This window comes from Hakea prostrata, chromosome 7, assembly GCF_041222555.1.
Source record: "Hakea prostrata isolate BN-2017 chromosome 7, UWA_Hpros_2, whole genome shotgun sequence".
NCBI classification, from domain to species: Eukaryota; Viridiplantae; Streptophyta; class Magnoliopsida; order Proteales; family Proteaceae; genus Hakea; species Hakea prostrata.
In genome coordinates, this window is record NC_142606.1 from 20550428 (window position 1) to 20660922 (window position 110495).

General features: G+C 37.3%; 3 protein-coding genes across 6 annotated transcripts; 1 reads left to right on the forward strand and 2 right to left on the reverse strand.

Annotated features, from left to right (window-relative positions):
• Positions 1-12225: 12225 nt before the first annotated feature.
• On the forward strand, positions 12226-27405 carry LOC149010442 (serine/threonine-protein kinase PBL27-like). Of its 2 annotated transcripts, none has more exons than XM_089164404.1 (5): positions 12226-12668; positions 13546-13751; positions 13911-14100; positions 26184-26575; positions 26734-27405. In XM_089164404.1, the coding sequence occupies exons 1-5, from the start codon at positions 12530-12532 to the stop codon at positions 27355-27357; spliced, it is 1551 nt and encodes a 516-aa protein (XP_089020530.1). In that variant the 5' UTR covers positions 12226-12529; the 3' UTR covers positions 27358-27405. The 2 variants fall into 2 exon arrangements, with proteins under 2 accessions (XP_089020530.1, XP_089020531.1); XM_089164405.1 differs by having other exon boundaries at positions 13549-13751.
• A 33469-nt stretch (positions 27406-60874) lies between these two features.
• LOC149010443 (SEC-C motif protein) lies at positions 60875-110274 on the reverse strand. Of its 2 annotated transcripts, none has more exons than XM_089163676.1 (5): positions 109885-110274; positions 109592-109740; positions 100553-100714; positions 98814-98929; positions 60875-61006 (listed from the first exon to the last, which is right to left on the reverse strand). In XM_089163676.1, exons 1-5 carry the CDS (start codon positions 110108-110110, stop codon positions 60988-60990), a joined length of 672 nt encoding a protein of 223 aa, XP_089019802.1. In that variant the 5' UTR covers positions 110111-110274; the 3' UTR covers positions 60875-60987. The 2 variants fall into 2 exon arrangements, with proteins under 2 accessions (XP_089019802.1, XP_089019801.1); XM_089163675.1 differs by lacking the exon at positions 60875-61006 and adding an exon at positions 97617-98363.
• LOC149010444 (2-carboxy-1,4-naphthoquinone phytyltransferase, chloroplastic-like) lies at positions 66387-92235 on the reverse strand. 2 transcript variants are annotated; one of them, XM_089160356.1, is made up of 10 exons: positions 91442-92235; positions 90108-90211; positions 73382-73453; positions 73123-73261; positions 67773-67879; positions 67584-67683; positions 67450-67488; positions 67267-67377; positions 67038-67103; positions 66387-66914 (listed from the first exon to the last, which is right to left on the reverse strand). In XM_089160356.1, exons 1-10 carry the CDS (start codon positions 91742-91744, stop codon positions 66780-66782), a joined length of 1176 nt encoding a protein of 391 aa, XP_089016482.1. In that variant the 5' UTR covers positions 91745-92235; the 3' UTR covers positions 66387-66779. The 2 variants fall into 2 exon arrangements, with proteins under 2 accessions (XP_089016482.1, XP_089016483.1); XM_089160357.1 differs by lacking the exons at positions 67584-67683; positions 67773-67879.
• Positions 110275-110495: the final 221 nt, after the last annotated feature.

A 110495-nucleotide genomic window follows, 5' to 3' on the forward strand; every position in this document is an offset into this window, starting at 1 on the left:
ACGTCAAATTTCAGCAAATTCCGTTAACTCATGGTTAGATAATTTCATAATTCTTATGCTATCCTAACTCCCTTGTGACCTTACAATGTTGCATTGGATTATAAATTTCATCTTATTTCTTCTATCACGAATTCCTTCTTCTTCCCCAATTTGATATTTTATATTATAAGGCATTGAATATTATAGATAAGGGTATATTCGTCCTTTCCTTTAACCAATTAACGTTTCTAGCGGAAAAGATTTGATTGCCAATTTGGTATAGTTTTGGGGTACCTATGCTTTTCACCAATTATTTTGGGGTGTGGTTGAAATTTTTTCAACAACAAATCATGCATAATGTATGAACAAAGTAGTTCTAAATCATCGAAAAAAATAGAAAAGAAATGAGTACTCTTAAAATGCCTTAGGTGGTTAGCATTTTTATTAAACATCACAATTTTAAATATCTTTTTGTATTCATTTGTATTCGCTACTTCACATTATATAGTTAAAAATATTATTTGCTTTTATATACATCCAACAACCTAATAACTAATGGTCACATGAGAGTATTATTTGGGATGGGTTTATCTGGTTGGGAGCTGACCTAACTTAATTTTGACAAGTCTTACCAAATGTTCGATAGACATAGTATTATGAGATCTATTGGTAATTTTGTACATAAATCTCAAAACTAATTAATTACTGTTTTTTATATAAATTAATTACCATGCCATATATGTGAGATATATTACTCCCCTCCTTTGTCTGATATTTTTTATACACCATCATATATAGCTACTTGTGCATGTGTAGGCAGAAGTTTACTGGTACATATAAACAAGTAGGGGTGTCAACGGTTAGGGTTGGGCCGGTTTTGGGCTGGGCCTAACGGTTTCAAGCTGAAAAACACTCAACCCAAACATGGCCCATTAAGAAAATAACGGTTTTGGGCTGGTGCGATTTGGGTTAGGGCTGACTAACGGTTTTGAATTGGGTTTACTAACGGTTTGGGTTCGGGTTTACTAATGATATGTTTTGAGTACCTTGTTGATGTATAGAATTTATCAAGAGCATGTGAACAGATATAAGCATTAAGTTCTCTTCAAGTCTCTTGTGTTGGGTGTTCAAAACCAAAATCTTATTTTCTATAAAGAAGTAAAAATTGTATAACTAATATACAAAAGCAAGTTGGCATCTTGATGAATTTTAGTGGGTTGTCTCTGCTTATTTTCCTCCCCCTTCTTGACACTTATAAAAATAGATCAAAATAAAGCATTAAAAGATTTTCAAATGACACTTGCTAAATATTTATTAAGCCCATCTTTCAAATGGCGAAGGGTTTGACATACTTGTTGTTTGCATATTCTAAAGCAAAACAATTAATAAAAACAAATAGATACTTAGGGGTTTTGTTGTCTTTTACATTTAAATTTAATTTATTTTATTTGTTTATAACGGGTTTAATAGGCTGGTTTGGATTCGGGCTAGTTTCAGACCAAACGGTTCGGGCTAGTAGGCCACACACGGGCTGGCCCGGCCCAACTCAAACCATTGCGAGCTGAAATTGTTCGGCCTATATGCTTTACTTCCAAAACCAACCCTTTCACTTTTAGGAGATTGGTGGCTCTTGTGGTTTTGTTTCTTTTCCAAATTTCAGCCTCTTAGATGGGTCATTTTACTTGGAACTCCAAATTTAATCTTTTTTTCCTTTTTCCTTCTTCAACTTATATTGTCCACAATTTTTCCTACGAATGAAATCATCCAAGTAGAGCATATAGGAAGAATATATCTTCTTGTCAACCCCCTAAATAATAGGGTTTCTTTCATTATTAATTTATTTTATTTTATATTTTCATTCAAGAACTTATTACCTATCAATGGGTTGACGTTCCCAATAGACCTTTCCATGTAACCTCCCTCTTCTCTTCTTTTTTTCTTTAAATTGAAGCTAAATATTAAATCTTGTTGTTTTTTTTTAATTTTATAGAATTTACAAAAGACGGCAATACCAAAACTACAACTTATTTGGTTACAAACACAAGGGGGTCTATGTGTAATTTTCCATTTTCCTAAAGTATAGGCAAGGATTTAAGGGCAATAATGTAAAGTCACATGACATTAAATGCAAGTTAGGAATTATGATATTATATAGAGACCATGAGTTAACAAAATTCGTACTATTGTACAAATTTAAGAGACATTTTGGAATGTTTCTGCAATTTAATATATTTTTGGAGTGTCTGTATTTTTTCACTCTTTATTTTAGTGTGTCTGAAATTTTTCTGTATTTCAATAATATCAATTGTAAGAGTAAACTATTTATACACCCTCGTGAAATTTATTATATTATGTTTACGCCTCTATATTTCATATTATATGTCAATAGCATTCTTACTATTAGAATAACAAAATTAAATGACCAGTCATCATCTATTGTATTTTCGAAAATCCCATTGTCCCAAGAAGAGTCACAGAGCATTTTCATTTTAAGATGCAAATGTTTACAGCAGCCGGCTTCTTTGTCTTCTTATTTTTTCACATTCGTTTACTATTTTACCTTCATTCTTTTAATCACCCAACACCTTCACCCTCCCTGCACCCCCCCCCCGCCCGACCAACCATTATGCTCAGTAACTCATCTCTTCCCCTTGCAACCTTAACCTCTTCATCTCCCCTACTATGTTTCAAATTATATATCAATAATACGCTTACTATTAATAAAGTTTAGTGATGATTCATCATCTATTTTCAAAAAATCTCATTATCCCCTTCTTCATCTCAAATCTTAAAGGAAAGAGGAGGGGGGAATGATGCATTGTTTTTCTGTCACCACATTTAGATTTCTTCGAGTCGCTTTTTTAAATGTGGGGGATTGTTGCATTAATGGTTTGATTTAAAAAATAATAATAATTATAAATTAATTTTTGGATCAATAGTTGTGTTGGTTCAATATGCATTTTCTTCAATGGATACGTTGATTTGGAATAGACATGTTGTTTCAAAAGAATATATTGTTTCAAGTGTCTTTCCACTCATAGGGTATATTGTTTCAAAGAGGCACATCGTTTCAAATGGACACATTGGTTCAATTGTGTTTTTTCATCCCTTATAATAGGACGAGAGACTTGTGAGAAGGAGAGTGACTTTTGAAGTTGGCATTTCTTCTCCTCAAAATTTGGAGTTTAGTTTTCTTTAGTTAAGTCTAGAAATCGATTATTTTCTTTTGTTTTTAAGTATGGTGAGTGCTATCAAATTTGATTGAGTTCAATTTGTTGAAGTGCTACTTAAATTAGTTTGAAAAGTTGTATCTTGAGAGGCGAAGTTCATCAATTTACTAAGCACCGTAGGCAAGAATTAATCATCTTAAGGAGATTCGATTTGATCCGTACCACTATTTATTTCTTTATAAGTTAATTTATTTTAATTTTGAGTTTTATATCTCTATCAAGTACAAATTCTATTAATATTTACAATACAATGAACATACCATATTACCATCAATAACTCATTAATAAGTTTGGGATAACAAAAAACTTTTGTCATTTACAACCAAACTCGAAAAACAAAGAGCTTTATTTATTAATGAATCAAGTTTGGGAAACAAAAAGCTTCAGTTATTTATTAACCTGAGAAATGAGGGGTCCCTTGGGAAACGAAAGTCGCATAACACTCCATTCATGAACCTTGCTTGAGAAATGTAAAGCCTAAATGTTCATTAACATTTCATGCATGAATCATCCTTAGGATTTGAAACATCCAATCGTTATAATTATTTCATGCACTCATTTATACACACAATCTCCTCTTAAGGAGCGATTTTTATTCACTTATGATCATTTTCTAACAATCCAATATTATACAAAGATGAATTCCTTAATGTGAGGATGATCTTTATGTCAATGCGTATGCCAATGAGAGCACATGGAGAAGCATTTGTCCAAGCCACATTTTCTCTTTTTTTGGGACTAAGAATGCCATTTGATGCTTTATGTCTATCTGTTGCGTCTTGAACTTCTTCGAGGGCCGGATATTGAGATGACCACCTTAAGAGCTCCCCAGCCAAGTTGGAATAGCTGAGATGCCTACACTCACAAAGAAAACAAGAACGGTCCGGCCAAGTTTTGGTTGGGAAACCGCATCCGACGCCCAAGTCAGCATAGGCAACAATAAGAGTTCTTGAGAGAGTTCTCAAGAACGTAATGAATAATTGATCAGATGAATCTCATACCTTTCTCCATGTAAGATGTGGGTTTATATAGAAGATACCTGGAGGCGGCGCTTCCTTGAGTTTCGGATCGTCAGTTGAAGAGTGAGTGGAATGTCTTCGGAGTTACGGCTCCTTCTTTGTCGGACCAGATAGAGCCGTTATCCGATTACTCATCTCCCCAATTCTCGGAACGGCCTTATTGAGTAGTTATCTGTAACTAACTCTTCTGACTTGGACATCTGCAACGTCACTCTTGGACTTAGTCCAAATGGGATTCTTGAGTTTATTCGGAATATGTTCCTTGAAGGGTTAATGTGCTTCCTCCCGAGAGGGCTAATATGCTTTCTCCCGAGGAGGTTTTCTATATCTCTCCTGAGAGAGCACCATTCATCCCGAGCCTGCAAAGACTCATGTTCCGAGTGGGTATGCGCTATACTCCAGAATGGTTTCTCAGAATCCTCCTAAGAGGACTTTCCTGCCCTGAATGGGGGTGTACGCTCCTCCCGAGAGGGGGTGTTCGAGAGATGAGTTCTCCACAACACTATCTACTGTGCATAGTAATTTTTCATTTTAATTTTGACGAAAAAACATATCAATATCACATAGACTAACCAAAAAAAAAAAAATTTGACAATCACATAGACAATACTGAGAATTGGAAAATAAAAGAAACCAAATGTTTTAAAAACTTGTTTCCTAACATGAAAAACGAGCCATTTACCCAAAAAACAAACCCAAAAAAAAAAAAAAAAAAAGAAAAAAAAAGAAAAAACAACAACAACATGAAAAACGAGCCTAACTCTTACAATCCAAATTTGATACAATAATTGAAACCATTGGCAAAAAGTGAAGAGTACATAAGAACATTCGATTGAGTGGATTCCAATAGGAAGTCTCTATCTTCTATTCCTAAGTCAGAACTATATATCCGATTTATTATGAACCATCTCAGTTTCGCTCAGGATATGTAGTCAGAACCTTTTATGGAATAAATTGATTTATTGACAAGAAATAAGAAAATACATGAAAACGTGAGGGCTTTTAGAAAAATCAACAAAACATATTAAATACCTTAAGTTAAACCATTTCCAGGTTTTTATTCAAACTTGTGTTAAGTTTTTCTAACCCACCACAAATTGGAATTCTAATCTTGCAATTAACACCAAATTTGTAATCGTAAGGAATAAGTCCATGTGAAACATGTCCTTATTGACCTATAATTGGTAGCATGAAGTATGGGCTAAAAAGATGTACCATCAAATGAAAAACAAGTTCTTATCTCCAAAAGAAATTTGAAAAACAGATTACATCTTTTTTTGCACAAAACAGATTACATTTACGCATAAAATATGAGGTTTGTGTTATTTATAAATAATACTTATATGCAGTTGATGAGGATAAAATAACATCGAACCAGTTCCGACTGCGATCAAGTCATGGACTTCAGTCGGGGACTAACTCAACCATGGTCAGATCAAGAAACCCAGTCCAAACTGGTCCAGATCTTGAACCAATAAAGTAATGTAAGGGCAAAGGAACCTTAACGATTATAAAAAACGTGATCCCATGAAATTCGGATACATGATCGTGATACAAAAGGTAACCAACACCAGTATGGAAGGAACAATCGTTCTAAAGAAGGTAACTATCATTACCTCCGAAAAAAGGGTAAAACCCTAGGATTGGGTGGTTGCGAAAGGATGCAAGGATTGATCCAATCTAAATAATTAAAGGATCACATCGAGTATAGGTATCTGATCGTTTCTCTCCATTATCGTTTTCAATCTAAGCTTTGTAATCACCCAGAGCTCTGTGGTGATCCATTACTGATTTAACCTTCGGAGGTGACCACCGATCGTGCGGTTGGTCCACGTCTAACCCAATTTTACAAGTCATTAATCAAGGATCTGAACGAGGATCAGTTTTTGGACGCATTATTTGGTGCCGTCTATGGGAACGCTTCAGAAATCCATGGTGGATACTAGATCTGCAACTCTGAGGAATCAAAATCTTTCTCCTCCTCCAAGGGGAAACCCCCCTGAAGAAAACCGTGTTCTTGATGGAGAAATCCACGAAGATGAAAAAATTGCTAGAGGAGATCACCTGAACAACCCGAATAATGAAGTCTGAATGGTACCAATTATCTAGGAGTAGATGACCAAATGCAAATCCAATTTTTGGAAATGCAGCAAATGCTTCGGACGGTGGCCAGACGCCTAGGAACTCCAGGACATCCTAATCTCCATGATCGGGAAGAAGCCCAAGGATGAGCATGAAGGGCTGAGATAAGAAATTCTCCAGTCCAAGGGCGTTCTCCTCGGAGGAATAGACAACAGACTGAGGCCCAGAACTTCAGGCAAGAAAGAAACCATGGTCTACAAGGAGTTTAGAACGAGCGATCGAGAGTAAGAATAATTGGGGAATTTCCCAGAAGAGATGAACAGGGTTGTTCAAGATCATACACAAGGGAGTCGAACTGGAACCCTTACTAGACTCGGATGAGGAGTACGCATACATTCGGCGACATCTCAACGTTCGGGTCGTGATAGCGTTCGAACAGATGGTACTCGGGCAGTACAAATTAATCTAGAACTGGCAAACACCAATCAAAAGTTAGGACAACTCACAAGAGGTAAAAGTACTGATGACAGATACACTATTAGTAATTTTATAATATTTAGTGGAGAAGGATGAAACACTTATCCTTCCATGGGTTATCACATCCCAACCTGATTATTAGATAATTGTAGATTGAAACTTTACCACTTTCCCTAATTGAAGGAAGGGTTCTGATTTGACCACGTCTACTTTAGAAGAAATTGTAGACAAAACAACATGGAATCATGGGATTCTGGATTAGAAAAGAATATTCTTTATTGTTCGGTCATGAGTTAATATTTAATAATAAACTATTACATTTTCAACATTAATCAAATAACTACAGTTAGAAATTTCCAAACGGTTAGTGGATGTCCAACCGTCGAAATAACCGTCCATCCACTATCAACATCTGCGGTTTTTGGACGGTTGGATAAGACTGAAAGTCAAATAAACGTTAGTAGAAGTTTCTAGTGAGAGAGAAAGCGAAAAGAAAAGCCCATTTAAGATTAAAAAAATAACTGAATGGCCCAAACGGCCCATTTGAAAAATTACGTCCCCTTTCTGCATGGGCTCGTACTTTATTTTGGCCACGTGTGGGATTTCAATAGGGAGGACGGCCTCATAAGAATCTTAACCATGGATTTGAAAGACAAAATTCTACCCAAAAAAAGGAAATTTTTTCTTTTTTCGAGAAAAAAAATTTATTTGGGCCAAAATCGTTCCTTAAATCATATTATACTGTATTATAAAAGCATAAATTTAAGAAAGTCGTTACATCTTTCCCTAAAATACCCTCAGTCATCATCATTATTTACAAAGTTGACATGGTGAACTGTAATCAAATTGTAGTTCAACATTCTCAACTATATTCTTTTTTTTCTCTAGGACATTTATGACTTAAAAGTGATTAGTTTTTACTTTCTAAAGTATCCTCAACCGTTATCTAAGTAAATAGGTAACGAATATGTCTATAATTGTAAACATATACTCATTATTTTTCAAATTATACATCAATACTGTGTTTACTATTAGAAGAATAAAGTCAAGTGATGAGTCAGCATCTACAATATTTTAAAAAATCCAATTGTGCCATTCTTACAAAAAAACTTGTAGCACGAAGCATTTTTGCTTCGTTTTCGTTTTGAACTGCAACTGTTACAACGGTTGGCTTCTTCCTCTCTTATTTTCTCATGTTGGTTTATTATCGTACCCTCATTCTTTTGATCACCCAACACCACCCCCCTCACTCCAGCCATTGTGCACCAACTCACTTTTTCCCTTGCAATCCTTATATCTTCGTTCCCCTTTTGGCACCTTCTCTTTGAGAGTTTTTATGGTTGTCTCCTACTAGAATGTTACAAATTTTCAATTTAACATGTTCTTGAATTGTGGTGTTTAAATTTGAAATGAATGTTCAAAGTGGGAAGGATTGTGATGCTTCTGCCATAAAGTTACCTATTTGCCACAAACAGATTACTGGAAAGTTAGTTAATGGGGATGCTCATCTAGGTTATATGCAAATAATTTTCCTTCTTTTTAGTTTGATGTACAATTTTTGCTTATATAAAGTTTTTACCAAAAAAAGAAGAAAAAATGAAAAAAGAAAAAGAAGAAGATCATATCTCAAGCTAGATTTGGTTGCCACATTTCCCACCATTCTCGGGAGGTTTAATTGGACGTGCTACTACAACAATTGTTGAAGCCGCAAAACATCTAAAGGAAAGAATTTCAGATCATACAAATGATGATAATATGATAATTAGCATGATAATGTTCTTTGTTTAATATAACACTTAACTTATTTCATTGAAACCACTGAATAATACAAAACATGTGCATTTGCACGTGGATCTTCACTGTAGCATAGAACTTACAATACGTTTGCATTGAATGTATTGGAATGACATAAACAATGATAACATCTTTATAGTGCATACATTAGCCATAAAGTGGGGAGAGAGGAGGGGGAAAAAAGAAGAAAAAGACTACCCATACATTAGTGTAAAAAGGGTTCTTGGGGACACTTGCCCTATGCTAGCACATGTATGTTTGCATTGCTCATCTACACAAAAAATGAACATGTGTATGTCTTATTGAATTTCATTTACCTCTGTGTTGCTTTCTCAAAGAGTCCTATCGGTGTTTCCATAGGATGGGGAATCATTGCCAAGATCGATACTCGCTTTTACATGAAGATGAACGACCACTCCATCCATGTGAACCCACACTTATGTGAGACTATCGGCCCTTTATAGTAGTGCAAGGACCATGTTTTTGATTAAATGTCATACATGCAATGGACACGGTCATCTTGGCTAAGGAATGGGTTGAGCCCAGCCCCTTAGAAAGGTGGTTGTAACAACCACAACAACATTTAAGCTCAAGGAATACGACATACGTATCCTCTATTACAACCGACACGCCACAATGACGGAAATACATGCCACAAGGATGGAGAGATAACACGCCACAAGGGCGGAGAGATAACACGCCACAAGGGCGGAGATAACAACAATGGCGAAGATACACCGACAATGACCAGCAACACAAGACTCTTGCAACAGCAAAGCTTCTAGATCCCTGAGAGATACATCCAGTTTTGGCATAAAATCTTCAGATCTGCAGAATGCATTACTAGACCTTGCATCTTCCTTGGTTTTTTTTTTTCCTCTCTCTAAGAAACTAAACCACTCCACCGATTGGGGAAAAGGAGAAGGAGATAGCAGAGAAGCGACAAAGAAATAGAGACAATTTTTTTTTCCCGAACCGAAACTTCACGGGAAGAAAGGGAAGGGAGGCAAGGGAGCAGGTGGAGGTGGTGAAAAAAATGAATAGAGAGGCGGAGAGAAAGTTAAATAGAGAAGCATATAGAGGGAGAGAGGAGGCGAGGGAGCAAAAACAGAGTGGGAAAATGAAAAACTAGAGGGAGCAGAACATGGTTGGAAAAGAAAAATCTCAAAGCACGAGTGGAGGAGGTGGAAAAATAAAAAAACCTCAAAACAAACCAGAGGGATGAGAGAGGGACGGAGAGGCGGAGAGAGTAGAACGAGTAGAGCACGGTGAGGCTAGGGTTCTTCAGAACGACGAGGCTGCTTGATGAAGATTTATGAAAAGAAACAGTATGAAATAGACCCATATCTCTTAGTGAAGAGGTCGTGGGTTCGATCCTTACAGACATCACGTGTAATATCCCAGTCCCTCATATATAAAAATCATATGTTCCAAAACAAAAGAAATCATATATTTTGAAAACTCGTTTCCTCTTTTTTTTTTTTTTTATCTAATGTTCATTCAGACCTGCTTACGCGCACAAAACATATTAAATACGTTAGGTTAGACTTTTTCCAAGTTTTTATTCAAACTTGTGTTTAATTTTCTAACCCACCACAAATTGGACCCCTAATCTTGCAATGAACACCAATTTTTTTATTCTCTCACGTGATTCAAATTTTGGTGTTCGCTATCCTAAAGAATAAGTCAATGTATAACATGTCCTTATTGACCTATTGACAACAAATGTAAATAAATAAAAATCAAACTCGACTACAAAATGTATAATAAAATGAAAAAGTAAATTAATTACAAAAAATAAAAAAAAAAATCTTACCCTTAAAAAAAATGAAAAACACATAAGACTTCGTTACTATATTTAAAGAGATTCGACCCCTTGATTGACCTTATACTAGATGCTTTCTGTTTTAGGGTATACAATTGATTGAGAAAGACCTTCACCAAGAACTCTTTGTTCCCCTAATGGTTGAAAAAATCTAGTATGGCGTGTGCAACTTCATGCTAAGTAAATACCAATTGAATGTTGAATCGAGTATATGACAAGTAACCTGATAACCTCTATGCAAAGAGCATGGAGTGTGCTACAATTCAAACTAAGAACAAGGAGCTTGGAAGAAGGAAGAAACCATTAAATGAAGTAATTAAAAAAGAAAGAAAAAAAAAAGAAAAAGAAAAAAGAAGAAGTAAATATTGAATTTAAGAATTCTTGAAAATTGGGTAATGTCTTAAATCACAGGAAAATTGGACTTACGTGCCACGCCAAAAACAAGGAAGCGGGAGTTGCGGGAGGAAGGTCTGAAATGTACACAAATCGTCCAAACTCCAAGATGTACTTTTGATTTGCATTCATATCTATTTAGATTCATCTTAGTGTGATCTCATCTAATCTGCATTCACAAGTACTCAACACGTTTATATCGCCATGAAAACGATAGATTTGATAAACCATTTTCTCCATGGTTGGAAAGAAATTCCTGCCTCATTTATTTCACAACGACCATTAAGAAAATAGCGAAACGTTGTCTCTATAAAAACCTTTCAAAGGATTGACTTTCCTCTTTCCTATTTTTTCATTTTTTTTTTAACTTAATTAATATGCAATGTGTCGACAAATTTTTGTTTTTGTTTTTGCTTATGATGTATTGACAAAACTCTATGTCTACTAATCTATATGAAAATAATCAAACCACTCATCCATGTTTAGGTGGCAAAGTGAAAAATGTCACTATTTGACTGCAAGAGAAATGCAAATATGTATTAGATGCTAAAATATACTTTAATAATAAAATTTTTCAAAGATTATTGTTAAATTTATCATAAATATTTACAAAAATAACCTAAGAATTAACGTGGTTCGACATTCATTGTGAAACTTACATCCATAACAATTACAAATATTTTTCATTCATTTCCTTCAATTTGCAAAGCTTATAAGTATTTTTCGACAAAGTGGTCATGGTCTCTTAGACATAAAAGATCAAAAAAGTCTTGTAATCTTGGTTTGGTGATGGTCAAAAAATATTTTTTTTTTTTTTTTTTTTGTTTGAATTCATCTTAAAGAATGATGGTGATAAAACACAAGGCCTTGGATCAAGGGCCATATGATGTCATCAACTTTCCAAATGCACCAATGAGAGCCCCAACCAACGGCTCAGAATCCCGATGCCAGATAATATTAAAGTACACAGACGTTGTACCAGATCAATCATACTGGTTCAATATTTTAAGCATATGTTTAGTGTGCAACACAGCTTTAAAATCTAACAGTGGAAGTAGGTCCCACCGTCGCAACTGTCATTTCCGTATACAATATTAAGTTACCTCTCCCATTAAAATGGACAAAATCGAGGGGTAAAATCGTCAACTTAATTAGAAACCAACCCCATTTCTGTGGTAGATTCCAAGAGATTTTGCAAATCTCGATTCTCTAATTTTCCTTTTCTGCCCGTATAATTTAATTAAGTTAATCCCACGATAAAAGTCAATAATTATGTTTTAACTTTAACCAAAAATCTTCTCTCTCAATCTTTGTTTATTTATTATTATTATTATTTTTTCAATTTAGATATTTTTTTATTTTTTTTTATTTTGTTTATTTAGTCTTCTTTACTTTCTCTCTCCTCGCTTTCCTTACAACCAGCGGCTTTAAGCCTTTACTGATATCTATGTCTTCCGGATTTTTTGATCTGCTGCTTCTCAGTGATGATGATATTTTTCGGCTCTGTTTGGATGACTATGAGTCTTGCAGTTTGAACAAGTTTGAGGTGAGCGAAGATCGCTCAGGAAATAAGGAAGGAAGTGTTGGGACTTCTTACATGGTTTTTTGTAAGAAAATGAGGAGTGGTTGTTGAAGAAGATCCAAGTTTTTTAGGTTGTTTACTTCTTCGTTTTGTTTTGGGTTTTTTTTTTTTTCTTCTTCTTCTTCTTCCGGAGGTTGTTCGATTTGAGATGGGCGGGTGCTTTCCTTGCTTTGGATCGTCGAATAAGAAGGAAAGTAACGGCGTGATTGAAGCTCCGAAGCAAGATTCTGTAAAAGAGGGTTCTGCCTCAGCTGCTCAATCTCATCATCTGAGCAGAGTTAGTTCTGGTAATTAATATCTCTTTGGTTTTAGTAATAGGTTTCTCAGATTTTTTTTCTCAATGGGCAAGACTGAATTTTTTTGTTCATCGTCTTTGTTTCACTGACGATTACAGCGAGACGCGTCATCGTTGTTGAATTTTGTGTAGTTTTGATAAATTTTGATGATGGGTTGCTGTTAGAATTTGCGTCCATTTTGATCTGATTGAATTCTAGGCTTTTTTATATATATTTTATTTTGGCTAATTTGTGTGTTTATTGGGCTTTTGTATCTCCTGAGGTCAGGTCGGTATTTGGATGACTTGCTAGTCTACCGGGTTCTGTTATTTAGTTATTCTTTTTCTTCTCGGTTCGGTCATTTTCAGTTTCTCTCTATTTTTTCGGTTTTGATCAATATTGGGAGATCGATACTTGGTTATGTGACTCGTTGCGGTGATGAAGAAGCTCCTTATGAGTGTTTTCTTTCTAGTTCTCGTGTTTGAATGAGTTTCTCTCTTTCTCTTCTTGCTTGATTAGGAAGATACTGGTTAAAGAGATCTAAATTGCATACCTTTGGAGTGTTTTTGAAGCGTGACTTGCATTTGAGTTTTTTAAAGTATCCATTGTGGACTACTGTATTTTGGTGATCTGTAGTCCTTGTGTGGTTAAGAAAATGTGAGTCGAGTAGCTAAACTTTTAGTGATCCATGGTAATGGCTTTCATTTTTTTTTTTGGGCTGGCAAGGAGACTCCAGTAGCCGATTTTCTCTCTAACCTGCATTCCCAGCACTTTAGAATTGCATCCCATTGGCTGAAAAACTTCTTATTCCTTTTGCTTTCTTACTGACATTGGTTTTGTCTTCTTCATCCTTTTTGCTCATGTTATGGTTTATCTTGTCCTCACGGAGTAGCCGAAAAATCAAGATCTCGAAGTGGTTCTGAATCGAAGAAAGAAATCTTAATTCCTAAAGATGGGACAACTGCTCATATTGCTGCGCAGACTTTCTCCTTTCGAGAGCTTGCTGCGGCCACTAAGAACTTTAGGCAAGATAGCCTTTTGGGTGAAGGAGGATTTGGACGAGTATATAAGGGTCGATTGGAGAGCACCGGCCAGGTTAGTTGGTGACTAACCTTATTTATTGGTAAATTGCTAAATATGTTTATCATATGCAATGTGAACTTTGCTCCGGTATAGCTTATGCACTTTAATACGCATCGTAGACATGTAAAAAAAATGCTTACACTGACTTATTTGAAATGGCTGTTCCTGCAGGTGGTTGCTGTGAAACAACTGGACAGGAATGGGCTTCAGGGGAACAGAGAATTTCTGGTGGAGGTTCTCATGCTCAGCCTCTTGCATCATTCTAACCTTGTCAACTTGATTGGCTATTGTGCCGATGGTGACCAACGTCTCCTTGTTTACGAATTTATGCCATTGGGATCATTGGAGGATCATTTACATGGTTAGACAACTTCTCATACTTAAATGCACTTCAAAATTATATTATATGATAAATTGGTCACTCCCAAAGCATGTAGAGTTCAGGTCCTTCAGAATCCCTTTCATTCTTGCTGAAAAGTCTATATTAAGTTTCTAGAAAAGCATTTGAATTATCCTTACCCCTTCTAATAATTGCTCAAGAATCAGGAATTTGGTTAAGATGATGCGTTTTTTCTCTTGCCTGCTATACTCAAGGATCACTTCAGGATGCCGATGCATTGTCCACATCAATAAGAAGTAATATTATAATTCAAACGAAAAATAAATCTAATTTGCACCGATTCTTTTTCCAACAACTTTGGGTCATCTACAAAAGGCTTTTCCATGCTGTTTCACTCTAGGTAGTGCTTTATTTTCTGTTCAGACTTAGCCGTGATGCCTTCCTCTGTGCCTGCAACTGATGTCATCTTTAGCCTTGTCCTTGTCTGTTTGAGATATCCTATGTACACATGCATAAACATCTGTAGGTTATTTGGTGATTGTTATACATGGATAAACTATCTCCATTCTCAATCAACTTCCCCTCATCTTGTTACTTACCGTTGCAGCTCTAAGGTTCCATACTTCCATTAACTGCACATTCCAAGTGCTGCATGTCATAGTTTCCTCACATCAGTTATTCTGATTTTATATACATCTCATGTTGTTATTCCTTTATTGATCTGCATTCATGTCCATGTATTATTATCATTGTTTTTAGCAGTTAAAGGTTTAATTTGGTTTTGAGATAATAGTAAAAAGATAGCATTTAATATCACCACTATCCAGCTCACTTTAATTTTATTAGTTGCATCATCTGTCTAAATATCCTCGTTTATCAGTTTAACATTGAACCAAGAAAGGGAAATGAATACTCTGGGTGATTTCTTGATGATCAATCTTGCCTACTCTCTCCTTCCACTTTTAGTTTTACTGAATTGCAGTGCACATATTCTGTTATAGGTTGGCATCTACCCTGTCTCAGTCACCGCAGCACAATCCATGACTTCTATAGTCTGGCATTGTTTCCTAGTGGCATTTGTTAATGCTACATTTAGTTTCACTGTCATCATAGGTGCCTTTCCTAGCTGATTATTTTTGAGATTTTATGTGCACTCATCTCTTTAGATAGTTCTCTCTAATGATTTTGATAGGTATTGATTCTATTGAATGGCAACTAACTACTCATAAAAAGAAACGAGATGGTTAAGAGTCTTTCCTTATTAATTAGATTGTATATAGATTAGTTCGTGATTGGTGTCTAAGTTTTTCTGTTTGCTTCATATTTTTCTACTTAGTTGTTTGTTTCTTTACCAAAATGTGAGGCTTTGTCACTTCCTTGATGGAATATTTTGTCCCATATTGTAAGGGGTCCTCTTTCTTTTTTAGGTGAATGTACATATAAGAAATGAATGAAATCAAGCGAGTTTCTTTCACTCATCATGTTACTATTGTGTTCCTTATTGAGGAGGTTTGCACCTTATCATCTCCATTAGCCATGATTATTTAGGAAACAACATCAAGTTCTCTATCTCTTAGACCATGTCATAACCATGGTAGAAGATCTCGCTCTCGAGCAAGATCTCGCTGCCATGAAAAACCGAGATCTCGACCATTTCGGCGAGATCTCGGTCGAGATATGCCATTTTTTGGGCGTCAACTCAGTAGCCCATCTCGTTAGGTTTTAGGGTCCTAGTTGGGCTAAAACTTGGTATTTAACCTATTTAAGGCCTTTTGAACACACTAGTGGCCTTGGATTTGTGAGAAAACAGCCCTAAGTATGATTTTTAAGTCTACCCATAGTGTAAAACTGAAATGCTGTAGGATTAGAGAATGCAAGGTTATATAACATGTAATATAAAACCATTAAGGCATATAAATGAAAATCAAGTGTATCAAATACATCAAATAACTTAAATGTCATCAAGATAACATTCATATGAGTATTAAAATCTTGACTTTCGAGAATAGAATGATAAAAGTATACAACCGTTAGAAGTTCTATACAAGTCATTAACACATAAGTTCATAAGACAAGTAGAGGATGATTGAGCTTCCTTTAATGTTGTAGATGTGGTAAAAGTAGTTGCAAGTGAAATTTTGGTTGAAATCTACAAAAAATGGGGCGAAAATTGAGAGTTCCAGCGAGATATGGTGAGATTTGGGGTGAGATATAGCGAGATATAGCGAGATATAGCGAGATATGGCGAGATCTCAAGCGAGATATCCCATTTCGCAGATCTCGACCTTGATCTCATTTCGGTTTATGAAAAATCGAGATATCTCGCCAAGATCTCCCACCATGGTCATAATACAATTTTTTACCCTTAGAAATCTGTAGCTCAATTGGTCAGATTGCATTCCCACATACATGAATTTTTGAGGACAATAGCAAGCTTATGCACCAAGAATAAAAAAGGGAAAATTTCAAAGACACCCCAAGATAATTAGTGAAAAGCACAAACACTTCAAAACTATCCAAATTGGCAATGACACCCTCAAAATGTTTCTTAAATTTGCAATACTACAATCTGGTAGAAAATTCTGTTAAGTCATGGGTAGATAATATGATAATTCCTAAATTGCCCATAATCTCTATTCTCTAGTGACTTTATAGTGTTGTCCTTAGCAAAATAGAATCTTAAATTTAGTCTTCTTTCCTCATCCATGAGTACCTTCTTTTTATCTCCATTCATCATTGTATATTATAAGATATGTAAACAAAACATCTTAGGGTATGCTCGTCGTTTCCTTCAACACACTAACGGATGTTACGGATCTAAAGGAAAATGGGGTGACTGCCAATTTAGCGTAGTGTTGGAGTGTCTATACTTTTTGCGAATTATCTTGGGGTGTCCTTGAAATTTTACCTAATAGAAATGGCCACAAAGGTGGATAGAATCCTGCTCTTCTCATAATTATTGTTTTTATATATTATCTTCAAGGAAATGCCCTGAATTTTTTTAAAAGATTCTGACCACTCTAACTAATCCTCTATGTATTATACCTGGAATAAAAAAAATGTCATCGATTCAAGATTGAACCTTTTCTTTGATCTTTTTCACCTATCTGAGATGCATATATAGCTTTAGCATATTTCTTAACATATTCAAATATCAGTTATCTTAGGGGGACATAATGATGCAGATAGACTACCTTGGACCAACTTGAATCTGGTTGGGTATCCAGTTAGAGATGAACCATGTCCAGTACGAGTATTGGGCGTATCAGAATGTTAAGATTTTATTTTATTTAAAAAATGATATAATTTATTTTAGTTATAATTTTGAGAGATCATTGCTCAGCGATAATATTTTTTTCATGGGCCCCAATGGGATATTTATAGTACAATCTGAGAAACTCCCACTCTGAGTATGAAAAGAAATAAAAAAACAAATAGAAATAGAAAAACTAATTCGAGACTTATTGGAAACCAATCTAACAGAATATGGGAAACTAAAATAGAAAATATAAGGAAATAAAAAAACATAATTAAAATAGGAGCTTTATAGAGGAGTCTTATTCCAATTCCCAATTAGGAAACCTAAGTTCTACTTCCAATACTACCCCCTCAAGTTGAGGCATAGATATCAGTCATATCACACATGCCCAACTTGGTCAAAATAGGGTGAAACACTTGTCCAGGTAGACCTTTGGTGAATACATCTACAACTTGATCTTCAGACTTCACTAATGGCATATAGACTGTCCCCTTTCCAATTTTTCTGTGATAAATTGTCGTGATTTCACTTGCTATGTCTTATCATGTTGCACTGGATTATAGGCAATGCTTGTAGTAGCTTTGTTGTCACAATGTTGCATTATTTGAAGAGGCACTGGCACTCAAATCTTCCAGTAGGCCAGATTTAGGGTCGATAACTTATGCCAAAAAGAGAAAATTCTTGGACTGTTACTAACTTCAACTGTTAAAAAATTATAATGGGGGAAACTTCTAGGTAAATAGCAGGAAAAAAGGGTATCTCATCTCTGTTGCAAGTTTAGGTCTCCAAGGAAGAACGCCTAAGACAAGGGTAGAATCTTCAAATATCGAGAAGACCAAATTTTTGCGCAGGTTTGTAGGGAAATATATTTTGAGGGGATAACAACTGCTAGGGTACAACAGGAAAAATAAGACTTCGGATCTACAGCAATGTTAGGTATCTAAAGTGGAAGATTGCCTAGGTAAGGGGCAAATCTCCAAGGGTTACATGCATCAAGTTCTGTGCAGGTCTGAAGGAAGGCAATCCAACAACAGTCAAACTGACTATTGAGTCCATAAAATGTAGTCAATTCTTGAAGTAGACATTTGCAATCTCCCCCTCACGTGTAGCTTTACACGTGGCCCAAACAAAATAATAACAAATAACTTCTAATAATCTTTTTTCCCCCCTTGTTTTGGCACTACACTTTGCGCCCCTTCATTCCTTCATACGCCCCCCCCCACCATGATGCTGCAATTTGCATCCTTATTTCTGTTGTTTTCTTCAAACCTCAATGACTCAAATCGCTTTTGACGTTATTACCAAAAAACTCTCTTTTGACATTATTACCAAAAAACTCTCTTTTGATGTGGACGTCAGAAGATTTTTTTTCTTCTTTTATCTACTTCAGGTAATTCTATTTTTTCCCCTTGCCTGACACGTTTCAGGCACTTTTGACTTAAAAATAATTCTAAGAAAGTAAAAGCCTTCTGTGTTGTCGGGACGCATAGAATGATACCATAGCTGGCACCGTCTGAAACAGGAAAGAATGGCATTGTCTTAACTTCCAACGGAATATGAACTAGAACTGTGGTAAATTAAAAGCTTCGAATGTAGGCTCTTTTTTGTTTTGTTTTTACTTTTTCTCTCTTTTGTTTTCTTTTTCTATTTGAACTTTGAAGACATTGATAGATGGCAGCAGAAACACACAAACTGAAACTTTCAAGTCGAGATGGTGGTGGATCCCATAAAAGCTCGGAAGAAGAGTGAAGACCATGAAATTTGTATACGCAAGTCCTGTAGGAATACTCACTAAAAATAATAGAATTGTTGCTTTGGAAAAGTGAAGATCGACATAATCATGGAGCCTATTCTGATACCATGTTGTAATTTTGAGAGGTTATTGCTCGGAAGATATATTTTATTCATAGGCCCCAATGGGGTATCTATAGTACAATCTGAGTAACTCCCACTCTGAATATGAAAAGAAATACAAAAATAAATAGAAACAAAAAAAGCTAATCCTAGCTTATTAGGAAACCAGTCTAACAACAAATAAGCAACCAAAATAGAAAATAGAAGAAAATACAAACATAATTAAAATAAGAGCTTTAATTAGGAAACCTCAGTCCTTCTTCCAACAATTTTATTAAGTCAATTTTAGAAAGTGGGATAGATTTGCAAGAGTTGGGGTTTGTTAGATATCTTAGGAGATTTTTCCCTTCTTAAAGTTTATTTTTTAATCCAGTAGGTTTCGCTTGTTAGCTAGATTTTCTTCTTTTAAAGAGCTTATATTAGGATGCAGTTTTCAGCTTGAATATAATGAATTGATTATCAATCTAGGAGCCCACATGGCTGTGCGTGCATGTGCCATCATGTCCAGTATGAGTCCTGGAGATAGCAGATTAGGAATTTATTTTATTTCGAAAATGACATAAATTTTTAGTCAATTTTAGAAAGTGGGATACATTTTCAAGAGTTGGAGTTTTTTTATATCTTAGGATATTTTTCCTTGTTGAAGTTTATTTCTTAGTTGACTAAGTTTCACTTGTTAGCTGGATTTTTTTTTAAATAGCTTATATTAGGATACTGCTGTATAGAATGTATATTGGGGGATTCCATGTGGATGTGTATGCATGTGCTCTTGCCCTCCTTCCCCTGTATTTTTCTCTTGTTCTTCCTATTCTCTACCTTGTTCTCTGTCAAGCCCTCCATAGCAGATTACCTCCCTTTATCTGCACCTAAGGTTGTTCAGGTGTATTCATTGGGGCAGTGTCCTAGGGGAAACACGAAACAGAATGAAGAAAAACAGAGAGAGAAGGGGGGGGGGGCATATAAACTGGCAAACACTCAACCTAGATACGGTAGACAATAACAATATCAAGGATAGCCCTAGCTAATTTGCAATAACTAAACAAAAATTAATTGGAAGATATGAGAGTGAGGATCATCATGGAAGCATAATACCTGATTGAGTGCATGGAGATTCAGCATTCTGAAAATATTAAATTCTGAGCTAATTCCTTAATATGCTGCTAATAACAGAGAAACATAATTCGTCCAATGAAAATAATCTTCAAATAGTCATTAGCAATTAAAGCTGAATTTGACAAGGCATGGAATTTTCAGGGAAAACAACTGCGTCATTAATGGTGTGTGTAGAAGGAAATAGAAGACCATCAAAACACTTATGAAAGAGATGTAAGTGTTATATTGTCGGAAGATATGGATCCTTACCCGTTGTCTAGTGGAGGTTTTGAGGGTTTTGAATTTTGAAGTTTTTTACTGTATGCTGTTGCATATGAGTGGATAGAAAGGTTTTATATATCTTTTCATGAGGTCTTTGGGTAAGCTGCACACACTTTAAGCTGAAATAATCAAAACTTGTAACATTTTACTAGCTAAATTTGGACAGTATAAGTTTTACTTCCAGCAGACTGGTTTAACTCATTGTCAATCCTGCATTCTTGAGGCTATAGGTTTGTAGCACTCGTTGGTGTCTGCTTGAATTTGGGCAGATTAAAGCAGCTGGACCACATTGGTGCAGTTCCTAGGACAGTTTCAAATGCTCAGGGATATACTTTAATTTGATTTTATTTATTAAATCCAATTATTTTCAAACATAAGCTTGATGTTTTATATGATTACAATACCCAATTATAATGGTATGGAATCACCAACTTGTGTACTTGGTCAGGGTGCCGTATTAGAAATTTTGGGATAAAGTGCTTGGTTTGGACAAGAATCATGTCATAGAACAATGTTTTTTGAAACAGAATTAACAACAAGAATCCTTTTCAAGACTAGTTCAAGTTTTAGTTTTCCCATAGACAAGATTAGATGAAATAAAAGGTGTGGTAATTTTCACTTCAGGTAATTACAGTGTGATTGTCATATCCTGGTCATTGGTAAAATGCTCAATTCCCTCCCCTATAAGTGTGCTTATTGAATTTGGAGATTAGATGCAATGGTAGGAACCTCCTATCTGAACTAGGATTGAATTACTGGAATAATAAGGATGAACACCTTGACAAGAAGTTAAAGAGAGAAACCTGGTTACAATGGTGCCAGTTTCCCCTTACAGCAACATGCTGCTCCTCAGGCAAAGGCTGCCTGAAACACTCGCAGAATTTCCGATGCCTTTCCTCACATCCTTCCCCCAACTTATATCCCACCACTATAGTTGATTATGGTAACCCCACTCTCTTTCCTACATGTGTTTCACTCCCAGGAGCCTATCATTACCACCCTCTTTGAAATTCACCTTGTCCTCAAGGTGAGTAAAATCAGAAGCTTGGTCTTCACATGCTTGCTGCACAGCCACGCCTGTTCAGCAGTGTTCTTAGAGGCCCAATAGTAGGCCCATTTCGAAAGACGTAACTGGTCCCAATGTTGTTTCCGAGTTCAATGGATTGCAAAGTTCTATTCTTTCCATTCTTCACCAAAGCCTCAACAGAACAAAATTGATCGAACCCTGCAAATGAAACAAGGGTTGCTGCCCTCTGTGGTTGCCCTCCATTGGCAATGTGCATGCCCTTTTCCCACTTTTATCATTGAGCCAGCGTACCCATTTCTACCGCCACCGCCACCGCCACCGTATGCACCTCCACATCCTCCAGAAGTGCCTCCCTTTTCTGAAATCACCATACTAGTTTTCTGAGCAAGCACTTCATTTACTTTGCCAAATATTTGGAATAATTCGTTTGAATCCTCATGCATGGTAATGTCTTTATTATTGTTACACATTGTAGTATTAAATATTCCCCCCAACAACTGCCATATCTTCAATGGTTAAGAATCTTCAGGAGATCTGTCTTTGTTCTCAAGGACAGATTCTTCTGCCTCATTTTCTTCATCTTTTTCCTCAAGTTTCTCATCAACTTTATTTCTTATATTCCCTGGTGTTATGGTGAAATCCTTTTTGGTATCTTCAAATTTTTTGAGATCTTTTCACTTTCGTTAGGAAATGTATCTGCTGAATCTGATTCCCTGCCTGACTTGCATTAGACGAAGAGCCCAAGCAACTTTGTGATGGAAAATACGAGCTCACCATCCATTTGATAGTGGTCTTCCGTCACCGTCAATACATTTTCCGCCACCGCCATCTGCTTCTTGTGGCCCTGGTTCGCAGATCTGATTTGCAGTTCATGGTCGAGCTTGGGGTGAAGTTCAGGTGGATTCTACCACCTAAGTCTGGGATTTCGTTGGGGAAACAAAGCTCATTGCACCGGCATTGATCGAGTGGTCTCCGCCTTTGGCTTCTGCACAGCCTGGTGCAAGGGCTTGGTCAAAGGAGGGAAGTAGGGGATGAGGGATTAGTGCTTTCTCATAAATGCCCCTGGCAGTTGCTTCTTTCTAATGGCCCATATGATTTTTGGGCCTCCACCTGTTTGTCTCCTAGCCCCCTGCTGGGCTGGGCCTAGTAATCTTTTTTAGAGCCCATTTGCAATCCTTTATTTCATGGGCCAGATCTAACACTTTTAGTGGTTGTCTTTAAGTTTTAAGGCTCGTTTCCTTCTTTTAATATGTTGAGCCAAATAACCCAGCTGGCCTAGGGTTTTTGGTTTAATAAACCCAACCAGCAGTCTTGGACCTAAGTCATCGGTCCATCCCAAACCCCTTCTTGGGCCATCTCTTCTCCAACAACCTCTAGGATTAGGACCCCAGTATCTCCCTTTCTTGCGGCGCTGAACGTGGTATCTCCAACTCTTCTCGATCATGGGTAAACTGTTGCCTGATTTCATGTGATAACTGCCCCCACGTTGCTGAAGATCCGTCCTCTATGTTGGGGTGTTGTTACTGACAGCAACTCTCCTTCGTCGCTGCTACCCTCATCCAAGGTGGCTTTGCCAAAGTCCTTACACCCTTGTTGTCCTTCCCTCTGTTCCGGGGTTGCTTCTCCAATCCTTTATTTTCATTGATCATCTCTTCTTCCTGTATGAAGACCTCAGTGAGGGACCACCAAAGAACCTGTGGTCATCACTAAAGCTCGATATATGTTGACAAGTTTTCTGAGTATCTTTGTTATACTCCCCATTAAGTTAGGTGGATTATAAGCTGGGGATACTTCTAAATAACTTACATCTTCATTCATAGTTGCAGGACTACATCGACAATGATTTTTTCGATGTGGTGTATGATGATTAGAGTCGTAGAAACCTTCACTGGTGATTGGTGCCTCTATCCAGGACCTTTTGGATTGTCTTCCCTGTTAGCCCTTTTGATCATCTTGCCATCCGCAGAAACTTTAAGAGAACAGAAACTTTAAGAGGTAGATTCCCTCAAGACTTCAACCACTGACTTTGCTACATCATCGAACACCTCTTCCGGTATTGCATTATCTTGGCCATGATGAGATTTCATTTGAGAGAATAAGCATATTGCCATGCTAACCATTCCATCTTTGCTTTCATTGATCAATTTCCTCAAGAACTCATCTTTAGGCAGATTGATATCGCTATATTAGAATTCCACCTGGCAAAGTATTTACTTTGTTGTCTCTTCGTCCAGTGAAGCAGTTGTCATTGTTGTCTCTCCGGTACTACATCAGCTTGTTCAACATCGAAGCCAAGTTGTAGAGCTTCCTTGAAGCTCGACCATGTAAACTCCTGCCAGCACCTCTGGTAGGCCCACTTCAAAGCCTCCCCTACAAGGTGTGGGAGAGCCACACCCAACCAATGCTCATACACAATCTGTTGTCCCCAAAAGAAGAGCATGACCTTTGTAAGCCATTCTTGTGCTCTCCCTTTACTGGAAAACAAGGACAAACCAGTCTCCATCTTTCTTCCCTTGGATCGAACTTCTCACTCTGATGCCAATTTCATAGGAACCTCCTTTCTGAACTAATATTGAATTATTGGAATAATAAGGATGATCATTTCATGGTTGTTGAAGCTTCCGCCTTGGCGCCTAGGCCAGTCTTTGGATCAGGGCGACTTGGTGTTGCCTTGTCGCCTTGCTTGGTATCGCGTTGGTTTTCATTGCCCTCTGCTGCCTCGCCTCGACTTGTCGCCTTGACAACCGTGGATCACTTTGATAAGGAATTAAAGAGATAAACTTGGCTACAATGGTGTCAGTCACCCCCTACAGCAACATGCTGCCCCTCAGCCAAAGGCTGCCCAAAACACTCACTAAATATATGATGCCTTTCCTCATATCTTTCCTCCTTTTTATGACCCACCACTATAATTGGTTATGGTAGTCCACTTTCTTTCCTCCTGTGTCCCAGCCCCAAGGGCCTATCACGCAACAATTTCCTCTTCCACCTTTAGCTTGAATTCTGTAGTTATCAAAGTGGCAAAGTGACCATGGCATTTGAGTGCTCTCTGAGATTGATTCAATATATCTCAGGTATCGACTCTCTCCACACACACGCACAGGTTTTTACACAGTAAGCACAAGCAAGATACCAATCTTGAAAATCAAGTACTCATAACACAAACCCCTTGCACTTACTGGGGAAACTCTTCCTAACATGCACAAAGTTTTTTACACAGTAAATGTAGCCACAGATACCAGTCTTTGAAAGAAAGCAACAACTGGTAACAAGAAACCCTCATGCTTTCTAGGGATTGAGAAATTCTTTCTTGCACGCATAATGGTTCTTTACACAGTAGGCATAGGCAAGGTTACACTGAAAAGAAAGCAACCACTCATAACACGAACCCCTCACACTTACCGACAATCGAACACCCAACCTCCTTGGTCTATTAACCTCCACAAAGCAGTGTATATCAACTTGATCAGTTAAGGTCGGAAAAAAATGTTTATCAACACACATCAAGAAGGTTCATTTATTGTGGAAAGAAATTCTTCATGGGTGAAGGCAACCTCTTTTTATGTCTATTACTGAATCACTAGAAGGTATATGTCTAATCAAAGGTTATTATTTCAAACTTTCTTGCATCATGCTTTGTTAATATTTTGCTTGCTTCTTTCCTAATTATCGTGCATGCAGTAACCAGGGCAATTGTTATGTTTAAACTGAAAATATAAAAATGGCAATTTTCTTAATAGCTTAAAGCTGTCATGTCAAGGACCTCTGCAAGTCTCTGTAAGCTGGACTACGTGCTGGTGCACAGAGATGGACCATGATTAGAAGTTTCATTTGGTATTGCACAGAGAACAAAGAATGGTGGGAAATCTGTAGGAAATAATAGCCTATTAGAAAAAATTAATTAGCAAACTCATACTGGAAAGAACACAAGAAACATGCAAAACAAAGAGACCCGAACAAAAATAAAAAGTGTAAGACAAATCTTGTACCTTAAACATTGAGTCAGTCATTGACTATTTTGTGCTTTGAACAATTTGAGTGATCTTTCTTGACCCGGACTCATACCTTGTATTTGAGTTGTATCCAGATTGAGATAAGACTTGAATGTTATTCTTTATCAAACTGTTAACTCTAATGAGATGCAATAGAGAAGGAAATAATTTAATAAGAAAAAGACCATCTCTTGAAATCCCAAATTATGTGCTTACATGAATTGCTTTCAGGTTTTAAATAAACACATAATGTGTGATTCCCAACATGCAACCTTTGTTAACCTCTTGAGAGATGTCTTTGGGAGGCCTATACAAAATTCGGGATCAGTTTATTTTATGCATCTTGTAATTGTGATGTCATATATGAATGTTGTTTGAGTTTTTCTTGTACTTCAGTTTTTTTCCTGATAGATTTCTCATCATCAGTCAAATGACAATGGGGTTAAAGTGAAAACTGCTGGTAGTGGATGGTAGAATAGGCCAATGTGGCATAACTTTTTAGGTGATGTAGGATTCTTAAATGCTGCTACAATTAAAAGAATGAAGGTTTTGCTCATCAACTACAATATTTATCTAGTTACGTCCTGCCTATTTTCAGATCTTCCACCTGACAAGGAGCCTTTAGATTGGAACACAAGGATGAGGATTGCCGCTGGTGCGGCCAAAGGTTTAGAGTATCTTCATGATAAGGCAAATCCCCCTGTCATTTACAGGGACTTCAAGTCATCTAACATCCTTCTTGATGAGGGGTTTCACCCTAAGCTGTCAGATTTTGGGCTTGCAAAGCTGGGTCCTACTGGAGACAAGACTCATGTTTCAACACGAGTCATGGGGACTTACGGCTATTGTGCTCCTGAGTATGCTATGACAGGTCAACTCACTTTGAAATCTGATGTTTACAGTTTTGGTGTAGTCTTCCTTGAATTGATCACTGGGCGCAAGGCAATAGACAACACCAGGGCTGCTGGGGAGCAGAATCTTGTTGCATGGGTAAAAGTGTTCTTCTTTTTCTGTTTTCCTTCATTTCTTGATTAGTTTTGTTTCCTCAAGATTTGATCCTTCATTTGCATAGAATTACAAATGTAAATACTTTTAGAATTAATCAATAAAAGACAAATGATTTATTTATCCATTTCTTGCAATTGCAGGCACGGCCACTTTTCAAGGACCGTAGGAAGTTTCCCAAAATGGCCGATCCTTTATTGCAAGGGCGTTATCCAATGAGGGGACTTTACCAAGCTCTTGCTGTTGCAGCCATGTGTTTGCAGGAGCAAGCTGGTACACGGCCTCTAATAGGAGATGTTGTGACTGCTCTTACATATTTAGCCTCCCAAACATATGATCCAAATGTGGCATCTGCCAGTAGCAGAACTGGTCCATCTACTCCCAGGCACAGGGATGACAGAAAGAGCATGGGCAGTGGCTCTGACAACCAAGATGAAACTGGACGTTTTGGTCGACATTCTCAGTCACCCCACCATGATTCCCCTGACAGGAGACACAGAGACCCTGCTCGGGGAGTAAGCTTTGGAGCAGAGACTGGAATGGGTGAACTCAATGGTGGGTCTGGAAGGAAGTGGGTAGATGAATTGGAAAGGCAGGAAGTTCAGAGGGATAGTCCTGTTCATGCAAGGGAAAAACCAAGGAATTTTAACAGGGATTTTGATAGAGAACGTGAAGTTGCAGAGGCAAAAGTATGGGGTGAGAATTGGAGAGAGAGGAAGCGAGCGAATGCTGTGGGTAGCATTAATGTTACAAATGAGCAACCATGAGGTAACATCAAAGCCTAGAGGTTGCTTTGGTGAATCATTCAGAAGAAAGAACAAGGAAAAGAAGTGTTTACGAGGCCACCATATCTTCTGTCAGAGCTTCCATCTTTCCCATGGAATAAGGGTATGCTTGTCCAACTTGATTGTTGCCACTCTCCCTTGTAACCTTCAGATTGCGAAGTGAGTTGGCCTGTGATTAGAAGAAATCTGAAACAGGGAAGGTAAATTTTTGTGGGCAATGTGCAGCATAGGATTTTCAGATGTGCAACTTTGTTGGACTTTGCAAATGTATGGACTTCTCAAGGCTCAGGATACAAAAGGAAGCTTGAAAGAGTATGTATTTAATTTGCGCAGGTTTTCTGTAAAGGGTTGAGGTGGGGGTTGTGGGTTTTGTTTTAGTTGTCTCATTTTTCTGGACTTGAGTCTTATAGTAGGTTTATACAAAAGGTTTCATTAGCATGTCATATTGAAACATCATGTAGAGCTACACTTGGACAGTGTTCTGCCAGTGATGGATATTTTCTTTTCCCTCTTTGGTTTGGGGGGTGAGGAGGGGGCGGTGGCTGTCCCTGCACCCACTCATACAGTGAGGTCAAAATGAGGACCCTAACCCCCTAAAAATTTAAAAACTCTTGCCTTCATGAATCTCCCCTGCATGTTCCCATTGGTCTAATCTTCCAGTGTGTGTGTGTCTGTTTGCAGGAGGAGCCATAGAAAATGCTTCCCTTTGTAAGTAATTGCTGCTTCCCTCAGAGAGTGTTTGGTTGATGGAAAAAATATGTTGTTTCTAATTATATTTTTAAGAGTTTTGAGTTTGGTTGGTTCATAGGTGGGGGGAGTGAGTAGATTAGTTTTCTTATAGATGTGGTATTCCCATTTTCCCATCCCATGAGGGAAAATAGTCTCACCATTTTCTTTTGTGTGGATGACATCAGAATTGCATTAACATTAAGACAATAGCATCTACTGTTGGAGTGCCATCTCTGTGAAAATACTTGCTACGTAGTTGCCTACAAGCTCACTGAAGAAGGGTTCATTTATTGATAAAATGTTAGTCACCTCACAACATTGTTGTAGTAGAAACTAATTCAACAAAACATAGTTTGCTAAGTGACAAAAGAAACACAAAATGTATGCATTGCCAAAAGAAAATTTTGTTACAAATTAACATACACATGATATGACACCCAAAATTAGAAATGGAACTATATATATTCCTTTTTCTTTCCCTCCCTAATATGGAGGTTCAATCCAAAACAATGTCCCAGTGATACGAGGATAACCATGAAGAAGAGAGTAACCATGATGAAGAGAGGATGTGTATCTTCTTCCCACTTTTAAAGAGTGGAATACTGGGTGCTAATTGACTGGGGAAAAATAATAAATCCTATGCATCACCCATTTTGTTCTCTGGTTCTTTGAGATCACTAACGACGTGTTTGAGTTAACAAAAAATGATTTATCTGTTAAGTCATCAACTTTGGCCCACTTCATCTTTGATTCATCTAACTTGTGAACAACAACTTCGAGACCTGAATATTTCGTTAGAACTAGTAAAATCTCTCCATCTTTTTCATCTCCCACCATATAGCTTCTATTATGAAAGTAGTCTGGTGCGGTCTCTCTTGGAAAAGGAACAGGAAGAACACTCCAAGATCGCCGAGCAACATCAAAAGCCATCAATGCACCACCATTGGTTAAGCAATACAACACCCCCTTCAAGTAGACTACATCTTCAATCGACGAAAAATTACCGGGGAAACTACTTGAGCCCCAAACAGTATCTCCCAGTGGACATGTGTTGATATTAATTTTATCAGTATAATGCAAAACAAAAATCATGCAATCAGGAGAAGTGGGTGGAGAGGAAAATGTTGCGACATTGTACTCTTGAAGAATTCAAGTTAGGTAAGTCAAACCTTCGGTTGATAAATGGAGAGTATAGAAAGAATGAAGTAAGAGGGCAATGCGAAATAGAATTAGAACATGCTAGTAGCAGCCAACCAAACTTGGTACTACAAACTGTAGCTGTTTCATGTGCTTGCATTCCTTCAATGTTGATGGTATGAATTTTCTTGTTCTCCCGAGAAGAAGATGGGGCGGTGAGGGTAAATGATGAAGTCAAACGAGTGCAACAATTTGACATAATTAGCCATGGGATTTCATGATTCATTGGATGAGTATGTCGTTGAAGATAGTTAATCAATTGCTGAACTGTGGGAAACTTAATGGAATTCCATTGCTTGCAAACTCCATGGAAACTTGTTATATCATACATAACATATTCTAGTATGTCAGTTGGAAGATCAGGACAAGATGGTCGTTCTCTCCTTTTCTCTCTTTCTTTTTATTGTTCTTTTCTTGTCGCGGACATACGCGCTTCTCTGTTTGTAGCATGGGATTGTTCTTTCTTGGAACCATGATCACCTTGAGTTTTTCAACTACCTAATGTGAGAGAAAAACATTAGCAATATCATAGTTATTGTTAACGGAAGAAAGAAGCAGCAAAGTACAATGAAGTGGATTTTTGTTTGCGGCTGTGTAGATATCTATCCGCACATTCGTTAGAGTTTATCACCCATTTTAAAGGTCTAGATTTGTTTAATATATTTTTATATTATAAATACTTTTTGATATTACAAGTTTTCATCTTGATATTTTTCAAATTCACAGAATCAATCCATTTTTCACCATATCAAACTAACTTTTCCATGGATAGGGTAGTGAGAAGAGCTTTCCCATTTTCCCTTACCTTCTCTAGGGTTTTTCTTGAAGGTGGGCACCAGAATTTTATAAACACCACCGGAAGCACCTCTCAGTCCCACAGAGAAACCCACCAAAGAAAACCCTAGGTTCATCAATCAACTTACAAAATCCACACACACAAGCAATGAAAAATGAAACAATGGCAGAAGATTCAGAACCGTTGACTTGGAAAGCAAAAACCCTATAACCATCAAATCTGGCAACTAAACCTCCACAAGATCGAATCGTTTCGCTCTCTAACCTGTAGAGAAAGAGGCCCATCGGAAAACCTTTTAAGAGGAAAAGAAATTATAGACCTCCAAACGAGAACTGATTCGTAACCCTAACTCTAGAATTTCCCAAGATCCCCGGAAAACAGGAGGAAAATAGGATATCAAAGCGATCAAATCCATGAAGAAATCTGAGAAGTTGAAAAGGGAGAGCATCACTAGAAATCCAATAACTCTAACCCTAAAGGAGAACCCAGATAACAATCGAGAGGATCTTGGAAGATTACCTTAGTAATTTGCTTTGAATCCATGGAGGCAGGGTTGTGAGTTTCCAAACGCAATCCTCATCTTCTTCACAGATCTCTTTCCGTTTAAAGAAGTGCGATCATAAATTATGTGGGAAAACCGTTTCACACTCCCCTTCCCTTCGGAACTCTACCTAGAACCACCATATATGAGGAACCTTTGCTTTGGGAGATTACTGACATTAGTCTTCCAGCACTTCGGGGTGGATTTAGTGGAAGCAGATGCAGTCACTGGAGCATTGGGGTACACTATTGGGACGAGGACTATCAGGCAGATGAGGCTTACCCAGACTGTGAGATCTCCAGGTCCAGAGGGTGAGGAGGAGACAGATGAGGATGAGGACGAGGTTGAGGTTCCAGCAGATGAGGGTGTTGTTGGTCCAGATTCTGATGATCAGGCGGCGGACACATAGATGCATGAGGCTGATCCAGATTATCATGAGATTCCCAGATCACCACATTTTGAGATTGGAGGCCCTTCTCACTCAGTCCCAAGAGACTTCGATTTAGGTACACAGATGAGATCGATGACTTCCATGCTAGAGAGGATGGAGGTCAGACAGGAGCAGATGTACAGTACGATGGAGTCACGGCAGGAGCGTATAGAGTCTCAGATTGCCCAGATGGCCGAGGACTTCAAAGCATTTAGAGATCAGAGGAGATCACCTAGATAGATTGTACTTAGGATTTCCCTTTATGCTTTATCAGATGTAACCGTTGTAAACTTTTCTTAAAATTAATGAAGTTCATTTTGTTTCTTTTTGTTATTGTGTATTATGCACTTTCCTTTTATTGCATTACATGAAATTTGTTAAAATATAATTAGTGTGTATTATTCATAATTTCAATTATGCTTCATTAATTAAGTTTCTAATCCAAGTTCTATTATTCACTTCTAAGAGTAAATGAGTCACTTTTGGATCTATGACTCAGGAATGTTCTGTTATTGTTTTCTGTGGTTAGGATTTCCTTGAACTTTGGGCTCTGATACCACTCTATCACATCCCCCTAGCCGGTACCCTAATTGGCACACCCGGGTGTGTGATCCACATCCCCGAAGATCAAGTATCGAGGAAATCATCCTCCCACATATGCAATAACATAATCATGAATAGATAAAATCAAGTGTAATGTTATAAATAAAAGATCTAAATAAGGAAATGAATATTAGAATAATCAGAGTGCGGAAATGATACCAGATGTAAGCACATAAAAAAGAAGTAGAGTGAGGCGGAATCTCACTCCATAGTTACAGCGGAATGTAGCACGTAAGTCTAAAAAGAATTACAATTGTTTCTAAAGAAAGTAATGAAAAGAAAGTCAAGTTGAACTACGATTTTTCTATTCTATTCTATAGATAACATCTTCAAAATAGTGGACTTCATCAATCCAACACAAATGTTCTAATTCTACGTTATGTCTAATCGTAGTACGCAACTTGATCGCTTGAGGGATCATCAGTGTGATCTTCATTGTTGCCAATACCTTGCGTGTAGTATGCTTCATCGGCTTGCGCTTCATCGTATTGTCCTTCATAATAGTCAATACCTGTACAATAATCTAACAAAAAGATTGCACAAAAAGGAGTGAGTTTGAATGAACTCAGCAAGGCAAGTTAACTCATAACAATATAAATAACATGCGGCAGAACATAACAAGATGCAATGCAATATGAAACAGATAATGTATGTATGCATCTAAACTCTATGTATGCTGGTCTCTATTGGCAGACATGCTTTAAATCATAGCACCATACTTCTCTGGAGTAAGTCTCGATCACTGGGCTCCGGTTGGTAATGGGTCCGTCATCCCTCGGGACATTCCATGGTTGGGGGTTAGGTCACCGCTCTCTCACATCACCATTGGTTTAAGTACCGGCGCATGTCAGGGTTAAGCCTAGCTAAATGCAAGTCATCTACTCAGTCACATCAACTCAGTTCCAGATACGTCCATTCCTCTCCCGGGTGATCCTTTCCGATATCCTTCGCACTAGAGTCCTAATAGTCCCAGACTACGGACTCATCAACCCTATTGGTTATCCACATATGGTAAACGGGAAGCTCTCATGTCCCCTCACGGATTGGTTACCGGTCTTAAGCGCCCATGAGCCCAAGTCTATTCATATGCAACCCTCCCAATAAATGGCCCCTTTTAGGTAACCACAATGTGATTCATGTCCTCTCATGGACTGGTTACCGGTTTTGAGCGCCCATGAATCCCCATTGCTACCACAGGTCGTTCAGTCTCAATACCTTTTTGAATCGGGTTTGATATAATGGGGACATCCTAACCAAACACTGCTAGACAGTTCTAGGTATGACAACCAACGATTCAGGAAGGTGTCAATCCCGGAAACATCCCATACTATTTCCGTTGATGTCCAAGGACAGAAGTGTCAAAAGGACACTCCCCAATCCCAAATCATACTTAATCAAACACATTCTCAGATCAGTCATGACATACACATTCAACACTTCATCATACAAAAGAGGATGTAAAAGCATGATCCAATCATTAAACAATATGCAGTAATAAGCATTTCATATAAGCTTGAATAGTGAAAAAGAAAACATAAGTAAAGTGCTAGTGTACTTACAGTAGTACATCATAAGTATAAATTACAACAACAATAGTTAAACTCAGAGTTTCTTAAATTAGAAACCAAAGTATACGTGATCCATGTTATTATGAAATATTTGTCCTTACCTTAATTATCGCTGAAGATAATCCAAAGATCAAAGAGAGAGGTTCCAAACTTAGCAATTAAACCCCTAACAATCATAGATACAACATTAGGAAAGAAGCCTAAAAGATAGGAGAGCAAACGAATCAAATTGAGCGAAAAATAGAGTTTCTGATTTCATTGGTCGATTGATTGGTCTATTGACCCAGTCGACCAATCAGTCGACCAATTAGTCGACCAACAGAGTCAATACGAAGCAAATTTGGGAAAATTGATTCGAAACTTAATCTACAGGGTTCGAACTTCATGAAACTTGGAGGAAAACATAATAGTATTCTAACACTAAGGGAGTAAAGGTTAGGCACTAATAATGATTAAAACACTACCTTCAAATTTAAAATCATGGTTTCCCAGTTGGGTGAAAACCCTAGAATTCGACGAAAAATATACTATGAAAATCACAGAAAAGACTAGGGATGATTTTAGATCTCATCCAAGAAAAAGATAATCAGAATCAAATACAAGTACATCATGAAAATTAGATTTAGTCGGCTAAGAAATTAGATCCATAATAAGAACTAGGGTTTCAAAGGGATCTTATAAGGATTAGGGTTGAGATCTCTATGCTGATCATAAACCCTAAAGAAAAGAATAAGATCATGAAAGAGATGGTTGCAAGAATCCAGCATCTTCTTCCCAATCTCAAACAAGAACAAGATTGAAGAATAAATCATGACACAAAAAATATTACTAACCTTGAATTAACAGATCGTAGATGAGAGACTTCAGATCTTGCGGAGAATTCTTCGAAATCACCGAATCGAGTTTCAAACGAGTCTTCCCACGTTCTCAGAGTGTTTTGGAGGCAGAGGACACTAAGAAACACGAAGTGTGTTTAAATAGAGAGTGAAAAACCCTAAATTGGATTTTCTTGGATTTAACACACTATTGGTCGAATGCTTGTTCGACTGGGCCAGTCGACCAATTAGGTCAGTAAGGTTCAAACAGGGAATTAAAGGATCAAATGAACACCAAACCTAAAGGGCTTTTACACACACATCAAGTGACATACCTAGGGTGTAGAAATGCCTTCAAACCAAGTTAGATAATACTCCAAGTCTTTCAACTAATCTCATCTTCAGTCAGGTGCATCTTCCTTTCTAGTTTTGCACAGACTTCCAAGATTGGAACACCAACATCAACATCCATGGGTTTAGAGTCAAACTTCATATCTTCCACTGAGATGGCCCACAGTTGACTTCTTCCTTTACTCTGGGTCATCGGACCTACAAACAACAGGGTTTCCGGGTCAAGGTTAGGGTTAGGATAGGGCTGGATTTCACAATCTTCGCCTTCCCTTTTTCTTGGGAAGACGGTTAGGGATGTTTACGATCGACTTTTAGGAGCCATTTCTTTACTAGCAGGAGCTACCTCCAGAATGCGGGTCCCCTCAAATACCTCCGTAGGAACCCTGCCAATTTCCTCAGCTACCGCAACTTCTTCCTCAGCAGCCTCTCAGGCGATCTCTTCCTTGGTTTTCAATTCTAAATCAGGGGGAGTCCTGGCCACTGGACTGGGAAGTCCTAGCACTGATGTGGAGGAGCCCACTTCAGTTCCTTTTGCCTTTTCGTGCTCTCTCCTGGCAGCAGCTTGGGAGTCCATGTATCCCTGCAAAAGGAAGTTCTTGTTGACGTACATTTTGGGAGCTACATAGAATGAGAACGTCAAGTCAGAACAGTTATGATAACAATAAGTGATGAAGGAAAAAGGTACAAGGACTTACCAACCATGACTTCCCAGAGAACCAGAGGGGCCTCAAACTCCATCTCTTGGCCATGGATGGGAATTCCTTTTCCTTCAACAAAGAGTGAGTAAAGGCCCAACTCCTTTTTACTCAGGGAAGGCTTAACGTTCATCTTCCGGACGATACTGAGTCAAGGTAGGCCAATCTAAAATGGCACTTTCGGAGGAGACACGACAGGCAATGAACATGACTTTCCATTTCTTGTAGCTGGGCGGAAGGGACCCTTCCTCGAAAATGCAAAATTTCAGAGATGAAGTCCCACATTTGCAGAAGTTGTACCAGCCATCCTGCTCCAAGGCTTTAAGGGAGGAAACGAACCTGAAGACGTTTAGGTTGCAGTCAATATTTAAACTCTTACAATACCCCCATGAAACCTATAAGGCTCCTCCAACCATTGGGGGCTAGCATCCCTGGATTTAGCCCATAGTGAAAAAGAACTTGCATAACGAAGGCGCAGAGAGGAAGCCTCATGCCACCCAGCATCAAGTCAAAGTAGAAAGGAATCTCTCTCTCTCGGCAAACATGACCTCTCGCGAGGTTCGTGAAGCCTAACCGGACAATCATTAGGAATCCTAAAAGCGGTCTTCATCAATTGAATGTGATGGGGATGGAGGAAGCAGGGGTAAAACAAGGGTCCCGAAGTGGGTTCATCATCGGGATTATCACAAACTGGAGGACTTGAAGGAATGATTCCTAGGGTAACGCCCTCAGCACTGCAGGGCTTTGGGGCTTTGCTCTCGTGGATGGACGATGGAGGTTCTTCGGGGAACCAGTAGCCATCTCGGAAAAGGGTTTATCACCGAATGGATCGCCGGAAATTTCGTGTTCTGCCCAGTAGCCGTCTCGGAAAAGGGTTTACACGGACATTTGGCGAACTTGCGGCAGTACGTCTCTTTACTAACTTCCTACCCATTGCTCTAGACAAGAAAGAGAAACTCACATGAGAAAGGAAGAGTAAGGTCTGGCATACAGGTGTAGCACCAAGATGACACCCCAGAAATTGCAGAAAGTCTAGAAGCATTATTTGGAGAGGAATCGACCCAAAAACCTGCTCAAGACTGCACGAGATTCTGAGGATATGAGCAACGAGCACCACCCCTACAGACGCCTTAGTTCAAAGGCGATGTGAGTCTTTGAGTATACCACTCTGCAAAAGCCGTTGTTTTGGGAAATGAGGTGTATGACGTGACTGAAGGCAACAACCGTCAAGGTAGCTGACGCCTACGAACACGTGTGCCTCAAGATCTTCCACCGTTTCAGCGGTAATTGAGTGCAATGCGTGGGCTTCTCGGCTGACCCTGGGGCAAGCCGTTTTAATCGGTTCAAAAATATTCTCCATGACAAGATTTGTCAATAAGACTAGGGGGCTAATGTTATGGATAGCTCGACTCGAACCACTAAACCAGAACAAGCCGACCGGATCGGACCAAAGACCCAAGACCCAAACAAAGCTTGCTGGTCAAGTCACGATAGTGGCGCTTTTCAGGAGGGTTGGCAGAGCTCGTTGACAACCCTTGTTGCCCTGTAACTTTTCAGCTAGGCTAGCAGAAGATAAGGGATCTAGAGTATTCTTTCTCTCTCTCTCAAACATCATCCCTTAACATTTAATTCAGCAATAAATGCCATGAGCTCGTTTAACGTTCAAGACAGCTTGGAAGCTTTTCATTTGCCCTGAAAGCTGCCTCGAGTACTACAAAGCAACTCATTGTCTTCCCAACCAAGGAGCAACATCACATCAAGGTGACGCTTGAGTTGACTCCCTCATTCTCCAAAGGGATCCACAGCTGTTCAAAGAGCCGCGCCAGTTCGAAGCCATCTCCACCGTTAATCTTTCCATCAAAGAGCCAGAGGTTCCTTATAAATAGGAAGTCATCATGCAAGTAGTGGGGAGGCTCTCCAGCCATTAGTCTCCTTCTTTACTTCACCAAGAACATTCCTTCCATTAATTTCTTGCATCCTCTTAGGGCATTTATTCTCCCAGGAGTGATGAGCATTTCCTTCTTCAAGGATTGACTTAATCATTGGAGGTGGCTCCCCGTACCTCAAAGGCGGCCCACTCTCACTTCTGCTTTCTTTCCCGGAGAACCGGATTCAAAGAGAACCTGAACCAGACGAGGAAATTAATGGCTTTCTTCCCCTTACATTAATAATACCTCAAAACAGCAATGACTTACTAATATTGATAAACCTCAAAATTGTTCCCCTTCCATTAATAATAACTGAGAAAACAATGACTTACTAATATTGATAAACCTCAAAACTGTAAAGTAAATAAGTAAATAAATTATAGTCTCAATTTAACAAGACTCTCATTTAGAGTAACTGCTTTGAAGTTGGCTTCGGCTGGAAATCGAAGGTTTAGAAGTACACTCGTCCTGTTGTTCCTTGTGTCGTATAAAACCAGCTTATAATTTTCGAGCAACGGCTGCAGTAGAATCTCATCATCATTCCATAACCCTAATGATATAAGCGGAAACAGAACCGGTGAAAAATCCACTTTAGTCCAAGACTCTCCAACACCATACTCCTTCATCCTCCAGATCTCGATTCTATGTGTTTTTAAGCTACGAATAAGAGAAAGGGTTCCTTGCATGTCGAAAAGATCCAAGTATAAATATTCTTCTCTCTCGATTTCAGGTTGAAGATTAATTGATGGTAACTCTATGACCACCTGACGTGCCAGATCAAACGAGTATATATTTCCTGACTGTGTCAACCAATGAAGAGAACCATTGATGGTTGACCTTCCCGATACGATTTTGACTGGAAATGGATCATCTGCAAGTTTTGGGAATGAGACATCTTCAACTTTTCTCCACTCATTAGAATTCAAGGAATACACAGTCATAGCAATCCATCTAGAACCTCCCCTCACAGTGGAATACAGTAAAACAACTTTGTAGTCTCTATTTGTGGGATCAAACCAAACTACGACCTCATCAAATAAAGTGTGCCAAGAAAATTCAATGTCGGGTGATGGAAGCTTCCTGAGTTCTTGAGTGACTGGATTGAACAGGTATATAGGTTCTTCGCCGCACCAAAACGCGATACATATTAACCCATTACATGAACTCAAATTCTTCACCGCACATTTGGACTCACAATTCCACAATTTTTTAAAATTAAGGGGACACAACCAAGGGTGGTTGTTGTTCTCTACTAGTGCATAATAGATTGATTCAAGACCACTACATACGATAAAAAGAGAGGGTTTTCCCTTTTTGTATCGATTGAGGTGGAGAAGGGTAAACTCAGAATTACTAATCAAACTATGCCATTCTTTGGATACGCACCTGAATCGAAGTAGAGACTTCACGGACAGCCTTGAGAGGATTTCCTTCAGCAGATCCAATGGGAGATAAATCCACATCATCGATGCCATCCTTTTTCCTTCTTCTTCCTGGTGAAGTCAAGTGCTATTTATAGATTGCAGGTCGAGGATTTAAAAGGAACGGATCCAAATTTCCTCATCTGATGATGATATTAAGGAACGGATCCAAATTTCTTCCTCATTTGTTGTATACTGTTTCCATTTTGATGTAACAACAAATTGATAGGAATAGTTTAAAAAAAGATAATATTGTTATAATCAAGGTTTAACGTATCCATGAAACCATATCATATTAGTTCGATCGTATTCATATTTGACCCAACTGATACGATACAAATTGATAGGACTCAAGTTCTCCCCATAAACAGAATTTTGATAATCCTCCTCTTGCAAATTGCTTTGCAAGTCCTCTATTTGGCAACATGTCTACCATTTTATCATTTTCAAAATTCTCAAATTTTTTTTGCGTTCAAACTTTAAAATTCTGGTGTCTGTTTAGTGGATTGAGTCCTATCACCATGTTAGTCATTTCATAAAAGTGGGATATATATAAATGAAAAGAAATTACTTCCTTAATTCTAAATATTGTTTTTCCCCTATTATTATTAATTTGTGATTATAACCAAGGTTTAAAGTATCGGTATCGAGTAGATTTAGGAGTTGATCCAATGGTTCGATCAAATGTTGCCACAAGGCCAAGATTTCTGGTATGAATTATTAAATTAATTGGTAGAGGAAAACTTCAAATAATTTTGGTGAAAACTTCAATTAATTTCTGTTAAGCAGGGGTGGATGCCCAAGGGTGTCAATATGGTACGGTATCGGTAATTCAGTATGGTACGGTATCGTACCGCATTTCAAACCGTACCATACCATATAAATTCGGTGCGGTATGAAAACGGTATTTTAAAAATGGTTCGGTACGGTTTTGGTATGAAATCGATATGACAAAAGCGGAACGGTTCGGTATGAATTCGGTATAAAATCATATCACTTTGCTAATGAACTTTGCTGCGTTGGGTTGGAAGCTTGAGAAGATAGTTGGCCTCTCATTGACATACTCAAACACGACCTTTTCACCCAGTTGAGAGCACATGAGAAGAACACATGTAAGAATTATAGATGAGAAAAAGAAGAGATTGATTAAGCCAAATAATAGCCAGGGGAAACATACCCTTAAGACAGCCTAAAGGACATGGATGACACAAAAAAAATGGAGACAACATTAGTTATTCTGGAATTCAAACTTGCCTACATGTTTGTTTGTTCTCTCCTATACAAGACAACATTTTTTAGGCTTCCAAAATAACGAAACACCCATGTAAATTTCATACTTGAAATGCTTAGAAAATTGCAAATACAAATGAAACGCTATGCTTTCTTGGCTCTTGCTGCTGGGAGGTTAATGGTTATTAGGCAAGTAGGCAACCTGTTTGATGGGAAAACAAATAATAGAAATACACCTTGGTTATTCATGTATTAGGGTTTAAAGGTTAAACTAAAATTAAAAAAACTAACCTTAAAAGCGGTATGAAAAATGATATTCGGTACGTACTAACGGTATACCGTTAAAACCGAAATCGTCCCGTATTGAATTTGAATCGGTACAACTATGTACCTAACGGTATACCGTTAAAACCGAAACGTACTGTACCGAATTTCATAAAACGGATTCGGTACATACTGTACCGGTATGTACCGAATTTGAATCGGTACGATACGGTGTGGTTTTAAACGGAATGGTACGGTATGGTTAAACGGTTTCGGTTTCGTATTGACACTCATAGGCGGACCTATGGGTGGGGGGGGGGGGGGCATGGCCCCCGGATTTAAAAAAAATAATATTAATTTTCTTATTTTCTTAATTTTTTCAGTTTTTTTTCTCTATGTTAGTTTTTTTCTTCCCACATGTGAAATGTCACTATTTGACCCCCAATATTGAGAATAGTTTTTAGAAGTAAAATAATAGGTATAAATGTCATTCCTAATTAAAAACTAACTCCTCAATCCCTATTTATTCTCTCTTCTCTTTCATCTTTTCTTCCTATTTATTCTCTTATCTTTTGGGTTAAGGAAATTTTTGAAAAAAAGATCTTATTAGTTATTCAAAATTCCATTCCTAATTAGAAACTAACTCCTCAATCCTTATTTAGTTTCTCCTTTCTTCTCTCTCATCTTTTTTTCCTATTTATTATCTTCTCTTTCTATAAATGTGGGTTAAGGAAATTTTTGAAAAAAATATCTTATTAATATTCAAAATTCCATTCCTAATTAGAAACTAACTCCTCAATCCCTATTTATTCTCTACTCTCTCCTCTCTCCTTCCTTTCTTCCTTATTTATAAGCGTGGGTTAAGAAAATTTGGAAAAAAAATAAAACTCCACAATTAGGTGCTCTTTCTCTTTCTCAAATTTTGTTATTTGATTTTGTATTGTGATTTGTGAATAAAATGTCTATAATTAGTAAGGTAATTAATTACCATTGGCTTGCATCTATCTTTTTAGAGTTGAAATCATGTATATATATACATATATAATTTTGTACTACTAAGGATGCACGTGGAGTTTTATTTTCTGAGACTAAACATTTTCCTTATGGTTGTTCAAATGATTTTATATGCATTTTTGGTCCTAAATCACCAAATATTGGACTATCAATCCCTACTCCTATTGCATTCAAACCGTTGTCAACATACACAACTTCACCGGTGATGGCTGATGAGAGTGGTGATACAAGGACGGCAGCAACATCCCCAACTTCACTACCCGAAATTTATTTAACAAACCATTTAGAGATTGTAATTGAGCAAACATAAATAAAATTCAGAGGGGATGGTCAAATTCTCAGTTGCAGAGGGTTCCTTCTGTATGGGAGCATTGGCATTTGAATATTCAATTATCTTGTCAATGAGATCGATAGCCTTTTGCAGCACGACTTCCAAGTGGACCTAATGATAGTGGCATAAGAAGGCGAAAGAAACAAATCACACATACAATAAATTGTTCATTAAACCTATGTTGGACCTTTAGAAGCAAAGCACACACTTAGATTTAATGCTATGACATTTTTTTGTGTGTTTCCAAAGGGTGGTGGATGGGCAGAAGCAAATAACATTGAAATCATAAGTATAATATACAATTGCTTCACCTGTGAATGAATGATCATGGTATTTAACCTGCAGTAGAGTGCATTCTATTGTATAATTGATTGATAGATGGTAGTTAGTGAAGGGGTAAAATCAACCAAACTTTTTCATTTGAAATATTAAGCATTGGAAGTATAAAATCGCTTGGCATATTAAGGCTTAGGAACATCTTCAAGGCTATGAAATACCGCATCTAATGGGTAAACTTTCTTAATCTCCATTAGAGAATCAATTGGTAATTTGAAATGTCAAATTCTCTATCAGAAGAGGGAATGATGATATATATCCAACATTTTAAGGGTGAAAGTTGAATGAGTAATGTTAAGTACAGAATCTTACTTGGTTGATTCATCAAACTTCCCACGCGTCTTAGACTGGTTTTGAAAATGTTCAGTGCCTGCATAAGGATAGGGAATGTTCTAGGAGGTCAAAATTTTTCATAGGATTAGAAAAGCTTTGCAAATTCATAACAACTATGGAATGAGGGTTATTTAACATACAGGTATCCCATGTACCAACAAGGATTTTGGCACCTTTTGCAGTAACAGATTTTGGTATTGCCCAACCATATCCATGGTCATCAGCTATTCGGGGAAAAAAAAAATATGCTCTCTTATCTATAGAGTAAAACAAATTAGAAAAAAAAAAAAAGTTGATTGTATTTTTACAAATTAGATAAATTAAAAAATATTTACAAAAGATTGTATATTATTTACAAAAGATTGTATATTTTCTTTGTTCATTCCCAGGGTTCACGTTGTGTGTCCTCCATTTTCTGCAATGAAGTTTTGATGTAAGTGAGTATGTTTGTAAACGTTGAGGGATACATGTTTATTTGAAGGTAGTGAAATCGATGTAGTTAAAGTAATTATCTTCTTTGTAATATTATGTTTCTTCTTTTCAATCATCCGATGTTGATTGGTTTGATATCCTGTAAATAATATTTTGATGAATGACATGAGTAATATTTAATTGTGATTTTAGTATTGTATGTAAATTGAAGTGTTTGTATCACATTTGAATGAGAACTTCTTTGTAGACCACGTTCTTTGTGTACTCTTGAATTTTGGTTGGTTTCTTGGTATTTTTTATCCATACTTTTGTGGTTGACATTGAAATTCCTCTTAATAATGCAACATATAATTGTCCATGTAAGAATACCGATTCTGGAAGGTAGATACCAAATTTTGGTATTGTTTGACCTTGTGACTTGTTAATTGCCATTACAAAGCTTAGACAAATTAGAAACTGCTCTTTTTTTAGATGAAAGGGATATCATTCATTCTCTACTGGACACAATGGTATTCTTGGTATTGGAAACAAATGTCATTTGAACTGACCAACTGCAATTTCAACTAAAATGACATTATTTTGAAATTGTCAACAAACCAATCATGTTCCATTGCATTCCCCTTGTGCATGATTTAAGTTTCTTAGGAGCATCACAGGGCAAATTTTTTTTTTAATATCAATTGATGAGGTGGTAATCCATTTGGTGCCAATGAGTTGAGAAATTTCTCAGGGTATTGTGTGTCCGCATCATCTGTTGCTGAATTGTTGTTATAGTATGTGAGACGTTCTCCTGAGAATCGATCAATCATTATCTCATTTATATTGTCAACTATAAATTTCATTCTTAGTTATTAAAATTGCTCTATTTGTGATCTCCTTTGCTGAAATGGACATGTTGTTGTTGTTGTTCTGGAAATATTTCCTTGATTAATTGTTCTTTTTCTGCTTTTTCGTCTTCAATTCTGATCAACATTTACTCTGGTATTTTTATCATATCATCGTCTTCTATGGGTTCTTCTCCATTTCCAACTCTTAATAAGTATGCACTAAATGTTGGATCATTGAGCTGTATTTTTTGCATGGTTGGCCATAAGTATGATCTGATCAAATTGGATTCCATTGTCTTTTGGGTTCTTGTTCCTCGAGGTACAATAGGTAATACTTATCTGAAGTCTCCCCCAAAGACGAAAACTTTACTTCCGAATGGTGTTGTATTACCTATTATATCTTGGAATGTCCTGTCAACTGCCTCAATTGCTTGCTTTTTGGCCTTTGGTGCTTCATCCCATATAATTAACTTTGCTCTTCGAATTTATTCAACTGTGACACTTTGTTTGGAGAAATTACAGATACTTGAAATACTTGAATCTTCAATATTAATTGGAATTTTGAATCTTGAATGAGCTATTCTCCCTCCTGGCAATATTGAAGCGGCAACTCCCAATGTTGTTGTTGCAATTGCAATTTGATTTTCTGTTCTTATTTAGTATTGCCTTGTATAGAAATGTTTTTCTAGTTCCTCCTGGTCCATCAATGAAGAATGTGGCACCTGTGTTGGCTTTAACTGCTTCTAGAATATTTTCATATGCCTTTTTTTGTTCTACATTCATTATGGATGGTGCTTCATAATCTTCATTCGGTATTTGGATTGCATATTCATCTTGAATTTCTTTAAGACGATTTGTAGTTGTTTCATTCATTTGTCCATCAAGCTCTAGGTCATATTGGTCAATGCTATGGCCCATTGATTGTAAGAAATTATGAATACTTTTCAATGTTTAATTACTTTTTTCTCTTATGCATGCATTTGTTTTAGTGAAGTCTTCAGATAAGTCTTCAAAATGTTCTTCCCATAGCTTTCGAACATCTGTTGCTTCACAATAAACCAAATATGGTCGTAAAATGTTTTCAGAGCATTATTGGCATGTTGAATAATGCTCAATCTCTTAGGGCATTCAAATATTGCATTATCACTTTTGAGTAGTTCTATCATTTTTGTTGCATGTTGAAAAGTTGTAAAAATCTCATGAAATCTGAGATTCCCCTAAAACAGCGATTAGGGTGGGGGACAGATCAAATCTTTGCCCTTCCAATCCGTTGTCATTTTTTGGGTGTCTCGTCTTCCCCCCTTTTTTTATTTATAACTCCTGTTTGTCTTGTTTGTTTCTGTTTTTCTCGCTTTGTCCCGTCTTCTTTGCTTTCCTTTTGGTGTCCTATCATTTTTGTTGCATGTTGAAAAGTGTTGCATTGTTCTTCATTTACACATATAATATTCTCAAATGATGTTGCTCCTTTGATGTTATTTAATAACAATCTCAAATAGAATCGTTCTCCTTCAGTTGAGTTTGCCAAGTTGATTCGTCCAATTGCCTCCTTAATTTTTCTTCTTGTCCAACATTTTCCTTGATTGTTCCACAAAAATTTCTCTAGGAACTCTTTGTATAAATAATTCTTGGCATCCTCACATGATATGTTCATTGTGAAGTATTCAGTCAACATTGTTCTTGTGGTGTTATCAGACTGAATCACATTTGTTAGATCTCTATTTTTCCAGTACCAAACGAGTTGTTGTTTGGTAGATGCAATTGAAGGTTTATCACATAAGGGAACATCTCATTTAAATTGTATTCGAAGATTCTCCACATTGCTTAATTCTTGTGCTGATACCCTATATTGCTTTATTTCATCAATGAAATACTCTTGAGTGTGACAACCTATAGCATATCTCAACATTTATGTGACAATTATATCTTTTTAGGAAAAATGGGTTGTAAGGTACAATCCATCTATTATCCAATAGATGTTTCCTTATCATGACTTGTCTTCCGTTATTCCTTCTCCTATAAATTGGTGTATGAATCTGGTCATTGCATTGTTTTGTCATTGTAACATCTTAGACAACGATTTTTACAAACCCCATTCCTCATGTAAGCATTATGTCTATTTAGTTCTCTGCAAGGTCCATGGATCATATGCTTGACAACCTTCTTTTCGTTTTGGAGCAACGGCTGCAGTAGAATCAAGTACAATTCTTTTCGTTCAAAATGGAGTCAGTGGGTTTACTTAGGTTTCCCAAATTGTTGTTTATATTGGCCAGCTGTTGGTGAACATCCATGAGGGGACATCCATGAGGGGTAGACCCATAGGGGTTCTGCCACAACAAATCGCCGAGGCCAAGTTTGAACAATTTAACTCAGATATTCAAATTCAAATCTCAGAAGTTGAACTCTCTCAAACGATTCTCACTCTTATGGAATGAAGATTCAAAAATTTTCAAATCTCAGCAGTTTGGGACTCTCTCAAACAAGATTGGAAATTAGAGTTATAACTTAGATGGAAACCCTTTATGAATTCTTCTATAATTCATGTACATGCCATTCAACATTAATATACGAAATCACAGCAACTTTCCAAACCACGTTAAAACCTTGGGGTCTTCTTCTCTATTTACTCTTCTCATTCCTCACATACAATTTTAACAAAGCCATCAACAAACAACTTACTAGGTTCAACAATTTATTCATTTCATCTTGGGAATCCAGTTCTAAATGGACTTGCATGTAGGTTCACATTTGTATTTTAGGAGAACTGAAAAACAATGACATGCATGCTAATATTGATAACCTCAAAATTGTACAGTAAATAAATAAATTAAAGTCTCAATTTAACAAGACTCTCATTTAGAGTAATTGCTTTGAAGTTGGGTGCGGCTGGAAGTCCAGAGATTGGAAATATCCTCGTCGTGATGTTCCTTGTGTTGTGTAAAACCAGCTTTTCATTTTGGAGCAACGGCTGCAGTAGAATCTCATCATCATTCCATAACCCTAATGATATAAGCGGAAACGTAAGCGATGAAAAACCCACTAATGTCCAAGACTCTCCAACACCATACTCCTCCATTCTCCAGAACTCGATTCCATGTGTTTTTAAGCTACGAACAAGATAAAGGGTTCCTTGCATGTCGAAAAGATCTAAGTAAGAATATTCTTCTTCTTCTTCACTAGTTGAAGATAACTCTCTGAACACCTCATGTGTCAGATCAAACGAGTATATATTCCCTGATTTATTCATCCAATGAAGAGAACCATTGATGATTGGCCTTCCTGACACGATTTTGCCTGGAAATGAGACATTTTCAACTTCTCTCCACTCATTAGAATTCATGGAATACACGAACATAGCAATGCAACTAGAATCTCCCGTCACAAAGGGATACAGCAAAACAACTTTGTAGTCTCTATTTGTGGGATCAAACCAAACTGCGACCTCATGAGATGAAGTGAGCCGAGGAATTTCCCTGTTGGGTGGTGGAAGCTTCTTGAGTTCTTGAGTGGCTGGATTGAGCAGGTATAAAGGTTCATCGCCGCACGAAAACACGAAACATATTAACCCATTGCATGAACTCAAACTCTTGACCTGACCTTTGTAATCACAATTCCACAAGTTTATAAAATTAGAGGGACGCAAGCAAGGGTGGTTGTTGTTCTCTACTAGTGCGTAAGAGATTGATTGAACACCACTAGTTACGACAAAAAGAGAACGTTTTTTCTGTTTGTATCGATTGAAGTGGAGATGGGTAAACTCTGAATTACTAATGAAACTATGCCATTCTTTGGATACGCACCTGAATCGAAGTAGAGACTTCACGGGCAGCCTTGCGAGGATTTCCTTCAGCAGGTCCGATGGGAGATTAATCGACATCGATACCATCCTTTTTCCTTCTTCTTCCTGGTGAAAACAAGTGCTATTTATAGATTGCAGGTCGAGGGTTTACTTGAGGGGCTATTTAAAAGGAACGGATCCAAATTTCCTCATCTGATGATGATATTAAGGAACGGATGGAAATTTCTTCCTTATATGTTGTATATTCTGTTTTTCATTTTTATTTTTATCGTAATAGTTAAAGAAAAAAAATATCATTATAGATAACATAGCCCACAGCCCATAAGGACAATTCTTCAATTGTGATCGTCGTGATTGCCTTTACCTAAACATTTGTGGAAATCTATCACAACAACAGAAAGGATGGTCAGCCAATTTCACCATCACACTATATCTACTGTGGGGTTGGAGAAATCGTGATACTCATGAAGAAGGCTTCACTCGACCAGGAGGAGGGGTGGAAATGATAAAAGAATACTTCACATGTGGAGGCAGCTTGGACCCAGGAAAATAATCCACAATCATTATTACAAAGTGTTAGAAAAAAGGCAAAGTGGAAAAGACCAACGGAAGGGTGGCTAAAATGCAATGTAAATGCTGTAGTTGGTAAAGAAGATTTCAATCAAATTGGAGGGATTTTTCGCAGCTCAGAAGGGGTGTACTTGGGAGGTTTTGTGCATAGAATCCCCAAGACAAGTGTTCTTGAAACTGAGTTCCATGCTATTTGTGTAGGCATATGCTATGCAGTAGAAAGAAATATGCTACCTGTTTACCTGGAGTCTGACTCTTCACAAGCAATGGATTGTTTGAAACTGAGTGCTCAAAATCAAGGAAGGATGACAAGGATTATTTTAGCGATTAGAGAGTTGGTAGATTTGCATGAAAATATCATCATTACTCATACTAATAGAGAAGCAAATATGGTTGCCGATTGAATGGCGAAGAGAACAACATTGGAGTTTCCTACGCATTTCTTTCAGGAACCCCCTCAAGGTATAGAGGAGTTCCTTCAGGGATCGTTTGACCAGCTCTCTTTAAATTGATTTGGGTTTTTTAATCCCGTTTATGTATAAAATAAAAAAATAAAAAAATACATATTAATTAACCCTTGATTAAAAAAAATTTGTTAATTATTTAATGTCTACCAAAAGATTAGAATGGTTCTACCCAGAACACATAAATAAGTAAAATAAAGAAAAAAAAAAAAAGAGATTATTATGGAGTGGGGAGAAATCGTCTGTTGTGCACAACAGTGTGTCACTATAGATTGACACCTGAATTATACCAAATGAAGGGATGAGATTGATAAACTAATTTTAAGTGAAAAAAAAAACCAAGTTGGGAGGCCCGTTTAACCTATGCCCGTCAACTTCTAAAAACCCAAAATACTGAATTCCCACAACTTGTCTCTCACTCCCATTCATTGAACTCTTTTCTCATTTCTTTCTTTGCAATGGCGCACAGATTCTGAAAGCATCCTCAAATGGTAAAAACACCCCTTCTAGAAAACAACATCATAAACCAAACCAAAACACTCCAATCGTCTGCAACACAAGATTTACAGGTTCTTTTATGTTTTTCTTTTCCTTTCTATTTGCTTCCTTAGAATGCAATTAATGGAGTCGAGACAGCGTAGGCACTAGAACCTAGCCAAGCTAAAGCTGGAACGTGAGAAATCAGAATTCCATCATTTGCAAAAGATGATTTTGGATACAGAGATGGTGATTCATCTGCAACACGGTGCAGTTAAAAGAAATTTGGGGAAAATAAGAAAACAAAAATATTTTTTAAAAGGAAAATGATCCCATTAAAAAAAAAAATCTATCATCATCCCATACTACAAATCCAGATCCTATACCACCTTCTAGGTTGGAAAAATGCTTACAAAAGCTTAAATCATACTTCCTTCAGCATTCATTTTATACCTTCTCCTCGTCCATGGATTTTACAATGCAGCTCAACTGTAATTTCGTTTTCTTAGTATGCAAATTAGTACTGAAAACCCAAAACCTTCCATGGAGGAAGAAAGAGAATCTCAACGATGGGAAAGTTGTGGGCAGGTTCTCGAAAATGGACATGTATAGGTTAAAACGGCTCTCTCAACTGGATCTTTTTCACTTAAAATTGGTATCTTAATCTCATCATTTCATTTGGTATAATCCAGGTGTCAATCTATAGTGGTGCACTGTTGTGCTAGCAAACGATTTTTCCCCCGTATAGAGCTTTCTTAATAACACTCATATAAATAAATAAATAAATAAGCAAATCCTTTTATCTGGAGAAGGCTTCCTATGTATTCTTTCAAAGCAAAGCAGTGAGTCATAAATCCCAAATCTCATAATGATTTCGCAAGAGAATACAAGACAAATAAATAATGATGAAACTGGTCAAGCCATTTAAATTGCCACCAAAGTAGTAGGAGTGGATCAAACTGTATCATAATAATCCTAGAAAACAATCAACGCTGTAGATTCATGGATCTGGTTTTGTTTGTTTACATTGATATAAATATTTCCCACCTTAATTTAAAGGAAATGAGGGAAGCAAGTATGCAACGAAGACTACAAAGGCAAGAACTGGTGGAAGAACACTTGGTAATGAATTGTAGATAAATGCTTTGAGTAAGTAATATGAACCATTCCTCTTTTCCAGAAGAGTACTCATCAGGTCTTCAAAGGTTATAAAAATCTTAGGACATTATTCAGGTCTAAAACTGGGTTTGGATATAAATGATGTTATAGATGACCATCGAAGTTTGTATGGCAGTCTCCACCATTTTCTTGTCTTGTTGCTTCTTGCCTCTCCTTTTCGCCATGAAAACTTCTTTAATGCAAATTTCCGGGAAAAATAGATTAGTTGTTTTGAAATTCCAAGATATGGTTTGCATGCCAAGTCTATGATAACACTGACAAATCCCTACAACATAGTTTGTAACAACAACATGTAGATTTGTTTCCAAACAGGATGAGTTACCATTGTCTTTGGTACATCTTAAATTTATGATTATTTGACCTATAAACATATATAGATACATTTAGTATAACTACTAATGACGCACGTGCACAGGCACGTGTGATGTGTTTTCGAATATGCAAGACCATGTATGCATATACTAGAACACCCATAGAACTAAGAATCAGTGTAAATTGTTATCCACCAAAGTGTCCAGAAATGAATGCAGTTTGAAACACCCACATCATCTCAGACCTTTTTGCTTGAAATTTTTGTATCCTTCCTCACATCTTTCATAGTCAATTATATTCATGCTTCACATCTCCTTTGTCCCATTCAGTTTCTGTTTGAACATGATGATCTCAATTTCGGATTTGGGGCATCTTTTTGAAGCTGTTGTTAAATAGAAAAACTAATAAGAACGGTTTTACTGTTTCCATATAACTGTTGTTATTGAATATTAAATACAATCCACAAAACATATATCATAAAATCCCTTGAGTTCATGCTTTTATAATAGTAGTATGATTTATGATCAGTGTTTCTCATTAAAATAAAATGATTTAAACATAATTTCATAAATATATTATGTACTTGGTGCCAAACCTTTTTCTTGTTAAATAATATATTATATCTAGTAATAACCAAATGAAAATTATTCATCACTCATAACCTGTTATCATAATTAATTATTCATAAATACATCATAAACAAAAATATAAACTATGCCAAAAGAGAGCCTAGACTTAACAAATGATTAAATGTTTGATTCACACATCCAAACATGTTTATCAAGACTAACATTGACATGATGCCTTCGACTTACACCCAATGCCAACAGTGGCAATTTCTTCGAATTTCTGCCAGGTTTAAAGAGAGGTCAAACATAACTTGAGCTATAGAGCTTGTGCAAGAATGACTTTAAAATTTGAGAAAAACCATGAAGGCAGCAAGCCAAAACCAGTGATGGTGATGTTGTGAAGGACTTTGTATCATTAGAGGATTGTACATGACCGCTCATCGTCACTCATCCTGAACCTGTCTGTGTTGAGAGCCAAACAAAGTAGAAGAATGTCATTTCCATTTGCTGTAGCATAGTGATAACTGATAAATATCTCTAAAACCAAAACATCTGAGCAATTAACAATGCTTTTTCATCACTTTTGTACAATGCAATTGAACAGTAAAGACTGAACAAATAACATACCCATTTTCTCATTATAAGGATCCACAAAAACGTGTACTGTAACAACACTCTGAGGATCATCAACATAGCAGTTGCTTAGTAATCCGCAACTGGCCACTGTCTCACTATTGTATAAGAATTTGTTTTTCCACAAGAATTTCAGATCAAGCGCTATTTTGGGAACCATTGTCTTTCCTGGCAATAGAAAGGCTTCATTAGAAACATATGTAGATTACAAATGGCTATGATGTACGGTGCAGAGTGTTGGGCTGTTAAAAAGAATCATATATGTAGCAAAAATGAAGATACTAAGATGGATGAGTGGCAAAACTAGGATGAATAAGATAAGAAATTATCATATTAGAGTTGGTCTGGGAGTTGCTTTCATAAGTGATAAACTTCGAGAAAGTCGTTTGAGGTAATACAGCCACGTTCAACGAAGACCTATAAATGCCCCTGTACGGAGAAGTGATATAATCCATATTAAAGGAACTAGAAGAGTTAGGGGTAGACCTAAGATAACCTTAGGAGAAGTGGTGAGAAAAGATATATATAGCTTAGGCCTTATATCCAGCATGGCCTCGAACAGAACTGATTGAAAGGCAATAATCCATGTAGTCAACCCCATTTAGTTGGGACAATGCTTGTTGTTGTTGTTGTTGTATGTAAATTACAGATCATGCACAAGTAATGTGAATAATGACGGACTCAATCACATTTGCGTACTAACAATTTTAAGCAAAGTGCTGAAATGCAAATCATAAAAATGACAATAACAATCGAACTACTAAATTCTAAACCCAATGCTCAACATGACATACATTGTCTGAAGTACCAAATCAAACATATGAATGAAAAAAACAAAAGTAAATACATATGGGAATGTATCTAACCTTGAGGCCACTGGTTTACCAGCTTTTGCTTGATACGAAGAATGGTATCAACTGCAGAATAAGTGCCACGGCAAATAATCATGCCGTCATAGATGCGGAATTGAAGCTTTGCTTGCTGCGATCGCAGCAGTGGCGGAGGTAGCAGTGGTTTTTTATTCTTTGATGGTGGTAATGGTGGTAATCCTTTACAGTCATCAGAGTATCAAACTAGTTAATTGCGAGGATTTCTCCAATTGTTCATCACCTTCATAAAAGACTACAATTGAACAGTAAAGACTAAACAAGTTACATATAGGAGGTGCAACATACCTATGTCTCTGATTTGAATGGGACGCACTTCTACCATTATTGTTGCAGCATTTTCACCAGGAACCATGTGAGGAAGTACGGAATCAGCCAATGTCTCTCTATTGTTCAAAAGTTTCGCTTCAAATGTGAGTTCCAGATCATTTGCCAGTCTTGGAACTATTACTTTGTCTGGCAATGAAAAGGCTTTATTAGAATACCAGGTGCTCAAGTAGACATATGTAAAAGGAATTCAAAGCATAACACAAACCATTTCATAGGCAATCTGGTAAAAATCCACACTGAACAAACTGCTACACCATGGATAATCTGAAAGGGATGGATAAACCTACACTGGAATAAGAAGGAAGAAGTGGGTAAACTAAATGTGGCATTGAACTTGGAAGGGAGTCCTAGAATTTATAAACTTGAATTATGTAGAGTCTATCTTCATCTTAGTTTTCCTATGTGGAGTTATTACACTGTTGATTTCATAGTCTTCATTTATCTAGAATCCAAGTTAGTGGGTTCCTATGTATTTTTCATTTTATTAGAGATAAGTAGTTGAAAAATTAATTCCAAGAATTTATTTGGTTGGAAAATAAGAGTCTGAGAGTCTATAAATTGAGATGAAACTTTTGAAGCAAATCAATCAAAAAAATTATATTTGAAGCATTTTCAAATTTCTATCTCTTCCTTGAGAATTCAAGGCTTTCATTATTGAAGATGCTAAATGCGCAGAACTGCGAATGGACTAGATTTAAAGTGGTGGTCATGAATCTCAACCACCCATTTAGATTTTTTTTTTTGGGTTTTAGTAATATAATTCAAAAAGTTTGGGGGAAAAAAAAGGGGCTCGACCACCAAAATTCATCCAAACTAGAAGCTGCTCATTAAATACACAGCTCAGTTCTGCTCATTAAATACATAGGGTACTGAAGCAATTTTCGATTTGTGTTCTTCTTCTATTATGCATGCAACAATGCATAGCCAAAACTACCAAGGGGATGTTTTAGTTATACATCTTTGGTCATGGTGGATAAATATTCAGGGAAAATGCAATGTAACACTTCTTCTTTTTTTTTTTTTTTTTTGTTAAAAAATGACAAACATATGTAGCTTTACAACTTGTGCATAAAATTAATGTCAATAATCAAAGAATCATTCACATTTGCATACTAATAATTTTAAGTGAATTGCCCAAAATGCAAGGTGAATCTCAACTTTTTTTTCCCCATCTTCTGCCTAGGTTGTTGCAGGAAGGTAAACAAATGCACCTTTTAAGGATTCAATGGGTTCCTAACCAGGTCTTCTTCTCTTTTTAAATGTTATATAGCATCTTCATTTTCAATCGAAAAACACAATCTCTACCTAAAGGGCTCCCCATATCGATCTGCGAGATATAGAGTACGTTCTCCTTTTTCTTATGAAAACAAACAGTAATTCAAGGTTGATTTTGGTCCAGTAAGAGCAACTAATTTACAATGGAATTAATAAGATATGTTCTTATCCATACGGATGATCAAGCACCAAACTCCATAGGATTCTTTGATTGCACTTAATTTAAAGACAAAAGAAAACACAGATGGGAATATAATCTAACCTCGAGGCCAATGGGAGACCAGCATTTCCTTGAGTTCTGAAATAGTTACGCAAGGAGAATAGATAACACTGCAGATAATCGAGTCATCAGACAAGCGGAATTCAAGTTCTACCTCTGCCATTACTGCAATTTGTTTTCACCTCCACAAAACCAAGAAACTTGATATAATTTAGCAACAAAGAACGTCTTCCAACGAAAAAAATCTCGTATAATGGAGTTGTTGTAGTCCCTTTTTAGCTTACAATTGTGGACTCACAAGAATTCTCCTTTGCAAAACAACGAAAGATTGAAGAAAAACGGAAGTGAAGAAGGAAAACATTAGGGTTATAAGAATTTGAGAAATCTGAAACCAATCGTGGAGTGCCTGATCAGTTCACCATTAATGCAAACTTTGAGTTCAGTTGACTAAGAAAGAGATAAACTATTAGATCGGGTAACGTTAGATTTAGTCAGAACTCAGAAAGAGAGAAGATAGGGATTTTTTTTTAGATCTACTTTTTTTTTTTTTTTTTTTGGTATAATAGATCTACTTACTAGAAGAGCGAAGATAGGATTAAGTTGTTACATCAATAAGGCTTTCAAAAATACAATATTTTAAACGTCATTTTTTCATGTTTGGAAATCTTTTTTAGGGCATTTTGGTCATTTTTAAGAGAACCACCAACACAAGAGGTTGGTTCAGATTCATTTCCACAGATTTTTTTTAAGTCGAACTTAGTGCATTCTTCTGTGTGCTAGTCTGCCTTCATTGCTAGTCCCATCAGAGCAAGTACACTTTGGAGGATGTCAGCAAGCTATCAGAATAGTGAGACAAAAAGCTCCACTGTGTTGAATGGAGTCTGGATCTTCACCCGTCGGAGAGCACAGACTGTTCTCCGACGGCTTCCCAACCACACAAACACGTGGAGCCCACAAGTGAAAAACACTTTTTGAAAAAAAAAAAAAAAAACTTTAAATTTTCACCTTTGGGCCCCATGTGTTTGTGTGGTTGGGAAGCCGTCGGGGAGCAGTCTGTGCTCCCCCGACGGGGTGAGGATCATCCGGACTCTGTTGAATGGACCAAAACATTCCATACCAAACAGATTGCGTTGGTAAGGAACATAATTTCAAGTATGAGATTGTTGTTAGGGATCCAATTTCGTAGTGTTTCCTTGACTCTGTCTGTTTCCATGTAAAACCTGGAAAAGTCTTCATGGCTTTTTGGAAAAAGAAGAAAAAAAAAACCCTTATATTTTTAGGGTGAAACTTTTTTTCTAAATATCATTGTAATATTTTTCATAATGCTAAATTCTACATGATTTTATGGGGGAAAAATTCTTATGCTTGTCGGAGGAAACCCTTTCCCTTGGGGGTTTCTACTGAGTGGGGTAACTTGGATAACTTGGTGCTGCATGATAAATAAGCTTTGGGTGTGCATTTCTAATGTGGCATGGTGCCCTTGCTCCGACTTTATTTCTTCGATGTTCTTGGAAGTAGATTCTGCCGCTCTTCTTTTTCTACTTGCAGTTTGATGAAGTTCTCTTGTCTTCTTAAGTTCTTAATGCTCTGATTGCTTAATCTATTTTTGGAGTCTCTCTCTCTCCTTTTTGTGTGTGCGTGCATGCGTGCCTATATTGGGGGCTTGTATGTTACCTAAAAGTATGAAGTCTATATGCTTGTACTTGGTGCTTCCAGGATAATTCTTCTTGTGTGGATGACCATTTACCTTCCCTCAACAAACTCTCCTGAGATTTTTTTTTTATCCTCACCAACATTCTTTTTCTTATTTTTTTCTTTGATGACTGTAACAGACTATAGCCACAATTCGGATCATACAAAGGAGTTCTCTCACTGATCTTGTCTCCAAAAATAGATCAACTCTTAAGCATAGGAGAATTCGACAGGTTCAATCTGATATGAATATTTGAATTTTATTATATATATAAAAGAAAGTTTTAGAAATACCTCAAGATAATTAGATAATTGGTGAAGTTATAAACATCCTAAAACTATGCCATCGGGTTTGCTAGGCTGTTGCGTTTGACATGGTGGGGTTTGTGATGCCCAACTTTAGATGGGCGTTATATTGGCTCCATTAAATCTCAGGCGCACAAAAGAATGGTCGAGTTCAGATCAAGTTAAAACTGATTTATTTCACTTAAGTTGGTATAATCTGCACATGTCTTTTGCTTACCTTGTATTTTGCGGATCTATATAATTATAATTTGGTTGTATATGTAATTAAAACAGATTTTAGATCATTTATTAGTATGAGACATAATTGTAATATATGAAGATTAGGGTATTGGGTTTCATTATAAATGTCACTCTGGAATAACATAGGGAATAATGGGGGCACGAGAAAGGTAGTACTTTGTAAAGTGTGAGAGTGGTAAGGTTTCCATGAAATAGTAGAATTTCTCTCTCTAGTAGACGTAGGCAATCTTGTCTAACATGTCCATTATAGCCCAAACTAGCCTAAACTGAATCTTAATGGGCTGGGAGGCAAAGCCCGAATGGTTTGAGCTGATTCGAGCAAGCCCGTGTGCAGTCCATTAGCCCGTTAGTTCCACTATAATATAGTTGGAGAGGATTTAGTAAACTAGATCTATTAAGCCCGTTAGTTAGCTTCTTCTTATTTTTTTTCTTTTTGTTGGAGAGATCTTAATTTTCTACTAAGATATAGTTAAAGTTAAAAGTTTTTCATTCAATAACATCCACAATTATGAAACATCCCTAAGTTCAATTTTGAGCTTCAGTTCTTTAATGTAGTTCGAGTTCAACTTGCATCGAGTGCCATCAAAATACTTTTTGCTTTAAATGTTTTCTATTTTCTGCTCAAAATTTATTGTTGAGAATGAATAGTAATATTTTGTGATGGTTTTAACCTTTCAAACTCAAACCCAAACTGCACAAAACCGGAACCGTTAGTTTGCAAATGAGTTGTCTTTGGACTTAGTGTTTTTCAATCTGAAACCATTAAACTTAAATCAAAATCATCCCAAACCACACCCTTCCCTACACTCAGTGTGAAAGGTAGAAAATTAGAGTCCTAAAACAAATGAGTGAAGGAGGATCATCAGCAGGGGGGGGGGGGGGGGGAGGGAGGGGGGTTTGGAAAAAAAAAAAGGGGGGGGGTAAAAACCCCCCTAAAAAAAAAGGGAAATCAGCCCAAAATTTTTGGTGGCAAAGGGGGGGCTAAGAAAAAAAATCTTCATAAAATTACATGGCACTCACCATTTTAGGGATGAAATTAGTGACCACCATTATTATCTCCAAATATTTTATGGCACTCACATGCATAATTTCAAGTTGCTTACAGTTAAATTACGTTGTTAAATCATAGATAAAATTACCTAAATTCCCTTACCTTGTTAAGTCATTCAAAAATTAAAACTAAAATTAGGTAAATGTCCTTTGAGCAAAAAAATTACAAAAATACCCCAACCTCTCTGCCTCCCTTTGTCCGACCACTCTCTTTACAAGCTATCTTCTCAACCGTATCCATAGATTCTTCATAGCTCCATCTAACTGGGCTTGAATCACCAGCTTATGTAATCGAACGACATGAGTTTTCAGATGGAGCTTCTTCTTGCAAACATTGCCCACAAACAATATTGCCAATAGGCTCCCCCATACTTGTAAATCCCAAAGCCTCGGTTAACTGTATCAGCGACCAAATCCTCAAATGAAGGAGGAGGAACAATCATTCGTAGCAGCAATGTGTAACTGGAATTGAAATTGAAATTGGAAAGAAGATCTGAAACGGAATGATAAAGCGAGGAGATGAGAGATTCTACTAGAACTACACATATTTATAAATGGACATTGAATATTACATAGTATGATATAAATATTAATTGAACCCGAATGCATTCCCACGTACTACAAAGGGAATACTTACCGTGATTTTCAGGCGTTTACACTGGAGTATCTCGCTGCAAAGAGGTATAGCAATGAATTAGTTTAATCTCTTCAATTTCAATTTATACATCAAACTCTACCAGAGTTATGAATCAAAACCCTAAAAATTCAATTACCCACAACAATCATTACTCTCTTGGCACCTTAGTCGTCTCTTTTGCAATCCTAGACACGAATGAAATGAAATGCGCTTTGCATCTATCTCTTCGATTTCTATTATTTAATTTTTTGGAGGTTCAGACTCAAGACTTTAGAGATTTTATTTTTGAGCTGTAATGATTTGATCTTCATGGAATTTTTTGGATTTTTTTGTTTTTATTTCCAGCTGGAGATTTCAATCTTGATACCTAAATTTGGTAGGTTTTCCATTACTTACGTTCTTGACTGATATTGGGTTAAATACAATAGTAAAAAGAGAAAATAAGCAGTGGTAAGCAGCTTGGTTTGCTTAAGCAAGGTTCGGTATCGAAACCTTGTGGATGCAAAAAATTCCCGCTGGGAGACTCACCCACCATAGCCAGTTGTGTGTCCCGGGTCAAACACCGGATTAGTCAGGGCAAGCCTTGGAACCGAGGTTGGCAACCAAAAAAAAAAAAAAAGAGATAATAAGCAGTGGTTACACCAAAGCGAGTATAAAATTCAGGGTAGAAGAAAGTGGCAGCGAACTTGAGCTAAATATTGGGAAGATGCAAAAGTGAAAACCCCAATAATGTATGCCGGCTTCAACCCCACATGATATTGCATGGTTGCTGGCAAGGAACGTAGGGGCGGTGGTAGGGAAGGGGATGGGGTGGCTTCCGCCAGCGGCTGCAGTGAGAGGTTTCCAGCAAGGTGTAGGTGGAAGATGGGTGAAAGGTTCTCATTTTACCCACTTAAGAGTTGGTTATGTGAGTGTATTAAATTGGGGGTTTTATTGTCATTTTCCTACCCAAATGACATTTTGGTTGTAAAATTCTCTAGATTTCAACTTTAACACTAAAAATGTGAATCTGTAGATTTATGGGTAAGGGGTAAATCCAGAGATTTCAAAAAAGCTATACATTTGCACATTCACAAAAATCACGTCGATCAAATAGTTTTTTAGGATAAATCCACAAATTTCATTCCACAACCATAGATTTGAAATCTCCAAAAACCCCAAAGCCCTGATGTTACATGTAACCAAAGTTTCAAGCCGTTCAAGAGTCCGTAATTATAAGTAATTTTACTAGTTCATGAAGTCTAGACATTCACCTTTTTATACTAAAAACGTTAATCTATAGATTTACTGGGTTGGGATCAAACCCGGAGACAAAAATAGCTGGATACTTACGTAATTTTCCAAAAATCCTTGTCGATCAATGAATCTTTTTCATGTTAAAAAAACTAATAAATTTTCTAATTGACAAATGATAACTTTCAAAAAGAAATATTTCCTTATGACTATACATCAAAATCATCTTTTACAAAGTAGTTGAGAAATCGGATTTTTCAATCTCCTATGTAATAAATTTTTCACCTAATAATGACACTTCAAACAAAAAATTTTCATGCAAAACTTTGATCGACCTGATTTCAATATATCAAATCCATTTAAAAAATTCTACCAAAAAGTCCATTAAATATTCATATATATGATTGTTTTAAGTCCAATAAAGAACCTTGAAACCAATCATATTGGTACAAGTACTACAATTCAACTTCATTGAAAAACTTGTGATACATAATTAAAATTAATAGTCAATTATATTTACCTTTTTATTGGTTTCCTCCCATGTCTTAGCATCGTATATCTATAAACTTCTATGATATGTAAATGATAAATTTGGGTTACCTATAAACAAGTTTGTATTTAATGAGATGAACAAATATCAATTCTACCCATACTTATTTTGTGATAAAAGTAACTCATAATTTTGATATGCACATCAACCTCATGTTCAATACATGTCTACTATAGATAACGATCATAGTTTCGTTGAAGGCCGCTTTCAACTTGATACTTTTCGAGCAAGGTTTCTATCATAAGTCTTTAACGTTATATGACTTCCGTTTCATCAATTTATTGTCTTCTACTCATTTAAAGCATGATAAACACAATGGAACTAGTAGATTGTCTAAAAAACCACCGAAAATTATATATATATTTATATATTTTTTTTTTTTTTGGGGGTCAACAACTAATTCCTTTCATTCAAGTAATACACTCCAACCCAGGGGAACTGGAAGACAACACATAACCATTTACGATAATGGGTGGGATATCCCACAAAATGTAAAACAAATGACTCGTTTCAAGAAATACAAACTGAATTGTTTGATAGAATGGTTACATATACAGCAAAACACAAGTCAAAATACGATGATCGACAAGCAACTAAAAGTAACTGCTTGGAACCAGCGGATCAATGACCCTTGTCTTTGTAGTAGTACTCTGAGTACCGGATGAAAGCTAGTCATTTCATGTGACTCATGAAGTTATCCATGGACTGAGACACTAAATTTCCATAGGTGGGATCATCCACATAATGTAAATATCCATAGTGAAAAATGTTTCATGAGGGAAGATGTATTGGTGCTTTGAATATTCAACCAAAAAGAAAAATAGAACACAGGAAGCATGTATTGTATTAAATATAAAAGAATGGATAAAGTAATTTACATACAGCAGTAAACTTTGCCATTAACATCTTTCCAAATGATAACCAGTACTAAAAATTGTACATGTCCATTTCTCTTACAGATGCCATGGTCAATTATTATCATTAAAACCTTGAATTTCAGTTACTTCGTCATCAACAGACTCAGAAAATTATTGAATGAACAAATTCACTTCCCCTCAGGGATTTCGTGTCAGCAAGAAAAATCAAACACCAAACTTGATCTTTTCTTATTTCTACATGCATTACAGGTGAGATGACATGTAGGGATGAGACCAGAAGATTAGTTTTTGAGGGTGAGGGGACCCAAGGAAGGGATGGGAATGTAGAAATTCCTCACAAAGATCACTACAGGAACAGGATGATAGTCATATTGCAATCTGTTTCTTATCATCCCTTTCCTATGTCAAGCACAACCAAAAATTTACCAACTTATGCAAGAGAAATGCTGAGATCCACAAATTGTCTCTTATCTTTAGTCCTTTGCGCAGCACCTTCATGATAGTAAAAGAGAAATGAGGATGGGTGAAGACGACCAAAAGTTTAACAGATAAATTGAAAATATGTATATGAGGAAATAAGCAGCCTTCCTGTTCTTGACATTCAGTGATGAGGCCAAGAGTCTTAATAGTCTCATAATATCAACTGGGGTATATGTATGGCTGTATGCACATATGATAAGAAAGCATTCTTCTTCTGGCCAATGACCAATGATTATCAGATTCAGTAACACGTTATTCATACTTAATTGTTTCTTCACAACATGGTTGCAAATGATAGCCGGTTTTAACAGAGGAACACTCAACCCAATTGAATCTTTTTTTGGAACAAGGAGATTTTTACATTAGGGGTTGGGGACTATCACATATTGAACCTTTTTTTGGTTATTGTATCATTACAAACTATAAAAGAAAGAAAGAAACTTAGAAGTTAATGAAAAGGAGAAGAACCACCATCTTGGCCTGATCTTACAATTGTGGACTCACAAGAATTCTCCTTTGCAAAACAACGAAGATTGAAGAAAAACGGAAGTGAAGAAGGAAACATATATAAAAGGGTTATAAGAATTTGAGAAATCTGAACCAATCGTGGAGTGCCTGATCAGTTCACCATTAATGCAAACTTTGAGTTCAGTTGACTAAGAAAGAGAGAAACTATTAGATTGGGTAACGTTAGATTTTTTTTTGTTTCTGTGGCATTTTTTTAATTTTGTGTTTTTCATTTTAGGGTTTCTTGATACTATAAAATCATGTTTTGTGCATCTTTTGAAGGCAGCTGATATTTGTTCTTCTTGTTAAACATTTTTGAGAAATAGAGTTCTCTCTATTAATCGTTTGAAGGTGCCCTCATTGCTCATTTGTTTTGGTTTCAAACTTTGAATTTCCTTGAATTTTCATTAGGTGCTGTCACATACAGTTTACTGTTTGTGATCTTTCACCTGTACAACATTTAATCCAATACATTATGGTTCAGCTGTTCACTTGGATGCATGTCACCACAAGTAGAGTTTGACAGGCATGCTATATAGATAGAACCCAAACGATCAATCAGGTTTTTCTTTTCTTGTTTGTGCTCTTTTCCTTAAGATACTTATTACTACCCAAGAAAGAAAAAAAAAATCTATCTGGAAGAATAATTCCAAACACACAATTGCAGTTAACAAATAAGAAGTGAAAAATGTCAACTAATAAAACCGTTAGTTAGAGTTATAAATAAGGAATATATCTTGAGTTCAGATCTCTTCACCTAAGCGGGATGGGCCGACAAAGGAGTCCGTGTACCATGGGCAAGCCATTTCTGAGGTGGGAGGAATGGGCTGCCCAAGTGGAGAGGATCTGGACTTTACGAACTTCCTGCTATCACCTTCTCTATCTTTAATTATATTATTTTGTTTCTTATAATAAAATATAAAATTAATTATGAATGTAAGTTGATAAAGAAATTCATGAATAAGAAAAGAAGATGAAATTTAGGAAACTCCAAAGGATTGGCTTAGTTGGCACAATCAACACCTTATAGTATGAGATCAAGAGTTTAAATCCCCTTAGACTAGAAGATAAAGAAATTATGTTATATAGAGAGTTATCCCCTACATAATACAGTCGATTCAAGAAAAAAAAAAGTTTAGGATTTTATGTATAATTGTACAAATTTAAGAGACATTTGAAGAGGAGAGTCATTGCCAATTTTGTGAATTTTGCTATGTTACGACTTACGTGTGGTGTTGCTTGTGGTTTCTAGCTTTGGATGGATGCCATGTGAATTCTATGAAGAATCTCATTAAGGCACTTAAACCCAAGTATCCTACTAGGCATTATGTTCATAAGGAAAGAGGCAGCGAGGATAGTATAACTCTAGTATTGGTGTGGGACATTTATGGCAATCATAATAGAATGAACTATCTTTAATAGACACACGTTCTTTCTCTCAGTGACCCATTCTAGGTAGGCCTGTAAACGGACCGGATTCGGATCGGATACACCCGAATAGCAAATCCACTATCCGAATCCGAATCCGCAAAAATTTAGAGAAGGCATCCGAAACTTTATCGGATATCCGATAATAATCCGATCCGATAAAATATCCGATTATTGATTGATAATTGTCCATTTTTTACATTTTTTATTATAAATTTATAATTTCCGATTACCGAATACCGCTATCCGAATCCGATTACCGGTATCCGAATCCGATTATCATCTATTTTTAAAGAAAAAATGTTAAATACTTTACTCTATCCGGATAAAAATTTATCCGGATATTATCCGATCCGATAAGCAAATATCCGAATCCGAATCCGGTTGCTTAGCGGACGGATACAGATATTTTTCGGTAAGAAAATTTTCAGATACGGATACCATTAAACGAATACGAATGCGAATTCGGAGGCGGATTTCGGTTATCCATTTACAAGTCTAATTCTAGGTAGTAGTATCATCACAATTGGTCTGGTGTATTATGCTAAAGTTAAACAGTATCTCTTGAAACTCACCATCAATATACTCAGTGCTATTGTCACTGCGAAGGATCTTCACATTAGCATTGAATTGAGTTTTAATCACATTATGGAGATCTCGAAAACATTTTGGAAAAAAAAAAAAAAAAAAAACCCTTCATTTTTCCATTTTAAAAAATAAATTCAAGTGGAACGAGAATGACATTCAATAAAAGTAACGAAGTATCTATGGCCAGTAACAGACACACGTGGCCAAGGGGCCCATATATCATTATGAATTAACACAAAAGGAATAGATTTTCTAGTATTAATGGAACTTAAATAGGTAGAACAAGTCTGCTTAGCAAAAATGCAAGCCTCATCAAAATTCACCCTTATTAAAAGAAGAAACCAAATCCGGAATAACCTTTTTAAAAGTTCCTGGGGGTTGACCTAGTGCCATTGGTGAATGTCAGACAAAATCTAATGAACCTGATGAAGAGAATCAATCATAATAAAAGTAGATCCTCCACTCGCATTTAGCATGTATACTCCATTGTCTAGCTTACCACGTCCAACTTCCTTCCTCATTACCAGATTCTAGAAAACACAATATGAAGGAAAAGATGTCACTTTGCAATTCCACTCATTTGCAAGACTATTGATGGAAAGCAAGTTAGTGGAGAAGAATGGAACATGCAAAACTTTGGACAAAGTAAGAGAAGCTAAATGCTAAATGGACCCTTTTCCAGCAATGGAAGAATAAAAGTCATTAGCAATACGAACTTTATCCTTCTAAGGTAAAGAAATAATGCAAGAAAAAAAAAAAGGAAGAACATGTTATATGGTTGATAGCCCCATTGTCAATGATCCATCAAGCAGAAATACATGAAACATGGAAGTTCATAAAAGGTTTACCTAATGTAGCAAGATAGGAATTGGTCTGGATATTGGAAGGACCAGGAGTAGTAGAGGCCGCACCAATAGTAGAAGACTATATAATACATTGCAGAGTAAGCTAATTCCTCCTGGGAGAGGCCAATGCTTGCAGTAGGTGCTGTGGGATCAGTCTTTAAAACGTTGGCCTTCGGTTTGCCCCTTTGTTGAGCCCTTTTTTCTTCAAAATCAACATGTTTCTCGTGAAGCTTCCAAAAATTAGCTTTGGTATGATAAGGCTTGTGGCAATGCTCACACTTAACAACCTCTTTAGCCTAGTAAGATTTGGTGCTAACAGATTGAAGAACAAACTTCTCCACAATAGTAGAATGAAGTATTATAAGACGATGACTTTCCTCACACTGAACAAGAGCATAGAACTATTCTAGTGTGGGAAAGGGAGAACAACTCGTCACTTACACCTTAATTTGATCATATTCCACAGTCAAACCAGCTAGGAAATCATAGACCTAATCTTGTCAACATGCTTCTTATAGACAACCACTTCATCAAGATCCTTGGGGGTGATAACCCCATAATGGTCTAACTCTTACCAGAGAGATTGCAATTCAACATAATATTGAGAGCCACAATCAACTCCTTCTAAGTAGTTGTATGAAGTTTCTTTTGGAGTAAATAGATTTGTGCATCATTCCCCAATTGCCCATATGTCTCTGCAATAGCCTTCTAGATCTAGGCAGCAATGTCAATCAACAGATATCCACAAGTAAGGCTTGAATGCATGGAATTTAGACAGAACGACATGATGTGAGAGTTATTTGAAATCCATTTATACTAGAAGTGCTTGCAGTCGTAGGCTTGCCTGTAGTGCTCGTAATATATCCAACAAGGCCTCTTCTAGCAATAGTCAAGTATAAAGAAGGAGACCAAACCAATTAATTTGTCCCATCAAACCATCTTGAAGGAGGAAGAGTTGGATAATGTTCAAAGCTAGTGGAAGGAGTAATACCATCAGTGATTGTGATATTTTCAAAAAACTTCCAGCTGTTATTCAATCTTCACCCTTTCAAAACAACTAAAACATTGCAGACTTGAAAAGCCCAACCACAAATAAGTCTAGGGATTCATAGGATAAGGAACCATGGTAGAAGATCTCACTCTCGAGCGAGATCTCGCCTCCTAAAAATACCGAGATCTCAACCATCTCGGCAAGATCTTGGTCGAGATATACAATTTTTTGGTGTCAACTCGGTGGCCCATCTCGATGGATTTTAGGATCCCAATTAGGTTGACACTTGATATTTAAACTATTTAAGGCATTTTGAACACATTGGTGGCCTTGGATTTATCAGAAAACAACCCTATGTATGATTTCTAAGTCTACTCATAGTGTGAAACTGAAATGTTGTAAGATTAGGGAATGTAAGGTTATACAATATGTAATGTAGAACCTTTAAGGCATATAAATGAAAAGCAATTGGATTAAATGCATCAAACAACCTTAATGTTAACAAAATTCCATCCATATGAATATAACAATCTCAATTTTCAAGAATAGAATAATGAAATTATATAACCATTAGAAGTTCTATATAAGTCATTAAATCATAAGTTTATAAGACAAGTCGAGAATGATTGATCTTCCTTTGATGTTATAGATGTGCTAAGTATAGTTGCAAGTGAAAATTCAGCCAAAATCCACACAAAAAAAATTGAAGAGTTCCAAAAAGATCCATGGTGAGATAGGGCGAGATATGATGAGATCTCGAGCGAGATTATAACTAATCATGACCAAAATCTTTAAAATTATACACACCTGATCAATTGCTAGCTGGAATATAAATATTATAACTGCATGCATAAAATAAGGGTAATAAAGTTGCATACTCAACTCCAAGACCTGAGATGACTGTATTATATCTAAACGACATGCAATCAAAGGCTTCAAAAGGATCCAAGTAAAGATGTCCCGCCAGATGAATTAGTTACTTCAGCCAGATAGCAGCAGCCCCCACAAATTATTGATGGATTGGAAAGGAAAGGAAAGGAAATGTCTTCAATAATAAATTTCAGATAAAAAAGTTGAGTTTGTGTCCCCAGCATTCCAACCATTTGCATATTTATTATAATTGGAAGTCATTTTACAATAAATTGAGTGGTCATAAAACACAGCTGAGGCTTCCCCTATGTGGGTGCTCCAAAAACAGTACTAATCATAATCCGGCTTCCAAAGGATTATCTGAGGGCACCAGGTTACTTCACAAGAGGATGTAGCAGCAAATCACTCCTCTCCCATCTTCAATCAGTATACCGTCCAACACTCATTCAATAAATGGATCTTTGAATAAGTACTACTACACTGATCCCTCTCATCCTCGACAAGAAATCAGGTCCATCGCATATTCCCGCTTTGAAGACCAAGTTGCAGGACAATGTCAAGGAAACAATGACTTTTGCACATATCTGTCAGTCACAATTCTAGCACCCACCAACCCAGCAGCCAATGCAACTCCAAATAAAGCATGCAGTCTAACACAATAATATTTGGCCATGAAGATCTTGGCGTTATCCTGCATATATTAAGGTGGACAAAGAAATCCCAAACCATAAGTTAATAACAGCATGTTGAAGAGATGCAACCCAGAGAGAAAAAAGATGGATTAGGGAGGTGGCTGGAGTTTTTTGTTACACACATTGTGGTTCTCTTCAACAAAGTGGACAAGAAGTTTCCCAATGGGAAGGGTGAGCGCACAGAGAAACTGGAGAATAAAATGTCATTCAATTAGAGAGTAATAGAATGTGGGAAAACATATGAAGACCAACAACAGAATTTGGGTATAGAGGTCCAGAAAAAACATCAGATTCTGCCTTTGTTAAATCAGAGTGTAGAGTCCCAAGGGACTAAATTAACCACCAACTTACGAGGCATGTCAAAGGAAGGGCTTTGCTCAGACAGAGCAGAAAGAGCAGCAAATAGAGAGTTCCAATTGCAACTTTCACCACCCTCGAACCTGTTCTGTTGCCAATCCTAACCTGCAATCACAAAAAATAAGTCAAATGGCTTATTTGTCTACAAGTTTGACAGGCATCATCATGTTTTATTACCAAAGGAGACATCTTTCCCACAGATAAATCTCCAGCAACCTGAGTCCAAAATAATTGTATCAGCTGAAGCCCTACATTGAAAAATTGATACAAAATCCAGATGATAAATAGAAAAGAGATATAAATAGACCCACCTGGTGAAAATGACTGCAGAAAAGGATCAAAGATGTGGTGAATCCGACGAGGAGAGATGCAGATAGAACTGTGCCAGTTAGGGGAAGAATGTGCATCTCACTAACAAAAAAATATAAAAGACCTAGATATTTCAGGAAACATGTGATTCAAACTTAGGTGTATGCAGTGAACTAAAAGACCCAGCTAACCTTCTCCTACTCTGCATCAAGTAGAAAGCACAAGTTGCAAACGGACCAAAGGCCGAAAAGCACAAGGGCTCTCCCAATCCCTGGTAACTCAACCGAAATGGTGGGCACTGCAGAAAGCAGTTTCAGCAAATTGTGAATCTCCATCTGGTAATTCTGAGAATTAAATGGACTAGAGTGGAAACATTTGCTTACTGAATTTGCACCATCTAAAAGCAGGATAATCCCAAACAATGGGGACACAAAACAAAAAGAAACAAATTCTGTAGAAGCTCTTCTTTGGCTTTCATAGAATAAGGGCAAGTTTTCAATATTAAGAGGTCGATCAACCATCAAGTTTACTCAGTTAACATTAATGTTAATTTTACTACCCAGCGCTTTCCACCCCCTTCACTCAAAAATGAAGATATAATGATGTGACCATAGAGCTAAGGTAAAGAGTAAAGCTGTAATTTCCCTAGACTTGTGGCTGCCCAGGAAATTCCAGCAACAGGTAGAGGGGTTTTTTTTTTGGATGAATAAATAATTATATTAAAGAGAAAGAGGAAAACAACCAAGGTCTTTAATCAGAAGACCGAAAAGAAGAATTGAGACCCCAGGAGACAACAATAAGCCTGTTCCTTGGGGTATCATCAACAGGGGGGTGGGGGATAGCTGACAGTATAGAAGAGACATCGAAAAAGATGACATTCCAAATCAAATCAATAGAGCGAGATTTGGAAGTCCATCTACGAAGGTTGCACTCCTACCAAAGATGATGGATCAAGGCACAAAACACTAGCTTTCCGATCCGATCGCAAATGGAAGTTCTTGAAAAGTTTCTCAAAATCCAAGACCAATCTCGCTCAAACCCAAGGGAACGCCTCAAACATGGCCAAATGGTAGCAATGGCTTTTCCCCAGATTGATCTGGAGAAAGGGCAAATGAAGAAAAGATGCTAAAGGTTTTCCGTTCCAGACCAACAGAGGATGCAGTTCGGGTTGACACGTATGTGGCGGCCAATGAGGAAGGATTGGGTAGGGAGGGCAATGTTTAGGGCTCTCCAAAGGGTAAGGAAGTGACGAGGGATGTGGTTTTTTAACCAAACCAAGGGGAGCCAGGGGGTTTTGGGTTGTGGGGTCTGAGAAGGTTCTAGGCCGAAGAGGTGGAGAAGGATTTGGTGGGAGAAGGGAGCCAAATGGTGATGTCGCGGGGGAAACTGGAGAGGGGAGGGAGGGAGTCCCACACCCGTGTGAGAATGGGAAGAGGGGGAGGGATCCAGGATCCATTGGAGATGAAGGTTGATAAGGGGGTGGATTTGGGGATGCGGGTATCAGAGACTGTGCGGGGGCCAAAATGATTAAAGAGAATCCCCATCGGATGCCACGGGTCAAGCCAGAAGGAGGTGGAGGAGCCAATCGAGATGGAGGTGGAGATAGCGGAAATAGCGCGAGGGCACAACAAGAGAATTTTTCTCTAGACCCATGAAGGGTTGGAGGGAATGGAAACAGTCCAGATGGAATCCAACCAGAGGAGATAAGAGTAGACCCACCTAACCCAAATAGAGTCATGCTTTGAAGAAATTTTCCATATGAGTTTGAGAAGGCAAGCTAGGTTAACATCTATGATTCGGCGGATTCCAAGGCCACCTTTGGAGGTAGGGCGACAGATGGAAGACCAGCTGACTGGGTGAATGAAGCGCGAGGCTTCTTGCCATTTTCAAAGGAAGGCACAAAATAAAGATTCCATTGCAAGGATGATGGACTTGGGAATGGAGAAGATTCCGCACCAATAGAGGTATGTGGACTGAAGCACAGAATGAATGAGGACCACAAGGCCGGCAAACGAAAGGAATTTGCCTTTCCAAAGTTGCAATTTCTTACGAATGTTGTCAAGCATTGGAAGGCAATGGTGAAGAGTGAGCCTGCCTGGAATGAGAGGGAGGCCAAGATAGACCACGGGAAAAGAACCGGGCAAGAATCCTAAGAGCTGGAGAAGAGAGGCTCTAAGCTGCTCAGGGATACTTGAGAGAAAGATGGTGGATTTGCCTAGGTTGACCCGAAGGCCAGAGAGAGATTCAAACTAGGAGAGGGCGGAGATAATGGAGGAGATAGAAAGATGGTTCGCTTTGGAGAAGATCATGAGATCATCAACAAAAGCAAGATGGGTAAGGTTAAAGGATTTGCACTTAGGGGTAGGGGAAATGAGAAGCTGATCGGTTTTGGACTGAAGGATACGGGAGAGGACTTTCCAAGGCAAGAGAGAAGAGGAAGGGAGATAGGGGGCAACCTTGGCGGATTCCAACCCAGGAAGAGAAGAACCCAGCCGGAGAACCATTGACGATGACAAAAAACCTAGGATTGGACATACAGGTTTTGATCCACTGGAAGAAAGGGGGAGGGAAGCCCATAGAAGAGAGGACATTGCTAATGAAGTCCCAACGAATGGAATCAAAGGCCTTGTGCAGATCAACCTTAAGGAGCGTAGCAGGGGAGTGGGCGGAACTATTGAAGCCGCGGACAATCTCCGCACAAAGGAGAACGTTATTTGCGATTCTCCGGCCCGAGATGAAGGCAGATTGATTCATACTAACAAGGGATGGGAGAACCTTTTTTAGCCTATTCGCTACGCTTTTTTAGATGGATTTGTGGATGAGGTTACAGAGGGAGATGGGGCAATAATCAGAGAAGGAGGAGGCTCCATGCTTTTTGGGGATGAGGTAGAGGAAGGTTTGATTAATGTAGGAGAGTTGAGAGGGATTGAAGAAAAAGCTACGGATGGCATGAATAAGATCTCTCTCGATGAGATCCCATGACGAATGGAAGAAACCCATACTGAAGCCATCGGGGCCAGGGGCCTTGCTGGATTTGTGGGAAAGGATGGCAAGGAGGATTTCTTCCTTAGAGGGGATAGCACAGAGAGAGGAGGCGAGGGAGGGATCGAGGACTTTGTTAATTAGGTTGGGGGGAAGAGGAGAGTGGGCCAGAAGCGAGGGAGGAGAGAGGAGGTTGGAGAAAAAGGAGACAACTTCGGCCTTTATGCTAATGGAATCAGAAATGCAAAAGCCATTGCAAGTGATGAGGGAGGGGATGGAGTTAAAGTTGTTTCGGGCCTTGAGAGATCGATGGAAGTAAGCAGAGTTGGAGTCCCCAAGCTCAAGCCATTGGATTCTAGCTTTCTGACGGAGGAAGCTTTCCTCAGAAGCGAGGAGAGAAGAAAGCTCAGCTGAGAGGGATTTCTCATTCTCAACCAGGAAGGGGTTGGAGGGGTCATTTTGAAGGAGGGATTGACTGGACTGAAGGCTCGATCTGCAGGTGGAGGTCCTAGAGGAGATATTGCCAAAGGAGGAGGAATTCCAGGATCTGAGGGCTTCCTTAGTGTTGCGGAGCCGGCAAGCAAAGGCAACAAGAGGAAGGGAGTAATAGTGGACCGGCATAGACCAAGCTTCACGAACAATGGGAAGGAAGGAAGGATCCGAGGTCCACATGTCAAAGAATTTGAACGGTTTAGGCCCAAAGGAGGGAGGCGAAAGCAGGACAAAACAAGGGGAGTGATCAAAGAGATTGGAGTTAGAGAAGGAAGTGTGGGAAAAGGGGAAGGAGGAAAGCCAAGAAGGGTTCGCTAGGAAGCGGTCCAGCTTGGAGGCAATTCTAGCCGACCCAGAAAGACGATTATGCCAAGTAAGGGGGTGACCCGACCAGCGAAGGTCAGTTAAACCCAAGTCATCAATACAGGCATTAAAGTCATCCATAGCAGAAGGGGCCGGAGGAGAGCCGCCAACACGCTCATGGGAGAATCTAACAATATTAAAGTCCCCGCCGATACCCCAAGGATTCGCTAGGAAGCGGTCCAACTTGGAGGCAATTATGGCCGACCCAGAACGAAGATTATGCCAAGTAAAGGAGTCATCCATAACAGGTAGAGGGGTTTGTTAGGGTTTTAGAAACAATTCAAGCCTGTTGGGAATGAAATTCAGATCTGAATTCTATTGGATGTCGAAATTCAGATTTGAATTTTGAATTTTAGGGCAATTAGGGTTTCGGCTAAGGTTGGGAGAGGGGCTAAGCTTGCTGCCTGCAGATCAGACTTGAGTATATGGTTGATCTACAAGTCAGAAGTTGTTTCAGAGAAGGAGAGACTAAGATTTAAGCATTAGGGTTTTCTGAAATTTATCAAAATTCTGCAAATCGCATGAAAAAGATGAAGTGCAGGAAATTCTGAACTCCAGTAAATAGGGTTTTTTTGAAGAAATTAAGAATAGGGATGGGGCCTAAAGGTTCCTGCGATTCTAGTGCAGGATAAAGGAGGGATTTAGGGCAGGATTTGGGATTTCCTAAAGTGACTGGGATATACTGACATGGGGAAGACGAGTAAAGGGTAATGGTCATGATGGCTTGTAAATGGGGCTGAAGTTGCAGGAAAATAACGGGGAAGGGCAGGGGTGATTTGCGATGGGATGGGGAGGCTTTCCTAGGTCAACCAAGAGGGGGAGGGGTAGGGAAGGCTACGGTGGAAGGGGGAAGGTCTTCTAGGTTGTGCAGGAAAGGGGAATGGGAAGGGGAGGGGCCATGACTTCGTGGTTGCTGGGAACTTGAAGAAGGTTACTGGACTTATTGATTGAAGCTTTAGAATTTGAATGCTTGCTTGTTTGAATGCTGGGATTAATTCAGAAGCTCTCACAATGACAACTGCAAGGTCCCCCTCTTAGGAACCCTGTCAACCATTTAGTCAATAAAATATTCAAATCTTCAATTCATCAAATCTCAAAATAACCAACATGAAAAAGCTATTTATAGCTTGAAAATAAAGATCCTGACTCAAACTAGGATCTCCTTATTGATAGAGTCCCAATACATATAGAACTATACTTTGATCCAAAACTTCTAACAGATAATATAAGGAATCTTGTCTAATATCAACTGACTAAGGACTCATTCAAAGCCACTTTGATTTTAAATAAAATACTCAAACAAATCCTAACCAAACTCAAACTAACTCGGTGAATTTTTGAATAAATCCTAAATCAAATTTAGAGGTAAATTGAGGGCTAAATTGGCCAAAATACCTCTTATAAAAGTTTTAGCCAGCCTATGGAGGCTTCTTGGATCCATCCTGGGGGACCCACTTAGGATTACAGCTAGGGGGCTTTTGTGTTCACATCATATAAAGTTGAAAAGCAAAAGCTAATGAGCAAGAACCCTTTAGGTGGCAATTCCACCAGCATGTCATTGGGAGGCCTTTTTTGGCTCTAATACTCAAGTTTTTCTGATATTAAAAGAACCATAATAGCCACATTGGAGATGCAATGTTTCATTACTTTCAGTTTCAAGAATAACTTCAAAGAAAAATCAAAACATAAAAATTCAGTCACCACCTGATAAATGTAGCCACAAATAATAGCACAAGCCAACAGTAATATGGATTGAACATTTCCAGCTTCAGCAGATGCCCAAACAAGTCCCATGAAGCCAAAGAAAAGTAATGCATAAGCAGTGACCAGTATCCCTGTACAACTTTTGAAATGCCATGACAAAAAATCATTAGTTGGGTATCAATTCTCACTACCAAAATAAAAAGATAGCATTTAAGTCTAAAGAGATATGAAATGCGAACAAGATGTGTAAAAAATTTACCTGCCGACCATGTTCACAACAGATTCTTTCTTGTTCTTATCTGCCCCAGTTTCAAAGTCATAAACATCATTGCTGCCCATGAATCAGAGTCAGGACTTTCCAAAGAAAATATCTCTGATGGAATTATAATTAATAACGCTTCTGACATTGGTTAGCAATTACTGACAATAAGCAACTTAAAGTTGAAGATCAGAATACTGGATTCCTGAACATCTTGCCAACCCCAAACCATTGATTTATCACCTCATCTCAATGTGAGGAAGTAAGAATATTAATACGATTGTCCAACAAATGCCTAAGAAACATGCCGCTATGACAACATCCTGGTAGAAATTGGATCTGTAGTTGGGCAAAAAAAAAAAAAGAAATCGGATCTGTAGAATGCCAAATATCCCCTCCCTCCCCCACTGTTCCACCACCCAAAAGAAAAGAACAAATGACAAGAAAATAAATAATCATGGTGTGGTCAAGGCTACAAACATATCTATTTTTATTTTTACTTTTTTTGGCCAAACACAAACATATCTATTGAGTTTTGACAAAATGCATTCCGATGATCTATGGGTTGAGTTAGTTAGGTCTCAACTTTTCACCATAAAAAGCATCAAGAGGAAAGAAGCCTTTCTCAAAAGCTGCAACTCAGTTGCAAACCAGCACCATACGCCAATCCATTTACCAACCGAATAGCCAGAAAATTAAGACAAATATCCAAAAAACCTACAGAAAAATAGTTATTACCACTCCTAGAAGACTGAGAGATCTGTACCTTGCTATATTCCCCCCCAAACACCACTCCCCCCCCCCCCCCCCAAAAAAAAATTTAATAATAATAATAAAATAAAACAAGGGGAAGTAAGTCAAGTAACCATGATATAATGTGTGCAAAGATATACAAAAATGAATGTGTCTTTAATAAACCTCAATCCATGGTCAAGGTCAATCACGATGTCAAATAGGTTAACACACCTAGGATGAAAAATTTTCAGTATCACAAAGTACCTAAGAAAAGTGGATGCTGGGAAAAGAGCGTACAATAGCAGCCAGTTTCTTCTAAAACTCCATTTTAAGGGCTTAATTGCTATGGTTTGACTTTCTAGTTATGAGAGTCAATCCTTGTTGTAATACAGTTAATATTCATAAGGAATTAAGGATAGAATTGTCTCTAGGATATTTTCTATAATAACCTACACCGGGAATCTCTCTTTTTGGTCTGTTATATTATTATTACAAATTAAGGCTGGCCATGTCACTCTAATATAAGTCAAGATTTTTGAGACCATTCAACATGGTATCAGAGCCACATATCTGACCCACGGATCTAAGAAATCTCTAGAAAAACCCTAGAATTTCTGCCACACCTCTCTCCCCCCCCCTTGTCCAAACCCATCGCCTACCCCATATAGTGGCCTTGGACCACTGGCACCATTGTCACAAGGCCCTATGGCCATCACATCATCACCATGAGGCCGCTAGGCCCTACGACTTCCATCATCGAACACCCTTCCACCCTTTAGAAGGATCCTAGGGCATCGCCTCACCCCACCCCTACGATCTCTGATGGTCTCAATCAGTTGCTCTTGCAGTGGGTGCTCGCGGCCTTACAGGTCATCTTCACAATACCTCTACAAAACCCTCCAATCCAGATACAAGACAAGACAAGTGGGAAATCGATGAGTGCTTGGTAATGGGTTTCTTACTCAATTCCATTGAACCCAGTACCAAAATTTATCTCTTGCTTCCCAGTGCTGCCATCATATGGGAAGTTGTCAAGGAGATTTATTCTAAAGTTGGGAATGATGCTCATTGTTTTGAAATCCAACTAAAAATTCAAGTTTTAGCAGGAGCTTACTCTTGCCCAATACTACAATACACTATGTGGGGATTATCAAACACTTGACTTCTATGGTCGCTTCACTCCAACCTACGCTACTGATGTTGCTGCCTATCAAAAGTGGGAGGATTAACTATGTGTCTATGATTTTTTTGGCTGGATTTAACATTAAGTATGATCAGATACAGGCTCACATCCTCTCACGGGAACATTTTCATCTCTGGAGCAAGCCTATGCCATGGTTGACACCGAAGACAGCCACCGAATAGCAATGGTCCACTGTCAGATTCCAGAGAGATATGCTTTAGTTGCTGGTACAGGAGGCTCTCACACATATTGGTGATTATTCTTATTCTCCAATTAGGCACTACAATGGCTGTGAGCGTCATACCAAGGACAAACACTGCAAGTTACATGGTAAAGTAGCTACTTCCCGTGGAGGGGGACAGAACTCTAACCTAAGAGAAAATCCTCAAGCACCTGCAAATCAAGCCAATCTAGAAGATCCTAATGATTCCAACACCTCTCTCCTCAGATGAGCTCCAGCATCTTCGCCAGTTGACGGACAGACTCGAAGAATCATCTTCCACGCTAACCTCTAGTGCCAGTGCTGCCTTTTGCCATGGTTCCCTTCTCTGAGGTCTCATCCCACCTCAAGTACCTTTGGTTGTCACAGTGCGTCCTTGAGTAATTCCTCATGGATAATTAACTCCAAGGCAACCAGTTATATAACTAATTCTTCTACTTTCTTTCACTCCCATTTTTTTGTTTCCCTTAACTATAATGTTCGTATTGACGATGGCTCTCTTTCCCCTGTCTTTGGGAAGGGTTTAATCATTTGTTCACCCTATTTATAGTTATCTTCAGTTTTGCATATTCCTAATACTTTTATTAATCTCTTATCCATTAGTAGTATAACTCAAGATTTGAACTGCAAAATAACTTTCTATCCCTTTTATTGTGTATTTAGGACTGGGAAAAAAGGCGTACAATTGGGAGGGGTAAACGGCAAGGGGGCTCTATATGCTAGACAGTTCTCCACCAGCATTGATTACTATCTCCGGATCCAATTCTCCTATTTTATTTACTTTATTCCAGCGACATAGTTGTTAAAGCTACATTCCCTTACCTACTTTAGTTAAACTTTATCCCAATTTGATTAAGTATTGTAATTTAAATAATTTTCATTCTAATGCTTGCATTTTGACAAAGCAAACTAGACATGTTTACCCTATTTCTAATAACCATATAAATATTCCATTTTCTATTATTCATTCAGATGCTTGGGGTCCTCCTCGTATTGTTTCTACTTCTTGTTATCGTAGGTTTGCCACTTTCTTTGATTGTTGCACTAGAACCACGTGAGTTTATTTGCTTCACCAAGAAAAGTGAAGTTTTTTCTTGTTTTAAAATATTTCATAAAATGGTTAGTACTCAGTTTGGAGCCATTGTGAAAACACTTTATACTGATAATGGGACTAAATATATGAGTTGGGAATTTTCACCTTATTTGGTCAATCATGGGATTATTCAAGAGACTAGTTGTGTTGACACCCCACCTCAAAATGGAGGATCCTAATGTTCATCATGCACGTCCCACATCATTTTTGGGGTGATGTCATTCTTACCGCAGCCTATCTCATTAATAGGATGCCATCCTAGGTTTTACAACACTGTTATCCCCTTGAAGTCATATTAGGTACAACAACTTCTACTATTCCACCTAAAGTATTTGGATGTGTTGCCTTTGGCAAAAATCATCATTTTTATAGTAAGTTTGATCCATGTGGGTTACGGTGCATATTTCTTGGTTACTCTGCTAACCAAAAAGACTATAAATGTTATCATCCTCCCTCTTGCCAAATGTTTGTTTCCAAATGTTGTATTCCAAGGACAAATTCCTTATTTTTCTTATACACCTCTTCAGGGAGAGAGTGTTAGTGAAGAGGTTCCGGTCTTGACCCTTCAATGGACATTCCCGCTGATATTCTTGTCGAAGATCCTCACTTGGAAGATGGAGTTACCGGACAGGAACAACTGATGATGGACCAGGAAGTGATGTGCAGAGGAAGCACAATTACCCTGCAATCACCTCTAAATACTTATCAAAGAAAATAATGTGACTAACCAATTTGAAGCTCCACCTCCTAATCTTGAAGAGACTACTCCTAGTAAGTCAAATCTTGACCCTGTTTTTGACCCCTCCTTAGACTTACTAATTGCATTGCGAAAACAGCCACAAGCATGCACCAAGCGCCCAATTTCTAACTTTGTTTCATCTCATTCCCTATCCCCAGAATTTTAGAACTTTGTTTCTTCTTTGTCCCCTACTTCTATTCATAACACATGGCAGAAAGCAATGACTCACTCGAATTGAAAGGAAGCAATGGATGAAGAAATAAAAGCTCTGGAAAAAAAAACAAGATGTAGGATCTAGTGAACTTACCTATAAGGAACAGAACCATTGGATGCAAGTGGGTGTTTGTCATTAAGCACAGAGCAAATGGAAGTGTGGAGAGATATAAAACAAGATTGGTAGCCAAGGGGTTCACTAAACTTTTAGGATTGACTATCAAGAGTCCTTTACTACAATTGCAAAGATGAATACAGTACATGTTGTGCTCTTATGTGCAGTCATTGTACTCTTATGTGCAGTAAATCTAGGATGGGTCCCCAACAACTTGATGCAAAAAATGCACTCCTTTAGGAAGAAATTCAAGAAGAGGTATATATGGATGTACTTCCAGGGTACAACTCTATTGAAACTCATGAAAAAGTATGCAAGTGGAAGAGAGCTTTGTATGGGTTGAAGCAATCCCCAAGGGCCTAGTTTGGAAGGTTCCATACAGCCATGGTGTCTATTGGCTATAAATAGAGTATTGTTGATCATACTTTGTTCATCAAGGAGAATGACTCTCACACAATTGTACTATTGGTGTACATAGATGACATTGCTATCACAAGGAATAAAAAGAAGGAATTTCAGCCCTAAAGACTTTTTTGGGAGCTAAATTTGAAATCAAGGCGTTAGAAAATAAGCTTTAAAGAATCAAATCAGTGCTAGAAGAAGAAGAAGAAGAATAAAGGAGAAGAAGATAAGAGAGGAATCATAGCAAAGGCTTGCGCTTCTACCAAGGGAACTAGAATCGTAGGCTTCCTTTACTTATAGTTTTTGTTAGAAAACAAGCTTTAAACAATCAAAATAGCAGTTGAACTTGAACAGAGAAAAGAGAGAAGAAGAAGAAGAGAAGAGAGATGAAGAACCAGTAGAAAAGACCTTGGATTCTTAGCTAAAGAGTCTAGAATCACAGAGCACTTTTATTTATAGCTTCTAATGAATCTAATACAACTTGAGAGACAAGTAATTGTCCTCTAGAAGAAGGAAACAAAATATTACAGCTTTAGTAACTTCCTAAATCCTAAAATAGAAAGTTCTGAAAATAGAAACTACCACCAAAATAGAAACTATGCTTTCTAAAAACTCCCAAAACTTATGTAGCAAGATTCCCACATTAGAAATAGAAAATATAATCAAAACAATAGCATAATACTGTTCACATGAACAGTAAAACTCTCAAATTTACGTATACTTCAACACTCCCCCTCAAGCTGGAGCATACAAATCTCCCATTCCCAGTTGCCAACAGATAGACTGAAAACTTGGTCTGAACAGAGCTTTGGTGAACAAATCAACTAGTTGGTCAATAGAGCTCACAAAAGGAGTTGTTATAAGCTTCTTCTTCACTGCATCACGCACAAAGTGACAATCTACCTCTATATGCTTCGTTCTCTCATGGAACACTGGATTACTAGCAATGTAAGTGGATGCCTGATTATCACAAAACATTTTCATAGGGGCAGAAACTGGAAATCCTATTTCCTCTAACAATGAACGAAGCCACATTAATTCGGCAGCGGTGTGGGCCATAGCCCTATACTCAGCTTCAGCACTAGATCGAGCAATGGTGGACTGTTTCTTACTCTTCCAAGTCATAAGATTTCCACCAAGAAAAGTACAATAACCTGTGGTTGACCGGCGATCAATGACGGATCCAGCCCAATCTGCATCAGAAAAGGCAACCAAGTCCATACTCCGATTTGGTCGATAGATGAGCCCTTTTCCGGGCGCACTCTTGAGGTACCAAAGCACTCTCATCGCTGCATCCAATGAGCCTTCCTAGGAGACTGCATAAACTGTCTCAACACACCAACAGAATAAGAAATATCAGGACGAGTAACAGTAAGATAAATAAGTTTCCCAATAAGACTCCTGTGACGATGGACATCATCTACCAAGTCACCATCATCACGTCCTAACTTCAACTGAGGATCCATGGGAATGTCGCTAGGTTTGCAAGCATGCCAGTCTCAGTCAAAAGATCTAACACATACTTTCTTTGTGACAAACTTACTCCTTTTTTACTGCGGATCACTTCAATCCCCAAGAAATATTGTAAATCACCTAAATCTTTGGTTTGGAAAGATTTTTGTAAGTGTGCCTTAACTGTATGGTTTGCATCAACATCATTGCCTGAAAGGACAATATCATCAACATAAACTGTCATAATGACAACACAATCACCCTGCCGTCTAACAAACATAGAGTGATCAGAATAACACTGTACAAAACCAAAAGACTCCACAGTCTTGCTAAATTTCTCAAACCAAGCCCGTGGAAACTGTTTGAGTCCATAAATCGCTTTATGAAGCCTGCAAACACGAACATTGTCCTCCCCCTGAGCAACATACCCTGGAGGTTGCTCCATGTAAACTTCTTCATGAAGATCACCATATAAGAATGCATTTTTTATGTCAAGCTGAAAAAGAGTCCAATCATAATTCACAGACCAAAGATATCAAGACACAGACATGAATTAAGTCTTGCCACGGAGAAAAAGTCTCAAAATAATCTACACCATATGTTTGTGTATAGCCCTTAGCCACCAAGCGGGCCTTAAGCCTTTCAACTGTACCATCAGAATGGTACTTAATAGTATACACCCACCGATAGCGGACCACATCTTTCCCAGGAGGTAAGTTGACTAAAGACCATGTATAACGAGAATGTAAAGCATCCATTTCCACATCCATAGCGGCTTTCCAGCCAGGAATTTTAAGAGCTTCAGTATGATGGGTTGGAATATGAACAGCAGACATAGACAAAGCAAGGCAACGAAAGCTAGGAGGAAGATGAGAGGTAGAAACAAAATTGGAAACAGGATAAACAATGTTAGAGTGTAAAGTGCAAGTACGAGTACCTTTCCTTAAAGCAATTGGTAAGTCATCTGAAGGTAGAGTGGGATCTCCACTAGAAGAATCCGCCGGTGGAGAGGATGAAGAAGGAACATCCGTAGGGCCAGCTTCAGGCTCCACTAAAGGAGAGCCGCTAATATTGTTAGGAGGAACTCTATTATCCACAATATGTTCTGGCAACTTATGTCTTCGCTGATAAACCTGTAGAGGAACAATGCTAGTGGAAGGAACTAAAGAGGGAATAGGAGGAGTATCATCCAAAACACAGTTTTCAACAGACACAGATTGACTTAGATAATAAGGAGTGTCTTCAAAAAAGGTCACATCTGCACTTGTAAGATGTTTGCGAAGAACCGGATCATAACAGCGAAAACCTTTTTGAGTGCGTGAGTACCCAAGAAAAATACACTTAATAGAACGGGGGGAAAGTTTATCCAAAGGATGTGGTATGTGAACAAAACACACAACCAAAAATTTTGGGTGGAACTGAAAACGATTCTCTATTGGGAAAAACAATTGAAAAAGGAGATTTTTTAGAAAGTTAAGGCATAGGCATGCGGTTAATTAAATGACCAGCAATCAAAATTGCATCACACCAGTAACTCATTGGAACATTCATCTGAATCAAAATAGCGCTTGCAACCTCCAAGAGGTGGCAATTTTTGCATTCAACCACTTCATTTTGTTGGGGGGTGAATGAACAACTGGTTTGATGAATCATTCCAAGAGAATCACACAAGTTAGATATATCATATTGCACATATTCTAAAGCATTATCAGAACGAAAAATTTTAATAGGAAGAGAAAATTGAGTCCAAATTTCATAAATAAAACCTTTAAATGTAGTTAAGAACTCTGTCCGATCCTTTAAAAGATACAACCACGTAAGACAGGAGAAATCGTCCACAAAAGTAACAAAATATCGAAAACCATGCCTATTACTAATTCTACAAGGGCCCCAAATATCGGAATGAACAAGAGAAAATAAGGACTCACTACGAGAGATAGAGCGTGGAGGATAGGTGGCACGATGATGCTTCCCTAACTCACACGCTTCACAATTTAATCTAGACACTGATTTAAAGAAGGAAGTAAAATTTTTAATCTAGGTAAAGACAGATGGCCTAAACGACAGTACCACTGGAGAGCATCTACACAATCATCAGAAAGAGCCGCAATAGGGGTAGCATAGTCCAGATAGTAGAGTCCGTTCATTTCACACCCTCCACCAATCGTCTTCCTCGTGTGAAGGTCCTGGAAAACACAATAAGTGGGAGTAAAAGTCACAGAGCAGTTTAGTGCTTTAGTTAATTGACTAACAGATAATAAGTTAAAAGGAAAGTTAGCAACATGAAGTACGGATGATAAAGTAAGAGAAGGTGTAGGAGAAACACTTCCAGAGCCTAGAATAGGTGTGGAAGTCCCATTAGCTATGACAACAGAATTTTTAGTGGTAGATTTAGAAAAAGAGCTAAAAAGTGATGACTTACCAGTCATATGGGAAGAGGCCCTTGAATCGATGATCCAAGGGGTGGGAGTAGAAGTGAGAAGTGCTGTGTTACCTGCATGAGAAAGTGTGGCAGCAAAAGTACTAGTGGATGTGGAAGCGCCAGTTTCAATATTTTGCAATCGGCAAAGGATTTGGCTTACATCATCTCTTAGAGTCTTAGACAAGTCCCCTGAAGAAGATCCAGAACCACTATCGTTGTTTGCTACAGTATCAGTACCACCATTAGAAACGGCATGATTGGTAGGGTGCTTGGCCCACTCTGGTTTTTCATATTTGGCTCAACAAGCTTCCACTAAGTGCCATGTTTTACCGCAATGAGTACAAAGTCAAGATGTCTTATCAGACAGTTGAACACCACGACCTCCAGAAGACCTACTAACTCCCCCTGAACCACGACCACGTCCCCTTCCATAAGAGGTAGTGAAGGCTGAATTTTCTCCTTTAGAACTTTTTTTTGGAGAACTCCCTTCAGGCAAGGCAACACGTTGAAGTCTAGAATATGCTTCACTAAGATTAGGGACATGCTCACCAGCAAGAAGATGTCCTTTGAAAGATTTCAGTTCAGGGTTCAATCCTGCAAGAAACTTAGAAACAAAAAATTCATTCCGTTGGGCCTTAAGCTTCTCTATATCAGTGGTGAGAGGTTGAAAGACATTCAACTCCTCCATCATGCCTTTAAAGGAGTTGTAATAATCCTGCAAAGACTTGTCAGCTTGCTGAAATTGAAATAGCTTTTCATAAATACTAAAAATCCGAGTCATATTTTTAGCTTGGGAATAAGTCTCTTACAAATCATCTCATATTCCCTTTGCAGTCTTATGGAACATAACATTCGCTGCAATATCAGGTTCCATACTATTCCACATCCAAATTTTGATGATTGCATCATCTTGGATCCAACTAAAATAAGATTTGTCAGTCTCAGTAGGAGGTTCATCCTCAATGAACTTAAGCTTACCTTTCCGAACCGCTTGTGACCACAACAAGTAATTAGAACTACCTTTGAGCTTGATAGATGTAATTTGAACGTTTACATGATCTCCTTGAGATCCTTTTGCTTCAGCCGTACTCATGATTGAGTCATGTGTAAGTGAAGACATTAAACTGAGGTAGATATCACTCAAATCAATTTCCAAAACTTGAAGTAGAAAGAACACAAAAAAAAATTCTGCAACCTTAGGACAGAATAGGAGAAAAAAAGAGGTAACAATGGTATTCAAGTTCTGGTACGTGTAAGAGTAAGGTAATAGGTAGAGAAGATCAGTTCACATGAATATCTGATCTAACAGTCCATAATATACAGCATTAGGTGGCTGCACACCAAGGAAACAAAAGAAAAAAAAGAATTTCAGAAGAGAATATTGAGAACAACACTATTTTGATTCAAAAAAAGCTCTGATGCCATGTTAGAAAACAAGCTTTAAACAATCAAAATAGCAGTTGAACTTGAACAGAGAAAAGAGAGATGAAGAACCAGTAGAAAAGACCTGTGATTCTTAGCTAAAGAGTCTAGAATCACAGAGCACTATTATTTATAGCTTCTAATGAATCTAATACAACTTGAGAGACAAGTAATTGTCCTCCAGAAGAAGGAAACAAAATATTACAGCTTTAGTAACTTCCTAACTCCTAAAATAGAAAGTTCTAAAAATAGAAACTACCACCAAAATAGAAACTATGCTTTCTAAAAACTCCCAAAACTTATGTAGCAAGATTCCCACATTAGAAATAGAAAATATAATCAAAACAATAGCATAATACTGTTCACGTGAACAGTAAAAACTGTTTTTACCGTTTGCGTGAACAGTATAAACACTGTTCGCGTGAACAGTAACGTGAACAGTAAAACTCTCAAATTTACGTATACTTCAACAGTTTTCAATGCTGAAACTACAACTTGAGAGACAAGAAACTAGTCCTCTAAAATAAGGAAATAAAATAAATACAATCTGTGGACAGAAATTTGTAGTATTCTAACTCCTAAGATCTATCCAAAACAGAAACTATAGAAAACGAAAGTTCTGAAATTAGTAGCTAACAAAAAATTAGAAAGTATGCTTTCTAAAACTCCCAAACCTTGTTCATCAAGGTTCCTACACCAAAAATAGAAAGTAATCAAGCATATCCAAAAAGGAAATATCCACAATGGTAAGCTTGCACACCAAGGCAGCAGCCTTGGTGCTTCTACGCATGCTTTAACACTCCCCCTCAAGTTAGAGCATACAAGTCTCCTATGCCCAGCTTGCAACAAATAGGGCTTTAGTAAATAAGTCAGCTAGCTGATCAGCAGAACCTACAAAGGGAGTCCTAATCCGTTTATTCTTGATGACAATCTACCTCTATATGCTTTGTCCTTTCCATAGTTGTCAAAGCGTCTGCCTAGGCAGCAAAACGGTTTTTCAACCGCTTAATTGACGTTCAATCTGCAAAGAAACTCCAAGGCCCAAAGTGACATTGAACCTATTTTTTGCTCCGGGGCACCTGCCTCCACACTCCCGCCAAGGCGACCTATGCCCGTTGACAACAGAATGTGAAGCATAAGCCATACTCAACATCAAAAATCAATGAATCAGTAAATGCCTAGGCGAACGCTTTGACAACCATGGTTTGATGAGATGAACTTATGTTTATGTTCTTTTTTTGAATAATTTTTCATAATTATGATTCTTGAATACTTTTTTTTTTTTAATGAATGTGACTATTAAATATTTGTTTAACTTATTATAGAAAGTAGTTGTATTGAAAAATAGTTTAAAAGTAGTTATATTTTAAAAAAAATTGACCCAACCGTTTTTGTCGCCTTATTGCCGGCTAGGCGCCGGTTTGTCGCCTAAATACCTAACCGAAGCTCCAATCGCTTTGGTCGCCTTGCCGCTTTGACAACAATGGTCCTTTCATGGAATATTGGCTTACTAGCAATATAAGTAGCAACTTGATTATCACAGAACATCTTCATAGGGGCGAAATTGGAAACCCCATTTCCTCCACAAGGAGCGAAGCCACAGTAACTTGGCAGCTATGTGGGTCATGGCTCTATATTCTGCTTCCGCACTAGATCAGGCAATAATGGACTGTTTCTTACCCCCTCTAAATCACAAAATTTTCACCAAGAAATGTACAATAACCAGTAGTAGATCGGCGATCAGCTAAAGATCTTACCCAATCTACATCTGAAAAGGCGACCAAATCCATACTCCAATTCGGTTGACAGATGAGCCCTTTCCCAGACGCACTTTTGAGATACTCTCATTGCTGCATCCCAATGGGCCGTCCTGGGAGACTACATAAACTGGCTCAACACACCAACAGAATAAAAAATATCAGGATAAGTAACGATGAGATAAATAAGCTTCCCCATAAGACTCCTATAACAATGGACATCATCCAACAAGTCGTCATCATCTAGCCCTAACTTTAACTGAGGATCCATAGGAATGTCAGTAGGTTTAGATGCAAGTATGTCGGTTTCAGTCAAAAGATCCAACACATACTTTCTTTGTGATAAACTAACTCCTCGTTTACTGCGAACTACCTTAATTCCCAAGAAATACTGTAAATTACCCAACTCTTTGGTCTAGAGGTACGTCTGTAAGTGTGCCTTAACTGTATTCATAGCCCCAATGTCACTGCCTGAAAGAACAACGTCATCAACATAAATTGTCATAATGACAACACCACCATCCTATCGTCTAACAAAAATAGAGTGATCAGAATAACATCAAAATAACATTGGACAAATCCAGAAAATTTCATTGTCTTTGCTAATTTCTCAAACCAAGCCCATGGAGACTGTTTAAGCCCATAAATGGCTTTATAAAGCCTACGAAAACGAGTACTATCCTCCCCCTAACCAACATACCCTGGAGGTTGCTCCAAAAAAACTCCTTCATTCAGGTCACCATACAATAAGGCATTTTTTATATTAAGCTGAAAGAGAGGTCAATCATAATTAAAAGCTAACGAGATCAACACACGAACATAATTAAGTCTAGTACTAGAGAAAAAGTCTCAAAGTAGTCCACACTATACGTTTATGTGTAGCCCTTAGCCACCAAGCGAACCTTGGGTTGTTCAACCGTACCATCAGAATGATACTTAACAATATAACCCACTGGCAATGAACCACATTTTTTCCAGGGACAAGTCTACCAAAGACTATATATTATAAGACCGTAAAGCATCCATTTCCACATCCATAGTAACTTTCAAGCTAGGGTTTTTAAGGGCCTCATTATAATGGGTTGGAATACAAATGAAAAATAGAGAAAGGGCAAGACAACGAAAGTTGGGAGGTAGATGAGACACGGATACATAATTAGAAATAGGATAAACAATATTAGAATTTAAGTGCAAGTACGAGTACCTTTTATCAAGGTAATGTGTAAGTCATCTGAAATAGAAGTAGGATCTCCACTAGAAGAATCCGCCGGTTAAGAGGATGAAGAGGGAACCTCTGTAGGACGGCCTCAATCTCCATTACAAGAAAGTCACCAATATCAACAGGACGAACTGTACTATTTTTCATTTAATAAAGTTTTGATGCCATGTTAGAAAATAAGCTTTAAAGAATCAAATCAGTGCCCGAAGAAGAACAACAACAACAAAAGAGAAGATGAGAGAAGAACCACAGTAAAGGCCTACGATTCTAGCAAGAAGAACTAGGATTGCAAGCTTCCTCTATTTATAACTTTCAATACTAAAACTACAACTTAAGAGACAAGAAACATGTTCTTCAAAAAACTGAAATAAAAGCTACAATCTGTGGATAGAAATTTCTAGTATTCTAACTCCTAAGATCTGTCCAAAATAGAAACTGCAGAAAAGGAAAGTCCTAAAATTAGTAACTAACAGAAAACTAAAAAGTATGCTTTCTAAAACTCCTAAACCTTTTTCACCAAGATTCCTACACCAAAAACAAAAGGTAATGCAACATATCCAAAAAGGAAATATCCACAATGGTAAGCTTGCACACCAAGGCTGATGCGGTGGTGCTTCTACGCATTCTTCAATACAAAGATATGGGAAAACTTAGACATTTCCTAGGTCTTGAATTGGTATACTCGGTTAGTGGTATTCCCTCTCTCTCAAAGGAAGTACACTCTGGACTTGTCGACAGAGACTGGGATGTTAGGGTGCAAACCAGCTGAGACACCCACTGAGCCCAATTTGCACTTAAAGGCTAAAGAAGGAGAACTAGTGCACAAGACCAGCTATCAAAAGTTAGTTGAGATTGATTTGCTTGTCTCACACTAGACCAGATATCACCTTTGTAGTTCATCTGGTGAGCCAATACATACATGATCCCCATTCTTCACACCTAGATGTTGTTTACCAAATCTTAAGGTACTTGAAAGCAACTCCAGGAAAAGGAATAATGATTTCCCCTCATGGGCACATGAAGATGAGGCATGTACAAATGCAAATTAGGTAGAATGTCCGAATGATAGAAGATCTACCACTGGGTATCGCACTTATGCGGGAGGAAACCTAGTGACCTGGAGGGGTAAAAAACAAGCAATGGTTGCTAGGTCCTCTGGCTGAAGCGAGTTTAAAGCAATAGCACAAGGAATTTGTGAGGCATTATGGTTAAAACTTAAAAGGACTACTTCAAGACCTTGGACCAGATTCTGAAACATCTATACAATTGCATTTGGACAACAAGTCATCAATCAATATAGCTCATAATTTAGTGCAGCATGATAAAACCAAGCATGTGGAGATTGATAGACACTTCATCAAGGAGAAGCTTAAGTATGGATTGATTCATATTTCCTTTGTGTCATCTGACAACCAGAGGGCTGATTTGGTTACAATAAGTATTGAGTACTAAAGCTTTTAGTAATATTACTAGCAAGTTGGGCATGATAAACATATATGCACCAACTTGAGGGGGGTGTTGTAATACAGTTATATTCATAAGGGTAGAATCGTCTCTGGTATATTTTCTGTAATAATCCCACATTGGGAATCTCTCCCTTTGTCTGGTCATATTATTATTATAAATTAAATCTGGCAATGTCACTAACTCACTATAACATAAGTCAGGATTTCTCAGACCGTTCAACGATCCTATATGTTAGGATCACCTCAGCCTTATACTGACTAAATATTGTTTGTTACATGGATCTTTTTCCCCCCAATCAACTATGCTTAGAGTTAGAGCTATACTTTTTACTACTCCTAAGCTATGCATGATTTTCCTCACCACTGAACATGGGGTTATTTTAGGCCTATCCTCTTGGTCTTTCCAGCTCCTTCAAGCTGAATCAAATAAACCTTCTGTACTCGACCATTCCAAGGCTTCCATTGTACATCTCCATACCACTTAAAACAACTTTCCTGAAACTTGTTATGTATTGAAACTACTCTAATTAGCTCTAATTAGTTCACTACTTACCTCCTAATTTTGTGTTTCCTAGTTACCCACTAATCCAACAATCTCAAATCTTGAATCCACTTGATATCCATAAAACCCATCATTTCTACCTTTTTTTCCTATCCAGGTTTCCCATTTCCATAATTTCCTCATAGCCAAACATACCCTAAGAAAAATGGCTAAAATCTTAGCCTTTTTTGCACCCTAATCAGTCATAAATCCATGTTAAGGATGTTTCTTGTGCCTGCCCTCACCCCCTCAAATATTTTTCCTAAATCCACAAAAAAAAAAAAAAAAAAAAACCTTAGGGCAACTAACTAATGAAGTTTTTCTGGAAAATTGCACTCTTCAGTCCTTTACCCTCATGATTAGAATCTACCCATCATCATTACTAAATCAAGAAATTTCTCTACAGAGTTTTTTTCCTTTTTTTCCTTCGGTGGGGGGGGGGGGGAGGGGGGAGGAAAAAACCTAGTTCGCAAGTGCCCCACCACTGTTGGGCATGGGGAGGAAAAGTGTATCCAGCCTTTCGCCTGTTTCCAGAACAATTCTATATAGAGTATTCCCAACAAATCTAAAGTTATGAATTAACAGTTTCCTATCAAGGGCAGTGGAGTCCAATATGGATTTTAAAGCATAATTGGGAATTTTCCGTACTTCAGCTAGTTAATTACAAACATATAGTGATATCAGTTTTTATACTTCTGAAAGCTGTATTTCTGTTCACACCTTACCATAGTCCAAATTTCGGTTGAAACCACCAAAATTGGTTTTTTGCCTAGCTGCAATGAAACTGGGGGGAGTTTTTTTTCTCCCTGGTTTCGACCTAGATGGTCAAAATTTCGACCACGAAACATTTCTTTAAAGTCCCAAATCTCAGTCAAGTTCGATGAAGCTGATTGAAATTTCAAGGATTTCCCCCAATTTTGCCCTTTTGCCTCCTTCAACCTCTTTTTCACTCAAAAATATCACTCCTTCGCCTTCCTTCACCTTGTTTGTTGTTTGCACCATGGCGATAGTCCTTATTTTTTTATATTCATCAGGAACATCATTCCCAATTATGCCAATTTAGTTATCATTATTGAGTTATAGTCCATTGCCTGATGACACATTGCATAGGCTGGGATAAATAGCTTATGTTGATGAGGCCACCTATGGAAGGGTAGTGACGAAGTTCTTGGAAAAGAATAGGCATACCATGAGATGGCCTGGTTTTGTCCAGTATCCAGAGTACTACGCATCTTAAACGATGGATCCACCCAGCACTCAACTTGGAACCTGAAGCCTGGGAGTTTCGTTATTGTAATTGTAAGTTTGTATCAAACATCTAATGTATGCAGTACTATTTGTTCAATTTTACAAAGTTTGTAAATCTTGAAACCTTTAATGTATATTAACACTTGACTGATAACTTTTCCTAGGCTTTTTTAGCAAAATGCATGTTTCATTGTGTCTTTTATGCTTTAAATAGTTAATATCCAAGAAATCAGACAAAAAAACCTATAAAAATCTCCGAAACATGGTGCCGCAAAATACCTAGGAAAATTCCCAAGTTTCAACTGAAATTTTGGTAACCATCTCGGTTTTGAGGATGGTCGAACCCAGCCTCAAAACTGAGTTGAACCTTGCACCTTATGTTTCTTGATAACTGTCTCTGGTACCAACCACACATAATTCTCATTTTACGCACACCGTCAGCTTGATACAATACCTACTGGACTTAATTCACATCCTAAAGTATAGCATCACATCTGACCTCAAGTTGAGCCAAGTGATGATAAGAACGGATGAAAACAGGAGTACAACATAGCGTCTGGCAGAAACTTGGCCTGCTTGCAAATATGCAGCTGCAGTACCCACCTGTCACCAGAAAGTAAAGAAGTCAATAAAGCCATTCCATGTGCAGTAACTGAAAAAGGTGGTTCCTTAGCTAATAACAAGAGAAGCATAACATTTGAGAGTGGTGAATACAGAGTGCTTATAGATTTCCGATCTGAGAAATCTACTTCACAATTGTGGGTTCTTTTAATGAGAATACCCAGTTTAAAACCTGACTATAATATCCCTTAGTGAGGGAACTAAGAAATAGAGCATCATCAAAGTTAAAAAGTAAAGACCAACAGTAACCTGATGATGTACATAGAAAGCATAAGTAGCAATCAAGAAGAAGCAAGGATCAGCCATAATGATGTTAAAAAAAGTGGAAAAAGTTCTTTCTTTCTTTTTTTTTTTTTTTTTTTTTTTGGGGGGGGGGGGGGAGCTTGGTGAAGACCAAAATAAATTGACCTAAATCATACAAAAACTCCATTAACCCATTAAGGTGGAATTACAACAACCAAGATAATGAAGATTCAAATTATATTAACTAGTTTCAGTTCATGTATAAGCATTAAAAAACATTATAAAAAAGTGAACAGTCACAAATTCCTCCCACATATTTTTATACACTCAGATTGATCATTTACTTCCCCAAAAATGTATCTCAGGTCTCTGCAGAATTGAAAGTCTTCTTAATCCATTATGGTGTCTGAGTAAAAGGTTGCAGGTGGGTGGCCGTGAAGAGAGAGAGGTTTTCTCGTTTCCTAGTCCCTAAAAATTTGAAACTACACTATTGAGCTCAGTTCTGCCTTAATTTGTTCCATTACATAAAGTTCTTCCGGATGAGAGAATCAAATTCCATATTTCAGTATAAAGGGCTAATTATGATATTTGAATGGTGTGGTTTGGGATTAGAAAAATCCTCAGCACCATGAAATCAATTCTTTGGATTCAGAGCTTCAAAATGCTGCGTCCCATAAACACAGAAGGAACAAATTAACACAAGAAAGAGTAGTAGCTACTGAGCTCAAAAGTCAAAACTGTGTCCAGTACACACACAGCAGATATACCAGATATATCCAATCAAAACAGGAAATTAATCAGTTGACAAGCTTGCTAATTGGTGAGAACAGCAGATACAAAAGACTAAATAAAAAAAACGTATTCAGTTTCACAAAGGGAAACAACAAGACCGGCAGTACTGTCAAGTAGAAGCCTGAGGGGACTGAAAAAGAAGGAGACAAAAAAATAATAATAAAGTATAGACGTTACAGTGAGGGGAATAAAAGCAACAGAGTAAATAGGAAACTTGATAGCTCTCCATATCAAAGTTGCCCTTGAAACGTTCTCGTGTTCTTCAGGAGTAGCGTCGGAAAGCTCTTGTACGTGGTCGGTGGAAGCTGCCCACTTTGGGTAATCCCGTTTGTTTACGGTGGTCCACCTTCCTTTAACTCTTCTTCTATCAGATGGCGTTTGTAAAGAGTAATGGAACTGTAAGTTGGGTCTAACGGAGTTGGGATAGGAAAGCAGAAACGGGGTCGCCAGAGTGAAGGAAGAGGTGGAAACCGCGACCATATTTTCTGCAACTCTAGAAGCTGCGGAAAATGAATTTATCCACTGCACTGCACTGCACTCCAAAATCACTTAGCAGTTGGGTCTCTCCTTCTTCCCCTCCGGTGTCCTGCCAGTGGCTAATGCGGGTCAAGAGTTGAAATTGGTTCCCTCCACTATCGCCCCTTTTGAGTTCTTATGAATCAAAACCCTAAAAGTTCAATCACCCACAACAATCACTTATTCTCTTGGCACCTTCGTCGTTTTCTTTGCAACTCTAGTCACAAATGAAATGAAATGAGCTTTGCATCTATCTCTTCGATTTCTATGATGTAATTTAGTGTAATCACTGCTCATATCAGTCAAGAACGTAAGTAATGGAAAACCCCAGCAATGTATGCCAGCGTCAACCCCAGGATATTGCGTGGTCGCCGGCAGGGAATGTGGGGGCGGGGGTAGGGGAGGGGACAGCGGCGGCAGTGGGAGGTTTCCAGGAGTCCGGATCAGCGACTTTCTGATCCCTGACCACAAAAAACAGTGACGCTCAATGTGAAAAATATTTTTTGGAAAAAAATTTAAAAATAAAATTTCACTTGCCCACTGCATTTTCGTGGTTGAGAAGCCGTCAGGGAGATGATCCAGATTCAGTTTCCAACAAGGTGTAAGTAGAACCTTTCACCCACCTAAGAATTGGGTATGCGGATGTATTAAATTGGGGGTATTATTGTCATTTTCTTACTTAAAGGACATTTGGATAATTTAAAATTTAAATTTTAAATTATTTTAAATTAGGTAAGGTAATTTAAGTACTTTTACTATTCATTTAACAACATAATTTTATTATGGTTAACTTATAATTATGCATGAGGATAACATGTAATTTTGAAGATGATAAGTAGGTGACCATTAGTTTCACCTTATAAATTGTGGGTACTGTTTAATTTTCTCTAAAATCTTTTATGTTAGAAAAAACTAACAAATTTTCTAATTGACCAATGATGACTTTCAAAAGGAAATATTTCTTTTGTGACTTGTTACATTAAATCATCTTTTAAAAAGTGGTTGACAAATCGGATCTTTCAATCTCCTATGTAATAATTTTTCCACCTAATAATGACATTTGAAACAAAAAAATCTTCAAAGATACAGTCCTACATTTCCTATCATCCAAAACAAGCAGGGATTCTTTTGATAAAATCCATCCAATCGCTTCTGAGTTGCATGTAAAAATTTTAAGTCCAATAAGGAACGCTTGAAACCAATTACTATTGGTTAGCAAGCATTCCTCAACAATCTCAACTTGAATTTAAGGTTTGGAAGGGATTGCAACTATACAGACCATCAAAGATTCGGCAAAAGATTTCAACTTACACTCTCTGGCCATAGAAAATGACAACCAAGCACTCATCACCATTGTTCATAAACATATCTCGGAGACCCCCAGGAAACTATTTTCTATTGTTTATGATATTCGCAGCTTGGTGGAATCTTTTGACAACATTTCCTTCACTCGTGCCCAGGAAAACAAATTTTGTTGTTGATGCTTTAGCTAAAGAAGCCCCGCTCACCCAGGAAACCTTCTTGCATGTACACTCGCCTCCTACATGTGTTAGATGGTTGATGCTTTTTGACTCTTTTTATTTAGGTTGTAATCATAGTTTTTCTCTATAATAAAATCTCATTTTAGTACAAAAAAAAACAAAAATTTTCTTTATGCAAAACTTTGATGGACCTGATTTCAATGTATCAAATCCATTTAAAAAATTCTACCGAAAAATCCATTAAAAGTTCATATACATGATTGTGAATATATACGCATGGATCGTCAAAAAAAATTTTAAGTCCAATAAAGAACCTTGAAGCCAATTAATTAAGTTCATATACATGGTTTTTCTTTATTTGAAAACTTGTGATACATAATTAAAATTAATAGTCAATTATGTTTACCTTTTTATTGGTTTACTCCGATGTCTTAGGGTCGTCCATAGTGTTATATCTATAGACTTCTATGATATGTAAATGATAAGATTTTTTTTGGTCAAATAAATGATAAGATTGGGTGCCTATAAACAAGTTTGAATTTAATGAGATGAACAAGTATCAATTCTACCCATACTTATTTTGTGATAGAAGTAACTCATAATTTTGATATGCACCTCAACCTCATGTTCAATTCATGTCTACCATAAACAACGATCACAATTTTGTTGGAGGCCGCTTTCAACTTGATACTTTTCGAGCAAGGTTTCGATCGTCTAAGTATTTAATGTTATATGACTTCCGTTTCATCTATTTATTGTCTTCTACTAATTTAAAGCATGATAAACACAATGAAATTAGTAGTTTGTCTAAAAAACCACTAAAATTATAATTCTTGTTTTTTTTGGGGTCAACAACTAATTCCTTTCTACCCATAGTTATTTTGTGGAATAAAGGTAACTGAAAATGTTGGATATGCATCAAAAAATGTTCAATTCATGTTTTCCTTTAAATCCCAAAATCACAATTTTGCTTGGGGGGGACTTCAAGTTGGGACAAGTTTCCTTAATTCAAGGTTTCTAAGTCTTTGATGTTATATGACATCCCACCCCATGCTATTTAATGTCTTCTACTGGGAATTTGGAGAAAGCATGGGATAAGACACAAGTGGAATCCACCCTAGTCACTTTGTCCACAAAACCATTTCCTTTCCTTCCTCACCCCATTACCACATTCTTGTTTTTTTTGGGTCCACAACTAATTCCTTTGCAAACAAACACAGCCTCAAGTAAAACACTCCAACCCAGGGGAACTAGAAGACAACACATAATCATTTATGATAAACAATGGTGGGATATCCCACATAATGTAAAACAAATGATTGGTTTCGAAAAATACAAACTGAGTTGTTTGATAGAATGATTACACATACAGCAAGACGCAAGTCAAAATACGATGACCGACAAGCAACTAAAAATAACTGCTTGGAACCAGTGGATCAATGATCCCTTGTCTCTATAGTAGTACTCCAAGTACCGAATGAAAGCTGGTCATTTCATGTGACTCATGAAGTTATCCATGGACTGAGACACTAAATTCTCATAGGTGGGATCATCCACATAATGTAAATAGATGGAGTCGCCACCTGTGCATAGGCTGCTGACAGTACTGCTCCATCACCATACGATCTTATTCCATACCCATATGCTGACTGCATAACTGCTGCCAATGCCATCACCAAAAGAACAAGTCACCATATGCCAATGATGGTCCCCCATATCCATAACCATCCCCATAGGATTATATCCATATCTATAATAAGCACCATATGATGGTTGAGTTACCCATATGTCGAACTTTCTCTCCCAAATTCATCGAGTTTTGACAAAAGAGTTATTAACTTAGAGTGAAACAGAGGTTAAAATCACAAATTCCAGTAAAAAATGGTTTGAGGGTCAAAATTCAAAGGATGAAACTTGATGGAAGTGGTCAAAATTTGCAAATCTCTAGTTTCAACCATTTAGGAAATTGGTAGTTTTCCAATTCCAACTAGGTTTAGTCTTCTTTTTTTTTTCAAAATCGAAATTTCAATAGTTTCGACCGAAACTCTTTCCAGAGGAACTTTTGGATTCTTTCTTCTTTTTCTAAAACACCAAAGGTGTATAGTGATTTTTTTTTTTTTTGTGTGGATAAATGACATATAGTGAATCATTTCTATTTATGTACAGGAGACAACATCTTGTCAAACATTTGAATCTGAGCTACATCCACATCTATATTCGTTTAGGGGTAAAATTAAATAATAATTATTATAAAAACTTGTGATGCGATTAACCAAATAACCAGCAGTTGTTTTTTCTGCAATATTAGCATTCTACATGGTCTGAAAAGCCTTGCCTGATAAGCCAGAGTGGAAAAAATGTGCACATATATGTCAATTTATGGTTGGTAGACTGATAAGATCTATATTTCTCAGTGGAGAGATCATGGGTTCAACCCTTGCTGAACAAGCATCCCCTGAGGATGTAATCAAGGTGCACACAAGCTGGCCTGATGAACCTCAGATAAAAAAAAATAATAATAATAATAATGTGCACATATAGAGACTAGTGCCATACCCATATTGATATATAATTATATATTGAAGACTTTATACTAACTAAATACTTTGTGATACTTTGCTTGCATTTTCTTGGTAAAACCTCTTTCCACCTGGGTTTTTTCTAATATCATATTTACTGCCAAAATCTATTTTTTATCCAACAAAGGACCTTGAAACGAATCATATTAATAAATGTAATATAAGAACTACAATTCCATCTAAGTGAAAAAAATTGTGATGTATGATTAAAATTAATAAGTCAATTATTTACCTTTTTAATGGTTTCCTCCCATATCTCTATGGTGCTACACCCATTAAACCTTCTTCTTCCTTCTTTTCTTCTTTTTTCTTTTTTTGAGTGGTAGATAAATGAAAATATCGGGTAACATTTACATTTCATTTAGAGATAAATTTAATAATTTAAAAAAATATATATAAACCAAGACTTGTGATGCAATTAACCAAATAACTAGTTTTCTTATATGGTCCTGAAAAGCCTTGGCCTAACCAACCTCAGCGGGGTGTTCAAATTGACGTGTCTCGAAACGATTGACCAAGATCACAGATGTTGGAAGATTGATTTACTCAATTCACTCTTTTCTCCCGAGGAAAGTAAGGCAATTCAAGGAATTAGGCTGAGCATATTCCATCAAGATGATTAGTTGGTGTGGGGGGCAGCAAAGAATGGACTTTTCTCGTGTAAATTCACATATCATCTATTAAAGAATCTTGAGGAGGAAAAATTTGGAAAACCATCGAGCACATCTAGAAGTCGGAGACCAGTTGAAGATGTTGTATGGAAAAATATTTGGAGTTCGCACACCTTCCAAAGATTAGAAATTTCCTATGGAGGCGTGTGCGGGGTGTAGGGAAGAGCTAGTTAGAAGGCAATTTCAAATTGATCCTTCATGTTCGTATTGTGGGTGCGGTCGAAACTATGGATCACATTGTTTTTGGTGTCCGATTGCAACGGTTGGTTTGGTAGCTCACTTACATACATTCCACCGAGGAAGCCCCATTACTAACAGAATGGATTAAAAGTTGGTCCACTATAAAAGGGATCGAAAAGGAGGTAAGCAAATCAATACTCAACCTATGTTCCTTTATTGTTTGGCACCTTTGGATTGCAAGAAACAACAGGATTTTTGGGAGAAAACAAACTACCCCAAAAGAAATTATTGAGGCAGCCCAAAAAGAACATGCTGAATTTGAGGCAATCAAGACAACAGGAGGTGGGGAAGTGATAAATAATATTCAACCTGATGAGAATCAGGAGCAATAGGAACCTCTGCCTCAAGGTAAATTAAAGTTGAATTCAGACATGTCTTAGTGTAAAGGAAGTGGCAAAGGTGGTGTCGTCTATGTTCTGCAAAATCATAAAGGAGAAATTTTACAAGCAGCCTCTGAACCTGTATTATGCAACTCAGTGGTGGAAGGGGAAGATCTAGCTATGAGAGCTGGATTGATGTTTGCACTTTCAAAAGATTGTAATCATCTTCTGGTAGAGTCTGATTGTAAAATACTGGTTTAATACATAAACAGTGCTTCTAGCTCCCCTCCCCCTATGCTTAGCTCCTCTGGTGGAGGATATTAGGGAGTTAAGCTCATCTTTCCTCTCATGCTCTTTTTGTTTTATTCCAAGAGCGATAAACGCAGTTGCGGATGCTCTTGCAAGGAGGGCCCTGTCGATCCCGTATACGACGGTTTGGCCTATTTCCGTTCCTTAGCTTCAGGAATTATGCTCTCCAGTTGCCTAGACTGTCGCGGGTTGTTTTTTCTTTCTTTCTGTTAATGGAAATTTCTTACCAAAAAAAAGAAGAAGAAAAGCCTTGCCTAACCAACCACATGCACATATAGAAACCTAGTGCATACCTCCATACTGTAAATTGAGTATATCAAGAAGTCATCAAAAAATTTCCATGCCTAGGCTTTCTATGAAACATGAAAAACTCAAGAAAATGACTCCCATGAAACATGTATTGGTGCTTTGAATATTCAACCAAAAAGAAAAACAGAACACAAGTAGCTGGTATTGTATTAAATATAAAAGAATGGATAAAGTAATTTACATACAGTAGTAAACTTTGCCATTAACATCATTCCAAATGATAGCCAGTACAAAAAAATAGTACATGTCCATTTCTCTTACAGATGCCATAGTCAAGTATTATCATAAAACCTTGAATATCAGTTACTTCGTCATCAACGGACTGAGAAAAAGTATTGAATGAACAAATTCACTTCCCCTCAGGAATTTAGTGTCAGCAAGAAAATCAAACACCAAACTTGATCTTTTCTTATTTCTACATGCATTACAGGTGAGATGACAGGTCCAGGGATGAGACCAGAAGACTAGTTTTTGGGGGTGAGGGGACCCCAGGAAGGGATGGGAATGTAGAAATTCCTCGTGTTTACAAGACGATGATAACACATGAACCCCACATGCAATCTGTTTCTTATCATCCCTTTCCTATGTCAAGCACAACCAAAAATTTACCAACTTACTCAAAGAAATGCTGAGATCCACAAATTGTCTCCATCTGTTAGTCCTTTGCGCAGCACCTTCATGATATTAAAAGAGAAATGAGGACAGGTGAAGACGACCAAAAGTTTAACGGATAAATTGAAAATATGTATATGAGGAAATAAGCAGCCTTCCTGTTCTTGACATTCAGTGATGAGGTCAAGAGTCTTAATAGTTTCCTAATATCAACTGGGGTATATGTATGGCTATATGCCCATAAGAAAGCATTCTTCTTCTGGCCAATGACCAATGATTATCAGACTCAGTAACAGGTTACTCATACTTAATTGTTTCTTCACAACATGGCTGCAAATTGATAGCCAGTTCTAACAGAGGAACACTCGACCCAATTGAATCCTTTTTTGGAACAAGGAGATTTTTATATTAGGGGTTGGGGACTTTCACATATTGAACCTTTTTTTTGCTTATTGTATCATTACAAATTATAAAAGAAAGAAAGAAACTTAGAAGTTAATGAGGGAAAGTACCGTTTATATCTCTTCTTGGAACCACAAGGACAGAGTGCATTCCTACTTATTTGTCCACTTTTTGCCAAATTAGATCTGGCAAGATCTAATGGTGTTGATCCCATCAACTTCTGGACCTACAAAATATAAGACTAGAATTAGGGAGAAGAATAAAATATATTTTCTTTTCATTATTTTTTTCATTTAGTAGGAATGTCAGGTATTTCATTAGACAGAAGAAAGTTCATGCTTGTGGAGAGAAAACTACTTTAGCATATTTAGATATGATGTCCAAGGTATAAACAAGAATGCGGTGATAACTCAGAAAGAAGAATTCAAGAAAAACAGTTCTGATAGCCTAGTCCCGTCTAAAATCTATATCTAGTTCACGTGAAGTATGTCAGAGTTTCAAAAGTTGTTTGGCAGAGCACCAACATGCATCTCCTGTTCAAACAAAAGCCTAATTCATGCAAGTTAGAAGTGAATTACCCAATCATGCAATTGATAAGCACCCTTCATCCAGGCAGTTTTTTCCATCTACGAATGTTTACATTCAACCAGGATTCAGCAGAGCTGGCCGAATCCTGCCAGTAGTCGATCAGAAAACCATTTTGAATGCAGTTAAAAGAGTTATGATACAGTCACACATAGTTTTATCATGCACACTTATAATTAAAAATTAAAAAATAAGAAAAAAGAGGGAATGAACAAATAAATAAAAAGAGTTTCCTACACAAGGCTTCCAGTACTGCTGGGTCTAGAAAGGGTAAACATACACAACATCACTTCCTTGCTTTGCAGGAGTGGCTGTTTCGAGTTTTGACTGACAACCAGCCGATTTAAAAGCAAAGCTCCCAGAAAGTCATCGGTTATTTGGTTATTTTTCCAAATGTCACCAGTCATTTATTCAAATGGACAGATGATATATCCATTCTGGCAGCTAGATAAAGAGGATAAGGTCTAGAGTAACCATGTTTCAAATTTCAAGTCTAATTCTGTCATATATCCCTTCTGTTATGGCACAAATCCTGTCTATGCCCATGATGTATTATAATACTCTAGGCACTACTGTGCATTCTCACTACTCAGTGGGAATACAGTGGGAATAAAAGATACAATTTAAAAGGACCATAAAAATGGATGGCTCAGATTTATCTTTATATTTTTGGAAGCACCACCCTTCATTGATACATTGATAAACATTGATAACTACCTAGTAATAAACATTGAATGGCTGAGTAGACTAAATAAGATGGGAAATTGTGAGTTTCAAGCAAATTGTAACAACACATTGTACACCCCCCCCCCCCCCCCCCCCCCCCAATTGTATATCTACACACACACACAATCACATTGTTTTACACCCCCCCCCCCCCCCCCCACCCCACCCCAAAATATATATATACACACACACACACACACACATATACATCAAAACAAATTTCCAAATGCAAATTAACAACTTAGAAAAATATATCCAGAGGAAACCCCAGTCAAGATCCATTATAGTTGACCAAATCATTGATGTCCAGCATTATTGGATTACTTCAAAAAAGAAACTCATCTGTATGATATATTACACACAGCAATCAAATGCATTAATATTACCACAGAAAGGTGTCATGTTCCTAGCATTGGAAGAATTTCTGCAACTGAAAAGTGCCACAATGGTCCTCAAAATCACAAATTTCAAGAACTAGGAATTCTTTCTACAGCTTGGTACAATGGAAAAACCAAGACAATGGAGACAGTAGTAATACCTCAGCCAAAGACTTTGGCAATGGTTTACCTTCCTCCTTCAACTTTTCTATCTTTTTCTGTGCTTCTTTAGCCCATGTAAACTTTGACAAGGCATTCTCAACTTCAATTATTGTACAATTACAATGTTTTGCCGCATCTTTCTTTTGACTACTTTGGAGATTCTGCATATAATGAATAAAGAAAAAACCATCACACATGTACAACTGTCATGATAAAAGTTTTTGCATGGCTGCAAAACCATTAATTGCTATATTTTCACACCATTCTACACATTGTAAATGCTATCAGTTTCAAAAAAACTATCCCATTAGGACATTCAATCAATATGGTTGAGAGAGATAGAGAGACATCAATGGATTTTCACCTTCATACATTGTAGCTCTACAACTCCACCATCAGCTAGAAAGTTCATCAAAAAACATTGAGGAGATGTCTGATGAAATGTTTACCTCAATTACCTCAACAATTTCCTCCTATGTTCTAATCAAGGATATGTCTGATGAAATGTTTAACTCAATTACCTCAACAACCTCCTCCTACGTTCTAATAAAGGCCATTGGATCAGTTACAATCCAACAGAATAGTGGGCCTTGTGGGAGAGTTCAATTAACCATAGAAGCTAGTGTTATCTATAAATATTAGTTGGAAGCAACGGTCTAGTATTCCAAACTAGATACTCAAGTTGTAATGCTTTAAGCAACCTTGTGCTTCTTTCTTTATTTTTTTCTTCATTTCTTTTCTGCTTTTTTCTTTTCCTCTGTTTTTTGGTTCTGCCACAAGGAAGGAGAGGCAGGGAGAGGAAGGCCGAGAGATGTAGCGAAGGAGGGAAGGTACCGTGGGGTTGGGAGGGGGTGGAGAAGGGACTAGAGGGTTTGTAGGGGTTGGGAGAGTGGGCTGGGATGGTTGCTGCCAAGCTGTGGCAGCAGGGGAAGGGGGTGGGACACCTGTGCAGAACAGGGGAGGGGAAGGGAGCTACTGTAATTGCAGGGAGAGGGGAGAGGGGAGGGGGAGGGCTGTGATGGCAGGGGAAGGATTTCGTAGGTCTTGCAATGGGAGGAAGTAGGGGAGGGGCTGCAATGGAGGTAGAAGGGGGGATCCAACTTACTTGTAATGCTGCTGCAGGTTGAAGAAGGTTTCTGCCCTTGAATTTCTAAGGGCTGTAACATCCCGCCCTCCCAAACAGAACCATGACCTAATTTCTCAAAAAGACTCAAGTTTCATTCAAAGTAGACTTGATGAATACAAAGAAAGAATAGGCTATTTATAGCCTACTAAAAGACCTTAACTCTAAGTGGGATTCCTTTATAGATTAGGATCTCACTACATTAATCAATCTCAACCATCCAAACAATATAAGAACTAAGGGACACTAAGGCACATGCCGAAATAAAAATCCTATTTAACTAAACTCTAATAATACACATGCTAATTAAAAGACTAAGACTCACATGCTGGAAATATCACTTAATTATTAAAACACATGCTAAAATTAGATTTAAGGATTCTAAGGGGAAATAAGAAACCCCCTAAGGAGCAGCCTAAACTGCCCCTAGCATGTGGGTAAGGTTCAGTCAGCCTTTCCTTAAACCTGGGAGGCCTTTCCTTACGCTGAGTATCCCGCTTTACCCCTTGGTGGGGTGTGTGGGGGAGGGGAGGAGAAAGGGCCCCCCCCCCACCCCCTCCCCACACACCCCCCCCCTTCCCTTTTCTCCTCCTCACTCCACTTCAGAGGGACCCACATGTTTTTTTCCCACCCCACCTTTGCAAACAAACGCAGCCTTAGGGTTTCGCCCAAGGGAAAAATTCTGGATCACATCATGTAATCAAACAAGGAAAGTGGGAATTTAAGGGGGACACTAATACAATGTGGAATGAGATGGCTATAGGTATTAGGAAGGTGACTAAAGATGTTATAGGTGAATCAAAAGGAAAATGCCTTTCTTATAGAAAGACTTAAGTCTCTAGTCCATTAAACGAGCATACTTCAACTCTTTGTGATTTGAATGATTATACCATTCGTCATGGCACAATTATAAGGAGAATTTCAATTTTCAAAATAAAAGAAGCTCTTAGGAAGATGAAAGTAGGCAAGGCACAAGATCCCATGAAATCCGAATAGATTTATAGAAGAGCTTAGGAACCTATGGGCTCGCTTGGCTAACCAAGTTATTCAATAAGAGCATAAGGAAAATGCCAAATGAATGGAGGAGAAGCATCATAATCCCAATTTATAAAAATAAAGGAGATATTCAAAAATGTCATAACTATAAAGACATCAAATTGATAAGTCATACTATGAGATTATGGGAGAGTATAACAACCCGTTTGAGATAAGAAACCACAATTACAGATAACCAATTTGGCTTTATGCCAAGAAGATCTACAATGGAAGCTATTTACCTTATATGGAGACTTATGAAAAGGTATAGAGAGTGTATGAAAAATATTTATATGGTCTTAATTGACCTAGAAAAAGCTTATAGAAATGATTAAGCAAATAAGTGGACATAGTTAAGGATATGTAATATGGTTCAGTGACAAGTGTAAGAACAATGGGGGGACAAGGTGGTGAATTCCCGATAACAGTTGGGCTACATCAATGATCAGCTTTAAGCCCATACTTATTTGCATTTATAATAGATGAATTAACCGAAAACATTTAAGACAATATTTCTTTATGCTTTTTGTTGATGATATTGTGTTGATAGACGAGACACAAGTAGGAATTGGTACCAACTCAGAATCATGGAGAGCAACTTTGGAATCAACAGGCTTTAAACTAAGTAAAACAAAGACAAATATGTAGTTTGTAACTTTGGTCATGATCGGACAAACGATGAGGTGGAGAAACTTAATGAGAATGAGATTCCTAAAGGGCAATTATTTTGGTTACATGATTCAGAGATTTGATAATCATAATAATATTCACAAATGGTAGATTTATACTAGTTATAGTAATCATAATGGATTCATAAAATCTAGATATAAATCACCTTTGTACTATAAAGGTGATGTTTCCCAAATAATTTAATGGGTATAAGGTGAAATCCAGAGATTTCATCTCTACTATAAAAGTGTTAAACATTTGAACCATGACTTCATAAATATTTTTTAAGGATGAATCTATAGATTTCATTCCAAAGATTCAGGCTAACCAAACAGTTAATTTTATGAACCATGACTCTATAGATTTGAAATCTATAGAATTAAAATCTCTAGATTTTTGAAATCTTCAAACTCAAGTAACCAAACAGGCCCTAAAGCAATTATTTTAGGACCTTGGTTCAATCATAAAAAATAATAATTAAAAAATAATAATAATAATAATAATAATAATAATAATAATAATAATAATAATAATAATAATAATAATAATAATAATAATAATAGATAATAAATAAAATTTTGTGATATAGAAGATGATGTTTCCCAATGAATTAAAATAGGGTGGAAGAAGTGGAGAGGTGCGCCTGAGGTCCTGTGTGATCGACGTATTCCTCAAAACTCAAAGGAAAATTCTCTAGGAGCATCATTCAACCAGTTATGATGTATAGTGTTGAGTGTTGGGTTGTATAGAAAAACTCAGTGTAGTAGAAATAAAGATGATAAAACAGATGAGTGGCAAAACTAGGAAGGATAAGATAAGGAATGATCATATTACAATTGGTCTAGGAGTAGATCCAATAAGTTATAAACTACGAGAAAGTCGGTTGAGATGGTATAGCCACGTTCAACAGAGACCTATAAATGCCCTTGCATGGAGAAGTGATTTAATCCAGATTAAAGGAATTAAAAAAGCTAGGGGCAGACCTAAGATAACCTTATCCGTCATGCCAAATTCTTTAGCTTTTTAATGTCACTTACTACAAAATGATCAGAACTAAGAATCAACATGTTGTCTACATAAAAGCAAACAATTATGACCTTATTAAACACAGACTTGTAGTAAAGGCAGTTATCTAAGTTACTAGTATGAAATACAAAGGTCTTCACTATTTGGTCAAAATTTTTTATGGCATAACTTAGATGCTTGTTTAAGACCATATAAAGATTTGTTTTTAATTTACAACTTTATGTTTAGAACCTTTCATGACATACTCTTCAGGTTGGTTCATGTAAATTTCTTTAGTTAAGTCTCCATTGAAGAAACTCGTTTTTACATCCATTTGATCCACAACTTAGTGTTCAATAGATGCCAAAGCAAGAAGAACTCTAATAGTGGCTAGATGATAGATCGGTGAGTAGATATCAAAATAATCCACTCCACTAACTTGAGTGTAGCCCTTAGCTACTAAATGTGCATCATATTGGCCCTCAAATTCATCAAGATTTAGTTTCTTCTTTAAGACCAGTTCTCTGCCCACACGCATATCACCTTTTGGCAAATCAACTAGTGTCTATGTGTTATTTTGTAGTAAAGAGTACATCCATCATCAATTGCCTCTGCCTATAACAAAGAAACCCCAGATCTCATTACTTACTTTTAGGTAGACGGATTATTCTCTAAATGATAAGTCACATAGTCCTCACCAAAACTTTTAGGTACTCTTATATCTTTTGAATTTATGCCTAGTATTTGATTCAAAAACACACATTAAAATTAGTGTTAGAAGCAATTGGTTTAAATTCCATAATCGACTCTATAACAATTTCTCCCTAGACCGGTAAAGTTATGTCTTGATTTCAAATAAACTTATCTTCAAAGAACATTGCATCCCTAGATTTTTATTACCACATTGATTGATGGATCCATCATCCAAGAACTGTTTTGCAGCTCTCTCGCATCCTAGATATACACAAATATTGGTTCTAAATCTCATCTTAAGTCTTTTAGGTAGACGGATTATTCTCTAAATGATAAGTCACATAGTCCTCACCAAAACTTTTAGGTACTCTTATATCTTTTGAATTTATGCCTAGTATTTGATTCAAAAACACACATTAAAATTAGTGTTAGAAGCAATTGGTTTAAATTCCATAATCGACTCTATAACAATTTCTGCTAGACCTGGTAAAGTTATGTCTTGATTTCAAATAAACTTATCTTCAAAGAACATTGCATCCCTAGATTTTTATTACCACATTGATTGATGGATCCATCATCCAAGAACTGTTTTGCAGCACCGTCTTCTGTGCATCCTAGATATACACAAATATTGGTTCTAAATCTCATCTTAAGTCTTTTAGGGTCTTGTATCCTTACATAAGCAATATAGAGCCCCAAGTCTTTAAGAGCTCAACTCTACAAGAATGTTTATGCCACAATTCACATGAACTTTCAGTCCATTTTGAGTGGATAACCTATTTAGAATGTGAATAGCAATCAACATTGTTTCTCCCCAATAACATGCAGGCATGCCAGCAATATGCAACATGGAGTTTAACATTTATGTTAATGTTCTATTATTTCATTCAACTACGCCATTTGATTGGGGTGAATAAAGTGCAATAGTTTAAAAAATTTATACCCTTAAAGGCACAAAATATTTTGAACTCAGTCAAAGAATATCCACCTCCTTTATAACTTCTAAGTCATTTAAATTTTAAGTTTAACTAATTTTCAACCCTATTCTTAAAAATTTTCAAATGCTTCAATTTTTTTTTTATCTTAACAGATAAATAAGACAATATGTAGAAAAATCATCTATAAATATAATTAAATACTTCAAATCCTCCTCGAGTTGTGAAATTTTTAAAAATCACAAATATCATAATGTATTAATTCCAAAAACTATGTGCTTCTAAAAATCTAACAAAAAAACTTTTCAATAATTTTTGTTTGGGCATGCACTTTACATCTGTTAAAGTGTATAGAAATGTCTAATAGTATGTTATGAGTTTTAGAAAATTGGACCATTTTTATATAGTTGACATGTCCCAATCCAATGCAATGTTTTAGAATCAATTAAGTTTGAGCTAATATGGTTTATTATCTCATTTTCTAAACTTAATCTATACATGCTATTAGTTAAATAAGCACAACCAAAATAGGGAGATTTAACAAATAAAGTCACACTGCCACTATGAAAAAAATACACATGCCAGCATTGTATAAAAGGCTAAATGAAATTAAATTCTTTTTTGAATTGGGAACTACTTTAACATCTTTTAAATTTAAAACTTTACCTATAGATAAATTCAAATTTACAGATCCTCTCTATGTCACCAAAGTTGATGTTCCATTGCAACTGTTACAGTCTTTGCAACCTCAACTCACAGTCAACATTTCCTTATTGTGGCAAACATAACATGTAGCACCTAAGTCCAACCACCAAGCTGAAGAAATATTGGCCTTAAACTTCTTTGTGCTCACCCTGGCTACAAATTGTCTAAGCTCATTCTTATCAATCATCATATTAACTTCTTCTTTTCTTATGTGTCCATCTCTCGTTTTTGATAGCCTACGGTCAACCACAAAGTGTCCCCATTTCCCACAATTGTGGCACTTGTCCTTCATTTTATTTAAGATAGTCTTTTTAGCCTCCAACTTATTGAGTTCACTTTTGTGTAGCTTGATTTTTTTAGAATTATACTTGGGATGAGTGACAATATCTGCAAAAGTTTTCTTTTTATTCACCATCTCCAAGTTGTTTCCAAGTCTATTTCATCTTTGATTCGTGAGAACCATTGAGATCATCTAGGCCCACATTTACCTTTTCCCATACACTTCAATTTTAAATGAGTGTTAGGTCATTGGAAACTAATAAATACTTGCCCCTGACAAGAAACTCATCGCAAACTTGTATTTTTCCTGTATCTAGTTAGGATCTGAGGTTTTATATGTCTGTAACCTAAGGGAATAGCTATTCTCTTCAATAAATTTGAAGTCCATCAATTCATCAATCAAATAAGTTTTGGACAATTCTTCCTCTTTTCCTATATTGAATATCCAGGTTGTCCCATATTTCCTTAGCAGTCTTATAGTTGTTATAAGCAAGGTTTAAAGTATCCCACAATATCATACGATACTAGCCAATACGTATCCATATTTGACCCAACCAATACGATACATCTCGATATGTCTCTCCATTAAATTACGTTAAAATACATTAGCTAGAGTGATACAATACTTGATACAGGACAATACCTCTCTTAAAATCACCTGACCGATATAATACTCGATACCGATACTTTAAACCTTGGTTATAGGTTTCTTCAAGTCTATCCAACAGTACACTTAATAAATAGTGCCTAAAGAGATCATGATCTCTTACCCATTGTAATTCATCAATATTCTTAGTCGTGGCTTCAATGGAGGTCTCTACCGTGCAAAACACATTCAGATACTTCAATCCAAATTGCATCTTTCTTTTCTAAGCATTAAACTCAGACCCATTAAATGTTTGCAGTTGGATCATGTCAATTTAAACTGTATCCATTCGAATGTTTTCCTTTTTCCTTTTGAATTATCAACAAAAATAATACACAAAGGATAGAGGAGATCAAACTTGGAGAAAATAAACATGGCTAATCAAGGAGAATTCTAGAAAGAATATAGTCCAACGTTTTATCAGATAAATAATAAAACAGAACCCCTTTTTCTTATCACAAAAAATGGATAGGATTTATGAGGATTTGGGTGCGCCACGTGGGTATGCCCCACTAGCACTTCCTCACTTTCTATCTTTCACAACTAATACCCAGGCTTAAAACCTTTCAAGAAAAGAGAGCACAACAAACAAAAAATTATAAAGAGCCAAGAGAATAGCACGTACAAATGCTTTGTAGTTTCCAAGAAAATTGATATAGGTGTTTTGTTGTTACCAAGGAAACCAAAAAAGGTGTTTTTGTTGTTTCCAAGGAAACCACAAAGGAAAAACCAACAACTAAATCTCAAATTGTCCGAAATTGTTGCTAAAGAAAATAATCATGCTTACTAATAGATAATGGTCAACATTGACTGTCGGGGTTAAACCAAACACACCCAAAACCTACTTGACCCAAATATTATATTTTCTCTGGCAGGCTAGTCCACTTCTTACATGGCATGGGTCAATTAATTTATTCTTTAACAGTTTAACCAATCTCATTCCTAAATCCTTTACCCCAAGGTAAAACAATAAAGAATGGGTTAACGATGGGTTTGGGAGCAAAATAGGATGGAAGCAATACCATATTAAAAGAACACAAATCAAGTGTTAAGAGAAATCACAGCTTCGTTGACTAATTGTGGTATTTTCTTGCCAATATTTATAGCTCAAAACTGAGTCATTAAAATTATAATCGGGTTTCTAGTACTTACTTGCCGATTTTCTGTTTAAAATTTACTTATCTCCAGATTTTGAGGATAGAAAGGAAACATAATAGGTTACATTATGGCCTTTGAGCAACCAAGAATTCATAACCCAACTACCCAAGACATCTTTCAGAGATTGAACATTGTGTTCTACTTGCAAATTCATTCACCTTTCGATCGATTAACTTAAGGAGCTTGAAGGGAATTTACTGATGAGTTATATAACTAATGCTTTAAGATTTTTAGGGTTAAGATTTAAGTACAAGGTTGTTTAAAGCATTAAACCATGAGTATCTAATTTGGAATACCTAAACCATTGCTTCTAGCTAGTATCTATAGATAACACTAGGTTCTATAGTTAATTGGACTCTCCCGTAAAGCCCACTACACCGTTTGATTGTAACCAATCCAATGGCCTATAAATTGGGTGTAACTCAAATACATCAACATAAGCTATCATCCTCCACTATATTGGGAATGATTCAGTTAGTCCATAATGTGGAAGGAATGCATCTAACCTGAGCTATTCTCCTCTAGTGTGATAGTAGCTTTAGCAGTGATCACTTGTTTGTTTAGTATCATCAAACTGCAAAGGGGAGAATGCAAATTTAATTACAATGCTAGAAACTAAGGCAAACATCCCTGTCGGCTTTTGTTCCTTCTGTTTATTTGGGGATTTGGGGAAAAAGAAAAAAAAAAAAAAAAAAAAAAAACTTATTTTTCATTGATTTAGTGCTCTAAAGGAATACCTTCCATTTAGTTCCATATCGCTTTAAAAACGAGAGCTTGGATTGAAACTGACCTCTCCTGTAGGGTCAAAACCTCCTAGATATCTAAGTATTGTTTCCTGCTTCTCAAATGCATCAGAAAATGTCGCATCACTGCCACGACCCACCACAAATTGCTTGAATTGTCCGGCTTTCCTCGCAGTCTTCAATTCATCGGCGAACTCTGCAACCCCAAACACTTATAACTATTTTGAATGCAACAAATTCAAACCAACGGATACCCATTACACCGATGCACAAAATGGCCAAAAGAAATCAAATGAAAATGGCAGATAGGTGATTTGAGTTGCAGGCAATGAATGCTTACTAAGGAGCGTGAAAGATTGAGAGGTGACTTGAGTTTCCGCAGCAGAAGTAGTCTTTTCGCCGGTGAAGACACCTTTGACCTTGTCCAGCCAAGACCCACGAGGTGATGTGGAGAAGATGGAACGCGTCTGCGATGCAGAAGGGAAACGACTTTGATGAAGCTTGGAAGAGGAAAATGAGATTGCAGTTCTCCGGAAATTGTTGAGAAAGCTTCGACGATGAGACATTTCGCTGTCAGTGAACCCTGACACTGTGGGAACGGGATCGTCTTCTTCGTCGAGGGCTTAATTAGGGTTTTAGGAATTTCAATGCGTGCGCTGCCATCATGTCAACTCCCAGCAGTGGGTTCCAACTTCGGATAACCAACGTCCTCAACTTCAGGAATCGCAGCTTGTAGTTACGGTTTTCATTACTTTGATTTTGGCAACGTGCGCTTTTATATGTTAGGAATTAGGATGCATAACTAGGGGTGTCAAAACCTAATCCGAACCGTTAAAACCGAAAAAAAGCTTCTCAAAAGTTTAATAGGCTTTTCATTTAACCAACCCGTTAAACCCGTTATAAATAAATATAATAAAATAAATCTAAATCTAAATGTAAAAGCCAAGAAAA

Coding starts and splice junctions, on each gene's coding strand:
- LOC149010444 (XM_089160356.1), bottom strand. CDS start 91,744: ATGGTCGCGGTTTCCACCTCTTCCTTCACTCTGGCGACCCCGTTTCTG. Junction 90,212..91,441: donor TTGCTTTTATTCCCCTCACT/GTAACGTCTATA, acceptor TTCTGGTGACAG/GTGGGTACTGCAGCTGCATA. Junction 73,454..90,107: donor ATCACTTGGCTCAACTTGAG/GTCAGATGTGAT, acceptor ATTCATGGGCAG/CAATGATGTTTATGACTTTG.
- LOC149010443 (XM_089163676.1), bottom strand. CDS start 110,110: ATGTCTCATCGTCGAAGCTTTCTCAACAATTTCCGGAGAACTGCAATC. Junction 109,741..109,884: donor TCAATCTTTCACGCTCCTTA/GTAAGCATTCAT, acceptor TTGGGGTTGCAG/AGTTCGCCGATGAATTGAAG. Junction 98,930..100,552: donor TGCCAAAGTCTTTGGCTGAG/GTATTACTACTG, acceptor TATATTTTGTAG/GTCCAGAAGTTGATGGGATC.
- LOC149010442 (XM_089164404.1), top strand. CDS start 12,530: ATGGGCGGGTGCTTTCCTTGCTTTGGATCGTCGAATAAGAAGGAAAGT. Junction 13,752..13,910: donor GATTGGAGAGCACCGGCCAG/GTTAGTTGGTGA, acceptor CTGTTCCTGCAG/GTGGTTGCTGTGAAACAACT. Junction 26,576..26,733: donor AGCAGAATCTTGTTGCATGG/GTAAAAGTGTTC, acceptor TTGCAATTGCAG/GCACGGCCACTTTTCAAGGA.